Raw genomic sequence first — 144,179 nt, forward strand, 5'->3', positions numbered from 1 at the left:
CTATGCCAACAAAATGGAAAAGTAGTGTTTGGAGAATAACATAGCTTTCAAGATTTTACTTATTGTTGGTAATGCTCCCAGACATCCTCCTTTTATTGGTAATCTTCATCCCAATATCAAAGTGGTATTTCTCCCTCCAAACACCTCCTCTTTGATCCAGTTGAGTTGTAGCAGCTTTTAAGGCCTAAGACCCGAGGACGACCTTTGCCTAGGCTATTGCTACAACTGAGGAAGACACTGATATAATTCTGGAAGGATTACAACATTTTTGACTGCATTAATAACCTTGTTTGGGGTGATGTCACCAAGGAGTGTTTGAATGGCATCTGGAAGAAGACACTCAAGAGGTCAGTCCATGACTTCAAAGGATTTGCCAAGGATGAGGAGGTTGCAAAAATTAACAAGGTTGTGGTTGAGATGGCAAACAACTTTAAAGGATTTGCCAAGGATGAGGAGGATGTTGACGAGCTCCTGGAGGTGGTTCCTGGGGAGTTGACTGATGAGGAGTTATTGGAACTGGAACAGGAACGCATCGCTGAAGAAGAGGCAAGAGAAAAGGAAACTGCAGGAGAAGAGAAAGAAGAAAAACCTCTAAGAAAATTCAGTGAAGTGTTTAGCAGAAGCTTTTGCAGACCTCGACAAGCTCCTTAAATGAAAACATGGACCCCAACACTGAAAGTTGTTCATTAACAGAGGAATGTTCACGGTGTGTTATCTGCTTACGAGCAAATCTGTGATGAGAAAAAGAAAGAAACCAAGCAAATAACCATGGAGATATTTTTGAAAAGAGTGACCCCTCCTCAAGAAGAGCCTCAGCAGGTCCTTCAGGAGCTGTTTCAAAAGAAGGCATTGTTATCATAGGAGGTGACAGCTCCATGTGTGTTTTTGCCCCAGAAGACCTTCCAGTGGGACAAGATGTGGAAGTGGAAGACGGTGATATTGATGATCCTGACCCTATTTAGGCTGAGGCTAATATGTGTGTTTTTGTCTTATTTTTTAACAAAAAAGTTTAAAAAGTAAATTTTAAAAAATAAATTAAAAACTTTTGAATAGAAAAGAGCTTATAGAATAGGAGATAAAGAAAGAATATTTTTGTACAGCTATACAATGTGTTTGTGTTTTAAGCTAAGTGCTGTTACCAAAGAGTCAAAAAGTTAAAAAAAAAAATAAAAAGTTTATAAAGTAAAAAAGTTACAGTAAGCCATGGTTAATTTTTTATTGAAGAAATAAAAATATTTTTTTATAAATTTAGTGTAGCCTAAGTGTACAGTGTTCATAAAGTCTACAGTGGTGTCCAGTAACACCCTAGGCTTCACGTTCACTCACCACTCAGTCACTGACTCACCCAGGGCAACTTCCAGTCCTGTAGCTCCATTCCTGCTAAGTGCCCTATACAGGTGTACCATTTTGTATCTTTTATACTGTGTTTTTACCATACCTTTTCTATGTTTAGATACACAAATACTTACCATTGTGTTACAGTTACCTATAGTATTCAGTACAGTAACATGCTGTAGGGGTTGGTAGCCTGGGAGCATAGGCTATACCATAGAGCCCAGGTGTGTAGCAGCTATACCATCTAAGTTTGTGTAGGTACTCCATGATGTTCGCACAGTGAAATCGCCTAACAACGCATTTCTCAGTACACATCCCTGTCATTAAGTGACGCATGACTGTATGTGCTAAGGACTCTTCCTCCTCATTATACTATTTTTGGTGGACAAGGCTAGGCACTCACACTGTCAACTGTACTTTGATAGTAGTTTGATAGACAAAATGAGCTCATATCTCCGGATGAAGAGTTTTTAAATTATTGCTTGCTCAGTTGAGGATTACCTAGTAAAACTCATATACGTCTTTCTCAAAATGCAGAATTCATCTTTAATTTAGAAGCTTTTTTTTTTTTAATGAAATGTGAAATTCTTTTCATCCCTTTTGCAACTGAGAAGTCACATAGTAATGAACAGAACAAAAATATTTTCCCTTGGAGTTGTTTTAGGGATTGGGGGTAGAGAGGAACATGTGGTTTGTTTTCTTAGAAGGAAATCACCTAAATAAATAAACTCTGCAGTTGACATTAAGACACTTGACATTTATATTTTTGAGTTTGAAAAAGGCGTATCAGAGAAGGCAAGATCTGATCGTGTCATGCTTAATAAATTATCAAAGGAGTCTTTTCAACCCGAAGCTTTCGACCTCAAGAACTTTAGCTCCAGTTAAAGAGCCCACATCATTCACGGGGGGCTAATCCAAAACTCGAGATCTCTGCCATTACCTCGGGTGTGAGGCCTGCGTTCCAGCTCACGTGTGCCCCCTGGGAGAACCAGGACTGGCAGTTTGTTCTCTTGGGGGGATGGCAGAGTCAAAACAACACTCCATAAAATTTGTTATTGGCAACTGTGAGAAATCAGTTAAAAATCCACTTCCAAAAGGTCTGGGAAAATGTCAATATTATTTCATTCCAATTATAGACAGAGCCAAAATTTCTACACGTGTTCACTTTTTAAATAGAAGTTTGAAAAGGTTTGGAATAATTCTGGGGATGGGTGGAGGAAGGGACAATACTTACTAATTAAGAGATGGTATGGAAGAATACTTGCAAGAAAAAATCAGAGAACAGAGCCTAAGAGAATTAAATGTGTTAGCCAAGAGAAAGTGTGAGTGTGTGTGTGCATGTATGTGCATATATACACTTAAAAATATCATACGTGGCGTCATAGCTTAAGTAAGGGAAAAGCATTCCAGTTTAAGAAAGGGTGAGTGAGAATGGAATAAAATCCCTTGAAAATGGGATCAGTATAATCCTAACTATACTTTTTCAAGCTGAATTCTTAATTCTTAGAGTATAAGTAGGGAATAAAGTACACATTAACTGAAGTAAGAAATGCAACCAAAATGCCTAATGTAGCTAAAAGGCATCTTTGCTTGTATTCTTTTGTGCTCCCTGCTCCCTAATGATGCTCTCCAGCAATTGGAGGGCCTTTTTGACAACCTAAGCCCTTTTAGAGCATTCTGTTCTTGCCTTGATGATGAAATCCGCTGGAGACACTGCACATGATCATAGCTGCAGTCAAATGTGACATATACACGGTGCGTTGCCACCCAGCTCATCACCTGCTCCGGCTGGTATTTGGAACCGCTGTTCCTCAGGTGCCGTATCGAGCGTATTGTTAGCCCTTCTCTTCATCATGTTGCTCAGTGATCATGGACAGCGCAATTTCCTTAAGACTCCTCTTTGAGAAACTCTTGTTGTTTCCACAACATTTTGCAGTGATTACTTCAGATAAAAAAAAAAAAAAAAAAGCTGTGCTGTCATTTCACGATTTTCTAATATGCCCAGCGAGCTGGAGAAGAATGGGTTTCAGAGATCTGATATTAGCTCAGTTGTATATGTCGAACCTGTCCTTTTAATCTTCCTCTCAATGTTCTTATATACCCCTCCCCCCAAAAAAGAGTATGTACTGGGCCGCCATGCTGTGAAAAGCTTGCATGGAACACGGAAATAGTAGCACTGGGAGTGTTTTGTAAGTATTTAAATCATGCAATGTTACTTCCAAATTTTGAATATTCTCAAATCAACTGTTTGAGTCAGGAATCAGATTTGGAGTTAGCCAAACATTCAAAATCGTAGTCAAGAAATGATACTTGGCGAAAGGGCCGCAGAAACTCAGCGCACCCCAGCTTAATCAGAGACACGCTGCTCCTCTCGGGCTCCTCGTGTACCACACGGGTCGTGACTGTTACACGAGAATGGAGAGGGCTCATTTCAGATATTTGTTTGAATATATGAAAGTACGCAGCATCCAAGTGCATCCTCAAATACCCTTATATATATGTTAGATTATTTTTTTATTCCAGGATTTCCAATTTCTCCATTATGTGTGAAATGACAGAAATCTACCTTCACCAAAAAGACATAGATTTTGGGTAGATCGTACAATATTTTTATATCTTTACTTTTCTTTTCGAGCTGGGTCAGCATTATCATTCCTGTTTTCAAAACACAATTGATTAATTCATAATTTTAATAATTAAGGAGCTATAGCTTAGTTAGTTACACTTCGCTAAATTTTACTTGTGTTTTTTTCAGGAAGTCAAGTTATCCATGTTCATTTCAAAGTACAGTTGCTTTTCTATATGCTTGGGAAACTAACATTTTCAGAGAAAAATTTATCAAAAAAGAAAATAGAATCCTCTTTTGCTATTAAATTCTGGTTCCCCAGCCCTTGGGGTTCATTGGCAAGTGGAGCTCCCAGGACTTCAGAGACGCCTCGTGCGCGGACCCTCCCCGTGGGCGCACAGTGGGACGAAATGCGAGCTGCTCCCCACCTGCTTATCTCCCCGTCTCTGCTTTACAGTTTAACCATATTCTTAAAAAGCACATATTCTTCTGGGAATAACTCATTCTTGAAATTTTAATTTTTATGACGTAACTTGGTTTTAGTTAAGTCAAAATCCTTGGAGCAATTTTCTTTAAAAGATCTAAAAACTTATTCAAAAGCAGAATATAAAGTGGCTTAGGAGAAAAAATCTAAACACTCTCTTCCATTTGAAATAACATAAAAATTTTTACCCATGAAGCTTATTTTTACGAGTCAATAAATTGGACCTCAGAAGAGTCCCTCTGTCATACTCACAGTGCTGCGTGGACATGCTTTATAGGTCAGTGCCATTCTGTATTTCCTGTTGATGTGGAGCAGCCGACTTCACACGGCTAAAACTGCCCAGGGATGATGAGACTAGCAAATTTAAATAGAATATGGAGTAATATACTGCTAACTTACGTTTGATTAGATTGCTAATGACAGCCATTTTATCTTAAAGGAAAGTTTGGAAGTATCTCTCCTCTTAAACTAATGTAGGAAAAGCTTCTAAAGCAGGTTATCTTTGCGCCTGCTTTTCTTCGAAAAGTACTTATTGAATTCTCAAGTCCCAAGGTGTTTCTTTTTTCTTAACCATAGCTGTTAACTATCTTCCACTTTTCCTTCTGGTTCATATAAAAATAATGGTTAAAATAGTGTTACTATGTAAAGTGCATGTAGAATTAAAGGGAAATGTTATTAAAACAGTGACCTTTTGAAGTTTGATTAGTGAGATTACCTAGGGAAGTCATTGTTCATCATGCCTGATCAGTGGGTAGGCTCTCTTCATCATGCTCCTGCTGGGAATGTTTTTAAACTCTCTGGAGTTCTAGGAACTCTATAAGCTGAGGGTGGGAAATTGAATAAATATTGATTCTGAGACTAAGTAAAACAGTTGTGCTGGGTTATTTTGGGTTTTCTGTTTGTTTTTTAATTTTGATTTGGGAAAGCATTAGTACTTGTCAAGGTGCAAAGAATGAACTAGAGTATATGGTAGAAGGTCTAAGATTGGAATCATGTCTGCTCTGTCCTTAGAGATGCTGTTGTAGATTCCATTTTTGAAAGAGTACAATGCAAGAGGGAAATTAAAATCTTCAACAATGCCTTGTTTTCTAAATCTTTACAGAATTCTCCCAATAATATGAGCCTGAGTAATCAACCGGGCACTCCAAGGGATGATGGAGAAATGGGGGGAAATTTCTTAAATCCTTTTCAGAGTGAGAGTGTAAGTATTCCCTTGACTGTATTATTACATCTTCTGAAGCTCTTCTATTAGAATAAATGTATAAAGCCATAAATGACTGTTTACCTAGAGTTCAATAGGTTGATTTTTAAAAGTTAGAAAATTAAGTGGTATTTCTTTGAAAAAATTCAAAAATAAACTCCTTTTTTACTCCTCTGTACATAATTACAAAACAAAAACTATAATACTAATTTTCTTATAGAGAACATCCACTGTAAAGGAACACACTAGAAACAGGTTGCATAGTTGATAGTTTTTACAAGTTTTCATCTTACTAAAATGTCTTGGGTTGCTGCAAAACCAGGTGTGTTCTCAATGCTACCCTTAAGGCTCTGAAAATTATCTGTAAGATGTCCGTCCTTCAGGCACTAGACCTCCTGGACTGAAGGCCAGTATTGGTAGTCTGTTAACCTATTGTTTACATTCACCCTGAGCTAGGTACCCAAGTCAGTTTTTTAGTGTTATAGTGTTATAACAGTTTGTAGTGTTAAGCAAAGGCAGTATCATTCTATCTCTCCAAGAAGCAGACAGGAGCAAAAAGACAAGTAGTAAAATTCATTCATTCATTTAACAATTCTTGAGCACTTACCACGGACCAAACCCACATGCTAGGCGCTGGAGGCAGCAAAAAAACTCTGTGTTGTCTTTTCTCAAGGAGTTATCACTTATTATAATGATTTTTTGAACTAATATTTCACATTAGAAGCAGCTGTAGAATTTTTTGAAATACAATTTCCCAGAACCCTCCAAGACCTAGTGAGCCAGGATTTCCAGGAGTAGGGCTGGGCACACTTGGATGTGGAAAAGCTTTGTTTGTGATGCTGATGCACATTCCCTGCTAAGAACTACAGAACTGGAATATAGCATAAGGGATTTCAAAACCCAAACTAATTTCCTCTCCATAGGATCACTGCCCCCACACGTGTATGCCATCATTGAAATTGTTATGGAGAATCTGCCAAACCACAACCAGAATCGGAAAACTACCCTTATTTTGCCCTCACTCAAACTTTACCAGAGGCAATCGCGTCAAAATTTGAAGTAGAGGCCAATAACATCTACTTTTGTGCAGAATAGCTGTTGGAAAAACATGAGGAACTATGTAGTTTGTCATGCTTAGGATTCTGGAAATTATTTTTTTAGATCCTGGTTCTTTCACTGGTTTGCTTCAAGACGATGGCCAAATTAATTAGTTTTAATTAATTAGTTAATGCTCACTTTATCTAATCAGAGACATTTATTTCCTTTTCTGCTAATTCTTCCAGCAACAAAATGGTATAATTCAGTGAGGTATATTTGATAGTTAATTCAGTTCAGTTCAACACTTCTTGAGCCTGCTGTCTGCAAAGCTCTAGGTTAAGGACAGGTATGCTGAGACAACTGCACACATCCCCAACCCCAGAGAGTGCAAGCCGACGAGAAAACGTACTTACACAACTAACGAAAACGTTTGTCAGATTAGTAAGTGCTGTAATAGATATAAACCAGATGTTTTAAAAGTATAGAGGAAATTATTAATTTTGGATTGGAGAACAAAACTTTTTTAAAAGGTTCTACATGACTTTAACTTTAAGGGTGGGAACAAGAGGAACTCTGCCCTCTGCTTCCTTCCCCCATGTGTCATTGGTGACTGCTGCCTTGTTTAACCGTCGGGGAGGGGTGCCACCTCAGGGTTGGCATCGGAAAGCCCTTCATGGGGATCAGATACAATAGGACTTGAACACCTTCTTCGCCCAGAATAAGCACCAGCCTCATCCTTTAACTCCAGCCGGACACGCAGAACAGCAGATCCTTTCGTGAATATGTGCGTGGAAAAGAGAGCAGCCGGAGCGGGGCTTCTCCCGTCCTGACTCCTGGCCCAGCTTCACTATCCTTGAAGCCAAGAAGGAGGCAAAATGCCAGACTGCTGTGCAGAGTTAGCAGAAAACAACAGGGCCCCCTCCGTTCTCCTCCCTCCCTCTCTCCTGTGCCCCTCAGAGAAGTCCCGAAAGGAAAAATAACTGGGTAGTGCTGGAGGAACCGCTCCACCGCGTGGAGGGTAGTGCGGCCTTGGGAGCAGGTCCATGCCGGCTGCTCCACTCTCCTGTCTGGTGAGGGGTCTGCGCATCATGAATGATGTCGTTGTGATCCACGGCTCTCTCTATGACATCACCACACATTTTTGTTTAGACCTTTCTAAAAGATCAAGAAATGAGAGCAGAGGGGAAAGAATACAAAAGAGTCATTGCTGACAAATGTAAGGCCTTGAAGAGGTAAATAGGCCAGCTGTCTCCAATAAGTTCGCTTTACTATAACCAAGGAAAAGCAGAACTATTTAGTGAATTCAGAAAGAAAATATTTCCCAATGAATGAACATGCAAATTATAGTGTTTTTTAATGAAAAGCACACATTGGTGAGCAGTCCACCTTTTGAGGATTTGTCAGTCTTTATCTTATCAAGTTAAACCCCAGGAGGAGGCGTAGGGAGGAGAGTGCATCTGTTGATGCCTGTTATGTGCAGACACTATCCTAGTCACTTCACACATGCTACCTCATTTAGTTAATATAGACACAAAAATGCGCAACCCAGAGTCAGAAACCTTGCAAATGCCAACATGCTTTACACCGAAAAACGTGGATCAAAAATGTATCACTATTCAGCCTCTTTTTTTGATCGTAAACAAGGCCTTTAAAGAAACAAAGATGACCCCTAGTGTTCAAACTCTGTAAAAGGTTTGGTTTTGAGAATATAAAATCCAAAAAGGCTTAGTTCAAAAAATAGTGCTTCATGCTTCTCAAGGAAAGAAAGCAGTTAGCCTTAATTCTTGGATTAATTTTGCAGAATATTTTCTCCATGGCATGAACTATAATCAGTTGAGCAAACATGTTATTAAAATCCTGGTGTCCAGTAGGAATGATACACAAGGTGGTGGTTCCTCTCCTATTACTCTTACTGCCCTTTGTCATTTTTCTGCCATTGTAAAAAAAACCACACATGCCCAGATTTTTTTTGCATAGTCACATACACACTAAATTTTTTTTTCTTTTGATTAGCTCAGAGGATCTGCACTATTTTTTACTTATCTCTCACTAAGAAAACAAAATCTCCTACAGATGCTTAGAAGCAGTAATCCAGTAGGATCTGAAGTGTTCTTCAAGTGTGTAAACAGGAACTTAGCCGTATGGTTCAAAGATTTAATGGATGTCTCTGATGGATTCCATGGTCCATGAACTGCCTATAATAAAGGGAAAATCACAAATTCTCTAGTTCATACCAAAGCATGCCATTTCAAAATATGTTTTACATAAAAAGGTAAAATGTTAGTAAAAAATTATACCTTTAGGTTTTACTTTTTTTTTTGCTAAACCAAACACTAATGCTGTCAACAGCTTTGTGAGAGCTGTTTTATCATCTGATTGAGGAGAACCAGACTCACAGAATCGTTTTGAAACAGGGCAACCTGATAGCACAGCATTTTGGCACAAACATCACAATATGTCATCGCATGTTGAGGCAGCGGTACAGGAGACACATGGCAGTGTGGTCTCAGGACAGCACACCATGAATATTTTATGTCTCTAAATATGATACCCATGTAACACCTACTCTTCCTGTGCTTCTGGAAAACTGTAAGCCACTTCTCTTCTCCTTTGAAGAATAGTAATCAACAGTGAAAGTCCGTTTTGCTCGCACATTGTGAGTTTTCCTAGAAGTTTTGTGATTTCCCTTAATTTTACTTAGTTGAAGTAGTTTCAATAAAGGCAGCAGCAGATGAGCAGTGCAGACAGCACATCGCTTATGTAGACACACACGTAGTCTGTTGCACTGCACCAAATACCCTGAGAGCGTCATTTTATAGCTACTTGTACTATTCAGAATTTAATTTTATTAGATGCTTGCTAGTTTTTTCTAAGCTGTATTTCTTGGAGTCAACGTTTCCGTCCTTTCGGAATGAATCTGGCCCTTATTTTCTCTCTTATACCCAATTTTTCCACCTAGTGTCCTCCCTGGAAAAGCCTTGCTCCCCTCACCTCCCGACGAATGTGTGACAAGTTTGCATTTTTCTGTAAGATTTGCTTAAGACATTTGAAATATCACAGGTTAAAAATCTTAACAATTGCCAGTGTTAAGCGATGGTAGCAACCCACAAACATGCTTGATAGCAGAGAATGTGCATATATGTTTGTTTATATATATGCGTACTTTAACAGTGTCTATTAGAATGAAGCCCATAATGTACTCCTAACTACTTTCCTTAATGTTACAGTACATAGGAATGAACTGTAATCGCCTTATGAGGATATGCATTAAATGGGATGGTCTCTAGAGTTAATTATGAGTCACCCAGAAAATTTTTTTCAGACATTTCCTTTGAAGTCCTTTCTGAAATACTTTAATATCTTTTACTGTTTTGAGATTATTGGCACAATATACCCAATAAAATCTTTGTCTTAAAATAATGATTGATGATCTAGCTGTGTTATCTAAGTTTAAATTAATTAAAATTAAATACAGCTAAATTTCCAGTTCTTGGATTGTGCTAGCTACGTTTTAAGAGTTCAGTGGCCATGTGTGGCTAATGGCTGTTGTAGTGGACAGCACAGAGTAGAGCATGTCCATCATCACGGGGAGTTCCGTCGGACAGCACTGATTGCCTCACCAATTCTTATTGTAAATAACAATAGCTAGAGAAGCATATATTAAATTTTTCTGTGCCCATTGTGCCAGATTCTCTAATTTTTCTACTTTTAATAAAACCTTGGTATCCATTTATTTTATTGTTGTTTATTCTTACCCCATTAGTCAAATACCAAAATAGACTCTGTTTAACTAAAGCCTGTGGATAGTTCTCTGAAGCACGTTGTCCTTATTTATTGTGGGAGGTCCGCGGGGTGTCCTCTGATGAAACGGGGGTCTGTCCCCCTTCCAGCACAGGGTCGAGAGGGGCTCCATTTCTCCAGTCCTTGTCTAGGATTGTTTTGGGGTTTTGGTTTGGTTTGGTTTTGCTTTTCTTTTGTGCTGCCACATTCAAGGGTAAAGGGGAAGATGTTTTCTGTCAAACTGAGTCCCCTCCTCTTCCCTGGCAGTCTCCCCTTTTGATCGTCCTCACTGTAATCCAACACACAGAGTCAGTAATGTATATAATTTAGCTTTCCTATACTGAAAAGAAATTTGGGGCTACTAAGTGGTCAACAAGTAGATTTCTCTTGATTTGACCTGTATTGAAAGGATTAACCATCCCCTTGTAGTCCAGTGACCCTTCTTCAGGCCGGGTCATCACCTTGACTCAGGATCAGTGCGCTTTTCTTCGTTTGAGCACTAGATTTACCCCTAGTGACTTCCAGTCCAGACTTCTGCCAGGTGAGCCACTGTCACGTTGTGCTCTTCCCTGGGAATCTTGCTTCTTCTGTATTAATAAATCCATCCTTATCTCAGTCCACATCCTACACTGTGTTTCCAGTTCCTGAGTACCTCAGCTCATGTGAAATTCACTCCATTCTGTCTGCTCCCTTTTTAAAAAGGTTATGCTCCCGTTCCCAGGATCATCACTGTTCCTGGTAAGCCCCTGCAGCCTGGGACCATCCCCTTGATTTAACTGCCTCTTTCCTGAGGCACAATCATCGTCAGCATGTTGAACGGAATTCTCTTTTACCCTGGTCCTCACAGGTTTTTAATAAAACATTTAACGTATTTAAGGGTCCACCTTTACGTTTTAATCTAGAAACCCTCTTCATCTGGAGACCATCACCATTCGGGAGTGGATGCTGCTCCCCACATCTCAGACCACATCTAGGCTCACATCTAGAGATGTGCTGTCCGGAAGGTGGCCGCTAGCTACATGGGGATATTTAAATTTAAATAAATTAACATTTCAGTTCCTCAGTGGCACTAGCCACATTGCATGTGCTCAGGTAGCCACACGTGGCTAGTGGTTTTGGTGTTGGACAGCACGAATTGTAGAACATGGCCATTGTTGAAGAAAGTTCTCTTGGACAGTGCTGCTCTAGAACTTTTCTCTCACTCTAGTCCTTGAGAACTTGAGGGTAGATGGGCATAATTATGAAGAGAATCGCTCTGTGTTTCTTCTCAATCATTTTTGAGACTTCTTTTCTGAATTTCTGAAAGTCTCACCTTTTACCGGTTGTCAGCCTCATCAAACTGACAGATAATGTGTGACAACAGCGCCCTCCTCCGGCCCAGAAATGACTGCGGGTTGAGATTAGAGCACAGGTTAGGGCGAGAGGCTTGTATGCCAAAGTGTGAATCACTCTTGAGTTTTCTAAATGCTTTAATTAAGTACTTCTTAGGGCCAGCTGAGAGTTGGTTTTTGTTTTGTTTTGTTTTCCTTACACTATTAATATAACATTTACTGAGCTCTTTCTGTGTATTCAACAAATACATGGTTTTAAGGATTTTGTATTTAATCCTCCCAACACCACTTTAAGATAGATACTGTTATTGAACCCATTTTACAGGTGAGGAAACTGAAGCACAGAGTGTTTGGTAACCTCCCAAGTTTACGTAGCTAGTAGATATCAAACACTGTCCCTCCTGCTTGTTTCATTATGATTCAGCCTTGGACTGGATTTGCCCAAATTGTTACAAGTACCCACGAAACGTGAATCTGGCTGGAAGGACAGGGCTGAGGGACTGGGTAATTACAACCACCTAAGTCCAGGGAGAGAATGGGATTGGTTGCTTTCCAGAGGAAATATTAAAAATTTCAGGACTAAGTCAATTCTGTATAAATTTACTCGTTTATACTATCTTATTTTCATGTTGTATGAGGTTAAAAGCTTGAACGTAAAAGATTATAAGACATAAAAATTCACAGTTCCTATTGTTGACCAAGAGGAACGTTAGTGGTCTGTGCAAGAATTGTTTCAATACAGATTCTTCTCTCCTTCTAGTACTCCCCTAGCATGACAATGAGTGTGTGATGCATCACCAAGTCTCCTCACGAAAACCACAGTGAGTCAGCCCTTCACAGAACTACTACGGAAGAAAATTGTTCGTCACAGTGGACAGTTAAACAAAGGAATCTCAGTCACACCAAACCAACCTTTTTATTTCCTGCTCTCTCCCCTATTTTGTGAAGAAAGCGGGTCCAAACGTGATTCAAACAACTGTGCGGAGCGGCATATTAGAATTGCCCTAAACTGAACTGCAAATAACTATCTGTGTATGTATATGTGTGGGAAAGAGAATGTATTGTGTGTGTGTGTGTGTGGTATGGACATACACACATACGTACATTGACCCACAGGACAGTGTAAAATATTATCACGTGACATCTTAAGTAGAAATAAGTAGGGACTTTTATTCCATCCTTTTTTTCACGTTTACATTTTAATTATTAAAAGTTGCTCCTGCCCCTCCCTGAACTATTTTGTGCTGTGTATATCACTGCTTTATATAAGTTATTTTTTAAGGTGAACTCAGATGTTATGGTTTTGTAAATGTCTGCAATCATGGATAGGAATAAAATCGCTTATTTGAGAGCTTTCATTAAATTGCGTGTGATGCAAGTTATCCTGTGAATCACAAAGTGTACTGTCTCAAAAAAGGAGAAAGCGTGTCTTTATCTCTGTGTCAAATCAAACAGTTTCTCAGTTACCTTCAGTGAAAAATATTTTTGTACTTTTTCTTTAGGAACAGTACTTCAAGTCAACGAAACCTGACTGGGGCCTAACAGTATATTTCTGCAATATCTGCTGTGGATGGAATTCTTGATTTGTCTGTCTTAGATGAGACCAAAAGACATTAATTATCTGCAATTGCCTAGACCATAGCAATAAAGTGACAGGGGTTGCCATACTTTTACCAATGTATTTTCTCTCTAACATGATGAAGCCCAGAAGTGATGATAAAACCGTTTGCTTGAATTTGTCACTTCTCATCAGGAATCCTAGAGCTAAATTTTTAATAACCTACTAATCTGAGATGGTATCTGGTTTTTATTCAGACTCTTGTGAACATTTCCACATAGACATTGCAAAGAAGGTACATTCACCTGCTTCAGACTTTGAGCAAGAGGGGGAAGAGTTCCTCCCACAGCCCCGGGCTCTGCAGGGCTGCTGTCCCACCCGGCTGTCTTGCTGACTAGCAGCAGAATCGACTGGGAATGCGCCCTTCCGTGCACACCTTCTCACTGGCGGCTGAGCACCGGCTCTGTTTCCAGGATATGGGGCTTTTGTTTAGAGAGAAATCACTTATACTAATTATATTTCATCTGGCCATTGACTTCAGCAGGCTGAATCTGCTTTGTGTAACTGTTTAGAAAAAAAATGAGTAAATGTTAGAAAAATTTAACAAAAAACACTTCCCTTCTGAAAGCACCTTGCTCTATGGCACGTTCCAAGTCTTTTGGGGTTTTTGTGTTTAAATCATACATACAAACACCACAATCATAGTAGAAGAATATGAGGACTTTAATTTTAGACTCTAACAGATCAGTTGGTGATCCTTTCTGTTAAAATTCTGATACAAATAGCCATTTGCAAACATCAACTATATATCCAGACTCCAGAGAGTTTGAAAAGTATTGTTCAGTCTCAGGTAAGAGGTGTCCTTCTTTCTTTTAGGCATATGGTCTCTAAAGTGGAAATTTGGCAGTGTGTTGACTAGTTCCTGGTCCCAGGTGATTTATTTCTTTCAAATCCATAATGATTTATTTCCTCTGAAAATAAAGATTTTGCCTGGGTATGACAGGGATGCTGGACAGAGCTGTTGAGGGGAAAAAAGAAGCTGAATTAAATTTATGTTCCAGATTTAAACCCTAATCAAATGAGTGGCCGTTAATCAGCCCGTGTGCGGGGGCCGAAGACTGCACCCTGGGGAAGAGCTTCAAGCTTGCAAGCTGCAGAGAACTTTCATGAAAAATTCAAACCAAAAGGTCTTTAACTCAGTCTGAGGTAACCCGAAGATGACGCTTTGTACAGACACATGGGTTTACCGAGAATAATTTTAACTTTCACTTTTTATGATAATTGTGAGAACATTGACAGTCCTGTGATTATTAAGCCTAATCGTATAATGCTAGGATTTTCACACGTTTTGTTGACCCTTTTCTCCATTGTTACTGATCTTGAATTTCTTTTATTTGCCTTCTAAGAAGATATTGTTTCTTATTATCATAAAGAATCGTGAACTGATTTCACTTTCCCTTATTTTGGGAATAATATTGGAATATGAGTGACAATATGAGTCCCGTTATTTCTAGCCTATTTGGTCAAAAAATGTAAAATTTGATGTTTTTGAGGGTATAGGAATCACCTCCTTATAAGTATTTATTTCTTTTTCTCTCTTGGAACCCAGGTTAAAAGTAGCTATTTCAAATTTTTTAAATTTCTGAAATAGCTGACAAATTATTTTTGAGGAGAAAATTATATTCAAGAAAACTAGAAAATAGGTATACTTAATTTTAATATCAAATAATTTTCTCATGCACCGAATGGAGGATAGTATATCTGTATATTAATTTTTGTTTAGGTTTTTATTTAAGCCTTATCCCTTTTGTAGTAAGGCCATTTAACCTTTTTCTCTCATGTTTTCCATTTCCATCCATGCATATATGTTGGTCTTGATATATACTACCTGCTCCTGAGTTATTTTTACACATTTCACCTCACAGTAATAATATCAGCAAGTCTTGCCTACATTAAAGATATGAAATACACATGTGGAATATAAAATAATAAGTGAAAACATTGATTCTCATTACTCTGCTTTGCATTCTGCCTGACTCACCACAGTGAAAATACACGTCAAATTCTTTCTAAGGTATGTATTTCCTTAGCCAGCTGCCTTCCTGTGACCCATGGCAACTGAGGCTGTAGGGTGCCGTTGGTCTGGTAATACCCCACGTATTAGGTGGGTGAGTCTTAGTGCTCCTTGAGAAGTGTTCCAATTTGACTCAGTTGCTGATGAATATGAATTGCACAGCTAGGAATCTGAGGTTAAGATTTCTCTATTGCCAAAAAATTAACAAATCAGTTCTTCTCCCTGAGCCATGGAAAGTGCCCAAAACACCTCTTTTCCCTCCAGGAATAAAATAAAGTTCCATTTCTATTTTTATGATTCTCTTAAGATATCTGAACTCTTGCATTTCATAGGATCATTCAGTTAAGACTCTTCCTGTAGTTTAAAAGACGGCAAAGGAAAATAACTGAGTTCAGTTTGGGACATGAGGAAGCCCTACTTTTGTCCATGCCTTGTCTTCATCATATCCTTCTGGGAATGTGCAGCAAAGCATTCAGAACTGCTCCCTTGGCACGGAGTTTCCCACAGCCCTTAATACTATTACATCTTGGTTGGCTTGTTGAAGGCTTTCTCCATGCTTCCCTCCCAATCCCTGCATCTTCCAGTAGAAATAAGACAGAGACTGAACATTTTTCCCTTCTCAACCCTTACAATTTTCTTCTTCACGTAGTGTATAGTTTTCCCAGGGAAATAATTGCAATTTCCATTTCTTGATGATCACTGTCAATTAGAAGCAGTGCCACAAATCACAGCTACTTGACTTTGGAATGCGTTATAGTATTTTGACACTGGTTTTCCCTTCGTTTTTATGTTTTGTGTACTATAATTCTCTTTCCTTGAAAACGCTAATTGATACAAGTAGCCGTGTGAATGCATAGCATGGGGGGGGGGGCAGTCTAATGAGATGGGGGGACTGGGGAGTTACTATGCATTTTCCAAAAAGTAAATTAGTCCCTTTTTTTTTATACTCCCTCCTGGTGGAATAAGTTTCTTGTTTGCCATGAGGAGCAGGAGTCTCTGTTTGCTTAAAACAGTGGCACCCAATCGTAAGCAAGTGTAAGAGGCTTCCTGGATCAGTGAACCATACCTTGAGAAATACTGGAGAAGTAAAGAAAGAATTGTGAACCATTATTAGTGCACTTCTGTTTTACATACTAACCTTGTGTGTGTGCATGCACATGTGTGTGTGGGGGGTGGTGGTATGAAGTTTGCTCGAAAAGCACTTCCACTGTGATTTTACATTATGTTATAGCACGACTGGTAACAAACATAACTCTTTCCTTTGATTGCATTTTATTGCAATGGTAAAGTAGCTGATTAAATGATTTGGGATGGAAAGAGAGTATACAAGACATAAGCAGGTGGAATCTCGTGTGCTTTAATATACCTGTGTTAGCCAGTCCACATTAGGCCTTATGAAGGCACTGCGTCTCAAGGTAAGAGCATAAATGGTCGTTTCATCCTTGGTTACGTCACGGCCAGGAATCGTGGAAGAATTACTGTTTTTTGATGTAGACATTTGTTTACAAGAAATTGAATTGACATTATTAATTTATTTCACCAAAAGCATCAACTTTACCCATGAACTGTAATTCAGATGGAAAGGGGTGACCTACAGATGAAAAACACCTGAGACCTCTTTAATTACTTTTCTAAACTACATTCTAAAGAGAAATTCTCAGTCAAATAAGTCTCCTAAGGAGAATTTCTCTGTACCTTTCCCATGTTAACTTAGTATAATTTGTCTTCTTGAATAGAGGAAAAATAATTTCTGTAGGTAGTTTAATGTAAATATTTTTGCTGTCTACATCCTTAAAAATGAAATACAGTACTATTTATAAGATATTGTACATTTTAAAGTGGGACTGTTTTCATATATGGAACCACAATTTCTCTTCTCCCCCTGGTGGATTTACTATCCTCAGATAAATGGAACTCATCTTGATTATCCCAGTCATTGAAAGTTACGATCTGTTCCTACAAATATTTAGTATTTCATTTTTTAAATGATGTGTGCAATTAACATGATAAAGGTGAGTTAATATTCTTAGGAAAAAATGATATACAAGATTATTCCCAGTTAACATTAAAACTTTATCCCACTTTCTCTTTTGCACTGAATGACCTCAGTACATTGCCAAAAAAGTGAAATTTGGATTTTCACAATGTTCTCAGAACACAATACAGTATGCTATCAGCTAAATTTCCATCATGTCCTGGTAAAATTTGTCAGTAAAATGTAATTAACCATCTACTTATTAGGAAACAACAATTCAAATAATCTGTCCAGTTTACATAATTTGAAAAAAAATCTACTTTAAATTTAGCAAGACCTTAGGATTTTTTTAATATAAACTGATTAAAATGTGTGTATGACTTTCTATCAGATTATATTTCAAAATGTTTACTTTCCTTGCATTAAGACAATTAAAAACTTAACAGAAACTATATGTTAGAATGAATAATTTAAAGCCCATCCTGTTGTGTCAAACATGAAAAAATGGAAAAGTTTTTATAAATAGAATTCTTTATTCCTGATAGCCATTAGCTTATTGAATTGTTTAATTTATCTAATTGTGATTTTTAACGATTTAAGATGTTCTCTTACTACGTGTGTTTAAAATGTTGCTTATAATGTCTTCCTGGGAAAATAGACTTATTTGTAAGGTTTTATAAATGCACAATTTATGTGTAAATATAATTGGAATCTAGGATGACTCTTAGTAATCTACTATTCTTAATTCAACCGTGACCACCAGCTACCTGACACATTTTGTAAATTTAATGTCTGCGTGCATATGTGTGTGTGTGTGTGTGCGTGCACATATGTGCATTATTACATTCTCAAATGGATTTATCACTAAATGTTTTTGTGCAAATACTTGAGTTATTCATGTAATGGGAAAAGTTGCCATAAAGATGTACATAAATATCCCTTGATTTGGCACGTTTTCACATTTAATTTTAAAAATACAGCTTTTCATTCACAGTTTCTACCCTTTTCTTTCTAGCCTCTACTTTACTACTTATGGAAAAAGTAAAGGAAATTGTTCGTATGAAGCTAGCTTAGATGCTTTCTGAATGGTAAAATATGACTAATATGGGCATCTGTGTATATGACTGAGCCAGACCTTCTGCCTCATATAAAATCCAAGAGTCTCCAATATCAAAGAGTTCATATGCACTTAAGAAAAGGCTATGATGAGTGTCTATGTAGTTACACAACTAAACTTTGAATACTAAAAAATAACTAATTTAATAGTCAATAGGTATCTATTAATGGATAAAAGTTTGATATTTTATTCCAAATAGGATTACACATAACATGGAAAGATCAAGCAATTATGCAGATAATTCATGCAAAACTATTCTCCTCAAGTACATTCATCTTTCTGATGAATTATACAGATGGTTACCTCAGTTCACCGTAAATATTTGCCCAAGTAAAGATGCTGAAGTGGGTTCTCCACTCTGCTCTATAGATAAAGAAGGATAGAAGGAGGAAGGTCTGTCGTAGAGATGACGAATTCATCCTGTATATCAACAGAAGGATATAAATCATTTTTTCAATAAATTCTTAAATACTGTTTCCGCACTATTTAAGAGTATTTTAAGTATTAAGTATTTCTAGTATTATAGTGATCCAAGTGGGGTCTTCCAGTTCAGTGATGCGCATATTTGTACATAGCAATTAGAAAGGAAAATGCTGTAAATCCCACTGGCCAGACACCTTACTGAGCAAAGGTTACTTCAAGGAACTTTTCAGGCAATTTTAGCAAGGTGTCTGGATTTCTGGGAGATGGAGGGTCGGTAGCAAGGCAGCTGACGAGTCCCTGCATTTAAAACAGGTAGGGTCGTATACCTAAGAGTTTTTCTAGAAGTTATTTAAACTATTTCTAATTGTGCAGAAATGGTTATTAGTGGTAGTAGCATTATGTAAAGTATCACAGGTAAATGAAACCAGGAGAATTCATTTAATTCCCCCTCAGCTCCTCTTGATGAATGAGAAAACAGTTAAAAGTCCAAAATGGAGGGACAGGGGTTGGAGTGTCTTCATCCCCAGCCCCAAACAACGTGAGCAATCAAGTGTGTGTTCTCGTCACTCTGTATCTTTAAAAGTGAAGAAACTCTCTACATCAAAAGAGGCATAAAAATTAAAGAAATTCCAGAAGTTTTATTCCCTGCACAAATTGTCTGATGAGAAATATGATGTTACCTTTTAGAAAGCTCTAGAGCCAATAGACAGTGTACATATAAATGTTTGGCTGTCTCATTCGGTTTGCAAAGCTCCTCTTGAAGTTTACATTGGGCTCTGCTTGGCTATAGCTGCGTTTCCCAGTGTGCGACGACCTCACATTTTCCTCCCACGATTGTGTCTTTGCATCTTACAGCACGTAATTCTCCATGGTGATAGGGGAGAAACTCTTGATTTCTAGTCGTGTCACCTGAAAAAATTTGCTTTTAAATGTGCTCACAGTATACTCTCAGTTATCGCATATAATATATAAATTAGGATACCTTGTATAAAAGAATTCGATATTTCTTATTTATATAACTATTGTTTCAGAGAAAGAAACGGTTTAAGAATTGGAAAGTCAAATGTATTCTCTGTATGGTCTTTTACGGTGCTCACTGTTTTGTCATTAAGTTAGTCATTATTCACTTATAACTAAAGGGACATTCCACATACTTAGTGGTCTCAAAATTTCTATAACCGAACACATGTATTAATCATTGAAAGTGATAATAATTTTAGTTTTGAGAGCTCAGCATGCTATTACAACAAGCAGTAGCCAAATTTTCATATATTTACTTCATCTTTATTTGAGAAGTACTTACCTAGTACTTTTTGATCCAATGAAAAACCCCCAGAAAGCTACACTTATATCCACTGAAAAAAGAATACAATTAACACTTTTAAAAATACATGACATATATGAAAGTATTATATGAAAATAGAAGCACCAGCAATTGCAAGAGATCCATGTCACCATAAAAGTTCTCAAACTAATACCCAAATTCAAAATTGAAATGCTCGGTGTAACAGTTGTTAATAAGAAGAAATTTATTGAAGGAAGTAAATAACCAAATCAAAACCAACACAGGAGCCATATCTAATTTGTAGCACAGGTGGATAAGTCAGTCTAAGATACTTATCACCACAAAAACAGACCATAACCAATTCTCAATATTGAGTCGTCAGAGTTGAAAATTCAATCCATTTAGCAAAAACACCATTTGAAATAGGCAGCACAATAATCTCAGGCTCTTCTCAAAAATAGTAATCTTGCTGAAAGATTCCTGGTTACGAAATTACATGGCCCAGCGAAGCTCAGTTTAGAATGTAAAGCGTTCGAGGTCCAGCTTTCTGTGGAACGTGGGTGCCCCGAGTGTCGCTAAGATGAGCCTCTCCAGCCGTCTGGGAGGGAAGTGGTCTGCAGTGAGAAGTCGGGTGGGCTGCCTCTGGTTACTTCCTTTCCCAGATGCTCTAAAACCTAGTCCGGTAAGGTATTTACTACCATGTTTTCAAGTTCTAGAATGATTTGCATAATGTTTCTGTGTAAGAGTGAGTTACTGATCTATGTATTTGCAAAAGTAAATGACTAATATCAACATTTTTTCCTTCGAGTAACCAGAAATATTTTGTCGTTTTGCTCTGGCAGTCGGCACTTCAGAAAACATGAAATGCAGATTGGAGAAGTATATTTTCCAGAAAACTTTGATGTTCCTTTGAAATCTGTTTAAGATAAGATATCTGTCTGGTTTGTTTGGCAGTCTTGCCTCTCATCGAGTTTACCATGACTCGAGCTCTTGCCTTGGGCCTGAGAGATGGAGGTGGCCCCTGCGCATTAAGGTGGCCCTGGAAATGCATAAGCTTATCCAAGTGAAGAGGCGGGGGGAGCAGGCAAATGATTAAGTCAGACATCTTTTCCCCTTGAGTTGCACAAATAGATGTTCTTGCTCCTAATGAGTAGAAAATTGGCATTTAGCAAGATTAGTGATGAACACTAAACTGCCACATAAACTTCAGAAGTTAAATGCTACAGTTATTGCCTAACCTATTTTGGTGGTTTCTTCCTGCTGAAGATGAAAATTTATACTCTAGGCTTTATGTTGCAGATCCCTTTGTGGTTGTCCTGACGCTGCTTGCCAAAATAAGCTACAGGTTTCCAACTGTTTTCAGATACAAATATCACCAATGAAAACACTTCAAACCTATTTCTGGCATAAAAACCTATACACACAAGATCTACAGAATTGGGAGACTAGAGACTTAACCAAAAGAGAGTCAGGAAAAATACCTACGTAATTTTGGCCTTGGAGAGAGAGTATGTATGTGCCAACAGCGATTTATTAATGTATTTCAACTTTCAGACTCTTTCGAGAAGTGCTTTCTTATTCCATAAGTTGAATTCGTATTTTACTATTTGTTTAAAAGTTGAAAATCAATGTTAATATTCAGAATGTGCTTAGAGTTCAAGACATTCCTTACATAGTTACTTGGCTATGTACGAATTTTACTTTCAGTGATTACGTTAAAAGAGTATATTGAAAATTTTTCAGACTCTTAATTATAAGACAGGTTAATCAGATGTAAAAGAACTGGTTTCTGAGGATGTTTATATGTAGAATGTTTCAACTGGCAAGCATAGTCTGCACAATTCTGAAATGCAAACAGAATCATAAGATTAGTTTCCCATTAGGAAATCTTGATTCTCCTGAGACATTAGCCAGTGCACTGAGATGAGCAGGGGGCTGTGTGACGTTTCCTCTGACCTTTACCTTCCAGAAGAGATGAGACCAGAGGTGGAGTCTGCTGCAGAGGCCTGGGAAATATGTTTACAGGGCTGCCTCCTCTGCCTGCCTTTGAAAGAATTCCCTCTGCTTCCCGGACTTGAGCACCATGCTCCTTTTCCTGCAGCTCAAGTTTCACAGCCTCTGCCTGCCCCACAAGGACTCCTATTTCTCAAGCCATGTTTAAGGCAAAGAGGGTGAATTAAGATGGGGCGATGGGGATAGAAACCTCAAAAAGGGGACTCAGAAGAGAAGCTATTTTCATTTCACAGTAGAAATACTCTTACAGGTCAATGAAGTTAGTAATCCAATCACGTGTTATCTTGATCAACTGCAATCTAATATGCTCAATAAGAAACATAATTTTTGTGGGTAGAATTGCATTAAATCCTCTCTCTTTCTTCCTCATTTGGGAGTTCTGAGATCTCTAGGACCTAGAGTTAATCCTTGTAGGTAAGGTACTATTTAGAATTATTGAAAAGTTAATGTGCCTTCATAAGTAGCTATTAGCTCTAAAGGATTAATGAGGCTCTTGAAACGACTACTTGATCCCTCAAGAAGTAAATTAGGCACTGGTAAGAGCAGAGTCCACTCCTTCTTGGAACATTATTAAGACAAGAAAGACTCCAGGAAACATAGTTAACTAAAAGCCAAGTCAATACAGATCCTAAACTACTGTGGCAAGTGGGAGTGTCACCTCACAATTGTTGCACTCTTTCCTGTGATGAATGACTCCATTTTGGTAAAAGAATTCCATTTCTCCATTAAGCAATCTTACAAGGTGTTTTGCTTTGGGGCCTGACCACACTCCTCATCGCTACCACAAGACCCACTGTGTACAGTCAAGCCAGCTGACAGTAGCCTTTCTCAATATGTGTCCACTTGTACTCCTCCCCATTGGTCCCGGGAGTCGTATTCCACGAGCAGTGTTAGTAAACGCTCATCACTGAATCAGCGGCAGGTGGTCCCTTAGTCAGTCCAGCCCACGTGAGCAGCTGCTTACAGTGACCCCACTGCCTCCCTTGCACCAGGTCCCCAGTCTCTGCGGGTTCCCAGAGAGATCCACGAGACTTTCAGCTATTATAAGTTTTACCTCCCACTTCTAATTCATTCTTAAGATATCTTTGGGAATTCTGTAGCTTGTGTTGTGTCAGCTTGGCTTTTGCTTTGGGATTTTTTCCCTTCTACTTGTCTATCTGGGTTTTAGCCATTTTTAAGGAAAGAAAGTGTTCAGTGACTGGTAGAAAATGATAGCTCAACAACGAGCCGATTATATTTTATCTTATTAAATATGATTCTTGGTTTCTACTAATAAATATTAGGCCTGTCCTATCGGGTAGGCATATGATCCTTGAAGATCCTGAGTTTACTCTGCTTTTTTATGCTACACAGCATATTGTAAAGCTGAGACAAATGCCTATTAATATTTTACACATTAGCTTTAATGGAGTATTATAAACGTGTAGTAACATTTTTAGTTAGGTACGTCTCAATGTTTTGAAATGAAGGAGGGGGAGGAGGGAGAGCGCATGCTCCTTCATCTTTAATTATTGATCCTTTGCATGGATGGAGTGTGACCCGATTGTTTTATAACAAGCTACGTGCACCTCTTCAATCAACAGTTCTCTGCTGTGATTTACAGTAAGTGCATCTAGGCTTCTAAGACTTCAAATCTAGAAATCTGTAAAGATAAGGAATTTAAATCTATTTTAGATGCATGTTCATCTATGAGTTTTTTCTGTGAACCCAATTCATCAAAACATGCCAATGCAGTATTTTTCATCCAAACACATTCATTGAATTATTTCAACATCTGATCTGGGGGAAGGGGGACGCTGTTGGAGAGAAGGCAGTCATAACCCGTTAAAACTGATTAATTGTATGAACTTTCAAAAATTAAAATGGTAAGCGTGTGCTTAAGGAAAATAAAAAAATTGTAGTCCAACATATTTCCAAAACCCGAGGATCTGACGATTGCTTACAATAATTAACTGCTTACGTCCCTGAGATAAGACTGCCTTCTTCATAGGGAGCCATGTGCAATGAACTAGCGAGTATGCTGATTCACATGCTGTGATTGTCCCGTGTCCCTAATGACTCCCGTGTACACTCAGGCTGAGAGTAAAGGGTGGGGGGTAGGTGGGATGGGGGAGTGCATGCAGACCGCACCTCTGCACAGGTTGGCAGACAGGGCTACTGGGCAACAGAATGAGTATGCACACCCCCCTCCCTTCAGAAAGCCTACCCGTCTCCAGAAATCCCAGCCCTGGTACAGTGCGAGTGGATGATCAGCATCAAAGAGCAGCAAAACTCTTAAAATGTTTAAAGCCTATATATTTTGTTTGTTTTAAACCATTTTATTGAGATATAATTGACGTGTACAAAGCTGTGCGTACTTTAATATATACAACTTGATAAGTTGGGCACTAGGTATACACCCTGAAACTATCAAGGCCATAGACATATGCATCACCTCCCAAAGTTTCCTCCTGCCCCATTTATTATTATTATTTGTGTGTGTGTGTGTGTGTGTGTGTGTGTGTGTGGTAACAATACTTAACATAAGATCTACCCTCTGAGAGAAATTTAAGTATGTAATGCACTATTGTTAGCTATAGCCACTATGCTATATAGTAGGTCTCCAGAACTTAGTTAGCTTGCGTAACTGAAAATGTGTACCCTTTGAACATCATCTCCCTATTTCCCCCTCCCCCCAACCCCTGACGCTCACCATTCTCTTCTCTGTTTCTATGGGTTCGATTATTTTAAAATCTGCAGGGGCTGGCCCCGTGGCAGAGTGGTTAAGTTCGCGTGCTCCGCTTCGGGGGCCCAGGGTTTCACCGGTTTGGATCCTGGGTGCGGACATGGCACTGCTCATCAGGCCACGATGAGGCAGCGTCCCACTCCCACAGAGCACAACTAGAGGCACTTACAGCTAGAATCTACAACTATATGCTGGGGGGCTTTGGGGAGAAGAATGAAAAAAAAAAAAAGAAGATTGGCAACAGTTGTTAGCTCAGGTGCCAATCTCTAAAAAAAACAAAAATAAAATAAAATCTGCATATAGGTGAGATCATACAGGATGTGTCTTTCTGTGTCTGGCTTATTTCACTTAGCATAACATCCCCCAGGTCCATCGATGTTGTTGCAAATGACAGGATGTCCTTCTCTTTTAAGGCTGAATAACATTCCATTATATGCATATGCCACATTTTCCTTATCTACTCCTCCGTGGATGAACATTTAGGCTGTTTCCATATCTTAGCTATTGTGAATAATGCTGCAATGAACGTGGAAGTGCAGATAGCTCTTTGAAATCCTGATTTCAATTCCTCTGGATGTATACCCACAAGTGGGATCACTGAACCATACGGTTGTTCTCTTTTCAATTTTTTGAGGAATTTAAATACTGTTTTCCATAGTGGCTGTACCAATTTACATTCTCACCAACAGTGTACAAGGGTTCCCTTTTCTCCACATCCTCACCAACACTTACCTTCTTACTTTTTAATAAGCAACATCCAATCAGGTATGAAATGCTATCTCGTTGTAGTTTCAGTTTGCATTTCCCTAATGATTAGTGATGTTGGGCACCTGTTCATATCCCTGTGGGGCATTTGTAAATCTTCTTTGGAAACATGTTTATTCAAGTCCTTTGCCCATTTTTTAATTGGGTTATTAGGGTTTTTTCCTATTGAGTTGTAAGAGTTTCTTACATATTTTGGATATTAGCCTTTCATTGATATATGGTTTGGAAATATTTTCTCCATTCCATAGGTTGCTTTTTCATTTTGTTGATTACTACTTTTGCTGTGCAGAAGCTTTTTAGTCTGATATAATCCCACTTATTTATTTTGCTCTTGTTGCCTGAACTTTTGGTGTCATATCCAAAAAATCATTGCCAGAACCAGTGTCAAGAAACTTTTTCTCTATGTTTTCTTCTAGCTAGATTACAGTTTCAGGTTTTATGTTTAAGTAAAACCAAACATAAAAATTTGACTCACCCCAAACAGGAAGATGGAGATATATTCCTAACAAGGAATATGTGAAACCTCTAGCAAAAAAAAAAAAAAACACAAGGAAACCACAACAAAACACCTCAGATACTGACTTTCAAAGTTTTATTACTTTTGCTTATTAAGATACACTTTAATTATTTTTTGTAAATTAAGAAATTAAAGACCTCTTATTGGAAGCAGTGTAGTGTGGTGTCACAGTAACAGACCACAGTATTGTCAGACTGTGTGACTCTGAACACGCTATTTATGTTCTCTCTGAGCCTCAGCTTGTTCAGCTCTAAAATAAGACTATTGATTTGAAACATCTCCAAGCGCCTAAACTTCTCAAGGAAGTAACAATGATAAAATCTCTCTTCTTAATGCTATTGCATTTTGATACTACTACTAATAATGCCATATCTAACACTTAATGTCAAGATGAGATTTTATAAATAGCTAGAAAAGTGTATTGATGTAGAGAAACAATTCAAAAAAATTTTTTAATCTTTATTTTTTCTTCTTTTGCAAATAAGAGCTAGTTTGGGGAGCTGATTTTTTTGAAAATTTACCACTATTTTTGAGTTCACTTTTTTATGTCAACAATCAATTTTCCTATATTAACAATCATTTAAAAATTTCAGGAAAACAGTCTAATAATATCAATCTTCTCAGATAACTGGGTTCCTAAAGAAACAACTAGGAAGTGACGAGAATCAGAAGTGACATGATCACATAAATCCCGTCCAATGCATTAACCCATTCACATATTTAATGAGAATTTAAAAAATATGCCTCCATCTCAATAGGACTCATGTTTATCCCTTTGACTACATCCTGAAGTTTTCCTACATCCAAGCTCTACAACTCCGACCTGGTGAGTTGCTAATAATATTTCAAGGACTGAGGTGTTAAAGCATGAAAACGTATTCTCATGAAGCCAGCTTGTTCTTGTGGACATTGTCTGCTATTCTTTTATTCATGTGAAGAGAATTCTAAGTGTCCACTTGAGGAAAGAAAGCTACCATAACAATACACTGACGAAGTAATGAGGTTTCAGTACCTGAAATGTTTAGAATATGAACTCAGAAGACACACTGATGAAGAAAGATGTCACAGGAAAGCGAATTTAATGAAAAAGTCTTAAGTAAAATGCCCAAAGTCTAATAACCGTGCAGTGGTTAACATCAGACTTGACAGAACCCGATTTATTTTTGAGGTGGGGAAAGAGGAAGAGGGGGCAATTGCTACATCATGCAGGAGATTTGGGAGATGCATGCTTCGACAGTCATTTTATGAAGTCTCCGTTCATTAGTCTATGATTTGTTGTGGACAGTTTTCTCTACTCGGTTGTGCAGTTTGTTCTGAATTAGACTACAGTTAATTTGATGCACTCTGCACAGATTCATCAAATGTACATATATATATATGTTGGGTTTTGTACTTGAATTCACAGTTTTGTATAGTTTGTATTTTACTTTGACTGTTTTAGGAATGCTAGAGTTAATGTATATAACAAATTGTTTTGAAACAGAAAAATCTTTATGTTGGGTTTTATTGATGAAGACTTCTTGAAAAGGCTAAAATTATATTCTTTATGTTTCACCACTGTTTATACACATATATTTACCTCTTTCAATGGTACTTGTGTCTTGCAATTTGGCATACATTTTAGAATAAACTTTCATTTTACAAAAAAATATTTTGACAAACTATACTGAATTTCTGAAGTTATAATTACTTAAAAAACAAACTCCCAAGGATTAAATAAATTTCAGATTAATTATGAAAATAAGAATGTAACCATGACAATATTATAAAAAATAATAAGTAAAATAGTACAAAATATCTAGAAAATTATTGTCATAATCTCAAGCATTAAGTTGACTCTGAAGTCAGACTGCCTAGGTTCAGTTCCTGGCTCACAATATCCCACTGTTGACTTTGGACAAGCCACTTACCTTGTGCTGATTTTCTCCAATATAAAATAGGCATTATTGATAGGACACTATTCCAACCCGTGCAGGGTCTTGTGACAATTACATGAAGCGATGCCTATAAATCACCTTGTATACTGTCTGGAAAGCACAACAATAAGTATTGCTATTATTACTGGTAATGACAAGTCTAACGAGTCTCTTATAATTAGAAAATACTGAAAAAATCTTAGATTGATTCTATTATATGAATAAAATATTTAGGGCTTACAAAAAAATCCCAAATTATGCACACATATTTCTCTTAAAACCAACTGGCAAATTTCCTTTTTGAAATTGAAAAAAAAATTAAGGTTTTGCTCTGTTTCAATCTATGAGGTACACTAGCTAAGAACTTGCAACTTCAAGTATTCTTTAATTAAAAATCTCATGGCGTGTATAGGACTAAATTTTCCAAGAATCACATTCTATGTTGATTTAGCTTTTTAAAAGCTTACCTAGCTAAATTAAGTCTTTCATATTAAAAGCAGTTATAGAAAAATATTAATTAATCAGAAATCACAAAGACAATTTTTTATTACTTTTCTGCTATTTGAGAAAGAGAAGCAGAAAAGTGGCTGATATAAAAAAACTATTAAAGCAACGGTTTGTGAGGTATATTCTGGATTCAGGTTAGATTTGGTCTAATCACAACATACATCAGTATTCTGTGCATTAATCATCGAGTGGTGGAAGATCCAGAAGTACGAAAGAATTTACATTTGTTATACTATAGACTATACCAAAAAAGTGGGCCAAAGTGCATGAGAGATGCTCATCAAGCACTGAAGTTTAAACAGTGGTTCTTCTTAAACCTCTAAGAGCAGGAAATTCAGTTAGCTGATCTGCCTGATCTTTGCTTATTGCCTCCTGCTCTCATTCTGGGTCTGCGCCCCAACGTCACCTCCCCAGAGATCTTCCCTGACCCCTTTAGCTCGAGTTGCCCGCCCCCGCCCCATTTCATGCTTTATTTTCTACGTAGGACTTATTTCTATGTTAAATTATCTCATTTAGTAGTTTGTGTGTTTATCTTTGGTCGTCTCCCACTAAAACATGAGCTCCATGAGAGCAGGAAATCTGCCTGCCTTGCTCACTGCTGTGCCTAGAACAGCGACTGGCACATAGTCAGAACTGAATGCACGAATGGAACCAATTGACTGAGTGCGAATCACCAAAAAGCAGGTTTGCAGCCTCATTATTGTTCTCTGTTGTTGGGGGTTTGGGGGTTGGAGATGGATAAAACCCCACATAGTTAGATTCCCACCATTCTTCCCAGACACCTGTCCCTATGTCATGGAACAATGAGGTGGCAATGCCCATACAGCAAAAGGGGCCCCTGCCCGGGTCCTGCACTTTAAAGGGCTCCACGTATCTCAAGTACGTTCACCCAGATTTTTATGAAAGCAAACATGAGAGTCTGCCTCTCGGGATCTGGCACTCGGCACCGACGTGCCACCATGCTTAACCCTGAATGTCCACTCTGCTGGGTGACACTGTCCAGGCCCCAGGGGAATGCCTCTCCGTTTTGCTTGCCTTCTGCCCTCAAGCAAAACGGGGCTGTGTCTGAATCTAATAAAGGTTTGGGTCTGCAGTGTCAGCCATAAACAGTGTTTTGAGGTGTGGGGGAATTTGAGTGGGAGAATTTCTCAGGTAAATTAAAAGAGAAATTCATTCACTTGACCAAACTTTACCGTGGGCTGGTTACATCTGCAATAGATTCTGCTGCATACCAAGGTACTTCCTGGGACTGCTGTCTTCTTTCTTTTTCTTCTCTTTTCTTCATGTTCCCACTCCTGACTCAGGAGATACTTGGGAATTAGGGCAGTCCTTGCAACAGTTGCATGCAGTGGCCGCATAACTTTCCGCACACTGAAACAGTTACTCATCCGATGTCACCAGCTCATCAACAGAGCAGACGTGTACTAATCATTAAATTCAGTTGTGTTTTATATTTTGCCAACTTTCTATTTTGTCGTATGAATGTAAATTTTTAAGATGGGAGGATAGAACATATTTTATTTAACAATTTGCTCACTTGATTTATAATTTTAAATATTTAGACATATGGTATGTGGGCCTACATTTCAATTCTTGTTCTAAGATCCACAATTTTCAGAGACAGGCTTGCAATAAAGGGAACGTGTCCTGCCCTGGATCTCTGTTCTGGCTACTATTACTGCATAACGAGTCATCCCCAAAATTCAGCAGCTTAAAACAACAATTTTATTATGAAAATAGTTTCCTGTGTCAGGAACATAGAAACTGCTTGGCTGGGCACTTCTCGCTTGGGGTCTCTCCTGCGTTTGCAGGCAGATGTCAACAGAGCTGCAGTCATTCTGACTTGACCAGGTTGGTTGTCCAAGGAGGCCCCCTCAGATGACGGGCAGTAAAGCTGGCTGTCAGCTGGGCCTGAGCCGGGAGTGCTGACCAGAGGCCGGCCACACGCCTCTTCAGTGTGGCCGCCCATCTTAGGGCAGGTGGCTTCCTACAGTGGCAGCCGGCTGCCCCCAGAGGGAGAACTACCCCAAAAAGCAGAAACTCATGGCCTTCATGACCAAGCCTCGAAAGTCACATGATATCACATAGTTACAAAGTATGTACCCTATTGTAGGAAGGTGTCACAAGCCTGCCCAGATTTAAGGGGTGTGGACACAGACCCCACCTGTCAATGGCAGGAGCGTCAAGGAATTGCAAGCACATTTCAAAACCAGCACAATCCTCAGCAGGTTGCAGACTGTCCTGCAGCAGTCCCCATGGGGACATGGAGACATTCCAGGAGTGAAAAATGACCCATAGTAACACAAGCAACCTCTCTGGTCTCAGAGTGCCACCTAGAAAAGTAGAAAAATAGTACATTATTCCAATATCCTTGCACAATTCTTTTACCTCCAATCCTGGATCTTTGTCCGGACCTAAAACAAAGTGGATCCAGGGACTATTTCTAATCCCAAAAAGCCTAAGGAGGATGAAACTTGCTGGAGGACCCGCTATGAATATCCAGTGTGGGACCAGGCTATCTTTGGACTACAAGCCAATAAGATTAAGAGATGGCTTTTTAAACGAAGCTGAGATGACGCTCTGGGGAAGGTGGCGTGGAGGTCACTGTCCAGTTGCACTTAGCTGGAGGAACCTAAAACTCTTGGTCTCTAAGTTGATTTGATCCCCACAGGATTCTTACTCCTAATCCAATCTGTCTACAAGTGGGCTATCGTACACCAGATTCCCTGGGGAACAGACTCTGAGCAGAGATCTGCAGGCTGGAACTTTATCAGGGAGTGCTGTCCCAAACAGTCCCTGTAAGGGAAGGTGGACGTGTTTCCTGTGGCTCCTGGAACAAATTACCGCAAACTTGGTGGCTTCACACAGGACAATTGATCGTCTTACCGTTCTAGTCGGCAGAAGTCCAACATCAGTCAGCAGGGCTGCATTCCTTCCGGGATTCTTAAGCAGAGTCCACATTCTTGACTTTTTCATCTTCTAGAGGCCGCTTATATTCCTTGGGTTGAGGCCCCTCCCTCCATCTTCAAAACCAGCAGCAGAGCATTTTCTCTCTTCTCTGACCTCCTGACTCTCTCAGGAGATTTGATGATTACCTTTGCCCACCAAGGATAATCGCTCTGTCTCCAGATCTTTAACTTAATCACAGCTGCAAAGTTCCTTTTGCTACGGAAGGCGGCACATTCATGGGTTCTGGGGAGCAGGTGTAGACAACTCTGGGAGGCCCTTATTCTTTCTATCACAGAAGGGAAGGGAGCAGGACCGGGCAGAGGGAGAAGCTGAACTGGGATGTAGGTGCGGAGACCTCAGCCAGTCCCATGGAGGGTCTCCACCAGGCACGTTCTTCAGAGACGCCCCAGATGAGGCAGGACGCCAGGGCTTTATACTCCCCAAATTAGCCTGTCAGTGAATACCACTTCCCCAGGGAGGGAGCAAGAACTAAAGCCTAGCAGTTGGCTTCTACCAAGGGCAATTCCTGGGGAGGTGCCCAGGGGTAACCCAAGAGTACAGACACTCTTGGCAGCTGGAGGAATGAATGTTTGGGTCTGAAGGGTGTGTCTTTGCAGCGCACCACAAAAGCCACTGAAGTCACCCCTTGCACTGCTCAGATCCACTTGCCTTGCACAGTAAGTCAGACCGTCTTGCAGTAGCTGCTCCAAAATTCTGGCCAGTCTGTTTTCCCAGAGAAAATTTACAAGAGGAAGGTTAGTGGGACAAATTGTAGCCCCCACTGCTGCCGCTGGTTTCAGAACTGTGACGACACTAATAATCACCTCCCCAACTACCCGTTCTAGACTACCCGTGGCTAGCACCTTTACTGGTTTAGGCGGTTTACCTGGTGGGTGAAGCATATCCCTCATCCCTGAGGAGCTGGTTCATCCCTGGCCACCAAGCCCTTCACAAGCCATGGCTGCGGCACAGGTCTTTTTTTTATTTATTTTTTATTTTTTTATTGAGCTAATGATAGGTTACAATCTTGTGAAATTTCAGTTGTACATTAATGTCTGTCATTCGTGTTGTAGGTGTGCCACTTCACCCTCTGTGCCCACCCCCCACCCCACCTTTCCCCTGGTAGCCACCAATCTGTTCCCTCTGTCTAAATTTTTAAATTCCTCATAGGAGTGGAGTCATACAGAGATTGTCCTTCTCTATCTGGCTTATTTCACTTAACATAATACCCTCAAGGTCCATCCATGTTGTTGCAAATGGAATGATTTTGTTCTGTTTTACAGCTGAGTAGTATTCCATTGTATATATATACCACATCTTCTTTATCCATTCATCTGTTGATGGGCACTGAGGTTGCATTCATGTCTTGGCTATTGTAAATAAGGCTGCAATGAACATTGGGGTACATAGGACTTTTGGGATTCCTGACTTCAAGCTCTTTGGATAGATACCCAGTAGTGGAATGGCTGGATCGTATGGTAGTTCTATTTTTAATTTTTTGAGGAATCTCCATACTGTTTTCCATAGTGGCTGCATCAGTTTGCATTCCCACCAGCAGTGTATGATGGTTCCTTTTTCTCTACAACCTCTCCAACATTTGTTACTATTACTTTTAGATATTTTTCTCATTCTAATGGGTGTAAGGTGATATCGTAGTGTAGTTTTGATTTGCATTTCCCTGATGATCAGCAATGATGAGCATCTTTTCATGTGCCTATTGGCCATCCATATATCTTCTGTGGAGAAATGTCTGTTCATGTCTCCAGCCCAGTTTTTGATCGGGTTGTTTGATTTTTTGTTGTTGAGTTGTAAGAGTTCTTTATATATTATGGATATTGAGCCTTTGTCAGATATACGACTTGCAATATTTTTTCCCAGTTAGTGGGTTGTTTTTTTGTTTCAATCCTGTTTTCATTTGCCTTGAAGAAGCTCTTTAGTCTGATGAAGTCCCATTTGTTTATTCTTTCTATTGTTTCCCTTCTCTGAGAAGACATGGTGTCCAAAAAGATCCTTTTAATACTGATGTCAAAGAGTGTACTGCCTACATTTTCTTCTAGAAGCCTTATGGTTTCAGGTCTCACCTTTAGGTCTTTGATCCATTTTGAGTTTATTTTGGTGAATGGTGAAAAAGAGTGGTCAATTTCCATTCTTTTACACGTGGCTTTCCAGTTTTCCCAGCACCATTTGTTGAAAAGACTTTCTTTTCTCCATTGTTGGCCCTCAGCTCCTTTGTCAAAGATTAGCTCTCCATAGATGTGTGGTTTTATTTCTGGGCTTTCAATTCTGTTCCATTGATCTGTGCACCTGTTTTTGTACCAGTACCATGGTGTTTTGATTACTGCAGCTTTGTAGTATGTTTTGAAGTCAGGGATTGTGATGCCTACCATTTTTTCTTTTTTCTCAGGATTGCTTTAGCAATTCGGGGTCTTTTGTTGCCCCATATGAATTTTAGGATTCTTTGTTCTAATTCTGTAAAGAATGTCATTGGGATTCTGATTGGGATAGCTTTGAATCTGTAGATTGCTTTAGGTAGAATGGACATTTTAACTATGTTTATTCTTCCAGTCCATGTACATGGAATGTCTTTGCATCTCCTTATGTCGTCATCCAATTCTCTCAGAAGGGCCTTGTAATTTTCATTATATAGGTCCTTCATTTCCTTAGTTAAATTTACCCCGAGGTATTTTATTCTTTTTGTTGCGATTGTGAATGGTATTGTGTTCTTGAGTTCTTTTTCTGTTAGTTCGTTATTAGAATATAGAAATGCTACTGATTTATGCAAATTGATTTTATACCCTGCAACTTTGCTGTAGTTGTTGATTACTTCTAAGAGTTTTCCAATGGATTCTTTGCAGTTTTCTATATATAAGATCATGTCGTCTGCAAACAGCAAGAGTTTCACTTCTTCCCTCCCTATTTGGATTCCTTTTATTCCTTTTTCTTGCCTGATTGCTCTGGCCAGGACCTCCAGTACTATGTTAAATAAGAGTGGTGATAGAGGGCATCCTTGTCTCATTCCTGTTTTCAGGGGGATGGCACTCAGTTTTTGCCCATTGAGTATGATGTTGGCTGTGGGTTTTTCATATATGGCCTTTATTATGTTGAGGTAGTTCCCTTCTATGCCCATTTTGTTCAGAGTTTTTATCATAAACGGCTGTTGGATCTTGTCAAATGCTTTCTCTGCATCTATTGAGATGATCATGTGGTTTTTATTCCTCAGTTTGTTGATGTGGTGTATCACGTTGATTGATTTGCGGATGTTGAACCATCCCTGTGTCCCTGGTATGAATCCCACCTGCACAGGTCTTTTTATCACCAAAATTGGGCAAGCGAGAACCAAGGAATTCCCCAAGAATCAGGGCATGCCAAATGTATTTCTGCCTTTCCCCAGAAGTCCCTCCTCCTGGAGATTAGGGTCAGTTATCCCTGCCAGGATGGTGACACCTTTCCTTCCTGCTGGTCTCTTGGCACAAGGAGCCTGAAGTGACAGGGACTTCTGCTGGACCCCCAGCAGAATTGTCCCCCTTTGGGAATCAGGAGCTCTAGACCCACAAAGCCCCAGGGTGCAAGGACTGGAATCACACATTTCCCAAGTAACTAAGTGACCGTAAGCGGGTCCATTCCTAGGTCCATCCCTTGCTTCCCAGCCCTTTGTGTCCTCTTAGGGACACAGTAATAGGGACACATGTAATGACATGCAGTGGTCTCCTAACTCCCCTTCCTCCACCTCTGCCCCCTACAGTCTATTCTCAGCAGAGCAGCCAGAGGGACCCTTCTGAAAAATAATGTACATCCTACCATTCCTCTGCTCAAAACTCTCCAATTTCCCATTTCACACGGATGAAAAGCCAGAGTCCTTACAATGGCCTTCACGGGCCTGTGCAACCTCTCTCCCTTCATTACCCTCCCAACGTCATCTCAGGAAACCCTGCCAACCCTGCTCCACACAGCCTCGTGCTGTTCCTCAAACATGCCAGGTACATCGCCACCTGAGGGCCTTTGCACTTGCTGTGCCCTCTTCCAGAACACTGATATGTTAGTCGGAAGAACCTAGGCAATGCCGCAGTAACAATCAGCCCCCAGACCTCAGGGTGAACACAGCAGAGTTCCTGAGTCAGCTGTGGGCTCTGGTCCGTGTCGTTCTGATGACGATGCAACCTGATGGGGCCTCTTCTATCTGGGACTCTGCTGGCTTCACGAAGGGAACAGGACAAGTCATGCCCTGACCTGCCCACCGCTGCTTATGGTTCATTGGCCAAAACGATTCACATCAAGGAGATGCAAAATGCAATCCTAACCTCTGGCCAGAAGGAGGAGGAGAAGAACATCAATGAACCGTCCTAAGGACAACGACCTTCTCCCCTAGAGAGGCCCCGGCTTGCTCTCTCTCTCCCTTCCTTCAAACCTTTGCTCAAGCATCAGGGTCTCACTGAAGCCTTTCCTGACCATTCTCTGTAAAATTGCAACCATGCATGCCTACCTCCATCGCTCTCCTTTGTTTTATTTTTCTCCAAAGCATCACACTTGTGCGCACACACACGTGCACACACACAAATTTGCATGCTTATTTTGTTTCATTTCTGCCTCCCCTCCTGGAATGTAAGAGCTGGGAGAGCAGGGACTCCCTCTGTCTGTGTGCTGGACGTCTGAGCCCCGGAGGAGGGCTCAGCAGAGGGTGAGCCTAGGATCTGCCCAGGGATATCCAGGACCCGCTTGGATCCCTAATCCTGTTCACAGTAGGATTTGAAAGATTAGTTTATGGTAGTCGTTTGTCTCCGAACTTCTGACCTAGTTTAATTGACAAGCATAGGGGCAAAATAGAAGCAAATGGTGGTCCATTTTTATGTCCCTTTGATATCTGAGGCTTTGGGTGTGATTCTGTCTGGGAGACAACGTGCAAGAGAGTCATAATTCCAACAGGTAGGAAATATAATTTTTCTAAGATTTATTAAAATGTTTTTCTTTATTATTGCCAATATGTAAACCAAAATTTTTCTGACCTACCAATTACTGACATCTAATGTAAAGTTATGTTTAATTAAATATGGATATCGTTAAAATGTATTCGGAGAATCCCACAGTAGAAAGTACTTCTTAAGAATATTAAAATTTTATCAATCACAGTCAGTTTGGCACACCACTTAGCATGCTAAAGAACGGCAATCGTTTGGATAAGTTGCTGTCAGTTGGCATTAGGTTACTTTCCCACATTTTCTCCTCTTCCACTTTCTCTGCATGTGATAAAATTGAGAGAAAAAAATCCTAAATGAAAAATCCAAGATGTCAATATGTGCATTACGGGAAAGTTTTTTCTTTTCAAATGCTTTGTGATGCTTATGAAGATATTACTTAAAACCTTAATATTATTTTATCTAAATAACATTGCAAATGGCAAGGGGTGTTAGCACCTCGGGCACGTGAATCAAGAAGCAGAGTTACTTAGGAATTCAGATTTGATTATGAATTAGGTGCGCAACTTGGGGTAACTTTCTGGACCTTAGTTTTCTCATTTAAAAACTGTAGGAATTATGGTAACCTCCCCCATGCAGAATCTCTTGTGAATTAATTAATGGTTCTACAGCCCCTCAGGATAATGTGACACTATGTAAAGTTGGGTGATGCTTTTGGTCCCATCGGCACAGGCACTGACCTGGATCTGTGTGACACTGCCTGTGTGCCCCACAGCACCCACGCAGGGCTGGTACAGGTGAGAGCGGTGGGGACTGGCCAGTTGTCACATTTGAAGACACACTGATGACCGTGTGGGTTTCTGCATCTCGAGCAGTCGGCTGCATGGCCAAAAAACTGATTTCAAAATTACTGTAAGAAGAAACTATTTCCAATGTAATGATGCTTTTGTTTTATTAGGATATTATAAAGGGTGCAGTCAAACATCATTATAGAAGCACATCACCTATCTGAGAAGAATGACAAAATAAAAGTGTGCTATTATGAGCTGGATCACTCACTTGATATAAGCTAAAAATGAGCAGCACTGATGTCACTCAGAGATTGAAAAAAAAAAAGAAATGAACATTTTCATAGGAAATAAAAGAAAAATAAAGGACTACCAGCACTTGTATAAGAGTGTTGTGGGAGAATATCAGTTAGAAATCTTTTGGTTACACATGACAGATAACCAAACTCAAATGGTCTTAGAGCAAAAATAAGGGGGTGAGGGAGGCCATATGGAAGACTTATTTGTTCACGTAATTGGAAAGTTCTAAAGTATGTTGGTTTCAGGTGAGGCTTGATCCAGCAGCTCAACATTACCAAGGACTTGCCTTTCGTCTTAGTATTCCCTATACCTGAATGCCCTTGTATGAGTTATTGGTAATTTTAAAAATTTGTCTAGCTTCCATTCTCCATTCCTAATTAGAGCTCAATTTTCTTTGCAGGAATAACTTATCCCCCACTGTGTTTAATCTTAGTGAGAAGGTAATTCCAAGCACCTGTCTCGGCCCTAGGGTTACAAGCAGACATACGACTTCAGCTTGGTCGGGTGGATGCCCTCTCCTGGGACTTTGATCTTGACCAAGGCCCACAAGGAAGGAAGGAGCAGGGGCAAAGTCGGACCAGAATCTTCTTACCAAACAACACTTGCTGCACTCCCCCACCCTGCAGCAGAGCCTTTGCTGGCAGTCCCCACCCCCAACACCCGCCCCCAGCGCCAAGCCTGGTTCTCCATATCTAGTCAATTGTGGGCGCCCCAAAAGCATTCTCTTTGTTTAGGATGCTTAGGTCCTGCTGCTTGATTGACAGCAATGAAGACTCTCTGGGGATGGCTATCCAGAGCACCTCCCCTCTCCGCATCCCCGTGGCCCGTGCACCGCGTGTTCGACACGCCTGTATCACAGTGCACCACTGATTCCTCCGTCAGTGTCCCCACCAGGCTGAGCTCCCTGAGAATGGAGGCCTTACCGCACGCTTAGCCTGGGGTCTGGTCAGTATTAGGCATTTCAAATAAGGTGGGGAATGAATGAATTGATTAATGAATGAACTGATGAGAGAAAAGACATGCTCGAATGAAACAAGTCTAAAATTTAAGGCCATCTATTATCAGGCACAAATCATAAGGGCTCTTTACAAATTATGGAACTGCCAGAAAGAATATTTTCAGGCTGTTTTAGGAGTTATTGCACATTCTTTGAGGATCTATGTACCTGTCAGGACTAATCTTGTTTCATCCTTGAAATGTAATCCGAAGACCTCTTCAGAGCAGAGTGATGCCTACCTAACAGGGGATAAATATTACCCATTTTGCCCCCAGGAAACGCCTGTGATGTTTAAGTACCTGCTTGAAATGAAGTATCGAAGTCTCCAGGTTGCTTTTAGCTGCCGCACAGCAGCCCGGGAACCCAGCCCCGCTGACACCTCCGCCTGCGGGAAAAGACGCGCTGGTCCCGCGGGCGCCCTCGGGCCGCTCCCCCCTCGGGGCGCTGCGGGTCACGGCCAAGGCCAGCACCGTTGTGGGTGGGCAGCGCAGGGCGGTGGGCGTAGGGCGCCCAGAGGGGCGCAGGGCCTTCCTCCCCGTCCCCTCCCCCTTCCCCCTCGCCCTCCCTGGTCTTCCTGAGCAACGCAGGCCTCAGGCGGCTGGGTGAGGCGGAGCAGGGTGCCTGCCTGTGGGGGTACGTGCGCCCGTGGGCTCCAGGACGTGGTGAGGAGGGCGCTCCTCAGGGCAAGGGTGGCCGAGGAGATGGAAGGCTGGGTACACACAGGGGGACTGATCCAGTAAGGCGATCTATCAAGCGCGAGGTAAGCCAGGTTCCTCACTGTCAGAAAATGGAGTTACAAAGGTGGGGAAGGAGAAACATGAGGAACCCTGCAGTGGTGGTGGGAGCTAGATCAAGCTGAACACGGGGTTGTATAGATGTTGTGTCAATTTCCCAAGGCTGGAATGACAGGTGACAGTGAACTAGCGGGCTTAAACAGCAGACACTGATTCTCAGGGTTCTGGAGGCCAGAAGTCAGGGCGTGGGCAGGGCCACACTCGGTCCAAAGGCTCGGAGGAGAAGCCTTCCCTGCCTCGCTCGTCCAGCGGCTGGGGCCCATGTCTTCCTTAGCTTGCAACCACCTCACTCCAATCTGCCTCCTCCTTTTCTGTGTCTTCTCCTCGGGGGTCTTTGTTATAAGCACACACATGAGTGCATTTAGGGCCCACCCGGATAACCCAGGACAAGCTTCTCCTCTCAGAGCCTTCACCACATTTTTTGCCATATAAGGTAATACTCACATGTTCTGGTCATTAGGACACGGACATATCTTTTTGGGGACTGTCATTTAACCCTCTACAGACAGCTACGCACACACACACACACACACACACACACACACACTTACACTTCCTGGCTCTGTCGACAGTGAGGGCCTGGGAGCAGTGATACTCAAATAGCAACAAGCATGACCAGCACCCAGATCTTGGCTTCAAAACACTGTTTTCCACTAGAAGGAACCCGGCGTCCTGGAAGAAATGCCTGGTTCCGGGGCTGGGGAAGGAAAACGTACAAGATGAGCTAGAACATCTGGCTGCACTGGAAAATGAGGAATCACAAAGAATGAGAGAGATGTCAAAAGGACACAGAAGCCAGCGTGAGGGTGCTCCCTCTGACCCCACTGGGGACCAGGTGAGCATCAAAATTAATAATGATAATCACAGACTATAGCCCACTGACTAAAATAGGAAACCATGAGTCCACACAAATATAAATAAATTAATGAATAAATAAAAAATGTAATGAGGAGTGAGATATTTACATAGCTTCAAAGTACCTCCACACAAAATGCTTACAAATTACAAAGGGGAAACTTTCAGGGGAAAGACCTGGAGACAGCACCTTAATCAAATGAGCAAAATGAACATCATCAACAACGGGACAGACTGAAATTGTGCACCACCCGACAAGATGCACAGAGAAGAATGCAGCATCCGTTCGTGACAGCCCTGCCAAGGATGCATAAACTTCATCTGGTTATAAGGAGACACCAGACAAACCCAAACCGAGGGTCATTCTACAAAATAACTGGCCTGCAACCTTCAAAAGTGGGAAGGTCATAAAAGTCAAAAAAAGACGGAAGACTTGCTCCAGACCGAGGGAGACTAAAGAGAGATGACAACTGGATGTCACACAAGGCGGCCCGGGGCCAACTGGGAAAAGAAAAATGGGGCTGATGATTAGTGGTAAGCATGTATCAATGTCAGCTTCCACATCGCGACAGTGTATTATGGTTAAGAAAGAGAAGGTCCTGTTTACAGGAAACTCACAGGAAGTATGTGGGGATAATAGGTCAGCAGGTTGGCAACTTACTCTCAAATGCTTCAGAGAAAAATAAGTTGGAACTTCCAACTTTTCTGTAAGTTTGTGATTATTTAAACACACACACAAACCAGAGTTGACCTTGAGTCTAGCAGATGGCCCACTGCAGGATGTAATTTGAGGAGCTGCCCACAGCCACCGGCCAGTTTCCATACATGTTTATTGTTCTGTTTCCTCCTCATTAGACGCATATTTGTAGCACTTTCACATATGTTATCTATTAAACTGCAAACTCTACAAAGTCAGGGACTATATCTATTTCACTCACCAGCGTTTATCCAATGCCTAGAACACAACAGGCACTCAATAAATATGCACTGATTGAATGAATGAGTGAGTGAATGAATGAAGGGAGCTTGCACTAGAAGCAGCAGCATGGCCTTTGGAGTTAGGCACATCTGGGTCAACTCCAATCTCTCATTTCTCAACTTTGTAATCCTGAGACCAATAGCCAGTCTATGCGGGTTTGAATCCCGGCCCTACCACTTCCTACCTGCATGGTCTCAGCAAGTTGCTTCAGTCTCCTCATCCATAAAATGGGAATTACAACAGTCCCCAGACTTTGTAGGGCTGAGGGGCACATTATGAGTATTTATTAAATCATCTGGGCTTGAGTTCTCAACTCTAAAAAGGGATTATTACTCGCAGAGCTGTTGGGAGGTTAAAGGACCCTCAATAAATACTATCTATCATGATTACATTTGATAATAATTTCTATTATCCAATTATAATCTTACGAAGTAGGGAAAGCACCCCCCATTTTATGAAAAGAAAGAAACCTAATGAAACACAAATCAGTTGAGGGATCTATTCAAAGTCAATACTAGCAAGAGCAGAGTCCAGCTCAGACACAAACACATCTCTCTGAACCAAAACTGCAGCCCTTTCTCCCGTGTGGCCAATTCCTTTACTGACCTTAAAGCGCCCCTGTTAAACTGAAGACAAGCTTGGGAAAGACTGCAATGGAAGCTCCACCCCCTTGAGGAAAGACACTACAGCAGTGGCTCTTAAACATTAGTATGCAACAGAATCACATGGAAGGTTTGTTAAGACACAGAGTATTGCCCCCACCCCAGAGTTCTGATTCAGTAAGTCTGGAGAGGGCCAAAGAGTTTTGAGAACCACTACCTGAGAGGGAATTAGTTGAAAACCAGCTTAGAAAGTAAGGAAATACTGTGAGCAGGAGACTGGGGAGATTAGGGGGAAGCAGAGGGGCAGAAGGTCAGCTCCAGGGACCAATGCGGGTGGGAGGGTTCTGCCACACGGGATAAAAGCGCCAGATCAGACGTCGGCTCAATCTATGGCTTTGGCAAATCACTGTCTCCGAGATGAAACTGACCAATCTCTCTAAAGCCGGAAATACCACTACACACCCCACACTACGTAGCTAAGTTGAGCAGTCCTATAACTATTTTAAAATTTGAATTTGTAGTTTTAAAACCTCCGAAAAGGAAATCTTCAGCACTCAGATGGTTTCACTGGAAAATTCCAGCAAATGTTTAAAGAACACCATATCTATACAATCTCTCCCAGAATATAGAGGGAACACTTTCTGATTCATTTTATGAAGCTGACACCCAAATCAAAGACAGTAAAACAAAAAAAGAAAAGAAAGAAAACTATAGACCAATATCTCTCAGAATTGTAGATTGTAAAAGTCCTTAACAAAATATTAGCAGACAGAATTCAGCAATACACCATACCAAGTGGGCTTTATTCCAGGGATGCAAGGCTGGTTCAATATTTGAAAACAGTCACTGTGCTCCAGCATATTGACAAGCAATGGTGGTGGCAGCCAGAGGACCCCACTGAGCAGTGCCTGGGATGAAGGTGGGGCCAAGCAAATCTGGGGAAGGGAAACAAAGTGGGCTCTATACACATGGCTTTCGTTCTAACAAAATAAAATGCTACACTTCATACGCATTGGGTGACTCCTGGGTTATACGCCTAATCCTTGTCTGTCTGAGAGCTGGGCCACTGGAAGTGCAGGGACAACCAGGAGAAAGGCTGGTTTGAGGCACCAGGAACTAAATGGGACAGTCCAATCCCCCAAAGTCAGAGGGATCCCAAGTAGGGTCCAGGAACAGAGAAGAGCAAGAGACCCTGGCAAGAAGTTGGACTCAAATATAATAAAGCCCATTCTGGATTTTGGCTCAGGAACTCTGTTTTTAAACTGTGAGTCAAATCCTTACAAATTTGAATCTGAATTTGAAAACACTGATCTGGCACCTTTCATAAGCTATACCAAAGGCGGAGAGAGAGTTTGATAGCTAATAAAGTTCATCTTTGTCTAAAATACTTTGAATTACTAAAACCCTCTGTCTGGGATTCATCTCCTAAAGTGAAAAGGCTCCAGCTGCCTCTGATGTTCAGAATGTGTAAGAATCGTGGCTGCCTGTGCCTTGCTCGCATCCCCTTGGCACCCAGCACTCCAGCATCCAGCACGAGCTGACAGCGTCCTACCATCCTACCATCCTACCGAGGCACGGCTCTGCCTGAGAGCTTGCTCTTGCCCTGCAGTCAGCACAAGTGCCGGGGAGTCAATGCTCCCAGAAGCTGTCCTTAGCCAATGAAGGATGGGAGACAGAGGCTAAAAACCCCAGCTTCCATATCTCTGGAAGGGATAACTCAGGCTGTTCTTCACCGAATTTAATGTGCTTATGACACACCTGGGGATCTTAATAAAATGCAGATTCTGATTCAGCAGGGCTGGCTGGGCCTGAGATTCCGTCTTTCTGACAAGCCCCCAGGTGATGCCGATGCTGCAGGGCCGGGCAGCGCATTTTGACTCCCCTACCAGAGCTCTCTGCAGTTTCCTCCCAGATCAACTGCTTGCTCTCAGATTCTCATTGGAGGGTCTGCTTCTGGGGTTAGCACTTTTTTTCTCTCTCTTCTTACATTTTATGCTCCTTGCTCTCAGTTTTCTCACAGCCTGACCACTACCTTGCAGTGTGACCCAGGGAAAACACTTCATTTCCTCATCTCCAGAAGGAGGGGTCAGACTGTCGGGTCTCCTCCCACTCCAACATTCTAAAGACGTTCTCACTGTTCTTCCTGATCGGCTTTCCTGTTCTTGTGAATGACCTTTCAAAATCAGGCTGGCTTCACAGTCTGCCCATCTTCAAAAGATGTCTCTCAACAGAAATGGAAAATGGAAGCCTTTTCTTCAAACATAATAGCAAAAGTCCTTGACAGATAAAGGATTTAGCAAACATTCACGCATGCAGATGACATTTTCATTGTGCAAGAGAAAAAGAGACCATTCAGACAAACAAGGACAGTAATTTTAGGCAGGGGCTATTAAAACGAAAATCAGTGCGAAACCAAGAAAAGACGTGAAACCATAATCAAAAGATATCTAAATAGGAGATAATACATAGAAGAAAACACAATAGTGAGTTTGTATACTGTGTCTGCTTCTTGATCAAAGATCCCGAGACATACAGATACAAGCTGTCCCCTTCCAGATAACCATTTGGAAAGCTACCTTCTCACACCTACGCTTAAAACATTTTTGAAATTCCTCATGTTTACAAGAAACCAAGTATACTACCATATATTACCTCATAGACATAATATTACCATTACAACTCAGTGTAAATACAAACTTTGTTTTCAATAACTTAATGGTGGCTAAAATATTGTAGGGGAGGAAGACATTTCCTCTTCCCAAAGGTGGGTTCATCTGGCCGGAGAATGAATTCAATTCACATGAGACAGAATAGCAAGAGAAAATTAAACAAAGCTTTATGAGGAACCATGGCCCGGGGGCTTTCTTCCCGAAGGAAGAAAGGGCACCGAAGAAGTGGGGTGCACATAGTGGTTATATACCTCCAAACAGGGTGTTTCACATGTGATTGAAATGTCCCTCCCACAATAGTCACAAGATTGCCCTGTTGGCACAGTGCTTGATGGACACAGCAGGTAATGGTCTGCTATCTCGGTGGGCGTAGCAGGAGGCAAGTCGATTGTCTGGAGCTGGGTGGTCACAGGTGAGCGCAGCAATCAGTTCCTTCCCTAAGGAAAGATGCTTAATCCTTAAAGAAATGCCAACGTTGGGAGGGGGAGGGAAGTCAGTTACAGGAGGTTACCAGACAAGCACAATAAAATGCAGATTTAAGTCCTTGCCTTTGGCATTGATTAAGAGTTTCTAGAGAGAAGGTCATCTCCTTTCTTCTTCCTGGTACAGAGAGGGAGGCACCTTTACAGATAGAGATTTACCTTACAAATGTAAACGTGTCCTAAGGAAGGGCAAGTTCCATTCCCCAGAGCCTCCTTCCCTGTCCTAGTTTATCAAAAGCAATCAGCCTCAAATAATCCTCATGCCAAAGAGACATATCTTGGGGTGGCCAATTCCAGGTCCCCACAATATTAACAAGTGAAATTCATGCATGTAACTGTCACTTATTGCTGTGTAACAATCCCCAAATCACAGTGACATAAACAGGAAGTAGTTATGTCTCACACTCACGTCTGCACATCTGCTGGGGCTCAGCTTCAGGCTGCAAGCCTGCAGGTTGGCTGGGATGGTTATGCAGCATGTGAGCTCCGTCTGGCAGCCAGATGCTGACAGGCAGCTATTCAGGCATACAGCTTCTCAGGGCACAGGTCAGATGTTCCCGGGAACAGGAACACGTGGTGCCTTGAAGGGCTAGGCTTGGAGCTGGTACACTGTTACCTCCCCACATTCCAGTCCAAATCAAGTCACATGGCCAAGTCCAACATCGATAAGTGCCTCCCAGGGAGTTATCATAGATGGAGTTAGTATTTGCTGAACAATCATCTAATCTGCCAAGATGATATTAAGAACTCGAGGCATTTTCCAAAGAAGAGCGCCAAAAGTGATATGAGTAATAGCATGGTCATTGAAACAAGTGTATAGCTACATAAGGGGACCGGCTTGGAGGCACAAGGTTTTAATTTGTTTAAAAAAGTCATTTCTGGGGCCAGCCCAGTGGCGCAGCAGTTAAGTTCACACGTTCTGCTTCAGTGGCCCGGGGTTGGCCAGTTCAGATCCCGGGTGTGGACATGGCACTGCTTGTCAAGCCATGCTGTGGCAGGCATCCCACATACAAAGTAGAGGAAGATGGGCATGGATGTTAGCTCAGGGTCAGTCTTCCTCAGCAAAAAGAGGAGGATTGGCAGCAGATGTTAGCTCAGGGCTAATCTTCCTCAAAAAAAAAAAAATGTCATTTTCAGCTTTTTATAAAAGTCAAACATCATAATGGCTAACTGAATGCATCCAAGTCTTATTTATGCTTACACGGGACAGAAACCTACCCACAGAAGATCCTGAAACTTATCCAGTCCATGTTTCCTTAGTTCCTCTGTTTCATAAAAAATCTTTAAAAGGAGAAGCAAAATTACCCGAGTCTCCATTCTGATGTCTCCAGGCTGGGGCTTGGTGGGCCACCTGCGGAGGGGTGAAGACACACCCCGATGTGTTGGAGGCCATCAGGTCTCGGACAGTCAGGAACCCTGAGTTCAACTCGTGATCTATCACCTCTGCTCCCGTGATGTCAGCTGCACGCCTGGCACACTGCTCCACCTCTCGGGGCTTCCATTTCTTCACCCATCAGTGCGCCCCCAGGTGCAGCCAGCCCTACAAATAAGACATCTCTGCATCTATCAGATGCTGGAGGTTTTCTGGTGTCCCCTTTCCCTTAATGAGAACTGCTTTGTAAAGTTGTCGATTTCAGCCCTAGAAAAATGTAGCAACTTTCATGCGCTAAAGGCTGAGAATGAAAACTCTCATTGAATGCTCGAGATTCTGTCTGCCATCAAGAAGAGATTCTCTGGGATTTGCCTAGATCATTCATAATCAGGTGGCAGTTTCTAACCTTAAATTCTCTAGATTAAAACCAAAAGGTTGCCTTCCCTTGTTGGGTGACCCTCATGCGTCTGCAAACATCAGCACTTTTTCTTTTCTTTTTTTTTTTTTTTCTGGTTTGTTTGGCAGTGAGGGTAATTTCGTAACAAAATGATCATTAACAGAGAGTTCTCTGGAGCCATTATTATGTCCTAGGAATCTGAAGGTGGATTTTGAACGAGGGGTCCGAGGAGTGAGCGCTCACTCTACCTGGCAGTCAACAGCCAAAAGAAGACTGAAATCAACTTCTAAAGCAAAACGTCTACATTCTCTGGACAGCATTTAATCGATTCTTAACTCCCCACGGCCCGTCCAGTTCTTCAGCCGGCTGATAACCCCACTATTTATTTACGCAGCAAACACCTGTCTCACCGTAGCTGGCACACGCGGTGAGCCTCGTCCTCCATCTCCTCGAAGCCTCTGCACGCTCCCCCGAGATAAGGACCGCGGTCCCCCTTCGCGGGGGAGACGCCGGGCTGTCCCCAGCTTCGCTTGCCTCGGTCGCCCCAGGTTTGCTTCTCCTGAGACGGAAGAGCCCCCTCTCGCCCTCCTGGCGATCTTCCGGCCCCTGAGTCCCCGCTGCCCGGAGTCGGCGGCACCCCGAGGGGCTGCGGACGCGGTGCCCTTCGGAGCGGGGCGTCGGGCGGCCGGGCTCGCTCCGGGGCGCGCATGGAGCGGCAGGCGCCCGGCGAGGTGCGCATGAGCCGGGCCGTGGGGCCCGCGCACGCCAACGCCCGCGGCGAGCTGGGCGCCGCGCAGCTGCTCCGCTGGATCGACGCCGCCGCCTGTCTGGCCGGTAGGGCGCGGGGGGCCGGGGAGGGCGCGGGAAGGCTGGATGGGGAGCGCTGGGGCGGCAGGGCCGGCGTCCGGAAGCGGGGGCCTGGATGGCGGGGGTGTCTGGGAACTGGGAGGCGGGCAGGGATGCGGGGAGGCGGGATGGGACATGGGAGGATCCGGGGTGACCCACCCAGTGAGGAAGCCGATGTCTGGCGCGCCAGCTCGCGCCACTCCAGGAGCGGGGATGGCGAGGAGACAGAAGGGAGAAGGGGAGGATGTTTACAGAGTGGTGAGCTCTGTACAGCCAGGGACCGTGATGCCTGAGACAGTCCATCCAACGCGGGGAACACCCCAGACCTCGCACGTTCCTCAAAGGTTTTAGTCTTAGGACTCTTCTACCGCAGTATGTAAATGAAGACCCCAGAGAACTTTTGTGTCTGTGGGTTACTTTTCTCCCTATGTACCAAATTTTTAAACATTTATTCAGTTAAAGAGAACAAGAATAAACCCATTACAGATTTCTATTGAAGGCCATATTTTTAACAAAAAAGTACTTAGAAGAGTGGTATTGGTTTACATTTCTGCAGATCTCTTTAATGCCTGATTTAATAGATCACTCGCTTCTCGTCTCTGCTTCCGCGTTCAGCCTGCTGCCTGTCGCGCTCTGTGGTCTCTGCTCAGGACCTTTGCACCTGCTTTTCTTTTTGCCTTTGTGCTCTTGGCCCTTTCCAAGCCTTACTTCTCAGCGCAAATACCGTTTCCTCAGAGAAGTCTTTCATGACCACCTGTTGGCGTTTGCACCCATTCATCGCTTTTATCACAATGCCCTTTCTACTTCCTTCAGACCGCTTAGCACAATCTGTAATTATTTTGTGTATTAATCTGTTCACCTTTTTATTTCCTGCCTGGCCAATTAGCATGTAAGCTAAAACTAGTTCTCTCGTGCTTAATAAGCACTAAATAAAAAGCTTTTGATTCTATGGATGGGTAGATGGATGATGGGTAGGCCAGAAGTAGGAATCTCGTTTCTAGAGTGAACCAGGCACTTAATGGAGTTGGCAAATTTACATTTTAAAGGACGTTAGGATACAATATTAGGGCTGGAAGGAGCTTAAGATTGTGTCTCCCAGGTCTCTTATTTTGCAGAGGACAAACGTAGAGCTCGGAGGGTTTCACTGCTTCTCAGTGAGCATTAACAGTTTCTGGTCCTCTGTGTGTTAACCACCTGCAAAATCCAGTCAGCTATCTGATGCCAGTCTGTTTGTTGATAGGTCTGGTTTCTGTCTTAACAGTTTTTATCAGGATTTGATGTTGGTTATGATAACATAATAATAGAAACATGAATATAAAATTAATCCACGTGGAAGAGAAACAAAGATAGGAATCACTGAGGTTGCTAATAATAATAATCATGCCTATTGCCAAGGCAACTGAATACATCATGTGAATATTGAAGTGACTTTTAAAGTTACCTCACTTGGTGCCTCTGTCCTGTCATGGAGAAACAATTGCCCTCCTGAAATTCTCATAAAAATTTCTATGGTTTTACATCTTTGGAACTCAGTCCGTAGGATGATTCACTTGATAGCCACTTACTCTGGACCTTAATAATTACATTACTAACAGCACAATATTAAAGAAACCTTTATGATGAAGTTGGTTTGGAAACCTGGATGCTGCCTGATTTAAACTCTCCATGGTGAGAAAAGGCATCACCTAAGCGAGGGACATTATTTAGCCAAGGTGTAACTAAATCTGACACGGAGAAATGGCATTTTCCCAACCAGAGTCCCTTATTGACCAGCACTTCTGTAACACTACATTAACATGGTAAATAATGATCATAGTCATGGCCCCAAGGCACTGCCATGACCCCCAGGCACTGCTGGATTCCAAAATGTCTTCTCAATATTTAAAGAAAGATTAATATGTTCACTATCATTTTGGCATTAAACCTCATTTCTGTCAGTAGCCCATTATTCTTCTAGATCCTTAACCCTAGAGGCTTGACACCATCTCTGAGTTGTTCTCCCCCCTCTATTTCCATTTCTTGTTTTGAAATATCCCAGATTCACATTTCCCTCTCTATTTCATTTGTGAATCTTTTCCAGAGTTCACTCTCTCAGAAATGGCACCCAATCCATCCAGCTGTCTGGGAGTCATCCAGGAAAACTCTCTCTACTTTGCTTCCCCCTCCACATATTCAATCCATGAACCAAGTCCTATCAATGTTACATTAAAGGAATTTCTCAAACCCAACCACTTTGCTGTGCCTCCACTGCCACCACCTAGCTCAGGCTACCATCATCTTTCACGTGGACTTCAGCAGTGGTTTCTAAACTGGTCATCTCCATTTATTCTAGTCTCCTCTCCACACTGCATCTACAGTACTTTTTGAAGGTACTAATCTCATCATGTCACATGTTCTGTTCATCTTCCCCCATTGTCTTCCTTATCAAGGCCTATAAGGGTTCCTCTTCTGGCACAGTATCTCCTATCAGAAGTGGCTAAACTATTGCGAGTTTGTCTTCATCAAGACAGCACCCAAGGAGAGCAGATAGGGCAGAGCCAGAAGCCCCTGGGATTGTGCAGGCAAAAGAAAGCACCCCTCCTCCAGCCCAGTGCTCCAGCTCAGCCGGTCGGCCAGAGCACTGGTGCATACAATAGAAAAGTAGCAGCTGTGAGGAAGCAAGCTGCAGATCATGGCAGGCTCAGAATACACAGCTCCTGACCCCCACCCTGCGGCGGGAGGTGGAAGCTTCAACCAAATACTATCACTGTGTGGAGGCACAAATCCACGCCATCAAACAGTGTGAAAAAATATATTAATACTCCAGACCAGAAGGAAACTGTCAAGCACCCAGAAATCAATCCTGAAGGCACAGAAATTTATACTCTAAATGACAGAGAATTCAAAATAGGTATCATAAAACAACTCGGTGAGTTATAAGGAAATACACATAGTTCAATGGAATCAGGAACTTCTTCACAGAAGAGGTTGAAACGATAAAGAAAAACCAATAGGAAATGTTGGAGATGAAAAACACAATGAATGAGATAAAGAAAAATCTGGAATCCCTGAATAACAGAGCTGATATTATGGAGGACAGAGTTAGTATCGTGGAGGACACAAAATATAGAAATCCTTCAAATGGAGGAGGAGAGAGAACTAAGATTAAAAAGAAATGAAGAAATTCTCTGAGAAATATCTGACCTAATTAGGAAATGCAACATAAGGATTATAGATATTCAAGAGGGAGATGAGAAGGAGAATGGAGCAGAAAGTTTGTTCAAAGAAATAATAGCTGAGAACTTCCCAAACCTGGGGAAAGAACTGGAAATACAAATGGAAGAACTCCTAACTATATCAATGTTAAAAGATCTTCTCCAAGGTGTATTGTAGTAAAGCTGGCAAAAGCTAATGGTGAAGAAACAACATTGAGAGCAGCAAGGCAGAAGAAAATAACTTACAAAGGAACCCCTATCTGGCTTCAGCAGATTTCTCAGTGGAAACATTACAGGCTAGGAGAGAGGGGAATGATATATTCAAAATTATGAAAGACAAATCTTTCAGCAAAGAATACTCTATCCAGCAAAAATATCCTTCAGATATGATAGAGAAATAAAAACTTTCCCAGATAAACAAAAGCTAAGGGAGTTCATTTCCACAAGACCCTCCCTAAAAGAAATGCTCAAGAAGGCTGTCATACCTGAAAAAAAAGGGAGGTTACAAAGTCTTGAGCAAAGAGATAAATAGGTAGGCAAAATCAGAAAACTACAGCTCTCTGTCCGAACAAATTAGCATAAACTTAATTATAACACTAAAGATAAAGGGAAGGAAAATATCAAAAATAAATATAATCTCATCATTTTAACCACAAACTCACAACACAAGATGGAATAAGTTGTGACAATAATAACTTGGAAAGTGGTGGAATTGGCTTGGTCTAAGGAAATAAGAGGCTATCAGAAAGTGGACTATCACATCTATGAATTTTTTATACAAACCTTATGGTAACCACTAAACAGATAATCAGAACAGAGACATAAATGATAAATAAAGAGAAAACTAAGAAAACCATCATAGAGAACTACCAAACTGAATTGGTAGTCTGAAATACACAGGACAAGAAACAAGGGAAAGGAAGAATAACCAGAAAACAAGCAATAAAATGGCAGCAGTAAGCCCTCGTTTATCAATAATCACTCTAAATGTAAGTGGAGTGAATTCTCCAATCAAAAGACACAGAGTGGTGGAATGGATTAAAAAATAAGACCCAACAATATGCTGCCTCCAGGAACACATCTCAGATATAAAGACAAACGCAGGCTTAGAGTGAAGGGATGGAAGACAAAACTCCAAGCCACTGACAAACAAAAGAAAGCAGGTATTGCCATACTTATATCAGACAGAGTAGATTTCAAGACAAAACAGGCAATGAGAGACAAAGAGGGGCAGTATATAATGATCAAAGGGACACTCCACCAAGAAGACATAACACTTATAAATATATATGCACCTAACACAGGAGCACAAAGTACATAAAGCAATTGTTAACAAACCTAAAAGGAGATATTAACAACAACACAATAATAGTAAGGGACCTTAACACCCCACTTAGATCAATGGCTAGATCATCCAGATAGAAAGTCAACAAGGAAATAGTGGATTTAAATGAAAACCTGGACCAGATGGACTTAATAGATATATATAGAACACTCCATCCAGAAACAGCAGAAAATACATTCTTCTCATGTACACATGGGACATTCTTGAGGATAGACCATACGTTGGGAAACAAGGCAAGCCTCAATAAATTTAAGAAGATTGAAATCTTATCAAGCACCTTTTCCTATCGTAGTGCTATCAAGCTAGAAATCAACTAAAAGAAAAAAGCTGAGAAAGTGACAAATATGTGGAGACTAAACAACATGCCACTAAACAACCAATAGGTCATTGAATAAATTAAAGGAGAAATCAAAAAATATCTGGAGACAAATGAAAATACACCATACCAACTCATATGGGATGCAGCAAAAGTGGTCCTAAGAGGGAAATTCATAGCAATACAGGTTCACCTTAACAAACACAAAAATCTCAAACAAGCAATCTTAAACTACACCTAACAGAATTAGAAAAAGGAGAATAAACAAAGCCCAAAGTCAGCGAAGGAGGGATATAATAAAAGAGCAGAAATAAATGAAATTGAAACAAACAAACAAAAACAGTAGAAAGGATCAAGGAAACAAAGAACTGGTTCTTTAAGAAGATAAACAAAATTGACAAGCCATTAGCCAGACTCACTAAGAAAAAAAAGAGAGAAGGCTCAAATAAAGTTAGAGACGAAAGAGGAGAAATTACAACAGATACCACAGAAATACAAAGGATTATAAGAGAGTAGCATGAAAATCTATATGCCAACAAATTGGACAATCTAGAAGAAATAGATAAATTCTTAGACTCATACAACCTCCCAAAACTGAATCAAGAAGAAATAGAGAATCTGAATAGAACAATCACAAGTAAACAGATTGAAACAGTAATCAAAAACCTCCCAAAAGATAAAAATCCAGGACCAGATGGATTCTCTGGAGAGTTATACAAAACATTCAAAGAAGATTTAATATGTATCCTTCTGAAACTATTCCAAAATATTGAGGAATGTGGAATACTTCCTAACATTCTATGAGGCTACCATTACCCTGATACAAAAGCTAGACAAGGACAACACAAAGAAGTAAAATTACAAGCCACTATCACTGACTAACATAGATACAAAAGTCCTCAAGAAAATATTGGCAAACTGTGTACAGCAATATGTTAAAAGATCATACACTATGATCAAGTGGGATTTATACTGGGTTCACAGGGATGGTTCAACATCCACAAATCAATCAATGTGATACACCACATTAACAAAATGAGGAATAAAAACACATGATCATCTCAGTAGATGCAGAGAAAGCATTTGACAAGATCCAATATCCATTTATGATAAAAACTCTCAATAAAATGGGTATAGAAGGAAAGTACCTCAACATAACAAAAGCCATGTATAACAAACCCACAGCCAACATTATACTCAATGGGGAAAAACTGAAATCCATCCCTCTGAAAACAGGAACAAGACAAGGGTGCCCACTCTCACCACTCCTATTCAACATAGTACTGGAGGTTTTGGCCAAAACAATTAGGCAAGAAAAAGAAATAAAAGGAGTCCAAATAGGCAATGAAGAAGTGAAACTCTTGCTATTTGCAGATGACATGATTTTATATAAGAAAACTGTAAAGAATCCATTGGAAAGCTATTAGAAATAATCAACAACTACAGAAAAGTAGCAGGGTACAAAATCAACTTACAAAAATCAGTTTAATTTCTATACTCTAATAACGAACTAACAGAGAACTCAAGAATACAATCCCATTTACAATCGCAACAAAAAGAATAAAATATCTAGGAATAAATTTAATGGAGGAGATGAAAGACCTAAACAATGAAAACTATAAGACATTATTGAAAGAAATCAATGATGACATAAAGAAAAGGAAAGATATTCCAGTCACATGGATTGGGAGAATAAATATAGTTAAAATGTCCATACCATCTAAAGCAATATCCAGATTCAATGCAATCCCAATCAGAATCCCAATGACATTCTTCATGAAAATATAACAAAGAATCCTAAAATTCATATGGGACAACAAAAGACCCCAAATAGCTAAAGCATGCCTAAGGAAAAAGAACAAAGCTGGTGGCATCACAATCCCTGACTTCAAAATATACTACAAAGCTATAATAATCAAAACAGCACGGTGCTGGTGCAAAAACAGACCCACAGATCAATGGAACAGAATTGAAAGCCCAGAAATAAAACCACACATCTATGGACAGCTAATCTTCAACAAAGGAGCTAAGAACATACAATGGAGAAATGACAATCTCTTCAGTAAACGGTGTTGGGAAAAGTAGACAGCCACATACAAAAGAATGAGAGTAGACCATTGTCTTTTGCCATACACAAAAATTAATTCAAAATAGATCAAAGACTTGAAAGTAAGACCTGAAACCATACAACTCCTAGAAGAAAATATAGTCTGTACACTCTTTGACATCAGTCTTAGAAGGATCTTTTTGAATACCATGTCTACTAGGGCAAGGGAAACAAAAGAAAAAATAAACAAGTGGGACTTCATCAGAGCTTCTGCAAGGCAAAGGAAACCAGGAACAAAATGAAAAGACAACCCACCAACTGGAAGAAAATATTTACAAATCATATATCCAACAAGCAGTTAAGCTCCAAAATATATAAACAACTCACACAACTGAACAACAACAAAAAAACAACAACAACCTGATGAAAAAATGGGCAAAGGATATGAGCAGACATTTTTCCAAAGAATATATACAGATGGCCAATAGGCATGAAAAGATGTTCAACATCACTAGTCATCAGGGAAATGCAAATTAGAACTACACTAACTATCACGTTACACCTATTAGAATTGCTATAATCACCAGAACAAAAAATAACAGATGTTGGAGAGGATGTGCAGAAAAGGGAACCCTCATACGCTGCTGGTGGGAATGCAAACTGATACAGCCACTATGTAAAACAGTGTGGAGACTTCTCAAAAAAATTAAAAATAGAAATACCATATGACCCAGCTATCCCACTACTGGTTATTTATCCAAAGAATTTGAAATCAACAATTCAAAGAGACTTATGCACCCCTAGGTTCATTGCAGCTTTATTCACTATAGTCAAGAAATGGAAGCAACCCAAGTGCCCATCGACTGATGAATGGATAAAGAAGATTGATTGGATAAAGAAGATGTGGTATATATGTACAATGGAATACTACTCATTCATAAAAAAAGACAAAATCGTCCCATTCAAAACAATATGGATGGACTTTGAGGGTATTATGTTAAGCAAAATAAGCCAGACAGAGAAAGACGAACATTGTATGATTTCACTCATGTATGGAAAATAAACTAACACATGGACAAAGAGAACAGTTTAGTGGTTACTAGTGGGGAAAAGGGTTGGGGGGTGGGCACAAGGCATGAAAGGGCTCATTTATATGGTGACTGACAAATAATAACGTACAACCGAAATTTCACATTATAAACTGTTATGACTTCAGTAAAAAAAAAGAGTAAACATAAAGATGGATCGATAAAAATGATCCAATCTGAAGAACAGACGGGGAAAAGGAATTTTAAAAGTGAACAAAGTATCAGAGATTTGTGGGAAAAAAAGTCAAAAGGTATAACACACATGTAATTGGAGTTTCAAAGGAGATGAGAAAAACCAAATATTTGAAGAAATAATGGCTGAAATTTTCCTAAATATGGTGAAAGACAAAAATTTACAGGTTCAAGAAGACATTGAACACCAAGCAAGCTTAATACAAAGAAAACCACAGCTAGATACATCATAGTCAAATTATGGTGAAAACAAAATCTTGAAATCAGGCAGAGAAAAACACTATGCTATATATAGGAGATCGATGATTAGAATTACCACTGACCTCATTGGAAACAATGGAGTCCAGAAGATAGTGGAACAATATCTTTAATAATAATAGTAAATATAAAATCGTCAACCAAGAGCTTCAAGGTGCTGTGCATAGTCCATTCTCAGCCTTCCCTTCAGCCTTATCTTACCCATTCTCCTTCTTGCTTTCTGAATTTTAGCCACAAAGACATTCATCAGGAGCTTTGTAGTCATTGTTCCTTCTGTTCAGCATGCTCTCCTTTCTTCTGCTCCCCCTCCCAACACATGCATTTTACTTCCACTCATCCTTCAGATCTCAGCTCGAGTATCCCCTCTATGTGGAAGCCTTCCCTGACATCCCACCTAGGTCTGGTTCCTCAGTTACAGACTCTCGTAAAATCCATGTTTTCTTCATAGTGCTTAACTCATTTTGTTATTATGTATTCATTTAATTAATCCCTCCACTAGACTCCATAAGAACAGGGATCGTGGCTGTTATATATTTCCAGCACATTATGCAGAGGCTGGCATAGCACAGCTACTCAGTCAGTATTGGTTAAAGGAATGAATGAATGAATGGAAGTTCCACCATTTTTATCAACCATCATCTCATATCTGGATTACAACAACTTGGCTAGTCTGCGACTCTTCCTCAGCTTCTCTCAGCTTCCCCAGGAAATCAGAAATAGCTTTAGGGTTTCTCCACTTTTGTTGGCATCGTATGAAGGACAATCGAAATCAAGAACCAAAACAAGCTGGTCCTGTTGAATTCATGCCTAACATGCTTGTAAAAAGAAAACAATCACATATACTCACCTGTAAAAATGTGACCCTATGTTGGTTCCCATATTTTTATTTTTTCTTTTTAATTTAATGGCCCTTGGAAATCTGTAGTGTAAACCTTCACTAATGAGCCTCTGAAGACCATATTTGGCCAAATACTTCTCTGGGGAGCGTTCCTTGGTTGGTCTTGTCTTTTCTGAGTTCCTATTGCTTCTGTAGTCAAAATCACTAGTTAGAACAATGTATTTAATCTTTCTCAGCCTAAATTTCCTCATGTAAAATAGAACTAATAATAGTACCAACCTTATGTAATTGACGTGCATAAATACTTACCTCAGGGCCTGGCCAATAACAAATGGTTAATAAATGGCAACTATTATGATTGTTTCTTCCTGATCCCTAATGCAGTCTAGTATAGTGCTATATACACATAGTGGATACCCAAAATACACGATAAATGTTGTCTTTTATTGGTTATTGCACTTTAGTTATCATTTAAACCATTCAAAATTGGTAACTCATGTTGGTATACCTGGTAACACTTTATTAACAAGAATAGTTTAATAAGCTCAACATCTCATTCCCTCATGTCAGGTAACTAAACAAATGTCTGTGAGGTACTCGGTAGTCAATGTTTTACAGCACGTGTTTGCAAGGATCCAGTAGTTCTCTGGAAGTCTTAACCTCGAGAAGGGCGCTGACTATGGCTGGATCTCTAGCTGCCGCTGAGTAGACTTGTTGAAAGATAGGGCTGATTCAGCTCAGTGTCTGGAAATCAGTGGGTACGTAACAAATGTTTGAGACGCTGAATTAAATTGAGCCCACCTTGAGTGTTTCTAAAGCCCCATACTTTTATGTTCTCTTCCTCTCACTGAACTTTAAAGCTGGGGAGCCGGTCCTCCCACTCCTTCACTCACACACAGAGTTCTGCTGTGGCTCATTTTCTGGTAACTTAGTTTATGTTACGTGCATGTTTGGAAGAACAGTTATTTCCAACTAGTAAGACCAGAATTTTCTACAGAATCAGATCATAGGGAGGAGGGCTTTGGAGTTTTTTCTTCTCTCTCTTTACCTGGGACTATCAATTAATATCTATTGCAGTTAAAGTAATCCACTACACACAAAGAATCCAAATTCAGCATAATTCACTGTCTTTCCTTTTTTTCAGGAGTGAAGTCTCCAAAATTAAAATGGGGTTAGAAGTTCTTTAAAGGCCAATGTAACCTGTTTGGGTTTTAGTTGACTGTTCCTCAAAACCAAGTTCTGGCAGAAGCACATGTCAAAATTTTTCCCAAAGAGAATAAATTCTGATATTTGTGTATAAAGTAAAACCAACAATCAGAAAAAAATCTCAACAAATTAAATGCAGACATGGAACTAACTGGAGCTCCTCCCTAATCGCTCTCCACCCTACTCAATACTCTCCTCCTGCAACATAATTAATGCCTGGTGAATTTGGTAATAATAAATAATAAATATTGACTAAATACCTGCTCTGTGCCCGTCTCTACTTCTCTGATGCCCAGAGAAATTCCTCTCTGGTTGGGATATGATCTCAGGGTCTCCCATGCTCAGACCACTGGTGAAGTGGTTTAAATATATTCAGTGACTGGTTATGTGGGATAATGGATACAGCTTTGATGCATTATTTTTAAAACAAAAGAAGGATAGTACGTGACAAAATATTTAAAGTTGGCACCAAATTACTAAGATTGCTACTTAAATAGCTAGATATGCTGGGTATTGGTGTTAAATTTCAAATAATAAACAGTGTGAGTTAAAACTTACAAGAAAGTACAGTAATTTCCAGGCAGTAGAAATGTAGCTTCTAGAGCAAAGGAACTATTTTTGATCCAGATCATCCGGAAGTGTGAGCACCGTGGTCCTATACTGAACGAGAGGATGAGTTACTAGAATGAATCCACTTAAGGATTGTCCCTGTCCCCTTATGCTGAAATATTCAGACATAACTACTCATGCAGCACATTTTTACCTGTTTTTTGAAGCTGAAAAACATGCTGGGGTTTCCTGCGTTACAGCCTCGGTGGATGACATACAGTTTGAGGAGACAGCTAGGTAAGTGGCATTGCCCTATCACACCTTTCTCCTGGGTTTCTTGGTTCGTCTGCAACTTGTATTTGTGGCACCTAAGCTTATTCATTTGGAGTCACTGATCCAATTTACCAATTTGTTGGTAAAATAAATAACATTGGACCTAATATAAATCAGTAAAAGAAATAATTGCAGGACCTACTTTTAGTAACCACTCAAGAATAAATGCACAGTCCTGACTTTGTTGAGAAATATCTCTCAGCATTAGATGCATTCTGGTATAAAGCATAGCAGGATTGTTAAAAGCTGATTCTTAAGGCCTCCTTCCTTGACTAGAAGAATAATTAATGACAGTAAGTATCTCTATGATGGTGAATTTCATTATTAGGTTGTTGAATAAACATTAATTCATCTGAGTAGAAATGTTAAATTATGAAAAACATTTAATATATGGGAGTGTATATGTGCTTTACTATCTCTTATTGTAGAAAATTTCAGGGTATACAAACATTTCAAACATACACAAAAGTAGAGAGAATAGCACAGTGTGCTCCCAAGGACCCATCACCTACCTACAATAATAATCGACTCTTGGACCCTCCTGTTTTATCAATACCGCTCCATCCCCCACCCCCCACCCCCCACACACACACCTGGATTATTTGAAGCAAATCCCAGGCATCTTCTGTGAATATTTCAGTATACATTTCTAAAAGATAAGGGCTCTTTTGGAAAACATAATAACAATCACAATACCATTATGAGAAATTATTATTCCCAATGGTCTCAAAAAATGTTTTTTTAATTTAAACAATTGGTTATTGAATCAGGATCCAATATGATTGATATGTCTTTTAACCTATAATTTTCCCTTCCTTCTTTTCTCTTGCAATGATTTTTTAAAGAAACCTGGTCATTTGTCCTGCAGAGTTTGCTACGTGCTGTATTTGCTCGTTATATCCCTGTTTAATGTGTTCACCTGTCCTTTGTATTTCTTATAAACTGATAGTTGCATCTAAAAGTTGATCTGATGAATGTTTGATATTTTACTAAAACTAGTTCCTGTCAAGAGCACATGAGGTCTAATGATCTTTACCTAGAACCATTATTTCATTGGATATTGGTAAAATGGTAATGTGCTAATTATATCATTTCTTCTTCTTTTATTTTCTGAAATAGTTGTGTCCTGAGACCCTTTATCTCATTAATTACTTGGTTAGCCTGAGGTAGAGTTTGTCCAGGAAAGACAGGCTTAATTCTTCCCTTTTATTTAGCATCATTATGAACCCATGGATTTTAACATATACAATGCATTTGCATTTTGATGTGATTATTCTTGTGGGTGCTCATACTGCCCCATCTTTGGACAGTGGGACCTTCTTCAGTTCGGTTCCGAAGTCCTTTGGACATAAACCCAAGTTAGAAGCCTTTGACAACTCCCTTATTTTCTGGTATGACAAAATGGGCTAATCATTTACGTTCCTCACACAGACGTAGAATCAGAAATTTCTTCAAAAGAAATGATAAGTAGAGATCACAATCTGGACAGAGAAGGTGCTCATTAATATAGGGTTGGTCATTATTTCTAGGCTTTTTCAGTGGACAGAATTAGAAATTATGTGTTTTTTAAAGAGTTCATACTAATACCTGTAATAAATTAGGATTATATGGTTTACTTAATTTCTTTGATTTTATGTTTGTATCCCTTTGGTGTTTTTTTTAATGCTGATTATATTGATCCTTTAAAGACATGAACATAACTTACAAGAGAAAGAAAGAGAAAGGTCATCTGTTTCTGGGCCGGGATGGTTCTCAAGGACGATGGGGCAGTTGCCACCAGTTTTCAACCTCTAAGTACTTTTGTTCAATGAGATGCCCAGTTCATCTCTCCAACCTTGCTGCTTAGAGTTCTCTATTTGGCATTTATATTTATATGCAAACAAAGTTAAATTAAGTAAAACAACATGCAAAAAAAGAAATTACTTCTTCAAAGCCAACTCAAAAGAAATTTTTGGCAGGAATTAGAATCATAAGCACAGAGAGACCTTTAAAGCTCAGCCCAGTCTTCTCTTTGTACTGATGAGATCTAATGCCCAGAGCCAGCCGGAGGAGGACAGAAGGCGCCGAGAGCCAGCATCTTCTGATGCTTAATCCAATGCTTTCCCCAAACCACTGCTTCTGTCTTTGTGATCAGCAACTTTTATTGAACATTTCTCCATGCTTATTCTCACAGGCGGCTGCAGTGTCACTGAAAGAGCCCTTGACATTCTAGAATCTTGTAGAAGTAGATAAAGGTCCATTGCTTAAGCTCACATACTACTATGTGATTTTCCCTGAAGTAGAAAAGTTGACATGTGTTTGTATCTCAGCAAAATTACAAATTACTGCAAATCCAAACTTATTTGGGGTTAGATTAAAGCACCATTATTAAACTTAGGAACGCCAATAGTATATTGTAATAAAATATCTATTATGTACTTTCCAATCCTAAATTCTGTAACTTAGTCTTAACTAGTAACCTCATCATTGATATGTAGTTGTGCCATTTTGTACCATTTCATGTTTGTGTCATCGGAAAGGATTTGTGACCACTAACGTCATGGAAAGGGAACTTCTTGTATTTTTTATATGGCACCTGTACCATAAAAGAAGAAAATCGAAAGACATGTATAGAAAGCCATATAGTTTGGTTACAAGCCATATTAGACATTTTTTAAATTCACAAATATCTATTGCTTATACAAAAAGTATTCTAGGCTCAGTAGGATATGGGAATGATTATGGCACAATTCCAAATGTGGTGGTCGGTCAGTCTGGTGAGAGAGTCAGACAAATACATAATCATCGGAATAGAAAGCGTGATAACATGCATGCCTAGGGTGAGATATAAACTCAGTTCTGTGAGGTAGTTAAAAGGTACATTTTGACTGGAGAATCAGTGAGAATTCATGATAGAGGTAGCATTTAATGTGGGCCTTAAATGAGGTATAGATTTTCCTCTGGTGAATAGGAAAAGGTGTTCACAAGACAAGGGACCTGTGAGAGTCTAAGCCCCGAGGTAAGAAGGAGCAGGGAGTGCTCAGGAGAAGCCCGTTCTGTAGAGAGATGATGTCCTAGCGGTGGACCAGGGCTGGGTAACAGAAGGCCTTGAATGCCACGCTATGAAATTGGTTGTATTTAGTTGGGATTTTAGTGATTCCATTCATTTGACAAGTCAGTGTGGAATTTGGTTTGGTGAAGAACCAAGTCCTGCGGAATTTTTCTACTCTTAAAGGTAGGTCAGAGTTCACAAAAAAGACAAAGAAAAATGGCAGATGCTTCTCCTCCTCAAAGTCTGACAGGCAGGGGGCATAAGATTTTAGTAGGATGTGAGTACCAAGTACCACAGTAGCTTTGAAGAGGGACTCTAACCTGCGTGGTACCATTACTGGTAATCTCTCCTAGAAACTTTACCAAACAGAGCCAGAAAGTCTAGGAGGAACAAATTTAAGGGAAAAAAGGAAATTTGTTTGGGTTTGCATGTACTAACTGTGGGGATTAGATTAAATTAGGTAACGGGTGTGCAATCAGTTAACACTGAGCCTAGTGGAGCCACTGTAACTATTAGTTGAATTTGCTGAGAGAAGTTTGAAAATGTGGCTCTGAGTTTCAAGAATGAGGTCCAGGCTAAAGAGGTGGATTGGAGAGCCACCTCTGTAAAGATGATCGGACCATGGAAGAAAACTAGGTCTTCTGGGAGGAGGGTGAAGTGAGAAGAGAATAGAACAAAGGACAGGACTTTAGGACATGTCTACACTTGAGGGATGGATTAAGGAAGAGAAATTAGTGAGGGAAAGTGAGAATGAAGAGAGAATCAGTGTTTTAGAAGTGAAGAGAAGAGAAATTTCGTGAAGAAAGAGGTTTGTTGGTGCTGTTAAATGAGTTGAGATGTTGGATTTAGCTGTTAGGAAGTGATTCTGGAGAGATCAGGACTAAGCTGTGGCGGCAATAGCTAGGTTCGAGTGGCTGAGAAGGGAATGGGAGACGAAACTGCCAAACTTCTGCACCTGGCAAAATCCTTATCTTTGAAGACCTATCTCAAATGTCGCCTCTTCTGTGACTCCTTCCCTGACTTTCCAAATTAGTCACTTCTCCTGGGTGCTTTTGGAATACTCAGTCTCTTCTTCTTTTTTAAAAAATTGCTTGGCATTCCATTTCATCTGTTTACATCCTGGTGTCCCAAGTGAAGACTGGTCTCCTTGAAGTCAGCGACCTTGTCATGTTCGTCACTATTTCCTGAGGTCTTAGCTTAATGCCAAGACTAGCCATAACTACGTAAACATTTGTTAAATGCATGAGTTCGAAAAAGAAATGATTATTTTAGGAAGCTTGTATATGAAGGAGAAGAGGAAAAGCTTGAGATAGAATAGGCTTGAGAGAAAGATTTTTAGAAAGGAGAAGCCTTAGCCATTTCCCTAGCCTGATAAGGAGTCAGGGAAGGCGCCTAGAGCGAGGGTGCAAAAGAGGAAAGAGCTGACTGAGCCAGCAGATGGTGGGGGAGGGGAAGTAGTGGGGATGGGACCAAGGACACAGGTAAAGAGAGAAGTCTGGAAGAGAGCTGTCTTTCTTCCTCCGAAAGAGGAGTGAGAACAGTGAGACTATAGTTCAATTTGGAAAGCAGAGGAGAAAACTGAGGAGCTCATATTGGGTAGCCCCTTGTCTTCCACTAAGGTGAAGGGATCAGAGCAGATTGAAGGACCTGGAACACAAAAGCTTTGGAAGGACTTCGGGTTACATGACCAGAGTTCCAGTAATCATGGGGCGTGAATGGATCATCTAGCAGCACTGAGGGCCCGTGTAGACCTAGGGAAGCTGATCAGTCTGCTTGCTTGCTTGTTTGTATGTTTATCCATTTATTTACTAACTAACATTTTAAAATAAATATCAGTTGTATAGGTTTGCTTGTTTATCTGTTTTAACCTCCCTTAAGGAAACGGCCATGATAATCAGAGCCAAGAATCTGTTGCGGATTTGGAAGTCATTTTGCACACCATCTTTGCAAAGTCCCTTTTCTGTTTAAATAGAGGTAGTCAGCTAACCTATGTGTGGTTTACAATGATTGGCATCTGTTTTTAGTGGTTTTTTTGTTATTAACCTGAGATTTTCACGCACAAACATTAGCAGCATGATAAGGTAGAACTGCTCTGTGGCACATGCATTCAACCAAATCTTTAATCTGAAATGGGATGTGCTAGGATTACTGAGAACTTTTTTTTTTTTTAACTAGAGTTGGACAAGTTATCACCATCAAAGCAAAAGTTACTAGAGCGTTCAGCACAAGCATGGAGGTAAGAGACCCTGCCCTTTCTTCTGCCTGTTGGTGTTCATCTTTTCATTGTGTACAGAGGGCAGCGGAGGAGGCCTTGGAATAGTTTGGAGTTCATGAGACTCTGGGTTTCAGAAGGCCCTTGAACCTGGAGTCAAGCTCACAGGTAGATATAAGGAGCCCGTGTTTCCCAGTTGGCTCTGTTATTAAAGTTAAATGCGATGCAGTGCGCTATTTCTTCATAGAAGGCTACACAGACAGTGACCATGCGGGGGAGAAGGGCTCTCTCTCTCGGATCTTTGAAAGGCATGGGTTTTATTTCCTAATGATCCTGACTCTACTTGTTCTCCATTTCCTCACCCCCCAATGGAAACTAGCCCCGTAATTAACTAGGTTTTGAAAGGCAGAGCGACTGGCCTTCAGTAAGAAGAGCAGTTTAGGAGATTTTTCTTCTGCATCCACTTGGTTCTCTTTTCCTTGCCTTGGTTGTGAATACAACATTCTCGAGGGCTTCTGAAGTCTCTACCAGGTTAAACCAGCAGGAGAGAAGTTACGGTACTGGATCCCATATTGCAGCTTCTAGGTGGTCAGCAGTCCCTTTGATCCCTGGGCACGGAAGACACGGAGGGACTTACATCCGTTTTCTGGGGCCGCCGTAACAAAGGACCACAGCCTGGGGGGGCTTAAGCAACAAACATTTATTGTCTCACGGTTCTGGAGGCTCGAAGTCCTAAAGCAAGGTGTCGGTAGGGTTGCTTCCTTCTGAGAGCTGAGAGAGAATCTGCCCCAATCCTCCCTCCTAATTTCTGGTGGTTTGCTGGCATTTTTTGGCATTTCTTGGCTTCTGCTGCACCACCCCGGTCTCTGCCTTCTTCTTCACATGGTGTTCTCCCTGTGCATGTGTCTGTGTCCAAATTTCCCCTTTTCGTGAGGACATCAGTTATATTGGATTGGGGTCCACCCCCTTAACTAATTAAACCCTATTTTCAAATAAGGTCACCTTCTGAGGTACTGGATTTGGTGAGGGACACTTTTCAACCCATAACGGAACTACTTTTGCAATAACCACGACTATGGCGATGCTTTACCCTGATTCAGTCCCTTTCCCCCAGTGTCTGCATGAACAGTGTCCATATGAACAGTCTCATCTGTTGCTTTGTTCAGAATACAGAACACTTGAAGAAACCAGGAAGGAAATAAAAGCTTGTGGATACAAGAACTCTGTCAGTGACATTTGTGATGCTATCTCCAGACTCTGATTTCTCAACTGTGGGGCTCTCACCTTTCCACACAGTAGTCTCTGGGCTTGGCCTCTTTCCTGAGGGCTGGCCCTCTCCTTTATATTTAGCCCAAGCATAGGTAAAAGTTCCTTTTCTTTTCTCCTTGTCCTCCTATTCCCTGAGACAAGGTAGAATTTCCAAGGGAAGTTTGACTAAAAACTAAGACAAGAAAAGAAAGCCTGGTGAGTTTGGAAGCACAGATTTCTGATCCCAAGGAAAGTAAATGCTGGTCTCAACTGAGGCTAATTTAGCTCCTCTTCTAAGTTGGGGTCTTCTCTGGGCTCTAGGAATGTTGTGTACTCAGCGAGGTCTGGGTGGAGGGAACTCTGAAGATCCCCAGCTCTGTGTGAGCTCTTGGAATTGTTCACATTACAGCTCCCCAGGAATTGCTTCTTCCTCAGAAGTTGTTCTTGTCTGGCCTTTGAGCTTCCATCCTATGCATCCTCAGACTGGTATCGACCCAAACACTCAACTGGACAGTATGCATGTTTCTGGAATTCTTTCCTTTTGTAGCTCCCTTATCTCTGGTACTCTCTCAGCTGCCTTGATCTCCTTGATTTCTGCCTCCTCAATTCGGTGAGATTTTAGATTCACTTTCCTCTCCTTGGCCTTAGTCTGGGAATTGCCTTCAGGCTGGGACCCTGGGAAATTCAGGTGCTCCAGTCCGTCATTCCTTTCCCTCGGGGATCACAGTTCTGCGTTGCCTGCTGTCCTGTGTGTGGAAATAGTTGCTTCATACACTTGGTCCAGTTTTCCACTTGTTTTCACAGGGTGTCATTCCAATCTGACCTGCTCTCTCATGATACAAGGCGAAATCCCCCCTGGCATGTGTCTTTGAGACATTTGGTCATCGTACATAACCAAGTGAGCTCTTCTAATAGAAGATAATGGTCAGAACTTGTTTTAACTCTCCAGAACTGTTGCTTTGTTTTCACTGTTAGTCGTTTTATTCTGTTTTTCATTTGCCTAGTTCTCTGAAAGTGGAAAACTATCAGGTTGAGAGTTGTTGGAGTTGAGAATGGATGGTTTAAATTTGGTTAATCACCTTAGGTTTTACCATGCAAATACTAATTTGCATTTATAAGTTAAGTGATTTAAAATGAATTGTGAATTGTTGATTATTTTTGTACATGATGTACTTGGTAAAGATGTAGAAATAGATATTCTTTATCGTTGATAACATAGGGCTGAACTAAGATGCCTGAGGTTGCCCATTAGTCCAAGAAAATCATGTAACTTATCTGGGATGTGTGGGGAAAGTGTGTATTAGCCGAAATCTAATGACAGGTTCCTGAGTTTACCAACACTCCTGCAGAACGTGATCTCGGGGAGCTTCAGAGCTCCCCACACGGGGAAATCCAGGCCGTTGCAGTGTCACTATAAAGTGTCTCAGCCACCGTCTTGCTATTCCTGAAAAAATGAACTCCTGAAAAAGGAAACAAAGCTGCAAATAACATGATATAATTTTGTCCATGTTAAGTTGATTATAAAACTCAGAGACTAAAGATTAAAAAACATTATGGTGCATCTCTCTGATAAGCTATGAGGCATTCGTTAGTACCTTGTTTTCGAAAGCATATTTAGCAATAATTGGATTAGAAAATGCTTATCACATAATTTCAGTTTTTAAAAAATTATAAAACTTAATACACTATGATAATATTATGTGTATACACACATATGTATGGACATATATATATACATTTCATATATACATATAAAACTGGAAGAAAATTCACCTAAAGGTTAATAATTATTAATCTGGGTGGTGGAATTACTGATAATATTTACTCTGGACAGTCAGATTCAATTTAATCATTTACCTCTTTTTATATTTCCAATTAAATGGTAATTGGAAATTACCAAATTTTCATGATAAATATATACGTTTCTATAATCAGAAAGGTGATTTTTCCAATTTTAGAGAACATCATGGAAAGAACAGTAATGCTTAAAAGTAAACTAAAATGCTGGTTTTATTCAAAAAACAAAAGAAGAGAATGGTGAAGTGCATAGCTGAGTTTTGAATGCCACGGTCTCATCTGTTATCTGGATGGCTGAAAGGTTATTTATTTGTTTTTTTCATTTTAGATCAGCATCAAGGTTGTAGTACAGGACGTGTTCACTGGCGTTGAGAAACTTGTGAGTGTGGCTTTCTCTACATTTGTAGCCAAACCAGCTGGAAAGGAAAAGGTAAACTTTCTGTGCGAAGAGGTATCTAGCATGTAATTCAGGGTCATGTTAACAAATGTAGCAGAATCGTTACAGAAAATGGACATTTCTTGTTACCATGAGATATGCTTTCCCAAGATTTGTTATTCCCCAATATTTATCATAAAAGCTTTGTTCTGTGGTAATATCATACTATTAAGTACCTTGGAAAGAAGAGATGTAGCCAGTTTGTGAAAGAGGAAAGAAACATTGTGTTTTAAATGATCTGAAGGTCATATCAGTTCCTTAAAAATATTGCCTACTGGTTTAGTTCTTTTTTTGTGTGGTTATCTAACTCAAAATTGAGTTAAAAATTTTTTTAAAAAACAGCAAGAGCAATTTAGCTAGCAGCTGCATGTAATGGTCCAACCATTTTTTCATACCTGAAGGAAGAATGTCAACGTTTCTGAGTTATTGAAGTTTAGAAATAAGCTCCAGGGCATTTGGGGTAAAAACACCCTTAAAGAAATATGTTGGCCTGGTGTGCATGCCCGGCAAGGAGTCTGCTGGGGATTTACTCATTATCATCTCTCGGCTTTTCTTTTTAGGGTCAGGGTGCCTGGAGGAGGGTCCCCATTTAGTCTAAGCATTTTCAAATGAAATAATTCAGTTTAGAACTTAAACTATTCACTCCAAGGATCGCCCCAGAGGTGGGCGCAGTGGCTTCTCCTAGCTCCACTTTGAAGCAGCAAGGAATGCTTCTCACTCTGCAGAAGTATTCTTCCTCAGGCTGCTTCCAGCTCTAGAGCCAGGACAAAGCACTGTTTTCACTGCACCCAACAGAGGTAACTGCAGAGTGGCACTCGCCAGCTACTCCCCGGGAGGGCCTGGAGGCTCAGTGAGGGGCCGTGGCTCAGCTAGCCCTCCATGGTGCCTGGGGGGCAGGTGTCCCTGCAGAGTTTTGTGCACTGGGACACTTCTCCCATTCTCTGCCCAATATTAAACAAGCCACAAGGCAGATTCACATTGCCCAAGGGGATTGTTTTTCAAACTGAAGTTCATATCGGCTAGTATATTATAAAAATGCAACTTTCTGGGCTGTATCTCAGACCTACTAAATTAGAATCACTTATATAAGGGTCCAGCCCCAGTGGCCTAGTGGTTAAGTTCAGCACATCCCACTTCGGCAGCCTGGGTTTGGTTCCTGGGCACAGACCTACACCACTCGTCTGTCAGTGGCCATGCTGTGGCGGTGGCTCGCGTACAAAAAGAGGAGGATTGGTAGCAGATGTTAGCTCAGGGCAAGTCTTCCTCAGCAAGAGAAAAAAAAAAGAATCACTCATATTGGAACCTGGAATCTGTACTTTGACAATGTATCCCAGGGATTCTACCTTCACTAAAATCTAAGACTTTGAAATAGCTCTTGCCACCCATTCTGTTGTTCCTGGAATCCCCCCAAATCTCCAAACTCTTGGGAATGACAGCATACAGGGTGGGTGCAGAGTTCTTATATCTGAGAGAAAGCAGCAGAAAGGAGTCTACCTCACCTTCCTATTCCTTCACAGAGAAGAGAAAATGAGGGCCATGATTTGTTCCCCCCCCCCCCACCCCGCCACCTTCAGACTTCTCACTCCAACTTCAGGGAGTCCTGGAATTGGAATACAATAGTCACACTTCAGTCCAGTCTCTGCTGAGCCTGAAGAACTAATGATGTTCCAGTTAGTATCGTTCTTGTTCAGTAGCACATCATGAAGGGAGCCGTGAAAAATCAGTGGTTTGGTTTGAACCGACAGCCCCACCTGGATCTGTGTCCAAAGTGAGTTTATTCCAGGATGAGACGGGACATGATGAACGAGGCGTAGGCCAGATCATTGAAGGACTCTCAAGACCCCATAAGGCGTGCTCAGGAAAGGCCTAACTAAAGCCGAAGGAGATGGTACACAGGAGAAAGAAAGCTCAGGCAGACATCAGAGAAGTTCAAGACGTCCAGGCATAGCTCCCAGGGTCCTCTTCAGTCACACAAATGTACTTCACCAGTAGACTGGAGAGCCAAGGCACAAGTTTGCCAAGTGGTCTTTTATACCCCGTTGGTCACATAACTAAAACCAGGCCGTGTGTTAAACCAGGGCGAGCTCTCAGTCTGCATAGTCCTACACACACCAGACAAGTCCTACACACACCAGGGGAGTTGTGCTTTAAGCAGCAGATTACAAATCGCTAGCTATTTCATCCATATCTGGGCCAAGGGTCAGCCCCAGCCTTTGGTGTCACGGAAATAAGCGTGGAGCTGCCCCAGTGCGGCTGCAAGGTGACTCTTGGACACACGGGCCAGCAGTCCGGCATTTCGGGAGGAGCTTGAGCTCTTGGTTCTGTTGCATCATATTTCTGGGTTTCTGGAGGTCAGTTAAAGCTTTATTCTGACACATTGATTCTTTCTCTTTGCTTATTGGATAATGTTTTCACCATGTGATGAAATTTCCAAACTGGGATTATCTCTTGGTACGTGATAGCTTTCTCTAGAACATCTTTATTCCCTCCCTCTGATGTCTTAATTTTGCAGAAGGTAGAGAACGGTTTTCGGTAAGAATTCAGTGGAGTCAAAGTCCCTCTTCTCATTCATTAATTTGAAGAATTTCTTGTTTTATAGTTCTGTTGAAAATTTTAAAATTCAGGGAAAATTAATATTTGGAAAGCACTTTAAACACATATTATATGAAGAAGTAATTAAGCCTATTTGATTTTTTAGTTTAAAAATATTTTAAGAAAAAACATTTAGTCAAAATAATATGTGTGCAAAAACATCCACAAATGCTCCATTTACTTTGAGTTAGAAAACAGTGTACCATGTCATTTGTTTTTGCAAAATTCATGTTGTGCTTTTATAATTTAACAAGGCAATGAAAGATAAATGTTTTTCTTTCTCTAGATTCATTTAAAACCAGTCACGCTTCTAACTGAACAAGATCATGTGCAACATAACCTGGCCTCTGAGAGAAGGAAAATTCGATTACAACATGAAGATACCTTTAAAAACTTGATGAAGGAAAGTAGCAGGTTTGACGGTCAGTAAGTCTGCTTGTAGGAACTTTAGTTATATGACTATGACAAGTGAAGGGGTCTTCTTAGAGCACACTTATTTCACCTTATGACCACGCTTCAGTCCTGGCCCAACAAACCCAGTGGCTGGAGAAGGAATGGGCTGGCCATTCAGAATATAACCTCTGACATCTAAGACCTGTTTAAATTGAAGGATCTCCAGGGGAGGAGACGGGAGAGAAGGGCAACCGGGACCAGGCAGTCCTTACTAGTATGTGTGTGCTCAGTAAGGATCAGTGAATGAGGAATGACAATGCCATACATCCATCTGGTACTTCATAGTTCACGGAGCAGTTTCTCACCTGTTATTTCATCTGAGCTGCATTAATCTCGACAGAAAAGGAAACTGAAACTCTGAGCTGTGAAGAGCCTTGCTAAAGATCGCAGGGGATGTGAATGGAAGCAGTAAGTTTCATCTCCTGTTTCCTGGTTCTTCCACAGTAACCCTGTTTGATGGGTCAAAGTTCCTTAGTTCTCTGCAGAGATTTCCTGGCTCTGTCAGGCCTCGTGAGGCCAGAATGGCAGGGCAAAGAGGGCTGCCTTGCCCCTCCTCTGCCCTTCCTTCTGTCTGCCCCCATCTCCTGCAGCCCCAGGGGAGATGACCTGTGAAGGAGAGCCAAGTGGGTGAGGGGGACAGTGGAGAGATCCAACCGGAGCCCTGTGTCCCCACTGCCAGGAGGGCAGGGAGCCTCAGCCAAGTCCAGCTCCGCTGGGTTCTGGAGGCAGACTCAGGAGGAAGAGGAAGGAAAATCAGAATAAGAATGTGGCAAGAGGGGAAGGAGGAAGAGGGCACACAGAGACCAGAGGGGAGAGGTGCGCACAGGCAGGGGTCATGGATTGCATGCGCTTTATTCTGCCCCATGTGACGTCACCATGGTCCAGGGACCACCCCACAGAGGACCTCTGGGTTGGAAAAGAATTTTTCAAAGGCTTCTATTTATTGCTGACCTTTTAAAAGACAATGCCCATTACCAAGTTATTTTTTAAGGAAATGAAGACTTCGTCATTAAATTGCTGTGCTGAGAAGAGTGCATCCTTTTGTAAAGATGGTCTCGGTACCAAAAAATATATTACAAATGCATTTCACTAAAGTAATGAAATAGCTGAACCATAAGAACAAGAGCATGACTAGAGAAAATTCAGAGTGGAAGTTGGCAGGGTACAAAAAGGTAAGTCTGTGTCCTGGAGGCTCCCTTAGGCCATGCTAAGAGGCTTGACGTTTCTTCTGTCCTTGATGAAAGCCAGTGAAGATTTGAGCAGGGTTGTTGTATGGTTAGATTTGCATTTAATATGGTCACTCTGGGTAGAGGGAGGGAGACCAGCAAGAGGTGAGGAGTGGCTGCACGAGGCAATGATAGTGGGGGAGAGAGGAGGGAAGGAGTCAGAAAAAGTACAGGGGTAAAATGAGCAGAATGAGGTCACTGATATGCGGAGAAGGGTGAGGAAGCAGAAGGAGTCTAGCATAACTCTCAGGGTTCTGGTTGAGCAACTAGTTAATTAATAGTGGTAGCATGGACTAAGATGATGAATATGGGGGCCAGGGGAGGGGGTGTTCTGATGAGGTGGATGATGAACCTGCCTGGGGAATAACCAGAGCATGAGACTGGGGCTGGGGAGAGTAAATCTGAGAAACAACAGTTTACAGATGTTAATTCAAACAAAGATGGTACATGCAGTCACCCAGAGAGGGTTCACGGGGCCACAAGGGTGGTGGCCCAGAGATAGAACATGTGGAACACGGCCATCTAAGAGATGCTCAGAGGAGGAAGATGAATCTACGAAGGAGAGCCGGAGGGACTGGCAGGAGGGGTACATGGAGAACTGGAGAGAGTAGTGTCACAAGGCAAGGGAGTAGAGTTACAGGAAAGAACGAGTGGTCAGCTGTGTTCCAGGAAGTGGAGAATAAACACAGTTGACCGGATTAGGAATAGGGAAATCATTGGTGACCTTGGCAAGAGCAGAATTAGTGGAAGCATGAGTGCAATAAATCAGATATGGAAAGGGAGACATTCCGATGACACCATGTCATTGGATGGGGAACAGCTGACTATAACCTCTCTGTCATAGTCGCCTCCAAATTAAACGTTCTTGACACTAGGCTTTGTTAAAGCACCATCCACGGCACATCAGGATGCCGTGGATGGTGAAGGTAGTAGAGACCCCAGCCTCCCAGCCCTGACAGCCTGAGGGTTGTCCTCTGCAGGAGATGTAGATGGTGAGAGATATGGTGGCCACCACAGCTCTTAGAGCAGCTTGGCTATTTCAGAGCCTCTGCTTTCGGGAAACTGAAGCGTTGAATGGGGTCTCAAAGTGCCATCCAGACCAGCAGGAAGTGTCCCACTGCAGAGCTGACATGTGACAGGAACTCAGTTTCTTCCTGGTGGTTTCCTGCACTCGTGCCATCAGAAGTGGGGCCTGCTCCTCTCTGGTCTCTGGACCCAGCTCCTCCAGGGGAAGTAGGGGCCTTTCTGTCGGCCCGCTGACTCCCAAGGTGCCCACACCTCCCTGGCTTCCTTACTCCTGAACTGCATCACTAGACTTGGGCGTCCTCAGCGGCTCATCTACTTCCTCTTGCAGCCCGTGGTCCCTGGCCAGCAGAAGTTGCTCTTTTTATTTTCCTGTCCCAGGACTGGCTGCCCCATACTCAAACCACTGACTTTGCTCTGATTTTCTCAGCTCGCTGAGGCAAGGTTAAAAACAGACAAAAAGAACTATCAAGTCAGAATAATAAAGGAACTTATTTAATAGGTTTGTGTGAGGATTAAATGAGTTAATATAGATGGATTGCCTGGAACAGTGCCAGGTGTGCAGAACGTGCTGTGATTGTTATTATTTGAAAAGTCCCCATCATAGGAAGGATTGGAGGCATCAGCTGAAAACTGTCCTTTCAAAGAACTTGGCTGTGAAGGGTGGAAGGAACAGCCTGGAGCTGGAGGGGGCCCTCAAGGTCAAAGGGGCATTATTTTTCAGGATGGGAAATATTTGGTCATGGTTATGGGCTGATCAAGGCTGGTGGATAAAAATCATTATTGAGGAAGAGGTTGATTATAAGAGAAAGACATAACTGATGCCAAACCTGTACTTAAGACACCAGAAAATTGTGATTTCTTTGTCTTGGGAAGAATTTACGGTGATCTCTGCTACTCTGACCTGAGTGTCGGTCTGCAGGGAGCGTTGCTAGGCCTGTTGCGCGCTTCCTTCACTCCCCACCCAAGGTCACATGAGCCAGGAGGACGTGGCTGGCTGCATTGATTTTTCTGATGTTGTACAAGTTGTACTAATAAACAAAGACCATTTGCTATACTGTCTCCACAACACCAACAGTAGTTTGAGCACTAGAGACATTCTGAATTAATTAGTGACAAGCACATGCTACAGCCATTCAAATGCAGAGGTACAATGATTAAAACTGACTTCAGCTTCAGTTTGTTAGGAAGTTGGGCAGATCAGATCTATATGTTTGGTTGAATTTAGAATTGTAGATTTTTTAAAGTCTGTTTTTATCATCTGTTTCATCTGATCTGATCCAAAATAGATTATTCCACATTCCTTTGCACAAAACAACTTTTAACCTGACTTCATTGATTTGATCTTCTTTTTAGAAATTTTACTAGCTTCCATGCCACCAAAGGTACCACAGAACTTAAAAGCAATTTCTCTTAGGAATGTAAGAGCCACACCCTGGAACTTAAAGTTGCCACAGAGTGTGCGGTTTGTCTACGTGCCCCCCGTGGACCTGATGGAGTCTGTTCTCAGCCGGACAGTATGTTCTAAAGGAAGACAGCTAGAGCATTTTTGTTATTGAGCCATGTTTTTAGAAAAACCAGGGTTCTACATGGCTTGTAATATCAGGCATAAAAGACTGGAATCCGTTTCAAGATGTTGTATGATTGAAAGGCATTTGAAAGTTGAACCCAAATCATACGCTTCCAGAAGAAAAGGGGAAAAGATGGGATTAGATTATATAAAAACAGAATTTCTTTGGAATGTGCTCTTGTACCACTGGAATGTGGAAGCTTGGCATGTCGCGAAAGACTTCAGTCTTTCTTGAGATTTTGAGCATTTTAATTATAATTTTTTCAGAGAGAAATCAGTCTTTATGAGCATTGTCCTGTGTTGATCCTTTCTGGTTAGGAGAAAGAAAACAAGGGCTAGGATGACCTCAATTCAGGTCAGTGTTCCGACCTGAAAATGTGGAATGAGTGTAAAATTGTCCGAGCAGAATGATGACACAGTACTGAGTGAACACCAAAGTGCAAGTAATGAAACTGACCACCAAAGAAGTATGCCCTGTCTGGAAGCCTGCAGAAAGGGTGAGGTCTGTTTACTGTGTTGGACTTGGGTACACAGCCAGAGCTGCGAAGCCTGAATTAAGATCTGAACCTGAGAGAGCCCTGTTTCTCCATTGATTGGCAATTACCTGCAAATAAGCACGATTCCACACCGGGGTCACCTATCCTGAGGATAGTTCTGCATACATGCCATAACTGATGCTTATGCACGTAGGACCTGCCTGGGACCCACCTATGGATCCCAGTGTATGACGTGTATATCTTTATAGGAATCAAGTAGCTTTTTCTTTAAAGTTAGCCCTCAGAAAAGAAGGAGTTGCCTTATATTTGAGTCTGTACAGTGTATCTCACACTATAAGTCCCTCTCAGTTAAATTTTATTTTATAATTATTTTTAAATTACTTAAAAATAGTAGTGCACATGCACAAGTGAAAAATTCAAAAGGTATAAGCGAGGATTCAGTTAAAAGGTAAGTCTTTCTACTGTCCGTGTCTCCCACTTACTGGGTTCCTATCCTTAAAGACAAGCACTGTTACACACACACAGACACTAGCACCTAACCAGGAGCACAATATTCAAATAGTTATGCGCCTTTCTTTTTTTCATTTAACAATATATTTTAGAGAAAGTTTACACTAATTTATTTTGAACAAAAAAAGTACCATTTGAGTAAGAGAAATTAACCTAAAAAATGTATTGAGAAATCAATATTAATTTTGGATATTTATAGAACATCATCTAACAAGATCAGTAATTAAAACAGAGAGAGAGAAGTTGGAAGGAGTTTAAGATTTCATATGCCTTTTCAAGATCACTTTAGGAAGCAATCCAATTCTGATTACAGCAATATGGTGGACTCGGTGTCTGGAAAAAAACTAAAATTTCTGGATAAAATATTTACAAACATCTTTGCAAACACATCTCTGCAGCAGAAAAATAAGAGAAAAGCTTGAAGTCCAGAAATGATTAGAAAACACAAATGCAGCAGTGTAAGGAGACACAGAGCTGGCGTTTGCCGGGGAGGGCCGTGTGGGTGCCAGGAGACCTGGAGCCTGTGTTTTACTGCGCCTGCAAGGGCTCCAGAGACAAAGCCAGGGGCTCACGTGAGCTGGAAGGTGGAACCAGGGAACCGTACCTGGAGCTGCAACCTCCAAAGATGACACCTTCAGTAGGTCAGCTGGGAAAGTGCCACCCATCAGAGAGCTCTGGTGAGATGCTTTCCTGTCTCAGCCAGCCGTGGCTGTAGGTTAAATGGAAAAGAGTGTTTCCCTTTGAGAATTCAATCACAAGCTTATTCTCATGCAGATTTGGTGTCAGAATACACATTAGTTGTTTGGCCTGAAACCGACCAAGTGAGATTTAGTGGGAAGTGGTACTATGTTGTGGGGCCCCAGGGAGATCTGTGCGCCAAAGGCAAATTCTCTGTGGAGAAATGACTTTAAGTCCATCCTTCAAGAATTCCCACAGATAGAGATCCAAGGAATTGGGGCTTCTAGTCAAAAATCATAAAAGATAAAAATAAATAAGTCACCAAAGTCCAGAAGAAGCACCAGGCAATAGAATGAGGCCCACAAAGACTACAGATGTTGCATTTATCCTATAAAGAACATGAAGCAAGAATGTTAATATAGTTTAAGAAATAAAGAGTATCAAAAGTATTACGCTGGAACAAGCAAATGACCTGGAAGATGTGAAGAAGAAACAAAGAGAATTTCTATACAAAAAGAATATATAATAATTAAAATTTAAAACTCTATGAATTAATTAAACAGCAGATAAGATGGTGAACTAGAAGACAGATCTGAAGGAGTTACCTAGAAGGCAGATGGATAGACAAAGAAATGGGAAATATATGAAAGGTTAGGAGACAAAATCTGGAGTAAGAAGTCTAACAAGCATCTAATCAAAGCTCCAGGAGAGGGTGAAAAAACTGGGAGAGAGTAACATTTGAGGAAGTGACATGTCATGAAGAGGTAACAAGAAAGTTTAATATACATATGAAAAGACGGACCTCATTATTATCAAGGAAATGCAAATTATAACCAACATGAGATAGTAGTTCACACCCAGGAAACTGGAAAAAATTGAAGAGTCTACAATCCAGTGTATGTGAAAATGGAGAGCAGTGGGAACTCTAATAAACAGCAGGCAGACATGTAAATCAGTACGATCATTTGTTACCTAAAAATATTCTGTTGATAGTAAGGACTATGAAGGTGGAATAAATCAGCAAAGTAGGTTTATTCATCCATCCATTCATTCATTCAATAAACATTTACTGAGCACCCATATTTAGGGATTATGTTAGAATAAAAAAAATCAGTCCTTGTTCGAAGGAGCTTAGGATCTAGTGGGTCAGATAATCAAAGATCACTCAATCAACTATAAACCATAACTGTGAAAGAAAGGTCCGTGTGAGAGCTCATAAGAGTGGGAATCAGCCGTGGGTCAGGGAAGGCTTTCCTGAGGAAGTGGTGACTGAGAGGAGCCAAGAGAGAAGAGGAGGTAAGTAGAAGGAGGGGGAGCTGGTGGTCAAAGCAGTCGCCAAGGATAAAGGGAGCAACATGTGCAAATGCCCTGATGCGGAAGACAACATTTAGTTGCGACAATTGAAAAAAGGCCAGTGTGGCTGGAACAAAGGGAAAGATTGAGAGAAAATAGGATGGGGGAGAGAGGGGTGCTAGTGGCAGTCAGACTAGCTGGAGAGGAGAAGCAGGCATGGGCCAGATAAGGAAGGAAGGGCTTGGGGCCATGGGAGGATTTGGGCTTTTCGACTAGGACAATGGGAAGTTACTGACTGAAATGATCAGTGGATGAAGGAGAAAAAACATAAAAGAAAAAGACCATCAATTAATTATAACTCTAAAAATTCTGTTAGGAAATGGAGTTAAAAATCTCTGTAACCGCACTGCTTTGCCCAGTTCTGCGTGACTATGCCAAGAATGGCCCCATTCCCAGTTACCAACAACAGCCGAGCGCTCATGTGCTCTGCCACTGCAAGCTCGGCCCTGCCTCTCACAGTACACCGGGATGGCCCCCCTGATTTGTAAGTCCTCCTCCACCTCCTCAACAGTAGCGCGTGAGATTTAAGCCTCGCTGGTGATTCACTTGATGCAGGAAGTAAAATTGAATACATTTTACTGTTTTGCAGCCAGAGTAAATGATTCCTCCATTGTTGACAGTAAAAACCCAATTTGTCAGTAAATGAAGCAGATATGGTTCAAAAGGAGAAGGACACTGAGAAGTACAATGTATTGTGTCTTTTCTGTTGGTGGCTTCATTCATTAGAAAACAGGAACCGCGGGAAGCCACATTCCCACTCTGAAATTGATAGGACAGCAAACTATTCCAGATTCTCAGTGTCTGTGGTCCTTTATAGCTTGAATTCCTTCCTTTTTAGCAACTTTATTGTCATACCATAGATGACCCATATTTACAGTGTGCAGTTGGATAAGTTTTGAGACACGTATCCACCCATAAAACCATCACTGCAATCAAGATAAAGACATATTCATCAATCCTCAAATTTCTTTCCTCCGCTCCCTGCCCTTCCTCCATCCCAAACAACTCCAGTTTAAATGTAATCATTCTTTTAATCAAAATTCGACAGACTTGAAAGATATGTTGGAATACAATCTCTAAAAAGCCCTTTTTGATCTGTTATCTTATCCAGTTCACTGTAAATAGCCACCTGTCCGATGAAATTCACACTGTAGAATAAAACCTATTTACTTCCTCAAGAGTTGTAAATCTTTTGGAATAATTTAATTTTTCTAAAAATCCCATGAGTTGAGTGTGCTGTTGGGAAGGTTCTGCGGTTGACTCCTCCATCGTTAATGTTCACGTCCGCTTTTCAGATCCCATCTGGAGAGAAGAGGATGGCACGGTCTCCACGAGGGGCACCTCTGTTCAGAGCATTGAACTTGTCCTCCCGCCCCATGCTAACCATCATGGAAACACATTTGGTGGCCAGATTATGGCTTGGATGGAGACCGTGGCTACTATTTCTGCAAGGTTCTTGGTTTTGACCTTTGGCTTATGGTGTTGGGACCAGGAGGGAGAGAATAGGAAGGGTCTGAGTCAAGGGCGGACAAGGAGAGGACAATGTTGCCTATTATCAAAATGAGAAAATGATAAGTCACTTACATGTTTACTTTAGGATTAATCTGTCCTTTTGTTTGAGGGTGAATGTTTTGGTTCTTGCTTCAACAATAAAAATGAAATGACAGTTCTAATACTTTATTCTGAATTATGAATGTTGATCTTGTGACACTGCAATGCCTTGTAACAAAATAGATGCAGAATAGAAATAGAAGACAGCCTGTATGCTTAAAAATAGTCGAGTTTCAAACCTTTTTAAAGGCAGTTTACAATTAGGTCTGACCTTTGAAGGTGCTGGTTGGGATTGTTATGCCAAAGGATTAGCCAAAAAATAAGAAAGAGGGAAGAACTTGAAAGAATACTTTTAAATGGTCCTCAGTTTCAGAAAAGGTTATTTTGTTCTTAATAGAACTAGGTAGGCAATTGAGCAGCTTTAAAGAACATTGTGTGCTGTGAAAATGCATTTGAACAGGATCTGCCCTTCTGACAATCTTTGTAACCACTGAAAATTGTTAAGGTTTTATTTTCCCAAAATTAAAAGAATTTTATTATTAATGTGTCTATAGTTATGACTATAGTTAGAAACCTGTAGTTATCCTTCCTATAAATTACGCACAAATATAAGAGAGCTTGTTCTTAAAATGAGATTGTCATTCTTAATGACCATAAAGCATTTGAACCTGTTCTATTGTAAAGGCTTACCATGTAATTAACTATGGCAGAATCTGTCCACTTAGTGTTGGCACAATTCTGTAGAGTAATTGAATGACTACAGTGGGAGTCTAAAATATAGAAAATTATGGAAGTAACTTTCTAAGATTAAATATTCATTATAGATATTTCAAAATTTCACACACACCAGAATTGTAAAACATAGACCTTTAGCCTTTCAGGCTTTGTGTAGCAATCCAGGTAACTTTTCTGTAGGGAATAAAATTAGGCTTTTGATATGTGGGTGAATTCAGTTAACTGTGCAGCTAAGGAGCTAGTGTGAATGGCACCACTGGCACTTCTCTTCACTGTGTCCCACTCCAACCTGGGAGTCACAGCTTCCATGATTGCAGTCATGAGCTGTCAGGATGAACACCCTCCAGTTAGAACGAAAGACATTGGTTTGCTTTTTGGAGGGACTTCCATAGGGAACAAAACAAGAGCAGAAGCACCAGCATCTTGCTAAAGACCCCATGGCCTGGGGACATGGTATTTCCCATAATATTTGCAAGTAGTGTAGAGAACCACTCTCAACATACACAATCTGGTTATTTATTTCACTCTTGAGTTGGTAGAGGTGTTTATGTAGAAAGCACACTGAGCACTGGTCTATTGCATCCGTTCAGTGAATCAGCAGTTCCTGAAAATATTTTGGAGAATGATCACTGTCTTCTCTCTCCCTCCTTCCCTTCGTTTCATCAGCCGCCTCTGTCGAGCACACCCCCTTCTGAAGTCCGTGGACATGTTTAAGTTCCGGGGACCATCTACAGTGGGAGATCGCCTTGTCTTCAACGCCATTGTCAACAATACATTTCAGACCTGGTAAAGCCTCTCTAGTGCTCTTACGTTGCTGTAAACGAATACAAACGTGCACATAATTGATTTTTTAAAATTTTTACTTCAATCTGGAGGTGAGCGTAGGGATTACGTTAAAGTAAGCAAGTTCCTTCTAATTTTTGTTTGAAACTTCACTCAATCTTCAAACTCCATAGACACACATTTTAACCATGTGTTCTGCTTGAGGCCTCCTTACCCTGAGTAAATTGTGATACATTGGGTTTTGTTTCATAATAAGGGTGACTGTATGTCCCAGGTGGCCCAGGATGGTTCTAGTTTGTCCCTGTCATAGTTAACTCTTCCTCTACTCTCAAAAGAGTCCCGGTGACTATGTGGTCAACCAGTTCATAATGGACCTGTCATTTACCAACATGGAGTCCAAAGTACTTCCCAGTTATTTTTATTACTCTTCATACACAATGAAAAGATTTCATTTAGTATTTTTTCTTTTTAAATGTAAAAAAGAATATCTATAGTTCCTGTCCAATTTCAGTGTTTGATGCTTTTTAATTACAAAACTGTTGTTTTTAGAAGAGAAAACTTGACTTTGGCACAATTTAATATGCCTCCCCAAAATACGTTCATGAATGTATAAAGTCCCACTGGCTTTTTTCCCACTTCAAAGTGGGAAAGTAAGCGGAACTGGTCCCAGAGGCTTGTACATCAGACCATTGGCCTGATGAAATGGATTTTAACAGTTGCATAGATTTGCAGATGACAAAGAAAAAACTCCGGACCCACATTCTCTTCCCTGCTTGGTGGGGGCAGGGCAGAGGAGGCCTGGTGTGACCTGGTTCTCTGCCCGCTGCCCTGTGTCACCTTCTGCAGCCTTGAAGTAGGAGTGCGCGTGGAGGCCTTTGACTGCCAGGAGTGGTCTGAGGGCCGGGGCCGCCACATCAACAGTGCTTTTCTCATCTATAATGCTGTCAATGATAAGGAAGAAGTGGTCACATTTCCCAGAATCAAACCCATGTCAAAGGTCAGTTATAAGCATGTGAGCTTCAGTAATCAGACTGCTTATTCTAGGGGAAGGTGTGGGTACAGAGCTCTACCCAGAATCTCTCCTCACACCAGCAACAACTTCCGTGGCTATTCTCCTTTGGTTTTCTTTCTTTTCTGCATCACAAAGTAGAATGAGATTTTTCTTTTTTTTCCCAAATCACTCTAATCATTCACTGAAATGATGAAGGCCCTGAAGATGTTACTAAGCAAGGGCCCCACGTGCAGAGAAGCCAATACTACGGCACTTGCTTTGGAGAAAACAGACAACTTTATTGCATGGCCAACCAGCAAGGAGATAGGAGGCAAAGCCCCAATCCCTCTCCTTGATCGGAAGCAGGGATAGACTTTTAAGGAGTTGGGAGTGGGCAGGGTTATGCCAAATGCTATTTTGGCAGAGTCTAATTGGTTGGTTGAGTGTAAGGGTCTTCTACGTCCTATGTGCTGTAAACCAAGGGACCCCTTGCTTCTCATTAGGTTCCCCGCACCACTTTCTCATCACACTGAGTTCCATAGTTAAACTTTTGGTTCCTAGATGGCTCGAGGTCATCTGAGGACAAAGTTTCCATCCTGTGCACATGTTCCAGCTACATGACTTGCGTTTTTGCTCATTGCCGCTGCAAGATAACTTTGGTATTTTGTTATTGCTACAATAGGGCCAGTGCAAACTGACCTATGATGGCTACAAAGACTCTACCTCCACTTGGCCAAGAGCTGCTGTTGGAAGCAGATCATCCTCCGTGTCCCATTTCTGACTCTTCTCTCCCCCTTTACATCCAGTTCTCTATGCTGCGCCACAGTCTTGGGAACGGTGTCTTCCTCGCGTCCTGAAGTTGCCTTATTGCCAACTCTCACCTGAGGATAGTTCACGCAGAGACACTGTGTCCCAATTAACCTTTCCAACTGACTTAGGAGAGAGAAACTTAAGGATTGTAGCACTAAAATCTTAGAAATTTATTGATTTTACTTTTTTTAATTAAAGGATGATTTTAGACGATATCGTGGAGCTATTGCACGCAAGAGGATTCGCCTAGGCAGGTAAGGGACACAGGTACAAAGATTTTATGGGCTCTTCTCTTCTCTGACAAATTACACAACCCCCTCTCTGGGTCTCTATTCCCCTGTAATGTAAAAAGAGAAGGTCTGATGTTTTCTGAGTGTCGAGGCTATTGTGATGGAAATTCTTCTTCCTGATTGTTCCACCAGTAAAAGCAGCTTTTTAAAACTGCTGTTTTCAGTTCAAGAAAGAGTTAGAGTTACTGTTGTGTGCTAAATGCACAGAAGAAAACTGTTATTCAACATTTTAATTTTTTCTTTCCAGAAAATATGTTATTTCCCACAAAGAAGAGATTCCATTTTGCGTACACTGGGATACTGGCAAGCAGGTGACAGCTTTATGATTTGGAACTCTTCATGTAAAAATCACATCATTACAAAAATGGAAATCCCCTTGTTTAACTGGTTCAGGTTGTGCCTACACAGGTTGGATGAAAAGGTGAATTATAGCAGCCAGTCGTCGCAAAATAAAACAAAACCAGGCTTTCGGCAACTGGTTACCAACCAATTGCTTCACTGTCTTGTTTGAATTATATGTACAGTGCTCAAACTGCAGACTCGGGCTGCTCTGCCATCAAATGCATTCACGCAGCACAGGATGTTGAGATCTGTTGTCTTACTGTGATTTGTGCTGAATGACGTGCCCACCAGCTTGCCGGCAATTTTATAACATAGCAACAGAGTATTAGTGGTTTTAATGTTTTTGACCATAAAATGTACAGAGAAATCCAAGTTTACTGATTACATGTTGATTACAAGTCATACTGAAGGGTAATCTTGTCTTCGCTCAGGACACCAATTAAAATGATCCTAATTTGCTAAGTGTGCATGCTTCGTGTTACCTTGCCTGAATTCTGAATTATGCGTTTGAGACAGAAATCATGTTACCTCTAGCTTAGTTCTAAGCTCGACCTCATCACTTTGGCTCTCACAGTGCCCACTTTCTAAACAGAAGATATTTGATCGCATGTCTGTGCGTTGAGCTCACCACTTTAAAATACTTGTGTTTTAGGTAGCCCTGAGTCATGGCAATGTGGAGGCTCTCAAAAAGCTGGCAGCCAAAAGTGGTTGGGAGGTGATCAGTGCTGCAGAAAAGGTAGGAGGCACCCAGGGGTGCGCACAACCCACGGTCCATCACAAGTGAAAGTTGTCTTGATGGTGGTGGTTCTGCTGCTTTTGAGAAGGTGAAAAACCCCGTGGGGAAACTGTTTCCAAGAGTCAAGTATCTCTCCAGCCCTGTCTCTACTCCTCCACACCGACTGATTTGGGGTCCTTCAAATACACCTGCACATTCCTACACCTGAGCTTAATTGTCATGTCCTACCCCTCTCTCCTCCTCTCCATCTGCCCTGATCCTACTTGGTCTTCGATCCCCAGGAGAAACGTTTCTCCATAAAGCCACTCCTTCCACCCCTGGCTGAGGGAACTTCTCCCTCCAGGAACTCCTTTAGCAATTACTTCTTTAAAATTAATTTGTCAATTAATTATGCACTACCTTGTGACATTTCTTCATAGCTATGTTGAATTGATATTTAAGTCTTACGTAGTAATTTAACTTTTTACACATGATCTCTTTCCCTAACTAGGTTATAAACTTCTTAAGAGAGAGACTTATCTTGACTTGTTTGTGTCTCTCTTAGCACCTTTTACAGTGTTTTGCATGTCATCAAATTTACATAAATGTATGTCTTTCGGATGTTAGTTTTATCTAATTTCAGAGGTATGTCAGGAGACCCTTTGAGCTGATGCCCACGTTAACTGGACTGTAAGCTCTCTGAGGGCTGTTTGCTCACCACTGTAGTCCCAGAACAGAGCAGTGCCTGGTGCTCAGAAGATGCTCAATGATGCCAGCTTTTTGTCTGTGTTCACAGTTCAGTGTGTACTGGTTTTTCTGTTTTTGTTTTTTCTCAAGAGGATTCGCCCTGAGCTAACATCTGATGCCAATCTTTCTCTTTTTGCTTCAGGAAGATTTGCCCTGAGCTAACATCTGTGCCAGTCTTCCTCTATTTTGTATGGGGGTTGCTGCCACAGTATGGCCACCAAGGAGTGGTGTCGATCTGCGCCTGGGAACTGAACCCGGGCCACCAAAGCGGAGTGCACCGAACTTAACCACTAGGCCACAGGGCCCGCCCCCAGTGTGTACTGTTTTCCATCATAATGAAGTAGTAGCCTCTAAAATAGGGTAGCCATGTGTCCTGGTGTTCCTGCGACAGTCCTGGTTTACCCGCCTTGTCCCGTCATAATGGTTAGCGGCACTTGCTGTTCTAGTTTGGATGATAAATTATATGATCATTTACCCTGAAATCAAGCAAGCTTAAGTGCTATTTCACTGATTATTTTCAACTCTGACTTTGTTTTGTTTGGGGTTGTTTGCTTTTATTCCATCTTTGTCCTCACTTCTGAATCCTTTCAAAGTCTTCCCTACCCCCTCTGGATCCAGTTAGGTTTCCATCTGAGCTTGGTTCAGTGAGGCAGAAACACAGGCTTAACATAACAAAGTTACTTGTTTCTCTTTCTCTCTCATAAAAGATGCTTCAAGACTTTGTTCTCTTTCACTAATACGAAATCTGCTTCTTGCGTTAGTGCTGGCATCTGAGCATTCCTGAGTAGTGTTGGAAAGGACAAACATGTCCGGAGTGAAGGAAGAGAACATATTTAATGAAATTGTATAATATATTAAAACTTCTGTTCTTTGGGAGTTTGGGACCAGAAACAAACCTAAACAAATAGATGGAGTATTTGCTATTGTCTTAGGAGAGCCATCAATAATTAATTCTTAATTTTCGTACAGATGCTTATTAGAGGATAATGTATAATTAAAGGAACATTCTTATGTTATCTGTTGAATCTGAAGCCCTTTTCTTTTTAGATTATGACAAAAATCTGATTTTTTTCTTTCTGTTACCTGCCTCTTCTCTCCCACTTTTTAAAGGTTTTATATGCTTTTAATTTTTAAATATAGCTCACTCATTTTTTTTGTCTCCCTTTAGTTGAGTGATTCTTACAACACAACTGTCTGTTAAGAATCATACTTATTTCAGGTTTTAAAATTTATGCTTTGTTGGTTTGTTTTTTTTTTTTTTTTTGGTGAGGAAGATTGGTCCTGGGCTAACAGCTGTTGCCAATCTTCCTCTTTTTGCTTGAGGAAGATTGTTGCTGAGCTAACATCTGTGGCAATCTTCCTCTATTTTGTATGTGGGACGCTTCTACAGCATGGCTTGATGAGTGGTGTGTAGTTCTGTGCCTGAGATCCAAACCAGTGAACCCCAGGCCGCCAAAGCGGAATGCATAAACTTAACCAGTATGCCACCAGTCTGGCCCCAAATCTATACTTATTTTTGAGATAAATTGGTTAGTTTTCAAAAGTCTAAGATTTCTGGTGCTTGTAATGAAATTGGACAGTACTTGTTGTTTTAACCCATCTTTCATTTTCAGTGTATAATGATGGAATTAGTAATAGCAATACAAGGAGCAAAACATGTACCCTCATCTTAAAGGAGATTGTAATCTATTTTGAAAACATTACGCATATACATGAAACAGCTGAAGAATAATTTTAAGGTAGTTTATAAACGAGCAAGAGATTATAGTGTTTAAACCATAAAAGCCAGCTCCTAGGAAATGAAATGAAGGGAAGACAGTTACTGAGAGAGAACTCTGGAGAGGGGGTCATTCTTTTCTCCTTGAAGATAGAGTGAGGAGTAGATTGCTGGAGGGGTAAAGAGGCTTCTAGGCAGTGAGTAGCTTGAGCCAAATCTTTGTGGTAGAAATTAGCATGGGTGGGAGCAGGCCTAACTGGAGCAGCTTTTCATTTAGGAAGTAGCTGCGAGTGTACTGGAAACATGATGGTGAAAGCCCAAATGGCAAGGCCCACTTGAAAACCATTAAACAGGAGGAAACCCCATATGGGAACCAGACCAGAGGGGGCTGTTCTCGTTGAAGCTGGGGAGGGGCTGGTCCCAGAGCTCCGCTTGCCCCTTTCTTGTCACTATAGTCCCCAGAGTAAACCCCCAGGCACCTCCAAGGAAAGTTAACCTCCCCCTGGGCCTCTGTAAAACCCAATTTTATCTTCCTTCCCACAATGTAGTCTCAATAACACTGGTCAACAGATAGTATAAAATTCTAAAACTTTGAGTTATTTCCTCTTGTGCTATTTGTATAAGACATCCAAATCCATTAAACAGAATCTTATTAGAATGAAAAAACAATATCATTAATAAAACGTTAGCAAGCTCCAGTAGTTTGAGCCTACTTACTTTAAGCTTCATTTCATAGAATAAAATTCTCCAGGTACCAAATGATAAAACGTTTGAGTTGGTTACAAATGGAATTTAATCTGTATTCTTCTGAGCATGAAAGGGAACTCGTTTTCTTGGAGAGTTGGTCTTGGAGAATTTTTTCACTAAGCAAAGGTTGGCTTTTTGAAGAGAGTAGGGATTAAAGAGAGCCAGCACCAACCACTGCCTTTCCTTGTCTGCATCAGTGTCATTGAGAAGGACTTTCTGCTGCCTTCCCCTGCTGGGGAAGGATCAAAATATCATTCACGCATCCAATACTGTACTTGGCACTGGCTAAGTCTGCGAGCTCTCGAAGGGCACAATTTAGTGGTGGCTATTTAGCATGACGTTTACTTTGGCTCCAGGATTGGAAGCAGCGGCATGTGTCTGCAGCCTGGGGAGCCGCTTCCTGGAAGTGTGCTGTAATCATGTCCTGGGGCTGCCATGGCAATCCTGCAAGCTTGGTGGCTTACGCAACAGAAGTGTGCTGTCTCCCGGTTATGGAAGCTGGAAGTCTGAGATGAAGGTGTTGGTAGGGTTGATTCCTCCTAAGGGAGTGGGAGGATCTGTTTCAGGCCTGTCCTTCTGGTGGTTTGCTGGCAATCTTTGGCGTCCTTTGGCCTGTAGATGTGTCACCCAATCTCTGCCTTCATCTTCAGATGACGTTCTTCCAGTGTGCATGTCTTTGTCCAAATTTCCCCTTTTTATAAGGACACTAGTCATATTGGATTCGGGGCCCACCTTACTCCAGTATGACCTCATCTTAACTAATTACATCTGCAATGACCCTGTTTCCAAATAAGGTCGCATTCTGAGGCACTGAGGGTGAGAGCTTTAACATATGAATTTGGGGATGTAATTCAACCCTTAACAAGTTCTCAGCCCAAAATTACACCCTACTCCACCCTTGTTCTACCAAGGCTGCCCCAATGCCAGAATCTGACAGAGACTGGAATTCACCCTGGCCGCCCACCCTTGCCTCCTCTGAGATTTCAGAGCCCCAGCCGTCTGGCTCAGAGCCAGACGGCCACCAGGCTTTGATAAGGTGACTTCCCTCTGGATTTACACCAACGAACCTCCTTCTACTCCTGCTGTACAAGGCACAGAGTTAGGCACGTCCAAGCTGAGGTGAGTGTCAGCCACCAACTGGAGCCCCATGCATGGTTTTCTTTCTGTTTGATAACTGCACACAGCCTTCGGACGGCATGTCCTCCTTTGTGGGCTCGATTTAAAGACAGGCTTGGCCCAGAGGTCCATTGGAGAGGTAAAATGGCATAAGCAAATAGTCACCTCTTTCCTTTTTAAGCTGCTTTTAGTCAGTTTTTCATTTCTTCCTTCTCCTCTTGAGGATATTTATGTTTAAGTAAAGGTTTCCTCCCTCACAGCCTGACTTTTCCATCTGCTTGATTCCTGCAGGGAAGTCTTAACTCTATGTTTGTTTGTCTTCTCACAGCTTGTTGCCATGGGAATGATTATAAGATGGCAAATTTCAACACTAACTTCAAAGCCCCTGAAAGAGATGGAGAAAATGGGTGGGATAGAAATGTGCTCTTAGCTGAACACATACCTCTGATTATTGGCAAAAGCACAGTAGAAGGAGAGTTCAGAGTAACAAGGGATACGTTGATGTTTAATATGTGTCAAGTGGCTCCCCAAGACAAGCCTCCTCTTATCTACTTATCTAAGGAGTAATAAGCGTCAGAAACCCAGGAATTGGCCTCCCGGGAGGATGAGCCCTTGTGATTCCCAGATGAAAGAAGTATGGGCCTTCGGCAGCCCTGTTAAGAGGTTGAGTTGGTTCTAGAGCTGGTTAGCTTGCTTCCTGGGTCCCCTCAGCCTGCTTGAAGGCACACCTGACATCCTGGAAAAGTATCCTAGACTGTAGCCTTGGTTCCAAGGTCTCAGGGGGAGATGAGGCACTGACTTGCCCATCAGTCTGGTGATATTTTCTGTTGTTTCTGGGTGGAGGCGGGGACACATCCCAGAGCGAGAAAGGCTTACATTCTTTATTTTTCATGAGAAAAACTGCTGCATAATAATTAAATAACCTCCCCCTCAAGTTGCATATTGTTTGGAGACACAGGACACAGGAGTATAGCATCCTGGTCAGAGCTCTAGACATCTAAGCATTTGAAATGAATGTGCCGTCGTTTGCCTTCTTCTTATCCAGGTGCCAAGATGCCTTGGGTAGTGCAATCAACCTATGATTACATATTTATGTTTGTGGTTTTTAAAGTAAATGCATCAATTCTTCTTTTATAATTTATTTTTTCTTGTTATCTTGTTAGATAAAAATATATACCCTGGAAGAGCATGATATTTTATCTATTTGGGTTGAAAAGCATGTGGAAAGACCAGCCCACTTGGTTTACCATCTCTTGTCCGACTTTACCAAGCGACCTTTGTGGGACCCTCATTGCACGTAAGAATAAATTTAAAATATTTTCTTAATCAACCCTGACATCATGTAAAAGATAACTCTACATTGCAATCCATCTCCATTGCCCAGCTAATGACCCAAAGTTTTATCAATTAAAGAGTATTTTTTTGAAGCTTGCTCTGCACAGAAAACTGCTATTGAGAGACACAAAACAAAAATTATTATAATTATTTATGTATCATCTGTATCGAGTTGATGTGCTTTCCCACATCTATTGTAATCCCACCAATAACTCTTCATGGTTGATATTATTCTTGTTTACCAAAAGAGAGGTCCGAGACTTGCCAAGGTTGCACAGGCAGTAAAGCAACAGAATCCCAGTTGGAACCTAGCTGTCAGGCTCTGAATTCCACTCTTGTCTTTTCATACACAATGTCATTGCTTTCAAGGAAGTGATTATCTTATTGGCCTTCCAGCTTCCCACTCTTGCTGTTCAATCGGCGGTTCCTTCTTTTTCTGTGAAGTAGCACTGCCCTGGGAGGCTGAGAGGAGCTGTGTGGGTACCGAGGTGAACCACATCCCTCCTGCTCTCCGTGTCTGGGCAGGGCCCACTCTTCTCAGCCTACAACTCTTCTGTCACTTCCTGTCTCCTGCATCCCTAATCCAGTTTCCTCCACTCTCCCTCCCTTCCTGGAATCGGGATGCACCTTGTCACCACACTGAGGGGATGACTGCACTCAGGCCATGCCCCTGTCTCCCAGGAGTCCCAGCTCTGGCTGTAGTGCTCAGGGCCTCGCGGACACCTTGCTGAAAGGGAAGGACTGGGGAGATGGGCTTCCTATTATATTAAGCAGCACCATTTACTTCCTAATCTTGAGAAGGTAGAGGTTCATCTTTGGAATGTCTAAAACTTACTGAGATTAATACCATGTAATAGACAATTAAATACTACTAAAGTGAGACATCTCTGGGGTCATCTGTTACCTTTGCATTAGAGGCCAGAAGGATATGTCCTGGTTAATGCTATCATAATAAAACTCTCTGAGAAAGGAGGAAACACTTCATGATTTTCTTGCTTTACTATTTGTAGATACTCTGTAAGTACAAAGCTTTTAGCAAGAACAATGCCTAAACTTTGGTGTTAACTCTTCAAATGTTTCTCCCACTGTCACCTGACATTCCAGCTGAATTGAACTTTAATGAATGGAGAATGAATGAATGAATGAATTCTAATTCAATTTACTTTTCTTGTGCACCTACTGTGATTCAGATACTGTTCTAGGTGTTTTCACTTAGTCCTCACAATAACCCCATAAGTATTATGGTCTACATTTTACAGATGAAAAAATAGTGACTTACCTAACGTAACTTAGCTGCTAAGTGGCACTCTGGGATTCAAAGGCAAGTTGTTTGACTCCAAACTTGGTGCCTTTTCCAATAGATCATATTACTTTGCCTGAGTCTTTCTTGAACTGTCCATATAATTCACTAGTCTACAAATTATTATTACTTGATCCTAGAGAAAAATAATTTTGTGGAAAACAGCTAAATGCCTTTCTCTGAAGTGTTGAGGGCAGTGACCTTAGAAACAGATGGCCACCATTCTCTCCATCATGTGCAGAATTATTCCTTCTGACCAAACAGCTCTTTCTAAAGATGGACTTTGAGAAATGATGCTGGCTTTGGGAGGATGAGCAGAAGAGTGAATGTGGACACCAATAATGAAGTTATGCAAACAAACAAATGACGTGAATGCCTTACTCTAGCAGGTGGAAAAGTGCAGCCTTTCTTTCACTGTTCTGTTTATGTAGGTCCTGTGAGGTCATAGAGCGGGTGAGTGAAGACAATCAAATATATTATATCACCTGTCCTGTAGTGAATGGTGATAAACCCAAAGACTTCGTAGTACTTGTATCACGAAGAAGGCCTCTTGAAGATTGGTGAGTATATGCAATTCAAGTGTTAGAGCAACGTTTTATAGTATAGGGTAGAAAGAAAAAGTTGATATGAAAATAAGGAAGTCAATGTAGGCATTTCTGGTCTTGATTGATATTCATCTGAATTTTTTCTGGATGGACCTTTAGTTATCATTTTTTTTAAAAAACACCTGTTAAGTACCACCTGTGTGCAAAGCACCATGCAAGATACCTGAAGCAGTTCCCTTGCCTTTTGGTCTATTCACACACAAAACTGATATTTAGCAAACCTTTGAAACATTCCATTATCAGTAAAAATGAAGTGAAAGCCAAATAAAAAACCAGGAATGGGTTTAGACTTTACAAAGCCTCAGTTGTGCTAGACATCCAGAATAGCTGGCTGCCAGCTAGGGCTGTCGATCAGAGTGTCTGTCCCTGACTTCTCCGTGGGCATTGGACTTCTCAGAGCATGGTGCCTAGATTCTAAGAGGAGGTGTCCCCAGAGTAAGTGTTCAAAGAGACAAGAAGTAGAAGCTGCTGGACAGTTAAGGTGTACACCAGGAACTGGCCAGCATCATTTCCAGTGTCAGACCTGGCCTACAGAAACAACCCCACCCATGTATGAATATTAATGCACATGCATGTTCAGGATAATATCATTTATTGCAGCAAAAATAAACTGAAGGTCAATTTTATAAATTATGCTAGAGCTATACTCTGGTAGAATACAGACACACCTCTAAAGAATTATTGTTAGGTGAAAAATCAAATTATAGACCAATTTTTGTAAAATGATTAAATGTAGCTAAATATTATGTGCATCTGCTTACATAAATGTTATATATTTATGAAGAGGTCTAAAGGGATACACAACAAAATGTTAACAGTGGTCCTCTCTGGGATGGGAGTGGATTGTGGCTATGGTGGACTGAAGGAAGAATTCTGTTTTCTAGTCTATAGGGTACTCTATTGTTTGAGAGTTCTTTAAAACAATGCATATTATTTTTTCATTAAAAAGGAGAGAAATTACAACCCATTAGGGCACACAATAAAACCAGTTTAGAGGACAACTTCAGCTTTGTGGAGTTATGCAAAGTGTATGCAATTCTTAGGCAGAAAACACCTGTGCCCCATATTACTGTTTCCTACAGTTGACTGGAGCGATAGAGAATGTTTTCTAATGCACGCCGCTCATCTAGAAGATCTGGGTCTCCATAGCTTCACTTCTACCTATATAAATAAAGTGCATTAATTATAGGAATTTATTTTCTAACAACTATTCTTCATTTCTCGCAAGAACTTAGAAAATGTCTGTTCACCTTTCAGTAAGACGTTCTCGGTGGCAGCGAAGTCGGTTATTCTGCCGTCAGTCCCTCCTTCTCCACAGTACATGAGAAGTGAGATCCGATGTGCCGGGTTTCTCATCTGTGCTATTGACAACAGTTCGTGCACCGTAAGTTTAATGAAACATCTGCAGATTAATTTGCTCCTACAGATTTAGGGAAATCTTTTACCCAGATTTACTAATTATAATTCTGTAATGTGTGTTCACACTAGGGGAATCTTAAGGTCCTCCTTTCAGATCCATTCCAGAAGGTCCCCAGAACATTAGGGTCATAGGCTCCCCTATACCAACAAGATTGAGATGCCTGCTTGAAAAGTTTCCAGTCAATAAACAATTAAAATATTGTATTTTCTTTCTGAAACAGGTATCTTACTTTAACCAGATTTCTGCTAGCATCTCTTCCTACTTTGCTGGAAATCTTGGTGGCTGGTCAACATCCATTGAAGAGACAGCAGCTTCCTGTATACGGTTCTTAGAGAACGCTGTTGATGATGGGTAGATAATCAGATTTTAAATGGTAAACTTTCAATTACCTGTCATTTGATTTCTCACTTTTAATTCCAAACATCCTTAACCCTGACACTTGGCAAGCTTTTGGGCCACAAAATAATTTAAAAGTAAAATGCAGTTATGAAGAGATTAAAAACAAAATGCATCCTAAGTCAAATACCAATGATTTGGGTTGACGTTAAGAGCGTTAAATCTGTTTCAGATCCTCTGGGAGGCACAGGCCATGGAAAATTGTCTATATTCTATATTGTGCGTTCTGTAAAATGGTGCAAATTTGGTTAAAATGATCATGAACATTTTTAGGCTACAGAGGTGAAATGTGTTCTGTTTGAAATTTTATAAAATTTTCTGAAATAAAAAATGATAAGTTGGCTGGTTGATTAATACCGTGGGATTATTCCAGGTTCAGCAGGTATCCGCTCCTTGTCAAGAGCATCTGACAAGATGTATTACATGTTTTAGAGCTTTAAATTAGGAAGACATTAAGACATAATGGGACCCAATCAATTTTAGTAATAGGAACTACTTTATTAGTGTCATTTAACATATAGTCAAGGTGGCTGACCAATTTAGTATCTATTGCCCTATATACACATACAAAGTACCTGCAAAATGTGATATTGCAGAGAAAGAGAATATTAACTGAGCTCTTCTTTCATAACTATTACATTAGCACTTTCTATTCCCTAGACTTCAACATTTATTATTCTACTCTGTCAGTGATTTGTCTAATCTCCTAAGACAAACCAACATATGTCAAGTTAGCCTCCTCTACAGGACGACATCTAAAAGTCGGAGGACTTCTCCGTTAGAGTGGAGAGCAGAGGGGTTGGATGCATCCTGCTGTTATCTCTGCTCCCCCTGCTTATGCCACCTCCCCATCCACCCACCCAGTCTAGGTCTGGTTGCAATTATTTTTATTATTCTGTGTCAGCAAGTCTTCATTTATATGAACTTTGGACTGTGCTCCAATTTTATGAATTAACATTTATATACAATAAGAAGATTGGATATGTAGATTAAAATGATGATTACACATTACATTTCGGAAGTAGAAAGAAAGACGTTTAAGAATATTTTTAGATTTTAAAAAAGGGAAATAAATGAGCAGTTAAGGGATTACATTACACTAAAATTTTGTATGCTATAATTTCAGACCTCTCCTACATTTGAGGCACTGCCAACTACTGTCTGTCCTATGTTTTGCCCTGAATTTATATTTTTTTGAAACTTTTTCCTGAACAGTAACAGAAACATTGGGAAGTTGATGAAACAGAGTAACTTTGGCTGGATCACTTTTAGACATAAAGATGTTGCCCACTCTACTTTATAACACAGGCATAATCTGTACCAGCACTCTCCAGTATGGTAGCCACTAGCCACATGTGGCCATTTAAATTAATTAAAATTTAAAAATCAGTTCTTCAGCCACACTGGCCCCAATTTAAGTATTATTAGGTACATGTGGTTAAGTGGCTACCATATTGGACAGTGTAGATATAGAACATTTCCCTCATCACAGAAGATTCTTTACATGGTGCTGGTCTATTGAGTTTGTCCCAGTCTTATAATGCAGGCAGGTCCTTAGGTTTTCCCATTTTCATCTATCTTTGTACCAAACAGTCCCTTCTACCCTTTCTCAAAGAAATGCTTCTGAACAGAGACACAGGGCTCACCTGTCTGGCTGTTCCTTGGATCAGTCAGCATGGCCTAGGTTGAAGTGCTCACTTTTGGACTACTGGACTAAAGAGACTTTTAAAGGGTGTGACATTGGAAAAAGCAGCAATGCATTAGGGCATCTCAAAAAGTTTAAAATCTACTGCTTGGAACCATGCCACAATGGACTAAGGCATTCCTGTTGTAAATTCAACAACAGCCCTTAGGTTTACAGTTCCTTCTTTAATGGAAGTATGTCTGATTGCTCTTTCATTCATTCAATAAATATTTATTAAGAGCCTACTTTACCTTAAACACTTCTGGGCACTGTGGGTTCAGGAAGGAACAGAAGCACACTGATAGCATCATAAATAAATAATATAGAACATTTAGCAGATAAGTGTTATGTGGAAAAGTCAAGCAGGGTAGGCTTCACTGAGGGACATGTGAGCAAAAATCTGAAGGCAGAGAGGGATTGAACTACGAAGATCTCTGGACATAGCATGCTTCCTGCAGGAGGACTAGCCCAGGCAAAGCCTCTGAGATGAGAATGTTTCTAGCACCTTCTAGGAAAAGCAGAGACGCTGGAGAGGCTGGAATAGAGTGAGAGGTAAGTAAAGAGAACTGACTTAAAGACAGCTTCCCCTTGCTCTCTTTGGTGCCAGGCTTTAAGCAAGCTGCTCCAAGGGTAAGCAGTTAAGCTGGGTCATCAGCTGTCACCCTAAACTCCCTGGAGACGTAGGACAGAGGAAACGTAAAAATGCAGTCATGCTTAATTTTTCCTTAGGAGTGTTAAAGTATCCTTAAAGAACACTCAAGACATGCCTTTCTTGATGCTGAGAGTTTTCAAGTGCTTCTAACAGGACTGAGAGCTTTTTGATTAAGAAAGGAGGCTTGTCTCTATTAATTCTTCCTGGTTTTAATGCAACTGAGCTTCTGATCTGTATTCAATGTTTCTATTATCTTTTTTAAAAAAGAAATCTATGGAAAAAAGGTGAAAATTGATCTATATAGTTTGGAATATAGCTTATCCTTATACTCAAACATCTTTAGGAAGTGATGAACAATTTTAACAAAAATCAAAAGAAACCAGAGTATTTTTATATGTACTATCATATAGCTTTGTTCATATTTCATATTGCACATTTCAGAGATAACCTTGGAAATTTTTATTGGTATATTTATAGGAGCAGTCTTGAAAATACATGTTGAAAATGTATATGTTAAGGAATAAGTTTTATGGTTTAGATTAAATTATTAAAATTAAAACTATTAAGTTTGTTCATGATTTGCTCCACCCATTTGAAGGTAATGTAACTATTAGGACAGGCAGTTCACCATGGGCCCTGAATGGTCTTGCACATTCTTACTGAGTGTGCCAGACTACAAGACTCATCCAGCTCCTGATTCTGAGCAATATCTGTAGCTAGTGCTCTAGGCAACTAAGAAGGTCAAGGTGATCACAGAATGACTTCAGTGTAACTGCTCATTCTCTGGGCAGAGGGGCCTAACTTGTTTGCTGCTTGCTACAGTGTTAGCAACTTGCTCGAAGAGTGCTGGGCCCTGGGTTCCTCAGCTGTGACACAAACCCACTTTGTTTACAGCATCCATTTAGGCCCATCATGTCACTCGTAGGATTTACGGAAAAAGGGAAGCAACACAAATATGTTGATATCACACTGCTTGCTGTGCCATGAGTAACACAGTTGTCTCTGAACCAGGAGTCTCGTGTGTTCTGCCAACATCCACGCAACAGTAACAGGCTAGTTTATTAAGGTTCTCAGACCCTTCACACTTCTTGACATTAACCCATCTCCAGATTCAAAAGTCAGAGAAATATCAAATTCCAAATGCCTTTCTTATTTTACACTGGCAAGTATGAAATACCATATAAAAATTACACATCTGATGCCATCTTTCATGTCCTCATTTTGTGACATTTTTAGGGACATTTAAAAATAGATTAGAAAATAATATTTCTATCATTTTCACAGCTTATGCCCCGCTCTCTGTGTCCTCCCTTCTTTCCTTACCTGGCTTAGATTCCACTGTCCATCATTATAGTAGACCTGTACCTCTCTCCTTTCATTCAACTTGTCTGGCAATACCACATGATTAAATTAAAGTATTCATAATATCTCACTCCTGCACTGAGCACCTGAAAATTGTGGACTGAACTCACTTGAAATTTATGACTGCAAATTTCATAAGGACGTTCAGGACTGATGATCCTACCACATTCCCCTGTATGTTTGCTATTTCACGCTGCCTCCTCTTCCTTCAAACTTCTCATGTCTCCTAACATCCCTCAGTTCACCAACTTTGGAAAATACTTCATTGAGGAAAATATAAACCATTAGGCAGGAGTCCTCTCATATTTCCATCTATGTGCCTTCCACATCTCTGCTGTACCCTCCTAGTATAAAGGATGAAATATCTCTACCCCCAACAAAGAATAATTTCTCTAATGTTCTCCAAGGCTTCCTTCCTTTAGTTCTCTTTTTTCTCTGATTCAGAAGTTTCTTTACCTCCAGTGGATTATTTCCATAGCCACTATTATCTTATTTTAAAACAAAACAAAGCAAAACACTTCACCTGATGCCATTTCCTAATTCCCGCCCCATCTTTATTCCAATTATCCATAAATGTGGTCTTCATGCACCTAATCATACTTCTACCTCTACTTCTCCTCACCAAGACCTCTCTGATCAGGCTCAGCTATGTCTTCCATATTACCAAAACTAATGGCCCTGTTCTTGATTTATTTAGCCTTTGAACAGCCTTCCACAAAGTTGACTAGTTCCTTGTTTTTGCCACATTTTCTCCTCTTGGCTTCCATGATGTCACACTCTTGGATTTCCTCCTACTTCACCAATCACACTTTTAAAGCCTCCTCTTGTGGTTCTTTCTCGTCCAGCAGACCTCTAAATATGAGACTACCTAGGGCTCTGTGCTTGGCCTCTTCTCCTCTATCTCCATTCCTCACCGAGTCCACCCAATCTCTGGGTTTTAAAAGCCATCTACTTGCCAGTAACTCCCAAATCTGTCTCTAGCCCTAACCCCTCCTGAACTCCACACTGTAGATCTAACTACTCACTTGACATTTCCACTAAGATAATAGCCATCTCAAATCTAACATTTCCAAAATAGTCCCCTTAATTCTGCCACCTTTCCTTCCATAAATCCTCCTTCCTTTTGGAAATCTTATCTGCTCTGTGTTAAAAATATAATCAGAACCTGACCCCTTCTAATCAATTCCACCACTACCACCTTAATCTGAAACACCATCTGGCTTATAACCCTTCCGTTTCTATTCTTGCTTCTCCCTTCACTTTACTCTCAATCCAGCAAACAGATCATGTCACATTTCTCCTCAAACCCATGAAAAATTTTGCATATCAGAGTAAAAGACAAAGCCTCATAATGGTCTATAAGGGTTTGTGTGGTACACTGGATTATTTTTCAGAAATACTCACTCCCTCACCACCATCCACACCTCCAAGAAGGGAGTGCCCTAGTCTACCTTGCCTATACACTTATCCTCTTACACCCCTGCCACCGTCATGAGCAAATCATGACGGGGCTAGCCTGCCGGTCCCAGGAAAAGGAAGAGAGACATGTGGAACAGAGCTGCTTCATCTGAGCCCAGCTTAGATCAGCTGACCCCAGACCAAACTTCATACAGATGGGAGCAGGCCCAGCTGAGATTAGCAGAGCTGTCCAGGTAAGCCCAGCCTAGATCTGACTCACAGGCAGGCCTGAGCTAAAGAAATGCTTATTATTGTATGTTTCTGAGACTCTGTGATTGTCATGCAGCAGAACCTAACTGGTAGAGCCCATGTGACCTGTTAACTGTCTGCTCTTCTACAAGTTATTCCCTCACTCTTTTCCAAACATATTGGCCTCTGCTGTTTTTCAACTTCACCAGGCCTGCTCCTCCTCAGCATAACTGCATTTACCTATTACCTCACGTCAAAGTACCCAAGGCTTACTTACTCCCTGTGTACCTACATGATGGAATATTATGGATGAACCTTGAAAACATTATGCTAAGTGAAGGAAGCCAGTCACCAAAGATCACATCTCCTTTCAGCCCCTCAAATACGGCAAGCCCATTCCCTCTGTAAGGGCTTTGACTCACTATACCCTCTCCCTAAATGCTCTTCCCCATTATCTTCATAACTCATTCCTTCTTGCCATTCAGATTTCAGCTTAAACATCTTCCCCTCCGAGGCCTTCCCCATCCAGTCTAAAGTAGCTCTCTGGTCACTTGCATCATCTCTCTGTTAATTCCCTTTATACCACTTGTTCATTTAATTCACTCATTCACTCAACAAATTTGAATGCTTCATATGTGCTGAGCTCTTCTGGGGATATAGTAATGAGCAAGAGTCAAAATTCCTGCCCTCATCTAACCTATAATCTGGTGGAGAGAGGACAAATAAATAGTATTAGGTGGGGATATAAATTATGGAGAAAAGTGAGAGAGTAAGAGAACCAAAAATTATTGGGATGAGGAAGGAGCTGCTCATCCCTCTAAGACCGGTTGTAGAAAGACTCTCCATAAGCTGAAGGAAGCAAGAGAACGTGGACTCTGGGGGCCTCGAGGGGAGACTGTCAAGAAAAGAGCAACCTGAGATTCAAGCCAATAGGCTTGGAATATAATTGTAGTGAAACAAGTGGAGACAAGAAGAAAGGAAATTAGTCCTTTTTTTTTCTTTCAAGAGAAGTGATGAGATTGTTTAAAGCTATTATGAGTTTAAGGTGTCAGTGGAACATCCAAGTAGGAACGTCCAGCAGGCAGGTGAGAAGATGGGACCGAGGCCGGGGACAGTAGGGCTAGCTGTAGATGTAGGAGTCGGCCACAGAAAAGTGAAAGTAAGCTTGTAAGATAAGAAGAGATGAACGTCCAAAGGACTGAAGGAGGAAAAGAGTGCTAAGGACTAAGTTTTAGGAGATTCAACCAAATACTTTAAAAATGTAATAAAATATCCCTTTCTGTAATTATTTTTCTGATATACTCATTTTTTAAATATATTTCCTTCCTAAATCTCCTGTCCATTCTTCAGTCCCATCAGAATGCACATGGCCCTGTTTGTCTCATTCACTGCCACAATCTCAAGTGCTCAAGAGTACCGGGAACATAGCCAGGTACTTGGGAAATAGATAATGAATGGAGAAATCAAAGGTTTGCCGCCGCCTTTTGCCATTCACACTAAGAAATAACCACACCTATTGTTCCTTTCAAGCAACACATAATCTCTCAGGATGTCAGAACTTCTGTCTCTCATGAACTCCTTTGACAAAGTGTCCATACACTTTTCTAATGTTACATTCAGCACCTGCAATTTATTTCTCATGATTTCACTAATTTATAGATCATTAAAAGGTAAACAAAGTAACCCAAGGAAGACAAAATGGACACTAACATCCCTGCATCAAGGACATAAAAAACCACTAGACTTAACTTGCAGCCGACAGGTCTTCGCGTCTGCAGAGCCTTCTGCTCCTGAGGACAGCTGAGAGAAATCTGGGTGTGTTTGAACTAAATGACTAAGGCAGCACTGCTGTCTTTTTCCAGCTGCATGACTTGTGCAATTCCTTTTAAATGACACTCACTTCCTTAAGCCCTGGGATGCTGAGCAGGATTCTGTCATGTTTTTCTCTCTCACTGAAAATAAAAGAGCTTCTATTAAGATTAGAACTGTTGAGTTACACAGACATTAAAACAGAGAACAGTGTTTCTTATTTGGTAAATATTTTGCTTTTGAAACATCAGTAACTAATCACAGCTGCTTCCTTTAGTTACAAATGTATCCAATCAGGTAAAATTCCAAATGAAACACACAATCACCAGTCACTCTGTTATACAGTACAATGGGAGCCTTAAGCCCTGTGAAATGTATGTATTAGGCATGCATGTATTCATCAAATCAAACAAAGAAGCTAATGGGTCTCTGATTAGTGTTCTAACTCTATTAGGGTGATACTTGCCTCTCACCCTGACTCATCTAAGACATGTGAACAAAATGCTATTCAGTTTGATCTACAATCTGTTATGAACCATCATTCTGGTTAAATAACCTAAACTGAATTTTGGCTAGAATTTCTCGCTTGAAAATCAAGGGCAAAGAGCGAGCTGCTAAGCTGAGGTACTATTTTACCCTCAATAATTTGTAATTCTTTATGTCAAAACTAAAACAAAAATTAAGCAAAATTAACCTCATCTAGGATTGAAAAAAGATCGTGTTTCCAAAGGGATTGTTAATGGACATTAATGGACAAGGGCTAGTTCAATCCAGAATTAGGTATTCCAAAAAATAAGTAAATACCAAATTTTTTATTAAATATTTTTAAAGTACAGCAGATTCTGTGGTAGTTTATAAATAAATTTCTAAAATAATAAATTGATACTTTGAACCAAGAAAACAATATAACCCAAAATTCATTTCTAAATGCGAAGCAGTTACCCTTTGTTTAGGGGTGGTTCACATTAATGCATCATTTTGTTTTTATGAAAAAGATGATTGTTACAATCAGGTATATAACCACTTAGTTATACCTAAGTTCTCTCTGTTAAAAATATGTTCTTTTAGAGAATCCAGTTTAAACATCTTATACTTTTCTTCCACGATTTTCTCCTAACAGTGGTAAAAGCACTCCTCAATGGAAAGAATCAGGAAACTGTGTGACAAGCCCCAGATCACACTGATATCTACACTGTGGGCCTCCACGGGAGAGCCCAGCTCCAACTTGTGAAGAAGTCCCAGTTCAGAATGCTTAACAATGAGGCGGAAACTAACAATAGCACTAATCATTATCAGAAATGAACAACTTTAGGTATCTTTGTTTTGGGTTTCTGTGGTTTAGGCACATCCAAAATTTCTTCATGGTCTGCACTCATTCCTTTTGCCCAGCGACCAACTGTGACCGTTCGATCTGTAAAGGAAGAGAAAAGTAGAAAAGTCAGAATGTAAGAAACAGTAATGAAATATATCCACCCAGATTGGTATTGGTTTAGCCAAGGAACTAGTTTTGACATGAATAATCACAAGGAGGGGAGACTCCATCAGTAAAGGAAAGTGAGCAATTCTGTAATTGATTATAACCCTTGATTTTGGAGTATCACAGGCAATTTCTCATCCCAATTAGGGAAATGCAGCTACTGCTTTGCAATGCACAAATTGATGAGAAAGCTCTTTCTTTCCCAGAGTTCATCATTATCGTCAATGAATTCCAAGAGTGTATAAACAGCAAGACTTATGAGCATCAGTTTTAAATGCACAAGATTCCACCTGTGAAATTATACAACATCTGCTTGTCAGTTTTGTCATTTGGGAAGTGGCAATCCTCCCAGGAGGGAGAATTCAAATTCCACTTCATCATTTCAATCTCACTGCCTCCGATGTAGTAAAGACCATCTTCTTCTAGGCAAGAGCATAAACAAGAACCCTTGGTTTTCAAATTTAAATGTCAGGGGTTGGAAGTAAGAATGGGCAGACTTATTTGCATAGTACTACGACTATTTGAAATAAAAAGAAATGTGCTTTTTCTTCCCTAAAAAGCACTACTGGGCTATCCTTCTGTCTTGCTTTCTTTCACACAGGATCATCTTCGTTCTAATCTAGGGAAACTAACGTAGTAATGGTCTCCACTTCCTCAAAAATCTGCCATAGATCTGGTGAACATTTATGAAGTTTTTGATGACCAAGGGTAGTATTTCATTAGGTAGAAAATACAACTGGCTAGATGCTGTGGGAATAACACAATTTTAAAATTTTCGGCAGTTTTTGCAATCACCTCTGAATCCTTTGAGTACACACAAAGCAAATATGAAGATAATCATAAGAATATTGAAAGTTATTTTCATATTTCTTATTTGCTCTTACTGAATCAATACTTTTCTTTAAGTAACAGAATTGGCTCTACTATTAAATTCATTAGTTAGCAAAATGTGTATGAATAAGATGCTTTATAAAATCAAGGTCCCCCAGGGCTTACTGCCATTTTCCCACCTGAGAACACAGCCAATGCTCAGACAGTGCTGTGTCTGCTGCTGGCAGAGAAATGATCAAGTCATCGCTGCAGCAGGAAACCACGTTGCCTTGAAAAATCACTAGTACCTCAATGAGTTACCAATAACAAAATTCAGCAAAAACTCAGAGGAATACTAAGTTCACCCCTTCTAAATGGAGGCCCAGGGATCTCACCTGAATTCTGACTTTCAGGGCAATCTTTCTGAAAATGTGCCACAGAGCCACAGAGTCTGCAGCAACCACCTAGTGAAAGAACAAAGTCATTGAAAACCTCTCAGACGTACACAGGGCTTTTAATGTCTCAAAGCACTTTCATACTGCATTTGCTCCTCACAGTCCTGTCAGCTGTAAGGGTCCCTGGGGCCAGGAACACAGGTAGGTGCCACGGGTCCTGTTAATAAGTCCATTCTCCATTCCTCTTAACCTCACAGAGCACTAAACTGTACCCACCCACCATTTCCAGCAGCCGGCCTTCAGGGGAGATGTGGGAAAGAGAAAACAGAGAAGACGGAAGGCACTTGTCTTCTGCGGTCTCCAAGAGCCACTGCAGAGAAGCCTGGCTCTTAACTATAGTTAGACAGGCAAGGGTGTGTGAACTCTTGAACCCGTAAGCAAAATTCGTGTGCAGATAGTTTTTTTGAGGAGGATGTCCACAGTTTTTATCAGATTCTCTAATGATAAATGACCCCAAGAAAGGTTAAGAACCACCGCTCTGCTGTACAGATCAGATGAGGGGTGAGCAGTTATGAAAGGAGTGAAACCAACTTTTGTTTTAGTGCCTTCTATCTGCTAGGCAGCATAACCCTAATAAAATGCCTGCTTTAAGCAACATTCCAGGATTGTGAATTATAACACATGTGGTTTCTACAATGAGTCTTTACTTAATGGTCAAACACTACTGCTTCATGGTCAAGCATTATGATGATCATGCTCACAGTGTTAAGTGACTTACTCAGAAAAATGACCCTATAGGAAATAAACTTGGTTGAATTCTCACTTCTGTGTGATCTACTCCCCTTGCTGCATTTTTTTCTATCTAGTCATTTTAGTTGACCATCCAAAAACATCTTTGGCTCCTTAGTCATATTAGATGACCTGTTCCTAAGTTCAAAACTGAAGGGCACTTTTGAGCATTTTCCAGGCCCAGGCCTCTTTACTATTGTAGATGCTGTAGGGAAACAGAAGCAGCATTTGAATAATATATTTTAATCCTCATAACTCTTCAAGGTAAATTCCATAAGTCACCAAATCTAAGACAACATTGAATATAAGATGTATCATTATTTTACACCCCTCTCAGAAAAAAAAAACAAACCCTGCCAATTATGTGGCACTCATCAATGGTCAGATACATTCTGAATTTAGAGATGTTAAAACGGGGAAAATGTGCATCTTAGTCAATGAAATAGTTTTTTCATCTCCATTTTACAGGTGAGGAACTGAGATGAGAGAAGTTAAATAACTTGGCCAAAGTCCCACAGCTAGTGAGTGGTGGCCCCGGGGCTATAACTGATCTGACTCCAAAAGCTTTAGTTTTTCACTTCATTTCTCTAAGGAAACCCAGGACATGACACAAGAGGTGTCTAGAACCTGATGATACTAGCCATCACAGTAACAAATGACACAGTAACAGACGACAATCTGCTCCTTAAAGCTTTAGACATCACCCACTTTATTGTGAGGACCTTAATACATTAGCTGAGCTAAAGATAAGAAAGTTACAGGATCCCGTGCCAGATAATTAACTAAGGAAAACATTCAGAAACAACAATTACTACAAATATGAATAGTGTGTACCAGCCCTTCTACCCAAAATGGTATGCTAGGTTGAGATAAAATTCACCACACTATCTTTTAAATCTTATATTAATTTGAAATATAATTCCTTTGCTTCTGCTATGTTTAAAAGTAGACAGTTATAGTCTCACAAATGGTGCTGAAGCAAGCACAGTTTAAAATATACACCTTAGTTTTTTCTGATTTGAGATATTAATGTATCAAGTCACATTACACAAAAAGTCCAGTACACAGAATAGCACTTGATAAAAATAATGAAATTCTCAAGGTTTTGCTAAAGGTTTTGCTAAATTATCAAGCTTACCCAAGAACTGATTAAGAATATAAAATAAATCACAGCTCTACTTGATGACACCATTTTTGACATACGACGGTAACAGGACTCACCATCGGCATAGAGTCCTTTGGGATTATCAGGACAAGATCTGGACAGGTGTCCCATTTCCCCACAAACAAAACATTTTGCAAAAGGAAATTCACCTGTAAGGATCAACAGTTCCTGTTAAGTTGGTTGTGTACATTACAAGTCATGTAATTCATATTATTTTAAAACACTCTGAAAAGAAAACATATTTGTTTTTATACCATTTAAAATTTAATCTCATATCACTTCAAAATATTAACTGGCACACTCTTAACAAACCCTGCAATAAAAAAAAACAACAACTGGCTACTTATTGTCCACCCTCCCCATTAACCAAATCAAAACCTGATAGGAAAAAAACATACCAAGAGCTGGGTCTACTTTTGCCTTGCACTTGGTTATTTCGTGCTCTGTGGATCCACACCGATAACATATTCCAGTGCCCATATCGTGATTCTCAAGGGCAGCTGGGCAATCTGCAACCCCATGGCCAGGCTTTCGACAATGGAAACACACCTGAGGAAACAAAACATGAGTTTCCACACTGCAAAAACTTCTCATTACCAAAAACATCTTTAAAACATTTCTCATTTTAAAGTTATCTAGTTCTTTTTTTGAAATCTCAATATTCTATCTGTAGAAAAAAGTATTTCTAAACAATAAGAAATGTCATTTTCATCAGAGAATCTCAGTGCTTCTGAAAACCCTCAATCCATAAATCCATCAATCTCAGACACAAAGTCATACATGGCTTTGTAGGAGGTAACCGCTTAGATGCATTAAGCAAATACGGACTACTTTCATTAATGGGGTGCCTGCACTAGAAAAACTGAGTTTCTGGAGAAGACAATGGCCATAAAAATTATCATTCAAAATTAATACTTGTATTTTAAAGTTCACCTAATTAAATGAATTAGGGTCAAATGATTCTATTTAAATTATGATTCAATTCATGAAATATATTTCATACCAAGAAGTATACTTTATAGTTTTTATAGCCTTAATACATACTCTTTAATATTCAGAAATTGACAGACATTTCATTTTTATAATATATACACATTTTAAAGGAATATTCCAAGATGAATTATTTGGCTTCAACAAAACACTGAACAACGGTTTGGTTGCTTTACATACTACCTAGCAGTCTGGAGAATATTTTTTGCTACAATGAATGAGAACATCAGTCATAATCAAAGATGGTAGCTATTTAAACTATTTTATTTAAATTGGAAAAAGGTACATCTATTTCTTGGATGACAAATAGTTCATCATTTAATTTTTTTTTTCAAAATAAGCACAGGTTTTTAAAAAAGCGAATTCAACAGGCAAAGTGAAACAAATATTGCAACTACATCCTCACTTTTTTCCTGTTTAATAACATTTTGAAAAAGATTGAGTCCCTTTATTCTTCAGTAACTTTTACTTTTAAAATGAAGCTGGTCCAAACAAAGAAAACGCATTTATTCTCCAACTGCAGGAAAAGCTACTGCTAAAAACCGGCTCACCAACGTAAGTCACCTTGGATTCTTGGTGAAGTCAAGGTGGTTTCTAGCAACCTGACAATTCGCTAATCAGGCTCTACCTTTAAAACTTAATCTTCACCAGATAGAAATTTCTTGGAGGATCCTTAAATTTAATGTAGATGGGACTGTGGAGATCAGATGGGTAAATTTCTATATCTTAATCAATTTATTAGCAATTAAGAACTGATGCTTAGTATGAGGTATTAAAAAAGTAAGAAAATCAGTTGAAGGTAGGTCACAGGCAAGCCATACACTATTTAAAGTATATGCTTTAACATAAAGCACTGTTTTTCTTTTGAAAAACAATGTCTTTCTCCCTTAATTACAAACATAAAACTTCTCTTAAAAGGTCATGATATTCAGATTTTTCAAACAGTAATCAATTCACCACACTGCCTGTGTCAATGAAGTCATCTTTAAGTTAAATTAACTTAAGTCTTTAAAAATAATTGTACAATTTAAACAAAACTATCCTGATCCAAATAGAAATGATTATCTTTTCTATCTAAATTTATCCATAAGGAACGTTTCATCAGTATTATCTCTAAATAATCATCTTTACATATGACAGTGCATGGAACTAATCCTGCAAATAGTCAGAAGCCACATTCATACGCCTGGCTTGGTGCAAACAATGCTCTATATTTCGGAATTCTAATAAAAAATGAAAGTGTGAAATGGCAACAAATCCTGATTTTTATGGAGAATCCTGCTAGTACATGGGAAGTTCACTTAGAGAAGGGAAAGAAGTATAGTATTTCATTTCCTGTGTCTGACACAGTTTAAAACCTAGGGCCAGGCACCACAGAAATGCAGCCCCCAGCATTCCTGAGCGTCACATGGGGAGGGAGGGAGCACTGACGTGGGAGAGTGTCAAGGAGCTTTACCTCTATTACTCTGCTCTGTGACTAACCAGTGTGATTCTTCTAAGACCCCCTTCCTGTGCCTCAGTTTTTCATGGATAAAGACAAAAGAACATCCTTTCCAAATAACGGGAACCACACATATTTAATCTGTTGTGCTTAACCTTCCTCCTTACTTTGATCTTTTAAAAAAAAAAGCCTGTTTGAAAAAGGCTTATTTGGAAGGCAGGGGTGAGAACAAAGGTTTTGAAGCCAGACTCTGGGTTGACTTTTCTTTTTTTTTGGCTGGACTGTAGCCCATTTAGGTTGACGTTTATGTATTAACGCATATACTTATATAGTGCCAGACAATATTCCAAGTAGTCAAATATTAACATCCTTTCTTGGGTATGAATTTCACCTGTTACTTGCTAAGCGCCTTTCAGCAAGATATTTAACCTGTCTGCATGTCAGTGTTTTCTATCCGTAATCTGGGACTAATACCACCATCATTGTAGTGTTGTCATGATAATTAATCAAGTGTCTAGCATATAGGAGATGCTAAAAAAGTTCTAGTGTTATTACTAGCCCTCAAAAAGATGCTTTATGGATCTAGTACATAACAGCGATCAGACTCTGCTAAAGTGTGTATGTGTGAGTGTATGAACAACACACATAAAGTAACATTTCGGTGGAAGTGATCATCTTACCATTGCATTTTTCTTTGCTGCTTGCCTTTTTAATCGTCTTCCTTCCCGACGATTGTCTTTCTTTAAAGCAACTGCAATTTCTTCCCTTACTTCCTGACTGTCTGCTGCTATCACCTCCCCATTGTGAACCATCTGTGAGTTTTGCCTTAGGTATTCCATGAAGCCATTCACATCTTCATTTAAGTACTCCTTCTTCTTTTTGTTCTTTTTGTGTTTTGCTTGGGGCGCATCACTTTTAAGGGACAGTCTATGGCCTTCAAGTTGTTTACTCTTTGGTAGATTTTGGCTTTTTCCCTCAAAGGCCCCCTTCTTCATGTCCTCCCATGATGTTGCACGCAAAGGTCTTTTGTTATTTGTGGTAGTAACTCGTGCCCACCTGGTCATGGTTTCATCAGAGGTACCTTAATCTTTAAAACAAGCATGACCAGTTAGTCATCATGTAAAAGAAAAAACTAAGGATACATGTTATATATCACTATATCACATATGCCCAAATGTTAGTTTTAATTATTAGAACACTTTCTACTTCATTTAGATACCTATTTAATTCTACAACATGCTGCATAGATGTCTCTGATGTAAATGTAGCCCTCACTGCAGAAGTCCCCACACCAGTAAAAAAGAACAAAACCGCATATATAAATACTTGCTTAAAATTGGAAAACAATTCATTAAGAAACGAAATTATTTCGCAAAATTTAAATCACTTAGTAATACTACAGCGAATGAAGTTACTCTTCCCAAATTCCGCAGTTTGGCCTAGCCGTTTATTTTCCTCTCTAAATCCCAGGGCTACTTTCTTCCAATCTCCCTGATTAGTCTGCCATTTTAATGCAAACAACGTGCACAGCACATTAGTAAATATACAGAATTCCTGTCTTTTGACATAAAGCTTGTCGTTACAACCCTTTCCGGCAGCTTGGTAAGTAAAACACTATATAAAAGCGCTGACAGTCACGTGATGATACCGGCGGGTCTTCCTCTCTTACTAGTCAGAGGATAAGCTACCCCAGCCCAGTGGTTTCAAGTCATCTTCACTTATTAAGCCGCACCACCTTTAGGGCAGCAGCCGCCGCACCAACCAGGCTAAACCACAGCTCCCGCCGGCGGAAGCATCCCTTCCACACCCGCTGACGGGCAGGGCCGATGGATAGCTGTGGACGCTGCACGCTCTTTACTCCCGGCGCGCACTCGCGTCACTGCAGCCCCTGCGACTGTCACGGTGAGGCTTGGGGCCGTTCAAGAGGTGGCGGGTTATCCTTCCCCTGAGTACGTGCGAAGCGGGGAGCTCCGGGTATCAAGCCCGGGTCGGCCCGGTCCGCTGGAGTGCCGGCCCGAGCGACCAGTGCCCTCCGGCTGAGGCCGGTCCCTGCGCCGCCGTCGCGGTAGGCCGCGTAGCCCGGCACTCCAGCCCCACCTGGCGCGAAGGACTCTTGGCAACCTAGCAGCCAACCCTTCTGCCCTCTCGCCAGGTCCCCAGGAACGAACGAGGGAACTTTACGGCATCTGGGGGCCCCCGGGTCCCATCCCGCCCCGCCGCGCGTAGCTTCTTACCACGCAGGAATCCTCCAGAGCAGCGGAGTTAGCATGCCAGAGAAGCCCGTCTCCCCCAGGGGCGGTGGCGGCATTCGAGACCGGAAGCACGTCGCCCCTGAGAGCGCGTCACTTCCGGCGGGCCGAGCCGGGTCTGGCAGGAGGCCCCGTAGAGGCGCTGGGTGTCCGATGACGGGTAACTGTGGCTAAGGGAGTGTGGAGGCCCTGGAGTTTAAAGGGCGCTGCGCTGGACGGCGGGGCCTCAAAGATGGGGAGCGTTCATCCGTGCTGTCTGGAACTCCAGCTCGGTGGGCGAGATGGACTCGAGGGTCAGTGGGGTGGGAGACCCCGGAAAGTCTTCCTTGAGAAAGTGACCTTTGATCTGGACTTGGAAGAAGGAAAATGTGATGACATTGGCAGCGAGAGGAGTTAAGCGTTTACAGGCAGGTAAGTTAAAATTACTAGCGCAATGGGAGTGGATCGCTGTGATAGAAATCTAAAAAAGACGTCTGGGGCGTTATTGGGTGCAGGGCGGTGCCTCAAGGGCCTCCTGCCTAGTGCTAGTTAAGCATTCAATTGAAGTATCACACCTGGTGACTAAAGTTGTTCTCTTTTTAACAGAAAAACCCCAGTCTCCTAGACAACTCATTATCTCAACAACCCCTCCTAAACGCCTACCACCACCAGTTACACGTAGTGGAAAAAATGGCATCACATTCGCTCAGTTCACCAGGACCGCTACTTCCGTCCGTATCATCCTGCGCCATCCATTTTACCACTTAAATATCTGTTTGTTTACTGCTACCTCCCTTGTCCCAGGTTTCATGCTGTCTCACTTGGATTACTGGCAGCTGTTCTGGGCATCAATTCTTGCTCCACTCCCTCTAACCCATTTTCCATTCCTTAGCCAAGTGAACTTTTGAAAATGTAAGTTAGATTGTTGCTCTCCAGCTTGAATCTTTCCAAAGTTTGCCATTGTTCTTAGAATGAAGTTCAAACTGCTTAACGTGGTGTTAAGTCCCTGCTTACTTCACTAGTCCCACCTTGCCCAGTCTGCCCCTCTTTGAGCTCCATGCATAGGAAGCTTCTCTCAGTTTCTCCAATGCCACATGTACCTTGCTATCTCCAGCCCTTTACTTATGCTCTTCTCTTTGTATGGTGGTACTCCTTTTTTTCTAATTAATTTCTACTCACTCTTAAGGCTTCTGACATTTTATTCTCAAGTCAGCCTTCCAGTGTTCCTCCCCGCCAAACTGGATCAATACCCTACTGTACGCTCATGGCAGTCTGTGCTTCCTTATAGCACTTTTCAAATTTGTAATTACATAAGGAATTGTGTAATAAGTTGTTTACTGTATCCCCATTGCCTGGTATATTTATATTGTATATGGTATATTTATATTGTATGTGGTATTGTATGTGTATATTGTAAATGGTATATCGTATCCCCATTGCCTGGTATTGACTTGGTGATCAGTACGTTTTGTGTTAACTAAACGAAGAATAAATACTGTGCAATGTTTGTTAAACAAGAAAGTGACCAGATTTTCTTTAAGAGGAAAGATTAAAGTCAATTCTGTAGGAATATTGAGATTTTGGTATGGTAAATATCACAAATATCCTAGGTCTTATGGTGGGGAAAGTTTTAGAAGACAAATCCTCCAGCTATGGAAGAGAGGGAGCTTCCTAAAAGATGTATGATAGTGCTCTTCATACCACAGTATTCTCAACCGCCTGGCTTCAGGTTCTAAGCAGCAACCTAGTGATACTTCGTGAAGTTTTCTTTTGTGGAAGCCAGGTACTTGCACATAACCTACACCACTAGAGGGTGCATTCAACTTCAACTTGTCTTTTAGTATTATGCTGGATTTTAAACTGTAGAAGGTTGTTCATTCCTGGAAGTGAGGGAACATGATCTCAATTTGTTTTTGTGAAAATAGATTAAATAAAGATTAGTAATTGAGTAAATAGGCCATAGAAATCCTTTGGGATTCATAAGAAAATATTATTACTACTACTAATAATAGGTAACTTGCATTGCACATTTTATAGGTAATACTTTACATTTGTTACCTAATTAATCCAGCCAATATCCTGAGAGGTAGAGCTATTATATTCTCCATTTTACAATGCAGATACAAACTCAGAGAGCAGAAGTTACTTATCCAAGGTCACACGTCTGGTGAGAGGTGGAGTCAGGATTTAACCAAGATCTCAATTCCAAGGTCTGAGCTCTACTGCTTTGAAATACTGCAGGGAATTGTTTGCTTGATTGAACCCACTTTATTATTATTATTATTATTATTCCAAGGAAGATTAGCCCTGAGCTAACATCTGCCGCCAATCCTCCTTTTGCTGAGGAAGATTGGCCCTGAGGTAACATCCGTGCCCATCTTCTTTTATTTTATAGGTGGGATGTCTGCCACAGCATGGCTTGATAAGTTATGTGTTGGCCCACACCCTGGATCCAAACCAGAGAACCCTGGGCCGCTGAAGCAGAGCATGCGAACTTAAGTGCTACGTCACCAAGTGGGCCCCTGAAGCCACTTTAAAACAGACTTTACTAAGTTATCCTTGCCCACATGAGACTTGACTTTTTAAGAATATATTCACTTTTATAGTTCTAGGGGGTATCTTTGTATTAAATTTTCCATTGAGATATCATTGAAATACTGTGAATGTGTTATTTTCTTAACAGTATATTCATAGGATAATACTGTTAAGTAGGAGCTAAAGTTTTGGTTATGAAGTGCTGAAGTACCTTATTTTTAGGAAATTGTGAAGTGTATTATGAATACAGAAAGGGATATAAAACATGATTTATAAAACACATGTTCATGTAAATACTAGCTGGTTTAAGAAGCTGACTATTGCCAGATATTGTTTTCAATTATTAATGTAATTTTTTGCACAGGAAATACATTTTTCTGTTTCAAACAAAAATAGTTTGTTATGATGATACACGATTTCTAAAGACCATCTTCTATCCTGATAACTGTAAATTCTGGACAAAATACAAAAAACAACTACCTGAGGATTCTAAATAAAAGCAGACACTTGTGAGGAGAGTCAAAATCTGAAGAAGCAAGTACCATGGGTGAGTGTCCCTTTGTATGTGTGTCTTTGCCCTGAGAGTGGGCCACTGTCACAAAGTGCATGAGTAGCTAAAACTGCAATAGAAAGCCCACTATCATTTTTCTGGCTGGAGGAACCAGAGAAGAAAGCATGGAACAGCCATCCCTGGAGAGTGAGGAGGCAATTTTGGAAGGAAAAGAGCCACAAAGAGGATTCTCCTACTTCTGTATATGACTCCCTCACCAAGTCTCAAGCTGGCCCCTGAGCCCACATGTACAAGACAATTTGAGAGGTTCAAAGAAATGAACTTAGATTTGAATTGCTACCCACAAAAAGAGGGACAAAGCCTATAACATAAGTCTAACCAAGTTCATTGCCTACTTAAATTGTTTTTTTCAGGAGGAATAAAATAGAACTCAGAATATATACAAAATAATGTCCGCAATGTTCAGGATAAAATCCAGAATGTAAACTTCCCACTGGTTCAGTGGTACTTTGAATTCTGATTTTCTCCCCTAATTTGCCTGCTACTATTTCCTTTTCGGAGTCTTCAAATAGCTGATCTATGCATTATGCTTTTTAGCTGCATTCAGTGGGAGACACCGGATGCAGTGTGCTCATTCCATCTTACCTGGAATTGGAATCACTGCCTTTAGAATTTTAAATCCTCATCCTTGCCCAGATTCTCTCTAAGTAAGAGAACTTTGGCCAGTCTGTCTGAAGTGACCAGTAAGTGCTGCAGAACTAGGAGTGTCCAAGGCCCAGCCTGGTGGGCTGGCCCTCTAGCTGAGTCTCACACTAGTCTGAGCAGCTTCTGAATGACCTGTTCAACTGTGGAGTAATTGGGGAGAGAGGATAGTGAATCTGAAAGGGATGGCGGGACCAGATTTTGCCAAATGGAAGTGTTGGCATTTGACCCTTTAGAGATGAAGCAATGAACAACTATACAGAGTTTTTTAGTTCCTCCAGTAGATCCCATAAAATAGATCTAGAGAAAAGGGTTGTGTATAATACAGTGCTCAGACCCTCTGGACACTTACTGAACTTCATTTGAATATACAGTAAAATAGAGCAGGAGAGAGAGAAAATAAATTAATGAGCCTGCTATTGGAAATCAAAATGAGATCCAGACCAGTGATGTTCTAACAACTTCTTTCTTAAAAATGTATCTGATTTTTTTTTTAGCTGCTTTGGGAATAGTTACAATAAGGCCCATGGGTAATAGAATTATGAGTTCCTTTTTTCTTCTTTAAATATCATTTTACAAATGTTCTTTAATGAGTATGTGTTACATTTAGAGTCATTATAGAGTTTTTTTAATCCATGGAAATTTTGAAATAGCACATGAGAATTTCCAATTATTTATAGAGTCATAGAAATATGTACCTTTAAAAGTCCTATATTCTTGTTTTACAGGTCAGTAAACGAAGTGTCAGAGAAGTTAAGTGATTGCCGTAGGTCACACTGCTAGTCAGAGAGTTTTGTTACCTGTCATGCACATGGAGATGGCCCTATGTTTTTATTTTCTCGTTTGCATTGTTCATTTTTCTCACACAATAACAAAGTTACAATCAATACTGCTTTATTTCAGAAGTGGTATCTGAAGTGCCTAACAGGAGAAACCCATTAGTGGAAGTTGCTTGAAGTTGCTAAGCAATAAGAGATAAGAATTATATAAAGTTTATGTTCTCCCCTGAAAAAGCCTGACTCGTTTTCATATTCTTTTCTTAAACGTGAGAAACGATAGCATTCAAAGCATTAATCACAGAAGAGATGTGGCCTGACTCTCACCTCGCCCTCTTCTGGTGTCTCTCAAGTTCAAGGTCCTGACCATGGTCTTTAGTGTTATAGCGTCAAGTGCTTCAAATGAATACTTAAATCTAAATTACATGCAAGTGGTAAGATTTGCAAGCTGTCTTCTCTGAAATGAGTACCCCCTCTCCCTTATGTCTGAGGAAATGCTAACTGCTGTGGGCCTGAGACTGTCCCTTTGAAGGGAGCAATGGGAGGTCTGTAGTTTCAAATGAAATGCTGTAAAATGGGTTAGGTGAGGAAAAAGCATTTTTTGATATCTTCTATTTGTCAGTGCCGTGTTAAATGCTAGATATATAAAAATGACAGAGTCCTTGCCGTTAGGCAGCAACAGCCTGTGAGGGTAGGACATGCAGACTGGGGAACCTCTAGTGAGGCCAGAAGTGAATTACATTGGTAGTACGGATTACAGATAAATTCATTCTTCTGGGGAGATTCTGGAAAACTTCACAATAGAATGTGTTGCAGACAACTGGAGAGAGAGATTAGGAGGTAATGGGGAGGAGTGAATAAAAAAGAAATAATCCTCTCCAATGAGGTGAAATGCTTTGTGTAAATGGAGCACATGTGTGCACTCACACACACACACACACAAGAATTTAATCTACTGCATTATAAAGGATGACAGTGAACATAATGGCCAAACAAGTGGCCAAATGGTTAGTACAGATTTAGTAAATACTGTAAGAAATAATCTACCTGTAAGTCTCTGGGTAAAACATAATGATTTAGGATGAACTAATTTAAGAGGACCACATAGAAGGTAAAAAGTAGCCCACCAAAAAGTGTGGTGTAGACAGTAAATGATCATGGGAAAAGAAGTGCCACAAATATTTTAAGAAACACTTGTGGACCAGGAAAATGTACAAAGTCATAGTATATATTCGGAAGATGTAAGCATTGATGGTGAGCCCTGTGAAGATGAACTGGGCATGGTCCATACCCCAGAGTAACAGTAATCTAGTGGAGGAGACAGACAGTGATGCCAGCAATATCCCAAGGAGTAAATGAAGGAAGGAAAAGGTGGAATTGTGCCAGATAAGCCCAAGGCAGCCAGTATGGAAATCACTAGCAAGTTTTCATAGAACGTTAGCTACATTGGATGTGCACTGCTTTAGATAACTAAACAGTGTGTCCCGGAGCAGGAGAGCAAACCACAGGGAGGGACTTCTTTTAAGAGCTGATCTGACTGTACAGCCTTCGATCTATATGTGTTGCTGCTTTTCCTGTATTGGATATTTGTTTTAAAAACATTTAGGATGGTGGTGATGGTTTCACAGCAGTCTAAGTGTGCTTGGTGCCACTCAACTGTACACTTAAAAATTGTTAAAGTGGTGGGCTGGCCCCGTGGCCAAGTGGTTGGGTTTGCGCGCTCTGCTTTGGCGGCCCAGGGTTTCGCCAGTTTGAATCCTGGGCACCGACATGGCACTGCTTATCAAGCCATGCTGAGGCGGCGTCCCACATGCCACAACTAGAAGGACCCACAGCTAAAAATACACAACTATGTACTGGGGGGCTTTGGGAGAAAAAGGAAAAATCAAAAAATCTTTAAAAATTGTTAAAGTGGTAAATTTTATGTATGTTTTAAAACAATTAAAAAATAGGAAAACTAATATTTAACCTTTTTTATGGGTAGTATTTTCATCTTGATTTTCTTGAAGATCACTTTTTTACATCCTTCCTTCATTTACTATTTAAGAAGCTGTTCTTAAAATTAAGAATCAAGTTGTTATGCATGTATAAGTTCCCTTTATCACAAAGCCAGTTATCAGTTTGAATTTAGAAAGTGCTATTTGTGGAGCACCAAGCATTTTTTAAATAATAATAGCCAATAATTATTAAGCATCTTGTGCTCTAAAGCTTCTCAAATAAGTTATGAATAGTAATACACATTATATACTAATACTCATGAGCAGTAATGCTCATTTAACTTGGGGAAAAGTAAGATACCAAGAGCTTAACTGGGTCCAGGATTTAAAATGTCTGATCCCTTTCCTGTGCTCAGAGATGTGGCCAAGTAATCTCCCTATGGTTGCCTAATACTTCATTCTGTTATTTGCCAGGCTATTATTAAAATACACATTGACACCTGGCAAATATTCATCTTTCCTTCCCAGTTTCATATTCTGCTGAGTCTCATAGTAAAGCCCTATTTGGAGGTGGTTGGACTGCCCCCCGCCACACACTCATGATGAATATATTCCTAGAAGAGATGAAAAACGGGCCTTACTGGCTTAGACAAGGAAGCGGCTTAAGAGAGGGAAATGCAACATCTCAACAGTATGATGAGAAAGTTGGGAATCTGAGAGAGAACAATTGTTTAGTTTCTATTTTTTTAAAAATGGGATGGCAAAAGGCAGATAAATTGATCTCTTTTTCAATTAAGTTAAACCATTAGGCCATTTAAGTGAATGTTGAAGAGATGTGCCAGGGAGTGTGTGTGTAACTTAAAACCTCGAGTAACCAAAACTTTTACCACTCCACCAGAGAGAGATGTAACTGCACTGTCAACCAAATTGCCGTCAAATGAATAAAATACATGAAAGACTCAAACCAACCCTCTTTACTCATTAAAGTCTTCTAGGGCTTCATTAATTTTAATGGTATGCTCTAGTTCTGATTGAAGTGCACCTGAATGCTGTTAGCGCCTCGTCAGTGCTGATGAGTTCCCCGTGATTCAGGCCGTGTCTGCGGATTGATCACAGATTGCGTGTCTCCTCGTACATCTGCCCTGTGCGTGCCCGCCCAAGTCTTCAGCAGCACAGCTTTCACACTCCAGGAGCCCCTGTCTTCCTTTTTGGCCTCACCTGCATTATTTAAACAAGATCTCTATTTTCAGAGCTGCTTTTATACTAACAACTGAGTTTTGTAAAAACAAAAAAAGATTTGTGAAGATACCAAAATATGACATTTCTTCCCCAAATCTTTGGATTGAAGATATATATAGCCTATGAGTCAAATGCGTTTTTGAAAAGTAGAGAGCTGATGTATATTTAAAAGAAATGACAAGATCAATTCATTGCATTTCCACTGTATCTCTGTTTCCTAAAACTAATTTTTTTTAAAAAACTTCTTAAATCCTGCTTTTACAATTCCACAATTACATCTCTCAAACTAGATTTACTCATTGTTAAATACAGGTTATGCTTACAGAATGAATACAAGATTAATTATGGTGCCCCTCTTTAATTCTTGATCTGTGACCTGGGTATTTCTACAGCACCAGGAGGAGTGACTCATTGAACATATGGACCCAAAGCAAAAAGGTCAGTCTAACCCCATCCCCACCATAGGAACAAACAACAAGATTTGGATGTTAGTAGCAACTGGGTAGGGCTTCCTAATGATGTGAAAGACCCAGCCAACAGATAAGATCCTTCCATCTCTCTTTTCTAGGTTCCATGATAACTCACCATTTCCCTTGTCTTCACATAGGTGTTTTACAGCAAGGGTAAGACGTAGTTAATTTGGCTTCATTTTCTGACTCATCTGATTCCAGTCTTGCAGTCCTTTGGTTTAGTCTTAGATCCCAGACAGTTCATTGATTTTGTCTTACAGATGGCTAATCTTCATTATGTGCAGATTTTTCTAGTTTAATCCTCAAATGGCCGTTTTATTTACCTTTTTTCTTTTTTTGAGGATTTTGAGGCTCATATATGTTCTGTTTTTCAATAAAATTTTAAGCCCCTGTGTAGTTCCCTACATATACAAGAAAAAAAGAATAAATATTCCTAATGTAGAGAGATGGTGATTATTTCATTTCTACCTTGATTATCAGATTAAATACAGTGGATATTCTATAATTTATACCAAAATTTTCCTCCATTAAAATTAATAGCAGCTATGTATCCCTTCACATTAAAAAATTAGGCTTGATTCAATTTTAAATTTTAAAAAGTTGTTATGAAATGTTTTTGACTTTCGAAAAGGAATAGGAGAGTCTTATGTCTGGGGACCGGTAGGTGAGAAGAGGAGTCATCATTATGAAAAGGGTATCAATCCTGACAGCAGGGGAGGTAGAGCTGCTTTTACACAATGGGACAGGGAGGAAGAGGTGTGGAACCCAAGTGATCCACTTGGACACCTCCTGGTACTCCCTTGTGCTGTTGTAACTGGACTTGAAACAACCCTGGCCAAAAAGGATGTAACTGCCAAGGCCTCAAGACTAAAGGTTTGGCTCACACAATAAAGTAAAGCACCAAAGTGGGCCAAGGCAATAGATGAAGATGAGGGAAATTGAGAATGGATAATGGAGGCGGTGGGAGGAGTACCAGCTGCAGCAATGGGGGCTTTAGCTCATACCACTAACCTCCCTTTTCTAAGATCTTCCCTCGGAGGTAAGATCCGTGGGAGCCCTGGAGGAGCTTCTCTCAAAAGTAAGGCTATGATGCGAAGAGTGAACTGTGGTGGCCATGAAAATGTGTCACTGAGATCTCCTCTTGCAGGGAGCATAGTTGACTGACAACTCCAGTTACTGCCCCCCTGGATCAACCATCATGTTCATACTGAGGCCAGACCTCCCAAAATCTGCTTTCAGCTCATAAATGAGCAAGGCCTATTCCTGCCTTAGGAGATGCAAGACTCTTCCAATAGGCATGAAGTCTCCCCAGTGGCCTGGATGAAACTTTCTTGGAACTGTGTTGTAGTCTGGGCATTTTCCTACCCAATCTTCCTTTCCTCCCTCTTGGTTTAGTATCATGGTTTGAAGGCACCTGCCTTCTGCTCTCTCTCCACAAGAATCACTTTCATTTTGAATCCAGTCTTGGCACCTGCTTCTTAGTAGATCCAAACACAGTTGATATTCCTGTTCAAATCCTCTGGATTCGTCCTCATACTTTGTCTACTTGTTCTATGGAATCCTGAGAGGGGAATATGTGTATTTGTCCATTTTCTCTTTCAGTTCTGTCAATTTTGGCTTCGTTGTGCTTTATAATTTGTTATTAGATGAACACACATTTAGAATTTTTGTCTTGATGAATTTACATGTACGTTACTATGAAATGTCTCCCATATCATTTTTTCTGAAATACACTTTAGTAATTGAATTTTTTTCTTCTTGGTTAGTGCCGTCTAGTCAATTCCTACTCCCAGCAACCCTGTGTTCAGCAGAGCAAAACCCTGCCTCATCTTTGTGTGCCATCCTCTCATCTTCCAGGGCTACCTCAGACAATGCTCTGCTGCTATTCACAGGGTTTTCATGGCCAATTTTTTGGAAGTGGGTGGCTAGGTCCTTCTTTCTAGTCTGTCTTAGTCTGGAACCTCTGCTGAAACCTGTCCACTATGGGTGACCCTGCTGGTATTTAAAATACTTCTGGCAGAGCTTTCAGCATCACAGCAACATTCAGCCGCCACAGTACGACAACCAATAGGTGGGTGGTGTGCTTCCCTAACTTGAAATGAACCCAGGCTGCGGTGGTGAGAGTGCTGAATCTTAACCACTAGACCACCAGGGCTGACTAGTAATTGAATAGAGCATGTGAAATAATAGGAAAAAAATATATTGGCCTTTGCTTCAGTTTCTGGCACAAAGTGCCTTGATCGCTTGGAATTTCCTGTCATAAGAGTATGAGGAGCATCTTTTGTTCTAACATTTGGTCTTTGACCCCCGTTCCTGACACAGAGCTCCTAAATCTCTTGGAATTTCCTAGGTGATAGGAGTGTCTTTTGTTCTACTGAGGACTCTTGGTGGGCTTCTGGATGGGGGCTGGTCAGAAAACCAAGGTATGATTAGAAGCTTGGAACTTTCCAACTCACCCTCCATCCTTCGGGAAGGGGAGAGGGACTGGAGACTGAGTTAATGATCAATCATGACTATGTGATGAAGCTTCCAAATAGGATAAATACGAAGAAAGCCACTTAGCCATATCATGGGCAAACTGCTAAAAAAAATCTTCTAAGCAGTCAGAGAAAAATATCACACTACATATAGAACAACTATTTGCATAACCATGGACTTTTCATCAAAAACCATGGAAATCAGAAGACAGAGGAACAAAATAAAGAGCGGAAAGAAGGAAAAAAAGAAGAAAGGAGAGAATTTAATGTTTATTGAGCCAAGTAATTAGGTCTGTGTCTTCCAAAATGTGAATTTCATCCCATTAATGTTTTGTGAAATCAATTTAGTGGGTCATAGTCATTTTTTTAAAACTAAAAGAGAATAGGATAGTATAGAATAGAAAAGTATTAGAGTGCATCTCAAATAGTAAGGATAAATATTATTATGTGAAACTTTTACTTGGGTTTTACATACAGACATGCATACTCACACAGTCATATATGTCTATACTGGGTTCTAATAAAAAATATATTTCTTCTCATAGGTTACAGTAAAAGAAAAAAATGTAAGTCACTGCCTTATATTATTTAATTGTCACAAAAACTTTGTAAGGCAGAAGTTATTTTCATTTTACAAATGAAATCAAGACTCATATGAAGTTAATCGTTGGTCATGTAACTGGCTAGTGGCTGAGCCTGAATTTAAGGCAAATCTTTTGACCTCAGAACAACTTCTTCTACTGCTTTCAAAACATGCTTTTTTATGACTTTTGGCCTGAGGGAGAGTAGCCAGTTCCCTATATGTAGACATACTGTGGCAGCACAGAAGTCAAGGAGAAGGACACGTTTCTCTTCTCCCATGGAAGAGAGCTAGAATGATTTCCCAGCCATCAAAGCCTATTCTTAGCTGCTTTCTGTCTCAGATGCAAGGAATATAGCAAATTAAAAAGGTCCCATGACTCAGAACCATGCTCTGTTATAGGCCAAACTGACTTGGCTTAAGGGAAGCCATCTTATAACTCTCTATAACCTTTGCTTCTCTTCCCCCAGAGGGAATGCTTGAGCCTGCACAAATTTAGGTGAATTGATAACCATCCTCTTGGAAATATGGATGCTCTGTAGGTTTTCTGACCCCTCTTACATATGCACCACTCAGTCGCAAAAAAGAGATAACTGTGTTCTTTCAAATTCCTTAGGAAGGTGAAGACCTTTGGACAGGAATTCTATACTGGTATCCATCATCAATGACAGCTGAAAGGCCTGGTGTGGTGACTCCCAGTCTGCAACACTAGATGGTCAACATTCCTGACCCCCTCCTCTATAGCCCACTGGTCCTATATAACTGCTTCAAGATTCTGTACCCCCTGAAGATGATTTTTTTAGAACACTAGTCTGCAATCTTCCAATCAGCTAGCTCATCATTTAGTAAAGTCCTTTCTCTGTCACTGTCTTGCCTCTTGAGTAATTGGCTTCTTCTTGTGGTGAGCAGATTTAGCCCTTTGCACAGTAACATGTTCACATCATTGCTTGATGAATATTGATTGAACTAGACCTTAGTAAGCAGAAACTATTTGCATGCTCTGACTACCTTGGCTGAAAGATAGAGCATTCAATTAAAATTTAAATTAATAGTTAAAAGTTAATTAACAGTTAAAACTTTCTCTCTCGCAATTGATTCATCTTTCACATAAAAGACCTTTTATTTTCACTGTAACAGTGCCAATGTGCTTGTTTGTTGTAGCAAAAATATAACTTAGCACAACTTCTGCAAACAGGATCATATCATTCAAATGCTTGGCAATGCTTGAGGAGAAAGGATACCCTTGTATCCAATTTAAGTGCTATTACAGGATCTGAAAATTGTCTGAAGAGCTGTCAGGGAAGGATATTTGATGAATATGGAGGATTTCAACAAAAAGTGAGGTGCCAGATTGAGAGTTTAGGAATCCACTGTAGATTTGGCTTAAATGACTGTCTTTAGTCATGAATATCTTGTACTTAAAGTACCTTCATAAAGTAATGTAATAAATGTCAAACAGCCCCACAAATCAAGAGTTTCCAATGTAGATAAGATAATTTAAAGATTAAGTACTAACAGTCTGTGGGCAAGCCAACAGCAAATGCAAGCTCAAGAGTAGGTAATTGATGAGTAGAACTAATGGCTAAAGATGAGAAAGGAATTAGGTAAAAATGCAATAAAAAAGGAGATAAAGGCTAGCTGTACTCTCTGTACCTTAGATATTCAGTTAATTCTTGTTGTTAATGATGTTGATAACGTTGCTTGGGATGTTGTGGTGTAGAGTACAAGGCTTGCTTTCTTTTTACATCAGTAGCTGTATGTTTTTATGCCAGCCCTAGTTTTTCAGCTTTTCTTCTAAAAAAATAAAATGTTGGTATATGCCTCCATCTAGTCTCTTCAGGTCATTTATGCTTATGTTTATTTGGCTGTATGAATTTGCTTTCATTTACCACTTATAAAACCTTTCAGGAGAGGGACCATCAGGTGTGTTGATTTGCCCTAAAGGACGGTTTTAAGGGATGTTCAGAGATAGTTTATTATAATATTATAATAGTGATTCCTTTGTTCTTATTATTTATTCAGCAAACCCTAACATACTGCTTACAATGTGTTGAGCACTTCTAAGTGAACATTACAACTATTAATTAATTTTATCCTCCCAACAACCTTATGAGATAGACATAAGCCTTGTTCTCATTATACACAAAGGAAACGGAAGAACCTAGAGACACTAATCATTTAACATCATATAGTGGGAGAGCTGGGACTTGTACCCAAGCAATGTGGCTGTAGAGTCAACGTGCTTGGCCATGACACTGGCCTTCTCTACCCTCTATCCCTCTATCCCCACAATGCCCGTCACTGCCTGAAGTTCTGGTCTCTTCTGTGTCTACAGGCATTGGTTGCTAGAACAGCCCTCCACTCCCTCCCATTCAGGGTGTTTAGCATGATGTCCTGAATTACCCCGGGTGCGATTTCCTCTTCTAAATTTCTACCATCTATCAATTTGTCACTCAGAAGTTAATGTGGTGCCTAAAGCACCAGCACAAGTGTCTTCTTGTTATAATTTTTCTCACTATAGTGGGGGAAGACAAATGCTTACATTATAGCAGTGATTTAACTGTAGCACTTATGGAGCTCACTCACTCATAGAAAGCAGAACTTGACCTCATTCCTCTTAGTCAGGCTAACAATATTTTTCTTTTGTATGTGGGCAACTTCATAAGTTGTTACGGAATTAGGTGCTCCCACCTGTTCTATCATGCCCCTTCGGGTCACAGCCAGCACAGGATGGATGGAAAAGAATAACAAGATTTGAGATAAGGATCTGCATGCTGAGGGAAGAATTCAGCTTTCAAATTATGCTAAACACATTTTCAGTATTTCAGGCATCAAATTTTGAATTGTTTCTAAGAGACTGAATATAGAAAGGGATAGTGCCAGACCATATATGACAACAGAACTCTGACCCACAACCTCTGCAGCAACCAGTTCAAGAAGCCAAACCACAATCTCTTTTACCAATCAGCCCAGAGAGCGGGTTTGGTCAGGCACTGCCAGCTTCCCTAATTTTGGCCCCTGCTTCCAACTCAGGATCAACCAGAGGAAGCCAAATATGCTCTCCCAAACCAGTTACATAGGACACCCTGATTCTAGTTGGCCTGCCTCCAATTTTTCCATGCCTACAACCCCAATCAGAGCATACCTGAAGCTTTCCCTTTTTTTTTTTTTTTTTACCAGAAAGCATTCTTCTGCTTGCCTTTGAGTTTCTGCCAAATTCAAGTAATGGTGGCTGACTCTCTTGCTATAGCAAGTACTGAATAAATAGCCTCTGTTTCTCATCATTTTTGTAATCTTTATTTCCACACTTTCAAGAAAAATGAATCTCCTCTTGCTCTATTTGCCAGGAAATTAATTATTATATTAGTTGCTCATTTTCCGGTGGTGTGCATAGGGATTTGTTAAAGGCTTGACTCTCCAGTAGCATCTAGACAGTTGGAGGGTTTCTAGACTTGTGTGTAAGTGGTCTTACAAATATTAGTTTTATCACTGCTTCCTGCCACTTGTAATTTGATGTGTTTTCCCTTCTCAGTATCATTAAAAAAAAATCAAGGACTTAACCACTCGGCCACGGGGCTGGCCCCTAAAAAAAAAAGGAAGGAAACAAAGATATTAAGGAGAGTTTTATTGTACATATAGACAGGACGTACAATTTTACATTTTTCCAAGTCTACAAAAACTCTCAGAGTAGAAATTTCTTTATGTCTGTTGTACCAGCAGACAGATTATTTATAAATTGGGACAGTTCACTTCTTGCTAAACTGAGGTAGAGGTGGTGGCACCTTAATATCTTGGCCTCTCTCCAGCTTCTTTTCACAATCCACCAGGTAATTGACTCCATCGATGACTATCTGAACAAGCTCAACCTTGGACAGTGAAAAAGATGAATGATTAATTTGCACAGAAGACACATGCAAGGCGTTGATCAAGAGGACCAATACTGGGACAAATGAGAACTTGTCACCTGAGATGGACTTCATAACCATTTCTTTCTTGTCATTATTTCCCTAAAGGGTTGTGGGAGGAGAGGTGACTGATGGTCACTGTCAGAGATGGGAAGCAGAGATATCACGGGGTTTCTCTCAATCTTTCTTTAGTTAAGATAGGGTTACTAATTTGTGTGTGAGAACTTTGTTTATAAATGAAAACCATTAGTTTCCATCTCGGACACTTTTTCCCCATCAGTTCCTGCTATAAAGTACCAGAGTTTGTCTAAAAGTAAAACTACACAGTGACACCTTTGTGTTGTTCTTTGGCCCGGATCTCAACTCTGACCTGCCGCTAAGCTCTCCAAGCACTGAATATGCTGCAGTTCCGATATTACCATTTACACAGTGATGTCTTTCTGCAAAATTGTTTAAAATCAAATGTTTGGCAAGTAAGTCACGTTTTCACTGTACTAGTCAAGTTTGCTACTTAAAGGTAACTTTGTAAATTATATAAAAATTAACTTTTAGGGGCTGGCCCCGTGGCCGAGTGGTTAAGTTCGCGCGCTCTGCTGCAGGTGGCCCAGTGTTTCGTCGGTTCGAATCCTGGGCGCGGACATGGCACTGCTCGTCAGACCACGCTGAGGCAGCGTCCCACATGCCACAACTAGAGGAACCCACAACGAAGAATACACAACTATGTACCGGGGGGCTTTGGGGAGAAAAAGGAAAAAATAAAATCTTAAAAAAAAAAAAAAATTAACTTTTAAAAATGCCTGCTTAAAAAAAATATGTTAGAACTTTGGTTTACAAATACTGGTTTTTCTTAAACTAGAGCACATCTACCTATGAATTTTTTCCTGGGATCACCTTCCAAACAAATTACTTGTGCTACTCCTGGAGAGACCCAGACTAAGATAGTAAGGAATCAGTCAATTCCAGACAGCACTGACATATATGATATAACTCAAGAATAAACAGTAAGGATGGAAGGGATGGTTGAGTTTTACAGCTGAACATACCTGAGGCATGACAAAGTCCAGTCCCCTCACCACCTCTTCTCATACGTAAGGAAACTGAGGCCCTGCGAGAGGGCTGGGTCAGAAAGCTAGTCATTACTAATCAAAGAAACATGTTTACTACTTAGCCAACTAACCCATCCCAGTGTTGGTGAGGGTATGGTGAGATGCGTCTCTCAGTCACAGCCACTGGGACTCTACCTGGGTATAAATCTTTCAGTAGGAAACTTGGTCATGGGTAAGGGCCCCTCATCTTTAACCCAGGAATTCCTTTCCTAGAAATATATGCTAACTAATCAGAGTTGTGATTAGAGTCATGTATAGAGATGGTCATAGAGTTATGTATATAGATGGTCAAAGAAAACAGCAAATAATCAGGGAGATATTAAATAGATAATGACTATCATGATGTCATTAAAATCATATTTTTGAAGAATATTTAATATTGTGGGAAAATGCTCATGATACTATACATTGGGAAAAAAAGGTATGTTATATTATCAAATATATGTCATCATACTAAATTTTGTAAAACAATGTGTTTTTTTTTCCTGCTTTTTTCTCCCCAAATCCCCCCAGCACACAGTTGTATATTTTTAGTTGTGGGTCCTTCTAGTTGTGGCATGTGGGACACCACCTCAGTGTGGCCTGACGAATGGTGCCATGTCCGCACCCAGGATCTGAACCAGATAAACCCCAGACCGCCGAAGCAGAGCGTGCGAACTTAACCGCTCGGCCACGGGGCCGGCCACACAATGTTTTTTGAATAATTGTAAAACTGGAAGGCAATTTAGAAAAATGTTCACAATGGTATCTTAGGGTTGTTAGGTTAAATAAGTAGTTTTATTTTTTAATACTTTTTGACATTTTTCTAGCTTTTATAATGATCACATACTAACTTACAGACTTTAAAAATTTTTTTAAAGTGATGACTACTTTGCTTTCCAATAATAAAAATCTAGTTAATGTTGGAAGTGGACAGTCCCCAGATTATCTTTTCTCACTACCCCTCACATTATTCCGTAAATTTCAGAAGTTGTGCTATTTATAGCTGCTTCTTCCTCACGTACTTTACCAGAGCTGGTAGCACACAGCTGGTTTAACTGTTTTGAGGGTTTTCTCCCTCCTTTTCCTAATTTACCAGTAGGGATACCAATGGGCAGTGAAATATTCAAGAGCTGGCAAGGAAGAAGAAAGAGCACCAATAATCCACAGATTTAATACACAGCCACTGAGTCATTAAGAGCTGTATGTTATAAGAAGAGGCTTTTAAGTTAATGACGGGCACAATATGTTCAATGGGACCACATCCAGATAAGCGGATGTGACTTACTGAGATCAGCATTTGCTTGGGATTCAGCTCTTTATGCCTCATCTCACGCATCGCCCCAGGCTTACATATAGTTTATGAATCCTATTCCTTTATGCATTCACAGAATCCTAAGGATGATTTTATGAGTACAATCTTATATATACCTAGTGCATACCTTATTTGCTATCATCAGAAACTATCAAGTATGTAAAAATGCCAAAGTGAAGATGACAGTATGTGGCTTTCACCAAAGGAAATTCAGAATCAAGAGAAAATCCCACTATTTTGCCACCCTCAGAGAGAGCACACATGTCCTCTGACTTCACAGTAGTAAAATACTGCTTCCTTTGGCATAACAGAGCTCCTGCTGCTGAAGATTTCTGGAATAGCTCTCAAGGGGAGGCTGTTGAAAACAGTCCCGCTGTGACCTCCTTTACGTGCCTGCACATTCTCACTTACACTGAGCTTGCCTTTATGCAGCCGCTATGTAGGAACTACATATGGAGAAACAGTACTACAGAATGAAATGCTTCCATGACTCAGGAGTTCACGGGGAAGGAGGGGGTCTTGAATTCTGTGAATGAGGCACGGCTGTTTAGGCTACGTCTCTTTCTCTTAGGCTGATTTCATTAGTTCATGTTCAGAAAGTGAGAGAGATGTTACCTCTGACCGACCGATTCGATCTATGTTAGAAATATCATACACATCCGCCACTGCTGCAGTGTCCACACCACCCGTGCCACGCTTCTGGAGTCTCAGGTTCTCCAGGATCTTAGAAAAGCGTGGATCCTAGGACAAGGGACAATACTTAGTGTTGTAAGAAGCAAAATCAATTCGCCACCATTGGCACATTCATTTAGAAAAGACGTATAATGAGAGGTAATAACAGTTAATATTTATTAAGTACATATTTACTATGTACCAGGACACTGTGCTGGAACTTTTAAACCTGATGGCAACCTCATGAGGTAGGTATAGCTTTCACTCCCATTTCACAGAAAAGGAAGCAGGCTCAGAGGCATTAACTTGCCATAGGCCACACAGCTAGAAGGTAGCAGGGCTGTTATTAACTTCTATACCACTTTTCTGGCACCTGGATGCCAGCTTTGGTGGGTTTATTATTCATCTATATAGCAGTTCTCACTAATATAATTAAAATCATGAAGTTAAATCATGTCAAATCACTTTCTTAGCATTGGAATTTTGAATAAAAAAATTCTCATACTTTTTTGGAACAAGAAACACATTTTCTAAAGTTGTTTTAAAGTATCTGATTCACTTGGTAAGCTGTGGTAGAAACCATTAGTTGCCCGCCAGAACCCTTTCTCATCATCCACAGGTGGAGCTGAGGAAGTGACCACTGGCGGGCCCTCGCTAATGGGACCAGCAGAAGTGATGTGTGTCGCTTCCAGGCCTAGACGGTCAATCTTTACATGGACACACCCGCATGCTCTCTCCCGTTCCTACAAGCCAGAACATGGGGCCTGGTTGTGACCGTGCCAAGGGGACAATGCCCTCAGACAGTGGTCCTCCAAGTGCAGTTCCCTGACCAGCAGCATGCGATCACCTGAAAACTTGTTAGAAATGCAGATTCTGCAGGCAGGCCTAGGCCTCTGCATTTTAGGAGCCTCCAGATGATTCTGATGCAGGCTCAAGTCTGAGAACCTCTGCATCCAGGAGAGACAGAGAGAGATGGAGGGAAGCCCAGGGAGCAGAGCAGCGCAGTCTGCCTCCCTATCCAGACTGGTTGTATAACGGAAAACTTAAACTTCTTGGTGTTGAAGCCACATCCTTTTCTTACAGCCCCTTAACCTTTTAACCTAGTGGTAACAAATGCCTTTTGAGGCGAAGTTAAGGCTTTCTCAATATTTCCTGTGATAGGTGCAGAAAGTAGGGGTTGATGAATGGGCAGTGAGGTTTTCTTCCTCCACAAAGCAGCCACAGCTGAGCTGATCCTGGCGGAACTAGAAGGGCTGCTGGCTATGTAACGTTACCTTGCTGAGCTTTGGGATCCTAACGTGGACACCTGCCCGCAATCCGGTGCCCAGGTTCGAAGGGCAGGTCAGAATGTACCCGAGGCGCTCATTCCACATGAACTCCCAGCCTCGTTCTTGGATTAAGCGTTCTACCTACAACAATGAACAAATGATGGAATTCTCAAATACCCATTCATTCAGCACATCCCAAACACCAGGGAGAGGCATGTGTACTACATGTTTGCCATGAATAAAATTTAGATAAATTTATAGTATTTCTTTAATAGAAAATAATACCTCTCCTATCAGAATATTACAGTGGTCCAGTTGAATTAGATGAACCATGTAAAGCACTGAACACAGTACCTAGCACATACTAAACACTCGAGTCACTGTTATTATTTTTCAAGTGAGGATAGTAGGAGAATATAGGAATTCTCAGCAGGTAAGGCTGTGACCAGGTTACTTAAGAACATAGTTACATCCTATGCCATCTCTATGCTTGGAATTGCCAAGATCACTGTTAAAGAAACCAGAAAATAACTAATGATCCAGAGACCTCCCCAAACCATTCTGGGCTGCGGAGGGAAGCACAGAACTTGCTAATGACAAGAGAAAGTCACTCATTTTTCGAGGGCCTGCTCTGGAAGTCCCATCCTTAAAAAGTGCCACGACCCCTAGAAAAAATTAGCCCCATCCTGCAAGTCTCCATAATGTCTTCTTTCAAAAATAAAAAATAAAGAGATTTGATTTTAATGAATATACAGAAATCTCCGATAACATCTTACTTCTTTGAGTCCACGACAGAATCGCTCAAATACTCTTTTCATATTGCCTCCTTTCTCCATAGAGATTACCCTGGTGTGGTCTTCTTCATTAATCCAGATGAGAAATGTCTTGTCATGATTGTGCCTAGTGAAGAGAGAAATATGATGTTGAGTGTTAATTACATTTGTTTCAACACATGAAAATTCCCATTACCTCTGTAGCTTGATTGCTTCATTTCACCTTCCTCATTTCTAGATGGCCCTAATCTCTTAACTGTGCCCGAACCAATACTACAAAATAATGTTACCTTGATGGAATGAAGAAGACCAACTCCAACCCTTAAAGATGCCATGTTTTTGCCCAACAAGAATATAACTTCCCTAGTTCCTCAGACTAGGATGACAACAATTCAACTATGGTAATGACTTTGACACTAACAAGAGTATTTTGTCTCCTAATAGATTCAACCAAAATCTTGTGAAACTTTAAAAAAAGATTTTACCTGCAGCCCAAGATATTTGGGGTGCAGATTTCACATATGTCTGCTGAAGAGATCTGCCTATCCCCCGCACTGAGAAGCTGCTCATGAACACTCTTATCTCAGCTCCTTTGAGTAGTGTCATAATAACCCACCAAGGTACAGGAATCAAGGTGGATTGAGGACTGTTGGCCAAGATAAAATATGTGTACACTTGCTATCCATTCTTCCTTGTAGGGTTTTGCTTAAATCCTCAATATTTATTTTTCATTTTCTGCTCTTTGTTTTAATGTCATGAAACAGATTTTCTGTGAGGTCAAACAATATGAAACTAATCTTTTCTTAAAAATAGTCTTTTTTTCCTCATGCATAATTCATGCAAACCAGCAAGAATTCCTACACATCTTAGAAACATCACAATACTTAGGTATTACACACACACACACGCACACACACACAATTTCTAAGTACTCTGTCTTCTCCATTCAGCTCAAGCCGGGCATGCTGTCAAGTGCAGGTCACAGCAACCTCAGGTGAGGACCAGCAGGTGATCTGAAGGAGATCCCCTGCACACACTGCACACAAACATGCTACGTTCATACCAGATTCCCCTGGCATCTGGCCAGTCACGGGCCATCCCAGCACATGTTAGTAAAGGGGACACTGGCTTATCAAACAGAAAGTGGTCCTGCAGGCCAAAAGGGACAAAGCAGAAAGGAGAAAGTGATGAGATCAGACAGGACTGCAAGTGCCAGGTGGCCAAGTTTCAACCCACCACGGATGGCTGGGGTCTCTCGGGCAGCGGTTCTCAGCTGTGGCTGCCCACTAGGATAACCTGGCAGCTTTAAAGAAAATATTAATGCCCAGTTCCCATGCCCTAGAGATTCTGACTTAACTGTCATGGGGTGTGGCCTGGATGTTGGAGTTTTTAAAAGCTCTTGAGGTGATTCTAGTGTACAGCTAAGGTTGAAGACCGCTGGCTTAGCCCAGATGGAAATACTTACTCGCTACGGAGCGTGTTTACCCCACCAGCCCAACCCCATGCAATGGCGGAGCGGGCATGAGAGAGAGGCGCTACTCAGAAAAGTCTGTCTACACGGCTGCCATTCTCGATGTCTCTAGCGTTACTGGTTCATTTATTATTGTCATCCTTTCATTTAAACATACTACAGATGTAAAAGAATGATCTATAAACAAAAATAGGCACCATTAATTTAATTCTCACCGTTTGCCACCCTCTACGGTACATACTTTTAATTATTTTCTTTAAACCTCACAGCAACACTATGAGGTAAGTGTAATCATTCTAGTTCATAGGTGAAGAAAACTGAGATTCAGAGAGAACCTACCCGATATCACACAGCTAGGATGTGGCAGAGCCCAGATTCACACCCTGTCCTATATGACTCCCAAGCCTGTGCCTCTAACCACTACAACACACTGCTCAACAGATCAAAATGAGTGTCAAGAGACTGACTGTTTTCTTAGTGTGTGCACAGCAAGAATATGAATACGGATACCATACATTCAAACATGATTACGCTGAGATGAGAAATCAAGAGGCTATGGGGAGGGAAGTCTTTCTGTAATCTCTAAGAAGTGGAAGAGGCCGGAGACTTGATTCTGGACAGGCTTGTGGACTGCCACAGCCCAGGAAACAGCGTGTCCCTTAAGCTGGAAACTAGACGTGGCTACTGGAGGTGGACGAGGGCTTGTTCTCTAAGAGGGCAGGCGGAGGGTTGGCCTGATGGCCGCAGAGACCAGGAGACTGAGGCCCACAGACCATCAAGCTGGCCCACCTGCTTTGGAATTGGGGCCTACTTCGTCGACTGCAGCTTCTGAAATGCTAGAAATTTGTTTCTGCTTTTCCTTGCAGTTCAGTTCAAAGTTACTTTTGCAAACCCCATCCTGTTTTAGCTGTGCTGTGGAAAAAATTGTCTGTCCCAGTGTCAGAGCAAAGCTGTGGAGGACATGTGGAGGCAGCAGGAATCCCGGAGGCTAGCTCCAATGCCAGTCCAGGCAGGCCTTCCACTTGGATAATTTCCCTTCCAGATTTTCCTAGCTTCCAGGACTTTCTTCAGGTGTGGTAGTGGAAGCCATCCTCCAGGCAGAGACAGGATTTCACACTCAAGTGTTCCTGTTCACCAACAAGCAGGAGGATCCTCCATTCACCCCCACCCACTGATACAGCCCACCAACTTGATATTGGAGTTTCCTCTGCAGATTGTATTTGTAGACTATTGCCGCAGCTTGACCTAAAGTTTCAGGGCCTCATCTTTCTTCCTTATTCTGAACACGCTGAAGCCCCAGCAAGCTCGCAGCCAGGGAGGGGGGGCCTGAGCCCCAGGAGAGGCCACACTGCGCCTGTCAAGGCTCTGGGTGCAACCCCGCCCCAGACAGCCCCGGGGAGGGGTTCAAGGGCCACTCACGTCAATGAGCTGCTGCTGGTCCTGCTCCGTCATCTCAGACAGCTTGTAGTAGCGGCCGGCCAGGTCCCCCTTGAGGCCCTCCAGGGCCATGATGGCCACATTCTCCACCTCCCTCCGCTCGGCCCGGGTGCAGGCGGGTGGCAGGCTCAGCCCGCGGATGCTGCGGCCAGTGCGCACCCGAGACGACAGCACATAGCGCTCATCAAACTGCCCCTGGGTGATCTGCCGAGCAAAGCATGGGGTCACCGCTGCCAGCCTGGACCACGGTCCTGCCATAACCATGGTGGGTTCTGACCCGCTGATTGGCAGCATTCCCTGCAGGGGACCCTCAAGCATGGGGCAGGTTTGCACAGGTGACATGCTGGGCACATTGTGGAATTCTGGGGGTGGGGGCCTTAGAGATAAGTAAAGGGCAGAGTTACTCCTACAGCGCCTTCTGGAACCCTCTACCCCTACTAGGTTTGGGATGGAAAAAGGAATTGCTCTAGGAAAGGCTTAAAGTTCTTGGTGACCAATACCAGCCTAGTGGTACTTATTAAGTAAAACAAAGACTGTGGGACCTTCCTGACTCTCTGGGGTCGTCCAGGGAGCCTGCTGTGCTGAGACCATCACAGAGCTTTCAAGGGCACCTGACCCCAGGGCTTTTCTCTCAGGTTCTCCTCACCTTGGGCCCAGGGGTGCCGGCTTCACAGGAAGGTAGGGAGGGGCTGGACCTACCTTGGATGCATCCAGATCTGTGGGGTGCTTCATCACCCTGGGGTCATAGCCATTGTGCCTTAGTTTGATGACAGGGTCAAAAAGGTCGGCAAACACCTGCAGGAGGGAAGATGCTCCTATTTCCTCTTTACTTCCTTCATCTACTACTAAAAGATATTCCTTTCACTTGCCCTTTTTACCTTAAGGGCCAAAGCTGATGCCCTCCTTCTCTGAAATTCTCAGCGCTCCCATGCAGGAAATGGGTGTGAGAGGGGACCAGTGGTGAATAATAATAAGAAGAAGAAGAAGAGGCCTATACTAGAGAAAACCTTTTCCAGGCCCCTTGCCCCTTGGGAGGGGGCAGGCTGTGGAACTCTGTCACCGTAACCACCTCCCTGATGGTTCTGCCAAGCTCACTGCCATCAGACAGCCAGAAAATCTTATGTCTAAGAATTGGAGGGTTTTCCCCAGAAGTTCTTGCCGTTGTGGGATAAAAGAAGCTGCCAGATCAGAGGCTAAGCAGCTTTGTGGTCGAAGGGGAAGCTCGGGTTCTAGAGGTGAAGAGCACAATAAATTGGTGGAAACCTGGCTGCTCTGGATGAAAGACAGCAGTTAGGGCAAAGCAGCGACCTCTCACCCTGTGAGGGCCTTCCCCAGCCCAAAACATCTTGTGCAAAACCTATTTTTAAAACACTCAAAGCTTCAGAAACATCCTCTAGGTAACATAACGGTAAGAGAAGTCCTAACAAGGCACCCTGCAGCCTTTGGAGCCATGGGAAGTGGGTCCCGGGAGCCAGCTCTAGTCCGGGTCTCTGGGAGCCCAGAGCTGTGCACTGCTGTCTGTGAATGAGCCACCAGTCTTGCTTATCCCAGGTGGCCCCCTCTGTCCTCTAGATGGCTGCATTCCCAGGGAACTTCCTTCAGCTCCCTGCCACAGAAGGGCGCAAGGAGAGTGGGCCTGAGGGAGGAGGGCTGGAGGCATCTGCCAGGACCTGGAGGCTGCTCTGCGGAGAGGGCCGCATGCTTGCTGAGCTCTGCTAGCAGCAGACCATGCTGTGCTTCTGCGCCAAGGACGAGGATGTGGAGATCATGGGATTTCTTCAAGACACTTGGTGAACTCAGTAGTCTGGGCCACCCTGGGTGTGTAATCAGCAATGCCCAAACTAGACACATGGCACCATCCCCCCCTCAATAAAGCCCGGCCACGAACACATCATCGCCTAATGCCTTACTGGTGAACACACATCAGCAATGAAATAAAAACATAAAAAGGCTTTATTTTTTTTCTGTACCAATTGCTCTCCTTGACAAATGCAGAGAGCTCTGTCACGCAACTCCTTCCTCCCTGGGGAGGGACACTAGAGCAGCAGCCTAGGAGCCTAGGAGGCCTTGTCTCCTGGAAGCTGGAGACCTCATGGTTCCAGATGCTCTGCTGAAGCTGCCTTCCTTTACGGGAGCCCTTCCTGAGGAGGCAGAGAGCTGGCCCCATAGACAGGAGGGCTCTGGGACCGCGCCCTTCACCACCCCTGGAATATCCACCGCCCCAGCCCCGACTCCGCCCCCGCAGCCAGCACTTTTACCTCATAGGACTCCTCGTCCCCAGCCACCATGCCCACCGTCTTTATGAAGGGGTGGCCGGGGTTGTCCACGCCAGTCTGGATGCACTGGTCCAGGGTGTAGCCGTTGGGCGTCACCTTGTTGCGGAGCTTGGCGTAGATGGCGGGGGTGAGGCACTCCGCCATGCAGTTGTTGTGCTTGCGCAGATCCGGGTAGTCGGCGCTGCAGGGAGACAGGCTTTCAGGCGCCGCCCCCGAGGGAGGGGCCTGGCGAAGGCCTTGTTTCGGCCCTCGTGCCGCAAGGCTGTCTTCAGCCTGTGGGCACAGAGGCCCTTGACGAGGAGTCCTAACAAGCCGTGAGACTAAGCCAGAGAAAGGGACCCGACCCTGCCAAAGATCCCGGGATCCCGGCTCAGGAGCCCACGGCCTGTAGCTTATGTTAATGTGACGAGGAGGTAGAGTGGAAATAATTAGAAAATAAACTTAAGTTATATGCAGATTTTTTTTTCTTTAACCCAGAAATTTTGGTAAAACACAACAGCCACATTTTGGTCCTTTAGGTGGAACTACGTAGCAATTCATTTCTTTGTCTTCTGTGGTGCAAGTTCCATGCCCATATGCTATATTGAGAACAGTGCCTAGCTATAAATACAAGAGTTCAGTAAATATCTCTTGGAATAATACATAGAAAGATGTCAAACGGGGGTGCCCTCTTACCCTGGGAGATGTACAGGTTAAAGAACAGGATTCTGGACCACCACAGGCTCAAACCCAGTAATCTCACCTCAGGCATTCCTGAGCTACATGGTGGATGCTGGCAACCCCCCCGGAGATCTGATTCCCACAAGAGCCAATAAATGTCTCCGAGAAACACCTCAGGTTTTCTTCATCTCTCTCATCCACAGCTGCCTATATGGAGTCCCCTAAAGTCAGCCCTCTACTTCCGCTCTGTGCAGTGTGTGATGTGTCGTCATCGCAAGGTTCCCAGGGCTGAGAAAACAGTCCATCTTCAGGCCACTACTCCACTCCCCATCTGCAACGTCCTTTAAAGCTGATGCTTAAAATCAGTACCATAACATCACATGTTCCAGAAGGTGGTGCTGCATGAGGGAGGCATGGGTCTGGAATCAGGGTCCCTAGATTTGCATTTCGCTACACTAGCTGTGTGAACGTGGGCACTACTTAATTTTTCTAAGCTTCCATTTCATTACAAAGAGATGCTAAGATGAATAAAATAGATACTCCACATAAAGTGCTTAGCACACATAGAAGTGCTCCACAAATGTTTACCATTACTATTGTTGCTATTCAACTAGACTGCAAGCTCCAGGCAGGAGCGTTGACCCTACAATTCCTTGTGTTCGCCACAGATCACTGTGCTTAATGAGTCATAAAAACAATTATTAATTTGACTTAGTCATCCTTAGAGGCAAAAAGAGGGACCCTTGGGACCAGCCCAGTGGCGTAGTGGTTAAGTTTGTGCACTCCACTTTGGTGGCCCGGGGTTTGTAGGTTCAGATCCTGGCCATGGACCTACATACTGCTCATCAGCCATGCTGTGGTAGTGTCCCACATACAAAATAGAGGAAGGTTGGCACAGATATTAGCTCAGCAACAATCTTCCTCAAGCAAAAAGAGGAAGATTGGCAACAGATGTTAGCTCAGGACCAACCTTCCTCACCAAAAAAAATAAAAGAGAGGGACCCTTGCTGACACCTTCTAGCAGGGGAAAGCATAGTTCTGGCTGGCATTTAAAGTTATTTTAAAGCCAAGAGGATTTACCTTGGAGGGAAGAGCCTGTGATGCTCCCGGGCGTCAGCATACACGTTCTGCCGGTTCAGCAGGTAGCCGGTAGTCAGGGCACCAGTGCCCATGGTAGCAAATAGCAACGAAGCATTGCGGCCAGTTAGCAACTTAGAGAAGATACTGGCCATCTTTCCTCTTGGATGAGTATCTGGAAAGCAGAGAAACTGGATTAGACAGCCTCCCAGGATGGCCCTGAACCACAGCGTGGAGATCAACAGGCAAGAGAAATAACTGCAGGAGCCATTGCTCCTCTTTTGGTTTGTTTTGTTTTTCTCTTTCTTCCTTTTTCCCTAATGCCTCTTGATACTGCTTGGAAAAATCTCAGTAGTTTTAGACATTGTGAATGTCAAACTGCCTGAAGTTCATGCCATTTACTCCAGTAATATGATATAGGGAAATACACAAAAACAGAGGATGTGTACTTCTGGCTGTTTGACAGACCAGGTGCTCTTTTGGACTCTGCCTTGGCATCACCATTAGACCCTGAGCAGGGTGGATGGCTGGGTGTGTAAGAGGTAGTGGAAGGCTCTGAGGACCACTCCTCTACTCCACTCATCCTAGGTGAGTGATGTCCAAGCTCAGAGTAATAAGCCAGAAGGTTTACGTTATCTTGAAGGTGGACGCCTATCTGAGCACTAAGGTCAGGATTCCAGCATTGAGGTAGGGAGCTGACCCTATGACTCCTCTAGTGAGCTAGGGCCCTTGAGAGGGGCTAAAGTGGCCCAAGGTCAGCAGACCCCTAGCCCTTGGCTCCCAGTAGAAGCAGACTCACATGCTCTCTGAGGAACATGTACTCAGTTCAGGCCTCAGTTTAGGATTAAGATCAAGCAATAAGCTCTCAATCAAAGATCACCAAACACACAAGAAGGAATGGGAGTCAACAGAAGAAATGGCCACAGATTTAGACCTCCAATGACTGAAGATACTGGAATTGTCAGACAAGAATATTGATTAGCTCTACGTGGAATGTTTAAAGAAATAAGTGATGGAATGCAGTGATGAGCAAGCAACAAGAGACTGTTAAGAATGACCAAGCTGATTTGAAAGAGAACCAAATTGAACTGCTGGATACAACACAGTATGAAGATAGAATAAATGAACTGGAAGATCTATCTCAAGAAATTACCCAGAGTGTAGCACAGAGAAATAAGAAAACAGAAAATATGAGATATAAGGCAAGAGATATGAAGGACAGAATGACAAGGTCAAATACACATCTAATTAAAGTCTCAGAGAGAGAATAGAGAAAACAGAGAAAAAGACATATTTGCAGAGAAATGGCTGAGAATTTTACAGAACTGACAAAAGACAAAAATCCATGATTCAAGAAGCACAAGATAGCTCAAGCAAAATTAAAGTAAATCTGCACATAGATAAGTAATAGTGAACTGCAGAATATTGGCAACAAAGATATTAAAAGCAATCAGAGAGAAAAGACAGTTCATCTACAAACAAATGAAAAACATTGGCTAATTTTTTAACAATTAATAATGGAAGCCAGAGAAATGATGTCTTTAAGGGGCTATGAGACCATAATTATCAACCTAGAACTAGGGAGCTATCAAACTATCTTTCAAAAATTATAATGAAAAAGGCAATTTAAGATAAAGAGCAGATTGATAACAAAGGAACTACCAAATATATACTTTAGGATGCAGGACACAGACACCAGGACAGTCTGAGATGCAGATAAAATGGAGAAAACATATATAAATCAAAATAAATGTTTATATAATATCAACAAGGGATGAAAATCAGGATAATCATGCCAAATGGATACTCTGCTGTGTCTGTTTCTGCCCAGAGATCAGAGTGGACAATTAATCCCCAGCATCACCCAGGGGGAGCTATTTAATGTGGGTTGCTGAGCAGAGAACAAAAGAACAGGTAACTCTCGGTACTCTTTCATTATGTTGGTTTCTGTGATGCCTAAATAAAGGGAGTGTGGAATTTTTTCCGTAGTATTTAGAAGGTTCCCAGGACTCTGCTACAAAGATTTTCCAAGCTTAGGTAGGTAGGTTGGCTGCAAAGAGCCCATTGATGTGTATGGTTGTGACTGGAAACCTAGGCCCCCAGTGAAGGATAAACTCCTAATAAGGTAAGGTTGGCATGGCCTTACCCACAATTCTAAGGGTGGCCTTCGCAGGTCCACTTTCTTCCTTGATTGTATTTTGGGAACTGGGATCAGTCCATCAACTTCATGCTTCCAGATTCCCCACCTGGAAATCTCTACTTAACATCTTTTTGAGCAATACTAGGGAAAAACTTGAATGTCTCAACAAAAAGTATCAAAGTCCTTGGAAAAGTTTAAGACGTTATTTTTCTACATTAGCCCAGGAAATTAGACTATCAGGTAGCCTTTCCTCATGCTAATGTCTAAAAATAATTCCCTCTGTCCTAAAGACAACCTACATTACTTTAGTAATCATCAGGCAAGATAAATAGGCCATTTCTTAAAGTTGTCCTAGGGAACTGTAATGGCCCAACATTAATTGCATCACACATACTTCTTTGCTCCCTTCTAGACTGGGGGCTGTTGTCTGTTTCATTCCAAGAGCAGGTGATGGCTCCTCAAAGAATTGCACCGATGCTTCCTGGTCCTCATGTGTGGCAGGTGACACTAATATACATCTTTCAGGCTTGTCTCATCTGCTTCCACATCCTCCAGTCTGCTTCCTGAGCAGACAGGCAGTGCAGTCATCTCTGAGTTTTACCATAGAACTGACCAAAGGAAAAGAAGCTTTGTCTGAATTCTTTCCAGGCAATATATGGGCCAAAAAGTTAGCAAGGACACACTCTCCCTAAGCTAACAGGATATGCATTCATTTCTAAGGTAACTCAACTGTCTTGGTCTTTATTTTTCTTTCCTTAATTTGCCTGAGCACTGATATGTGTTCACATCAGGGTCTGTTTGAGAAGATAAATCTTAAGAAGCAGAGCCAGGAGGAAGAGGACGGATGGTGTCCATGTGCGGCCCACTGACAGCTGTCGGTCTTCAAAGGTCTTCCTCCCCGTGAGAGTGATCTGCGGGTGGGTACCTGACTCAACATATTAATGCTTGAATTGTCATCATATCCATATATTAGTATCTGGAGATAATAATATTAATTTACATCCAAGAGTTCCAACATGGCACTGCTGTCTGGTCAATGATGTGCGATTGCGATTCATGCCAATAATCCTGTGCAGGCTTTGGCTGTAGCAAGCCAAGCAATCCTGGAGCTGAAATCTCTTTAGTGTTCCTGCTTCAGCTCCTTGTAGAGAATTGACAAAGACTCAAATTTTGGTGAAGTGAAGAATTCCTGCTTCCTAGATTCTCTTTCTCTCTCCAAGACACACAGAGAATTGAATTTCACTGTTGAGGTCCCAACTGATGAACTTGGGTGTGAGACTGAAACAAGGGTCTCATTGAACAGGCTGCGGATCCCGGGAACGGCTGTGCTATGCTCCCCACAGACCCAGAGGCAGGCTTGCAAAGAAATCAATTTTCCTCGTGACTGAACTAAATCTCTACAGGATGTTAAAAGTTAGTCTTTGAAAAGCCGCAGAGGCTGAACATCGGTTTGTCTTACGGATTTCCCTGTTACGTGGGGGGCCCCAGATATTACCTAAGCCCCATCTGCAGCGGAAACCCCTACTCAGAAGAGGCTCGATTTGCTATTTGCACAAATGGCAACATGTGGTGTAAATAAGTCGAGCCAGAAAGAGGTACGTAAGAGGCAATCTGCGTCCACCAAAGCAGTCAGTATTTGGCTTTGACTAGTTTCCAACATGTGGCTTTCTTTCTAAGTCAGTATGTCTTGTGAAACCACTGGGACAAAAGTTTGGAGCATAAAGAAATCTGAGGCTCAGATTAAAAATTTGAGGCTTTTACATTTTTTTGATTCCCTCTATGCCCCAAGCATTAGCATGACGTACTGAACTGCTCTGTTAGGAGGCCACTGGAGAGAGGAGCCGAGAGGCCCGAGCAGCCGCGATGTTTCTCCCGCCTCCAGACCCCTCACCGTGTGCTCCACTCTCAGGCTTGGCTTTTGCTGTTGTTTGCCTGACAGCTTCCTTACAAGCAGGCATCATTCCCAGTTTCTCTTCCTAAAGTTCTGTTTATTTCCTTCTTGGTACTCATCCCCCACCTATAACTATTTTGTTTGTTTTCTTGTTTATTAACCATCTCCCCAAAATGTAGAAGCCCCAAAAGAAGGAGCGCTGTTCTTTTGCTCTCTGTCACATCGCCATTGGTTCACACAGTGCCTGACACTTAGGCTCTTGGTGGCATTATCTCATAAGTGGATTCTGTGCTTCCTGCTGGGTTGGAAGCCAGTCGGAGGCTCACTGGGATCCACATGAGAGCGCAGGTGTTAACTGAGTGGGCATGGGGGGACGTGAGGCCAGAGAACAGAGCCGAGCGGACGGTGGAGGAACACGGGCAACAGAGAAGTATAGAAGCCAGCTTTCCCCAGCCTTGGGATACCAGGAGGGAGCGGAATCCGGATCTATTTTGAGGGGAAGAGGCAAATGTCAACTAAATAAGCTCATATAAGGAATTTGGTGAAAGCTCACGCAAGCACATGTCCACATACATCCAGGGACTGTCATGGGGGCCCAGAACACCCAGGACACAGTGGGTCAGCCTGACACAGTGACAGCTCTAGAGCCCTGAACGATCTCAACTGCAAAAAAATATGTGCATATGTATATGCATTTATATCTAGATCCTAATATAGATATTTTTTAAGTATCAGTTTATTGTCTGTACTTTTGTGCTAATGCAATAATAATGCAATAAACCATACTAATTTCTTTTAGTAAAATTATTACCATTTAGTAAAAGTTCTGCTTCTTCCCGCCCCTCCAGCGTGGACTTTGCTGTCCATCTTTCCCTGCCTGAGCGGACCACAGCCTGGTGCCTCGTGCCCTTCCAGCTCAAGGTGACTGCTTTCTGTCTGCGTTCCCCAAGCCCTCAAGGGCTACTCACTCATTTGCACTTGGTTTTTCTGACATCTGTTGGTGAACTCAACTGTCAGATTAAGGAACTCCCCACTATGTGTGGATTATCTTCCCAGCTGGTGGGTAAAATCTTCAAGGACAGGAACCTATCTGCCAGATTCTTGCAGACAGTAGCTGCTCAGTGAACGTTTCTTCCCTGACTTCATATAATTACCTCTGAGCAGTGCTTTGCCGGATTTCCAGAAGGAGGAAACTTTACCAGCCTCCTGTTTATCCCCTTTCAGACAATGCATGTAGCTGTAAGGGAATGTGTCCTTTTCCTGGGGCCTCTCCCCAGGGCACCCGCCCCTCTAGCTCGGTTCCTTTGCTCCCAGGAATTTCTCACTTCTAATCTGCTATGAAGCCCCAGGCCTGGTATCTAAGTCAATTTAGAATCAATTTTGGGAGCTAGCTGCCTGGATCAAAACTTAAGAAAAAAATTACTTCCATTACACTAAACACGTCCCTTTCAGCCACTGATTTTGAATTCCTATTGTTAAGAGCAACGAAGCAGAGCGAGGCTGGTAGGCTGGTTTTCAGCGCTTTATTGCCCAGGTTCCTGGTCTCTGAGAGCTGCCCGTGAGCCAAGGCAGCCCAGTGCAGACTCCTGATCTGTGGCCCATGACAGGCTGTCTGACCCCTGGGAGCCCATGGAGCTCATCCTCAGTGGTTTCCGAGAGATCCAGCAGAGGCTGCCCGACAGACAGCAGATGGAAGCTTCCCAGCAGAGCCCCGGAGCACAATGTGCAGGCCCTTCTGTCCTCAGGGGACCCTTCTTAGACTGAGCAAGCAGGTGGGGAAGAGGAGTGAGATGAGGAGCAAGTGCTAGGTGTTGGGGAAATTTAACTGGAATCTCCTGCCACCCAGAAATTCCTCTCCACAAAATATGGGAAAGAAAGAAAACAGTTTTATTATTGAATAAGCGTTAAACCACGCTGAATGCACATCACAGGCAATTCGCTGAAAAGATGGCAAAGACACGAAATCTCACCCTTCTAATAGAGCCACGTGGCTGGGACCCATTAAACACGTGTTCTCGAGGTAACTGGAGTAAGAGGACATGACAGCACCATCTGTCACACAGAGCTCACCCTGAATTCACCTGATAATTGGCTAATTGCCTTTGTCCAAAGGAGAAATAAACTTCTCATGTCTCTCTGACAGCAGGTAGTTGTACAACTGGAGCCCGGTGCTTCAGTTAAACTACTGCCATCCCACTGAGACGGGATGGGTCAGGGGCTGCCTTCCCGGATGTTCACACTTCAAAGGGATGGCTCCCAGGCCTTGAGAAAGGCATTCCTGGTTGTAAAACAGGCAGTAAGCCTACTAACATTAAGATTTACATAAGTCTCAAAGGGGCAGAGAAGGAATTTACAGGTTTTCTAAAGGAAATGCTCTAAGAAAAGTGGGGGGTGGTGTCTTTCCCTTTTTTGTACTAGTGAGCACCACTTTCGTTTCCTCCCCTCCCTCACGTGCCCAGGAGCACAGCCTCTGGAGCTCAGCAGGGCTCGGGTCAAGGGTGGACATCACTCAGAACCCAGCCCACGCTTCGAAGAGACAAGACCTAGTGCTGTCACAGTGTCTCTCTGTTCTCAAGCCCCTGGGCCTCACATAACAGGTTCTGGGGAAATGAGGTTCTGGGTGAGAGACTGAAGGCTCAGTCACAGGGACCTGGGAGTAGGAAAGGACTTCACAGGTCTTTAAGCTCAGCTGAGCGCAGGAGCCCTTTCCCTTCAGCCCTCCTTAAGTACCAGTGATACAGGCTTAACACAAGACTGACATAAGGGAAGCCATTTGTAGAAAAGAAACCATACTGTAACTTTGACTGACTCTGACTAACTAACCCAGCTGGATTTTCACCCTCCAGGCGACCCAGCTGCTTGGTAGATGTTCTGACCCCAGCTTGTGCATGTACCTCCCAGCTGCGATAAGACGATAACTTTGTTCGTTTGAGTTCGGGGAGAGTGTGATGACCCCCAGACAGAGAGTCTATTCTGATAGGCATCATCAACGGCAGAGGGTCAACCTTCCTAACCCCTCCCCATAACCCACTGGCCTGTATAACGGCCTCAAGATTCTGTGCCCCCTTAAGATGGTTCTCTAGGACACCAGTCCCCCCATCTTCTGATTTGCTAGCTTATTGCTTAATAAAATGCCCTTTCTCTGCCACCATTGTGCCTCTTAACGATGGGCTTTTCTCTTGCGGCCAGCAGACTGTGCCCTTTGTGCGGTAACACTAGCAGTGCTGGGGATCTCATCTCCTCCTAGAGCAACCCATTTCACTATTGGATAGGTGTAATTATTAGAACATTTTTTCATATCTTAATAAGGGGGAAAAAACAAACTTAGAGAGTAGTTTCAAAGGCCAAGTATTTTCTCCACAACAACCCCAAGGAGCAGATATCTTGCTCC

The 144,179-nt window shown here is 41.3% G+C and overlaps 4 protein-coding genes and 1 long non-coding RNA gene across 8 annotated transcripts in view; 3 read left to right on the forward strand and 2 right to left on the reverse strand.

The window, feature by feature from the left end:
* The window catches only part of SSBP2 (single stranded DNA binding protein 2), a 290,136-nt gene extending 276,734 nt beyond the window's left edge, over positions 1–13,402 (forward strand). For both annotated transcript variants that reach the window (XM_046666475.1, XM_046666473.1), the window contains 2 exons: positions 5,488–5,586; positions 12,496–13,402. In XM_046666475.1, the coding sequence (XP_046522431.1) occupies positions 5,488–5,586; positions 12,496–12,525 (129 nt within the window). In that variant the 3' untranslated portion in view covers positions 12,526–13,402. The remainder of the gene's footprint in view (positions 1–5,487; positions 5,587–12,495) is intronic.
* A 33,111-nt stretch (positions 13,403–46,513) lies between these two features.
* ACOT12 (acyl-CoA thioesterase 12) lies at positions 46,514–93,496 on the forward strand. Of its 2 annotated transcripts, XM_046665711.1 has the most exons (15): positions 46,514–47,538; positions 58,811–58,880; positions 64,123–64,183; positions 67,533–67,634; positions 70,519–70,654; positions 78,838–78,994; positions 80,495–80,614; positions 81,458–81,608; positions 82,611–82,666; positions 82,950–83,013; positions 83,697–83,780; positions 89,250–89,383; positions 91,153–91,281; positions 92,584–92,710; positions 92,967–93,496. In XM_046665711.1, the coding sequence occupies exons 1-15, from the start codon at positions 47,412–47,414 to the stop codon at positions 93,099–93,101; spliced, it is 1,653 nt and encodes a 550-aa protein (XP_046521667.1). In that variant the 5' UTR covers positions 46,514–47,411; the 3' UTR covers positions 93,102–93,496. The 2 variants fall into 2 exon arrangements, with proteins under 2 accessions (XP_046521667.1, XP_046521668.1); XM_046665712.1 differs by lacking the exons at positions 46,514–47,538; positions 58,811–58,880; positions 64,123–64,183 and adding an exon at positions 66,311–66,331.
* A 138-nt stretch (positions 93,497–93,634) lies between these two features.
* ZCCHC9 (zinc finger CCHC-type containing 9) lies at positions 93,635–109,735 on the reverse strand. 2 transcript variants are annotated; one of them, XM_046665714.1, is made up of 6 exons: positions 109,598–109,735; positions 108,044–108,450; positions 105,331–105,481; positions 104,989–105,081; positions 102,979–103,047; positions 93,635–101,707 (listed from the first exon to the last, which is right to left on the reverse strand). In XM_046665714.1, exons 2-6 carry the CDS (start codon positions 108,425–108,427, stop codon positions 101,589–101,591), a joined length of 816 nt encoding a protein of 271 aa, XP_046521670.1. In that variant the 5' UTR covers positions 108,428–108,450; positions 109,598–109,735; the 3' UTR covers positions 93,635–101,588. The 2 variants fall into 2 exon arrangements, with proteins under 2 accessions (XP_046521670.1, XP_046521669.1); XM_046665713.1 differs by having other exon boundaries at positions 101,635–101,707; positions 104,906–105,081.
* Positions 108,870–111,105, forward strand: LOC124241708 (uncharacterized). Its single transcript, XR_006889302.1, has 3 exons — positions 108,870–109,265; positions 109,516–110,023; positions 110,198–111,105. It is a non-coding gene; the product is annotated as an uncharacterized LOC124241708 (long non-coding RNA).
* Positions 111,106–124,428: 13,323 nt separating this feature from the next.
* Positions 124,429–144,179, reverse strand: part of CKMT2 (creatine kinase, mitochondrial 2) — a 27,619-nt gene continuing 7,868 nt past the window's right edge. The window contains exons 2-10 of the mRNA XM_046668417.1: positions 136,761–136,932; positions 135,003–135,201; positions 133,444–133,539; positions 132,727–132,948; positions 130,900–130,985; positions 129,840–129,963; positions 129,070–129,204; positions 127,739–127,864; positions 124,429–124,684 (exon numbers count right to left, since the gene is read on the reverse strand). Coding sequence (XP_046524373.1) covers positions 124,565–124,684; positions 127,739–127,864; positions 129,070–129,204; positions 129,840–129,963; positions 130,900–130,985; positions 132,727–132,948; positions 133,444–133,539; positions 135,003–135,201; positions 136,761–136,912 — 1,260 coding nt within the window. The 5' untranslated portion in view covers positions 136,913–136,932 and the 3' untranslated portion in view covers positions 124,429–124,564. The remainder of the gene's footprint in view (positions 124,685–127,738; positions 127,865–129,069; positions 129,205–129,839; positions 129,964–130,899; positions 130,986–132,726; positions 132,949–133,443; positions 133,540–135,002; positions 135,202–136,760; positions 136,933–144,179) is intronic.

This window comes from Equus quagga, chromosome 7 (assembly GCF_021613505.1).
Source record: "Equus quagga isolate Etosha38 chromosome 7, UCLA_HA_Equagga_1.0, whole genome shotgun sequence".
In the NCBI taxonomy this organism is placed as follows: domain Eukaryota; kingdom Metazoa; phylum Chordata; class Mammalia; order Perissodactyla; family Equidae; genus Equus; species Equus quagga.

Excerpts from the sequence above, each read along its gene's own strand:
- ZCCHC9 (XM_046665713.1), bottom strand. The coding sequence starts at position 108,427 with ATGACCAGGTGGGCACGAGTTACTACCACAAATAACAAAAGACCTTTG. Across the intron at positions 103,048-104,905 it reads TATTCTTAATCAGTTCTTGG|GTGGTTGCTGCAGACTCTGT; the intron begins GTAAGCTTGATA and ends TTCTTTCACTAG. Across the intron at positions 101,708-102,978 it reads CCCTGAAAGTCAGAATTCAG|ATCGAACGGTCACAGTTGGT; the intron begins GTGAGATCCCTG and ends CTTCCTTTACAG.
- ACOT12 (XM_046665711.1), top strand. The coding sequence starts at position 47,412 with ATGGAGCGGCAGGCGCCCGGCGAGGTGCGCATGAGCCGGGCCGTGGGG. Across the intron at positions 47,539-58,810 it reads CGCCGCCGCCTGTCTGGCCG|CTGAAAAACATGCTGGGGTT; the intron begins GTAGGGCGCGGG and ends TGTTTTTTGAAG. Across the intron at positions 83,014-83,696 it reads ACTGGGATACTGGCAAGCAG|GTAGCCCTGAGTCATGGCAA; the intron begins GTGACAGCTTTA and ends CTTGTGTTTTAG.